General features: G+C 42.5%; 2 protein-coding genes across 12 annotated transcripts; one reads left to right on the forward strand and one right to left on the reverse strand.

The window, feature by feature from the left end:
- The first annotated feature begins 394 nt into the window (after positions 1-394).
- On the forward strand, positions 395-23,843 carry ERAP1 (endoplasmic reticulum aminopeptidase 1). Of its 2 annotated transcripts, none has more exons than XM_028747931.2 (20): positions 395-734; positions 2,123-2,686; positions 3,387-3,525; positions 3,966-4,100; positions 5,506-5,626; positions 5,787-5,941; positions 6,074-6,187; positions 8,539-8,670; positions 9,069-9,200; positions 9,349-9,426; positions 10,880-11,037; positions 11,688-11,767; positions 12,075-12,258; positions 14,164-14,320; positions 15,041-15,225; positions 16,325-16,486; positions 17,812-17,952; positions 18,045-18,126; positions 18,766-18,951; positions 23,695-23,843. In XM_028747931.2, exons 2-19 carry the CDS (start codon positions 2,202-2,204, stop codon positions 18,919-18,921), a joined length of 2,796 nt encoding a protein of 931 aa, XP_028603764.2. In that variant the 5' UTR covers positions 395-734; positions 2,123-2,201; the 3' UTR covers positions 18,922-18,951; positions 23,695-23,843. The 2 variants fall into 2 exon arrangements, with proteins under 2 accessions (XP_028603764.2, XP_028603766.2); XM_028747933.2 differs by having other exon boundaries at positions 395-692.
- Positions 19,964-81,975, reverse strand: CAST (calpastatin). Of its 10 annotated transcripts, none has more exons than XM_028747936.2 (33): positions 81,715-81,975; positions 67,874-67,933; positions 63,256-63,327; positions 53,488-53,547; positions 48,501-48,566; positions 47,384-47,434; positions 46,172-46,228; positions 45,969-46,082; positions 45,332-45,433; positions 45,192-45,254; positions 44,768-44,866; positions 42,908-42,988; positions 42,767-42,820; positions 41,604-41,702; positions 41,407-41,502; positions 39,257-39,358; positions 38,068-38,151; positions 36,560-36,607; positions 35,208-35,312; positions 34,676-34,774; positions 33,528-33,629; positions 32,331-32,432; positions 31,809-31,892; positions 31,148-31,195; positions 30,828-30,923; positions 30,096-30,206; positions 29,190-29,291; positions 28,255-28,347; positions 27,453-27,497; positions 26,682-26,771; positions 24,976-25,047; positions 23,662-23,722; positions 19,964-21,253 (listed from the first exon to the last, which is right to left on the reverse strand). In XM_028747936.2, exons 1-32 carry the CDS (start codon positions 81,763-81,765, stop codon positions 23,672-23,674), a joined length of 2,559 nt encoding a protein of 852 aa, XP_028603769.2. In that variant the 5' UTR covers positions 81,766-81,975; the 3' UTR covers positions 19,964-21,253; positions 23,662-23,671. The 10 variants fall into 10 exon arrangements, with proteins under 10 accessions (XP_028603769.2, XP_028603773.2, XP_028603768.2 ...); XM_028747940.2 differs by having other exon boundaries at positions 34,676-34,777; positions 63,261-63,327; positions 81,715-81,970; XM_028747935.2 differs by having other exon boundaries at positions 34,676-34,777; positions 81,715-81,968.
- Positions 81,976-137,206: the final 55,231 nt, after the last annotated feature.

A 137,206-nucleotide genomic window follows, 5' to 3' on the forward strand; every position in this document is an offset into this window, starting at 1 on the left:
GTGGTTGTTATATTATGTAACAACTTCATGTTACATAACCTTTCCCCTTTTTCCATAAAAACACTGCTTACAGCTTAATTTTCTCCCAAATGTATCCAGGGCAAACAGCCTGATCATAAAACCATGCAATACAATTGAACCATTTCAAACTGCTCAAGGAACTGCTTACTGCTTAAGGAACATACTGTACGTCCAACACTGGACCACGACAAAACTAATCATAGGCTCTCTACAAATAAGGGACTATCTTAAGGCTGCAGCTGTGAACGCAAAAAAAAAGGGAGAGAAAGAAGCAGCAACAAGCGCTTTGCTTGGGTACATTTCCCTTTTTTTTTTTTGAAACTCAAAACCTGCTCGAGCAGGAAGCTGATCTTCCGCCAGCCAAGGTTGTAACGCAGGTGCACCGGCGCGGATAAAATAAGATTTGCTTCCTCGACGTCGTAGTTAGTAATCTATATAAATTAACGGTATACAGCGGGGCTTGCAAACGCCGCTTCCTCGCCCTGGTGCAAAGGCTCCTGCCGCTGGGCAAAAGGGCGCAAAAGGCGGGGATCCACTAAAGTCCCCACGACACCGAGACGCGTAGCGAGGGGAGAAATTCGCTTTCGCTTTCGCTCCCCTGGCTCTGAGGGAGAAGAAGAGGCAGGGGCTGCGGCGGCAGAGGCCTCCTCACGCTCCCTTCCTCCGAATAGGTACGGGGGGCCGTGCCAGCGCTGCGGGAGCCGGCAGAGCAGGTACCGCTCGCGGGGTAAGGGAAGGGAGCGCAGGGGAGGCGGAGGCCTCTCCGCCGAAGGGGCCTAGCTTTGGCGCGCACCTCTTTTCGCAGTAGGAGCAAGAACGCTCCACTGCGCATGCTCACCCTCAGCAGGCCGCCGCCTCGCCCCCTTTTTTGAGGCGCAGCGCAGGAGGCCCAGGCCGGGTTTGGGGGCAAGGTGTCGGAGGGGCCTGGCCGCGTGCGTCGCCCCTACCCCACCCCTGTACCTTTCACCGTCATAGTCAGTCCAGGGATTCGCCCGCAGCCCGCAACACATGTTTTCTCCCCCCACGGAATCATGGGAATTGTAGTTTACCCCTTCACAGGGAGCCATGTTTTCCCAGCACCTTGAAACTACAGTTCCCAGGAATCTTGAGGGGGTGGTCCGGGGGAAAGCTCAGGTGCTTGAGCTGTGGAATAAGTAGGCAGCCGCAACGACAAAAATGGCCGAAAATTAAAACTCTACCTGGAGTTTAGGAAAAGTTGCTTCTCCTCCACCCCATCGTGCTAAAAGTCCAGCTCGCTTTGGTGGAATTAGTTGGCAGTACAATGAGGACAGACCAAGAACTACTGGCTTCTAGCCTGCCCCAAGGGGTTCCATGTGTATCCCTGGGACTGAGTGCTTGGCATATGGGGCTGCAGAAACAAGCCTTAGACTTGTGCACCTACCTGCTGTGCATATTTTATTTATTTTGAAAGTTTTACAGATTATCACAACGCTCAGTGTGGTCTATGTGAAAATCTGTAAAATCTTTTTTTAACAAACGTAAGATGACTTAGGCTGTGCACACACCAAACTTTGAAAGCAAATTCATAGCCCATGTCTTCCCCCAAAGAATCTTGGGAATTGTTGTTTACCCCTCAAAGCTGCAATTCCCAGCAGCTTAGCAAACTACAGTTCTTAGAATTTGGGGTGCAGTGGTGCTTTCCATTATTGTTTCTTAAATGTACAGTATGGGGTATACACAGTGCTAGTTACATATCTGGGTAGGCTTGCTAAAATGAAAAGTTTTCTGTAGACATCTGAAACAATGTAGCAAAGGCACCTGCCTCTACTATCAATAGGCAGGGAGTATCAAAGTATAGGTGCCACCACACTAGAAGTTCAGTTCCTTGCAAATGCAGAACAGACATCATCATGGCATTTGTAGAAGGGCAAGTTCTGCAGATCAGAGCAGTTGAATAAGACATGTATGATGCAATGGAAGTGCTCCTTCAGTCTCCACTTTATAAATCCAAAGTGCATGGAATTCTGCACTGTTGATGTTTTTCTGACACAAAAGATTGCATTGATAGGGAAAGCCATAGGTGGTAGTCAAAGAGGTTTTAAAAGGTTTTTCTATTAATTTAATAATGTTTCTTTATTAGATTTGTCACTGGATACAATAACAACCTGACACTGAGATTGCTGCTTCCAGAGTATACAGTCGCCTTGAAGAAGCTGAAAATGTTTCTATTGCTAGTCATTTTAAGTCTTGTTCCGTTTTTGAGCTGTAATCTCAATTGTCAAACAACAGATTTATGCACTGGAGGTGGAAGTAATCAATTTCCTTGGAATAAAAGTAGGCTTCCCAAGCATGTCGTCCCAGTTCATTATGATCTTCTTATTCATCCAAATCTCACCACTTTAACTTTTACTGGATTGGCCAAAATAGAGATTATGGTAATTGAACAAACTAGCTCAGTCATCCTGCACAGCAAATATCTCCAGATCACCAAAGCTACCATCCAAGGAGCAACAGGATCCCCTGATGCGGATAAAGAAGTGACTGTTTTAGAATACCCGCCATATGAACAGATTGCACTCGTTGCTACTGAACCACTGCAAATTGAGCACAAGTACATTATTAGCATTGAGTATTCTGCTAATCTCTCAGACAGTTTTCATGGATTCTATAAAAGCTCATATAGAACTCCAGAAGGAGAAGTAAGGTAAGTCTATTTTCATTTAGATTTGTATGTATCTTTTTGACCTTCCTGTTTCCTATGATTCATTGCTTCTGTGTTTATAAAGTTCGTGTCATATAGAATTGCAAAACACACGCAAAAAACTTGCATATGTGAGGAGCTCCAATCCCACATTAAATACCTGTCTGGAAGCACCTTTAGGTTGCAGTCATATGCATATTTATATCAAAGTAAATTTCATTAGCATAATGGAATCTGCTTCTTAATACACTGTTAAAAGTTTTTTAAATATCTCTTTGAATATTTTTACTGTACTACTATGTACTGTGAGGGACGCGGGTGGCGCTGTGGGTGCCGATCGAAAGGTCAGCGGTTCGAATCCCCGCGGCGGGGTGCGCTCCCGTTGCTCGGTCCCAGCGCCTGCCAACCTAGCAGTTCGAAAGCACCCCCGGGTGCAAGTAGATAAATAGGGACCGCTTACTGGCGGGAAGGTAAACAGCGTTTCCGTGTGCGGCTCTGGCTCGCCAGAGCAGCGATGTCACGCTGGCCACGTGACCCGGAAGTGTCTCCGGACAGCGCTGGCCCCCGGCCTCTAGAGTGAGATGGGCGCACAACCCTAGAGTCTGTCAAGACTGGCCCGTACGGGCAGGGGTACCTTTACCTTTACTATGTACTGTACTACTAACAAAGCATATATGTCATGTATTCTTTTTCTTAATTCCAGGGTGCTTGCAGCAACACAGTTTGAACCAACAGCTGCACGTATGGCTTTCCCTTCCTTTGATGAGCCTGCATTCAAAGCTAAATTTTCTATTAAGATCATAAGAGAACCGAAACATCTGGCACTATCCAATATGCCCATTGTAGGTGTATACTTTGTATTCTTTGATCTGCCTAGTTGAGCAAGATAAAGCAAAGTAGCGTAGAAAACATTACCGTTGTACACTATAAACCACATCTCATAGGAGTTTGTGCTCATGTTGTGTTCACTTTTGGTGCTCACATAAGAAAGCATAGCAGAATTTAAAGATGAATATATTCATGTGCTGGAAAAGTGTAAATCTGTTGAGTAGGGCTAGAAATAGGGGGCAATTCCCTCCTGCTAGGTTGCCCTTCTTAACTGATCTGTTTCTAGCTTCTTAGATGTAGGTTTGCAACTGTGAAATGGAGATCATAGCATTTAAGCCTTAAAAGAGCTATGAGGGAGATAATATATAGTGTATGTGTGTGCGCGCGCAAGACCAGAAGTACTGAATGTACTTCAGAGCTAGAGCTGAAATGTAATGGTTTTTACATTTTTTAGGTGGAATCCGTAAACATCGGAGGGCAGCTCATTGAAGACCGTTTTGATGTCAGTGTAAAGATGAGCACTTACCTAGTGGCCTTCATTGTTTCAGATTTCAAATCCGTTTCCAAGATGACTTCCCGTGGAATTAAGGTAAACTTTTCATATCAACTGAAGTGTTGCATATTGATATTTTAAAATTGTAGCAGTTTCAATTTTTAAAGTAATTAGAGCCTAGAAAGGTTTTAAAGAAATTATTATGGGTTAGAGCTAGACTTAGTCATACTTAGAGCAGATCCATTGAAATCAATGGTGCTTAAATTAGTTGTGATTAACTCTGGATCCAACCCTATAGAATTTGAAATATTTTTTCAGTAGTTCTCAAAACTTCTATTACAATGCTATAAGAAGCAAAAGTTTAGACTTGCAGTGGCCGTGCTCCATTTGTTAAGCATCAGTTATATGGATAGCAGCCATTGCACAGCTGTTTACATTTGTTGGTAGAAATGTGTACCAGTAATGCTTAATTTTCTAAACTGCTGGGATAAAAATTAAAAAGCTTGAGTACATGCAGTTGCAAAAAATACTGAGCATCTGGATAATGAGATAATGTCCCTTTAAATTAAAAAATAATAATAAAGGCAGTCACAGGGCACTTCATCTTTCCTAGTTAGACTTTCAGTTTATCTGCGCTAAAACACCATGAGGTAGCTTAGTATGAGATACATACAGCCACTGCCCCAGGGTAATCCTGTGTACTTCATTTCTAAGCAAACATTTGAACTTGGTCCCTGTCCAAATTCAACTCTCTACCCACCACAGAGGCTCTTCCCTATAGAATCATGGAATTGTTGATTTGGAAAGTACCCTGAGAGCATGGGCATAGACAAGAATTTTGTTAGGGAGTGGCACGACTTTGTTAGGGGGGCAGGACTTGGGGGGCAGGTTAGAACCAATATGATTGGTCAGTATTTCTATTGTTTTACTTGATCTAGGGGAGCCAGCTGCTCCCCTGCCCCCACTTGGCCACGGCCATGGCTGAGGGTCACTTAGCTCAACTTTCTGCAGTTGATAGCCACCCAACCTATGCTTAAAAACCTCTAAGGAAGGAGAGAGCATCACCTCCCAAGGGAGACCATTCCACTGCGAACAGCTCTTACCGTCAGAAAGTTCTGCCTGATCCTTAGTCAGAATCTCCACAAGCAACCTCCACAAAATAAAATTTTCTTGATTCCAGGGTTTGACAAGGTTAAAATTATATAAATATAAGATATAGATACTTTCACTGCCATTGTTAGTGTATTTTTTGCTAAATTAAGATCCACCTTTAATTTGAATGGATCAGGACTATATCTTCCTAAGAAACATATCCTCTGCCATTGGTTTTTACAGGAGTTTACCTATGCACAGAAGGTAGAAAAAGCTAAATCAAATGTTGGATACCTTTCAACTTTACTCTCATTTTAAGGTGTTAACAAATTAATTATCTTTTATATTTTCTTAAGTTGGAGTTCAGAATTCATCAATGTTTGTGTTTTGTTGTTGGTAATGATTTTAGGTTTCAGTATATGCTGTACCACATGTGATCAACCAACTGGATTATGCCTTGGATGCAGCAGTAAAACTGTTAGACTTCTATGAGGGATATTTTAGCATTCCATATCCTCTGCCTAAGCAAGGTAAACTCGCTACTTTACTTTTGATAGAAATGTTGGTCTAAGTTACACATACATGCAAACGAAACATACCTATGTATATGTTTACTTTCAAAGTTGACTTGTGAATTTATAAATGGAGTGAGCAAGTATGAGGGACAACTTTTTCAAAATGTATTTGCAGACCTTGCAGCTATTCCCGATTTTCAGTCTGGTGCAATGGAAAATTGGGGATTGATTACATACAGGGAATCTGCTTTGTTATACGATCCTGAAAAATCCTCAGCGTCAAGTAGACTTGGAATTACCTTGGTTATAGCCCATGAACTTGCTCACCAGGTAAGTTATCACTAATTTTATACATGAACTTGATAGCTGCGCTTGTCAGTGGATTCTTCAGTGTAATGAAGGCACCAGAGGATTAATTTAAAACAGTTGAAAATCTCTGCTATCAGATGTTTTCTCTTGCAGTGGTTTGGAAATCTAGTCACCATGGAATGGTGGAATGATCTCTGGCTCAATGAAGGATTTGCAAATTTTATGGAATTTGTGTCTGTAAATGTTACCCACCCAGAACTGAAAGTTGTGAGTATTAACATTCCAGTTTTTATACTACTAAAATGTTTCTTAAAATCAATGTTGATTGCTCGCTGAAGATTATAGAATTATTATTATTATTGGAAATAAGTCAAACCAGCAACAATCACCTGAAAAGATTATTGTCCATAACTCCAGACACCCTGGACCACAAGTCGTATACTGCTATTCATGTATATGGGGTGGGGCATGGGGGCAGCATGAGTTTCAGGGCTGGGAGACTGATAAAGGACATGTCCCTCTTGGGCAAATAAGCATCCTGGCATTGGCAAGCTAATTTGAGATAAAAGCTGCTACCTTGTTTCAGGTGACAGGTGAAATAACATTCTTAATAGGGTAGCACTTCAGTCACCAGAATTGAGATAACATGTAATTATCCCACTACAAGTGACAATTAGCTTGCCAATGTCAGGATGTGTGTGCTGTCATCAACGCTGATGTGTGAAAGGCCTATAATTGTTTAACAAAAATACATCACTGTAATGGTTTTACATCCACTTTAACATAATTGTCACTGTGAATATTTTCCACATTTCATTTTCCCCTGATTTCACTGCTTACATTTTTCCTCTCTCAATATATATATTACACGTGTATGTGTATATTCCTGCCAATTTAGGATAACACTTCATGCACTTATAAAGCAGGGGTCCTCAAACTATGGTTCGCGGGCCAGATCCAGCTGCCAGGGTCCTGAACCCGGCCCAACCCGGCAGTTGCAGAATCCACCGCTGTCTTAACGGGTCTATGGCCTCGGAGGGCGGCAGCACCACCACCACCCCTAGCACAGAGGAGGCGGGGGAAAGGGTGTGAGGGTCTCCTCGGCCCTCCTCCCTGTTCAGCGCTCCCTTACTCGCTCTAGGCCAGGAGCTGGCAAGGCTTACCTTGCCTGGGCTGGTTCACTGCCTCAGAGCCCCCTCCATGGGTTGGATCATTTTCTGCGTCTGAGCAGACTCAATTTTCTGCATCTGTGTCGATGCGATATCCGGCGCTGCGCATTCCCTTATTTAGATATCCATCTAACGACCATCTCATTAGCCAAAAGCAGGCCCATACTTCCCATTGAAATACTTATAAGTTTATGTTGATTAAAATCATTCTTCATTTTAAATATTGTATTGTTTTTCCTGTTTTTTGTGCACCACAAATAAAATATGTGCAGTGTGCATAGGAATTCATTCATATTTTTTTCAAACTATAGCCTTCCCCCCAACAGTGTCTGAGGGACCGTGAACTGGCCCCCTGTTTAAAAAGTTTGAGGACCCCGTTATAAAGGGAACTCTAGCACAAAAAAGCCTATGGTATAATAAGTATTAATCTTTAAGGTGCCACAAAACTCCTTCTTTTTTGTGAAACAGACTAACAAGCTTACCCACTCTGAAAATCAGTCAGGTAATTTGGGGGGGTTTCAAAATTTATTTTTCTTTTAATTCACAAACTTGCATGCTTAGGTAAAGGTAAAGGTACCCCTGCCCGTACGGGCCAGTCGTGTCCGACTCTAGGGTTGTGCGCCCATCTCACTTAAGAGGCCGGGAGCCAGCGCGGTCCGGAGACACTTCCGGGTCACGTGGCCAGCGTGACAAAGCTGCACTGGTGAGCCAGCACCAGCGCAGCACACGGAAACGCCGTTTACCTTCCCAGTATAAAGCGGTCCCTATTTATCTACTTGCACTTAAGAGTGCTTTCAAACTGCTAGGTGGGCAGGAGCTGGGACCGAACGACGGGAGCTCACCCCGCCGCGGGGATTCGAACCGCCGACCATGCGATCGGCAAGCCCTAGGCGCTGAGGTTTTACCCACAGCGCCACCCGCGTCCCTTCTTGCATGCTTAGGTACATGCTATGTTTCAAAATCAAAAAGCAGTCGCCAAATGATGGAGAGGCAGGATATCAATCTGCTAATTAATTAATAAAGAGTACAAATATTTTTGTCATAGAAATTAAGTAAAAACACTGATAGCTTTTCAGCTATACTTTTAAATGACACACTAAAACAGCTAACACACTAGTTAAGACTTGCAAGAACAGTAAAACACAAGGACACTTGCTAGAGAGTGGTGGAACTTAATTGCCTTTACAAATTCACCAGAAAACAGAAGACCAGTTCCTAAGTCTTTCATGATACCCATTCTCCCTCTACCCCAAATTTATACAAATGACTACCATTATAATGTGTGAATTGTTATTATTACAAAGGTGATGGTATCTCCTGAGTTGATAATTGTAGTTCTTTGGGTTTGTTAACTTTATGTAAAACCTCTGAAAAATGACAATAAGTAATTTTTAAAAGTGACCTTCAAACCCTATTAAACAAGTACTTTCTTTGTTTTTCTTTTATTAGGAAGATCATTTTTTAAACAATTATTTCTCTGCTATGGACGTAGATGCCTTAAATTCTTCACATCCTATATCGACCCCTGTTGAAGATCCATCTCAGATTCTAGAAATGTTTGATAGTGTTTCCTATGAGAAGGTAAAATTTTAAAATTTTTCTTATTTATGTATTCTTTCCTTAGTTCTGATGAGATTCTTATAAGCTCTCAGGGGCTCCATGTGTCCTAATATTTTGAGGATATCGACCCACCTTTTTGCCCTTATGCACAGTTCATTACACTATTTATTTTATTCTGTGTAAATGCACTCCTTCCCTCAACAATCAAACACATAATAAATATGTTCTGTAGCATTTGTTTTAATTTATATGGACAAAAATCTAATGTAAAAGCCAGAACCCAGATGAGAACTTTATGAAAGATTAGGGCTTAGGAGTGTCCTAATCAGAGCACCTGAACATCTTTTTGCTCTAGATGTAGATAAGCAGACATTGAAAAAGCAAGTGTAGAATTTATCGTTTCACTCCCCTCTTTTCAGGGTGCTTGTCTTCTAAATATGCTACTGCATTATATCAGCCCAGAAGTGTTTAGAGCTGGAATTATAAAATATCTGTCACAATTCAGCTATCAGAACACAGAAAACAAAGATTTGTGGAACAGCTTGTCAGGTGTAAGTATTTCTTGCACGTTTTCTACCAGCATACCTAGTGAGCAATGTCATAATTATCAAAGCATTGCTAGCCAGAATTGCTCTTTGAGCGGTATTGTTGCACGTGTTTTGAAGCCTTAGGTACCTAATTTCTGAGTTTTGTTGCTAGGTTTGCCCTGCAAAAGAAGCAGGTCGAGGACAAAATGATGGGGTTTGTAGCAGAAGCCAGGAGACAGTCTCAACTTCCGTGAGTTTGTGTTTTATTGCGTACTGTATTTCTGTTTAGAAATTTATAAATTTCTTACTAAAGAGGGAGTAGCCACCCTTTCCACAAGTGAGGGTGCATAACACTTAACTGATATTCAGAGACCAAGGAATCTGTTACATAGGGGAAAGCATCAGCACCTCATGCTCTACATTAATGGTTTCCTTCTACATGAACAAGTTATGATGAGCCTCTGGCTCCCTTTCATGCCTGTGAGGAAGAGATTGGAATCTCTTTCTGCTGATTTTAAGCAATCTGCAATTCTCAGTTAAATCCAGAGACAGTGAGCTGTAGTTTATTTACCGTATTTTTTGTCCCATAGGACGCACCTAGTTTTTTTTTGGGGGGGGGGGGAATAAGGGAGAAAAATTATTTTTCCCCCAGGCACGGGGCTGGGGCGGGGGAAGCCCAAGCTTCCCCAGCCCCCAGACTTTGCGCAGCTCTCCCACTGCTTGCGCAGAGCTGCGCAAAGCCCAAAGCCTGGAGGGCGCTGAGCTCAGCGCCCCCCAGGCTTCTGGGTCCAGGCAGCTCTCCGCAAAGTGGTGAGAGAGCTGCGACTTCGCGCAGCTCTCCCACGGCTTGCGGATAGCTTTCCCACGGCTTGCGGATAGCTTTCTGAAGCCCGACCCCTCTCGCTCTCCAGGCTTCAGCGGAAGCCTGCATTCGCCCCATAGGACGCACACACATTTCCCCTTCATTTTTGGAGGGGGAAAAGTGCGTCCTATAGGGCGAAAAATACGGTAAACTGTGGTTAGGAAGAAGGCATGATTGAACACTGGTTTGAGATAGGTTGTTCTAAAACCATACTTTAAACAAGTGGTGGCCAAACTTGGCTCTCCAGCTATTTTGGGACTACAGTTCCCATCATCCCTGACCACTGTTCCTGATAGCTAGGGATGATGGGATTTGTAGTCCAAAAACAGCTGGAGGGCCAAGTTTGGCCACTACTGCTTTAAACAAACCACAGTTCATCAGCTTCAGACGTCATGCAGAACTGCTTAGTTTAAAACCGGAAGTGAGAGTTCTCCATGATCCTGCACATGTGAAAGAGGGGAAAGGATCTCTGCAACTCATAGATGTAGCCAGAAACTATGGTTTCTTATCATAGCTGAACCTTGCAATCTTTCTGAATTGTTAGAAACCTGTACTTCAGTGGAAATCAGATCCCACCTCCAACCAGATTTATTCTTTGTGTGGTTAGCATTGATGCAAAAATGGAACTGGTTTTTGTCACCATTTTAATGTTACAGGAAACCATATACTTTCATTCTTAAATGTTTCTCTGCCATACGTCAAAAATGTCACCCCACACTATTGTTAACTATGGAAAGTCATACAGATAAGACAGATTTGTAATTTTTATCTCTTTGCTGCTACTGCCCATTGAGCAGCATCTCCTAGCATCTCAGTTCATATTTTTGTCCCTGATTTATAGCACTGGACCCAAAATGGGCTTCATGATGTGAAGACCATGATGGACACTTGGACACTGCAGAAAGGATTCCCAGTGGTAACTGTGACATTAGAAGGGAAGAAAGTCCATCTACACCAAGAGCACTATGTGAAGGCTTCTAGTTCTTCTGCACCAACCGGGTAATGGCAAAGGAGCAAGTGAAGCTCCACCACTGGCTAACATTTAATTATAAAAATAAATAAATAATGCAGATTGCACTGTGATTTCTTAACTAGTTAGTATTTAGGGAAGTTTTTAATGTCTGACATTTTAATGTATTTTTAAATCTTTTGTTGGAAACCGCCCTGAGTGGCTGGGGAAACCCAGCCAGATGGGCAGGGTATAAATTATTATTATTATTATTTGAAAAATCATATTGAATATTCTTTTACATCATACAAATAAATCAGCTGAGGGCATGCTAGACTTTCTAAATGAGAAAAAGTTACAATCTCTAAACTGGAGACTGGTTGAATTCTGTCCTGTAGGGAATTTCACTTGTTATGTTTCTTTGAGAGCACATGTGACTGATGGCAAAGCCTTAAGGAAACAAAAGCATTTTCTTAAAGATAGGTACTCATAGTAGAGAGTTAATATGGCAGGAATCATTAACCATCTCTGGAAATGCAGGTTTGCTTTTAAGTGTGTGAAAACAGACCTTGCAGCCGTAGAACTCTCAACAAGAACCCCTCTTTACATCCTCCCAGTCATGCAGCTCTGTGGTCAGCTTAGATATGTGTTCATACAGGCTGTTGAAACAATCAGCTAATCATCATCGATTTTACTGTAGGAATCTGTGGCATGTTCCATTAACGTACATTACCAATAAATGTGCTGAAGTTCAGAAGTTTTTGCTGACAGCTAAAACAGGTATGTTTGACTGAATTCAAATGGGTAAGAAGCACAATTATGTTTTCAAGCTTAAATAATTTTATTATGGAAGATTATAAGAATTAAGAAGATACAGGTGTTCCAAGCTATCCATTTCTTTAGTCCCTGTAAGATACACAGAAGTTTTTATCCACAAAGCAGCTGTGTAGTAGACATTAAGGCTAGGTTTTAAAGCAATTTTAACTATTACTAATCTGTTATTTATCTGTGGCTGATAACTGTAAATGAAATGAGTCAAGTACTGCTGGGCAGAAAAATACAAGGTTGTGATATATTTTGTCTGTAGATGACATCATTCTCCCAGAAGAAGCGGAGTGGATAAAATTTAATGTTGGAATGAATGGCTATTATATTGTGCACTATGGAGATGATGGATGGGATGCCCTGATTCGTCTTTTGAAAGAAAACCATCAAGCAATTAGCAGCAATGATAGAGCAAGTCTCATCAATAGTGTGTTCCAGATGGTGAGGTAAAGTATGATAGTACACACTAAATATCTCTTTGGTAAGCAACGTGCCATTTTTGTTCTATACAACAGATAACACTACTTCATCACATAATAAAATGAGAGAGACACTCCTGTATCATTTGCAAAATTAGAAATCCAGAACTTCCCCAGTGACGTTGCTTAGGCCATTCCTGCGTGAATAATGGGAGAGCTATTAAGACAGTGAGAGTTAGAAAAGATAAGAGCTTGAGGTCTCCCACCAGATGTCAAAGAGAACAACAACTACCAGACTTTTAGAAGACATCTGAAGGCAGCCCTGTTTAGGGAAGCTTTTAATGTTTGATGTATTACAGTATTTTAATATTTTTTTGGAAGCTGCCCAGAGTGGCTGGGGAAGCCCAGCCAGATGGGCGGGGTATAAATTATTATTATTATTATTATTATTATTATTATTATTATTATTATTATTATCATTATTTATTATGTTATCATCATCATCATCATCATCTCAGAATTAAATACTGCTTCCTGTTCCAATAAAATATAATAGCTCTCCTAGTTCTTGCCCATTGACACAATGTCGTCTTGAACCAATCTTTTACAGACGTCACTACACTTTTTGCTAGCATAAGGAATGGGCACATATGTGTTCTTAGACACAGGCCTTTTCCCTAGAAATTGGCCTCATGATATTTGGCACAGCCATTACAAGAGATTTATAGGATGCTCCCATCCTACTTTATAACGAAAAGATTTCTTCGGAGTAGAAACAATACCTGCAACAAAGTATCTGTTTATACTTTCCCTTGATCCACATTGGGGTGGGGTGGGGAGTATATTGCAGAAATACAGCAAGCCCACAACTTTTGTGGTGGTTACATTCCTAAAGCCCAAATTGTGTCTAGTCAAAATGCATTGGGTTCAATGGCAGATGGCATTTCCAAAGTCATTTTCCCTGGAGCGCCAAACCTCTTCTGCCCCCTTTCTATTTCTTTGCCTTGTGTGTAAAGCTCGAATGCACACAAGTTCAATGTGCACAAGTTGTGTATACATTTTGTAATGAATATGTTGTGTCAGCTAATGTACACAGCTGATGTACATCTCTGAGACAGCACATGATAATGAACGGCAGCAGGGAAGGTGCCAAAGTAATTTGGTCCCTATTCCGGCAGCAGCCCTTGGTTGAGGTCCCAGAGCTGAGGATATCTGATACAGCCAACTTGCTTTGCTAAGCAGGGCTGGGTCTAGTCAGTGTCTGGATGGGAGACTTGAGAGCTCCATGTATACCAACTTCAGTTCCATGTTGGAAGAATAGTGGGGTATAAATGTACTAAAAAAATACATAGCCAGAGACAGGAACTATTGTTGGTTAAGAAGGGGGCTGGCCTTCATGAGAGAAAGAGAGAGCGCATGCATGCAGATCAGTACTGTTCTGATGACCTGTGGGCAAGATTGCAAAGCTGGGTTAATTCAGGAAGACCACAAAACCTGGTGGTAAGCACGAATAAATCTAGGACGTATAGGATAGAGTAGGAAGTATGCAAGACAGAGAAGCCTGGCAAGACAGATAATAAGCAACGTTGCTGCTGAAATATCTTCATGATACATTCAACAGCGGATCAGCTGCTGGCAGTTTTAATGTATTATCATATTGCTACACTTTCCTGAACTCAGTGTATATAACACAACATGCGGACAGCTGCAGAAGTTCAACACTCCAAACCATGTTTTGTTTTTGCACAATTTGCCATTGCGGGGTGCAAAAATTCAGGAAGGTTTCATTCATAACATTAGCTGTTAAAAAGGAAAACACTAAGATTAGTGTTGCTAATATGTATTAAAAATGAAAAAACTCTATACACTGAATGGTTCAGCCCCTTTAACAAATATTTTAATGTGTTATTACTGACACTTTGTTTCCCACAGTGCCGAAAAGCTGTCGATTACTAAAGCTCTTGATTTAACAATATACCTACAACGTGAAACTGAAATTACTCCCGTGCTTGAAGGATTGGATGAGCTGATACCTTTGTACAAACTTACGGAGAAGAGGGACATGAAAGACATAGATAATCAATTAAAGGTAAGAAGGGGGAGACTGAAAAATAGCCGTCAATACTTGCAGGCTGTCAGCTCACATACTGAGGTTATTGGCAATAATTTTATGAATGTATATGTGTTGTACTGTAGAATGAAAGCAAGCTGCTTTATTATTTTGATTCTCACGGGATGCGAGAGTCAGTAGGGGCAGCATCCATCACAATATAGAGTGTACGATCAGCATGTCATTAATGGAAAGAAGCCAAACAATAACTGTTAGTATTTAAAGAAACAGCAAACACTACCTGTCTAAAGCAATTGGAAATTAGATAAGGTTAATATGTTCTGATTTTATTTTAATATGATGCATGCTTCTTTTTTTAAAGAAAAAGTTCATCATGATGCAAGGGAGCAGGGTTCCCATTTATGTAGGTTGTTGTTTTTCTAGAACATAGATATGAAGCTGCCTTGAAACCATTAGCTCCTGTGTGCATGTGTTTTATAATCAGAATTTCAGGTGGTTAATTATGATACCTACTTAAATTTATTGTTCCATTGTGTTTCAGTTTGGTTATTAAACAACTGCTTCCTTCAGCCATGGAAGTACATGTTGTGTGTGTGTGTGTGTGTGTGTGTGTGTGTGTGTGTGTGTATGTATGTAATTGCCTTTCCCATTCTGCTTATATATACACTTTTTAACAGATTTGGTTAAAAAATTGATTTCACGTGTATATTTTTTTGTATGTTTGTGAAATCACTCTAGGGATACATAATCAATCTAATGAAAAACATGATTGACAAACAGTCTTGGGACGATGCTGGGACAGTGTCTGAGCGACTACTTCGGAGCAGTCTTCTGGTGTTTGCTTGCGTACGAAAGTACCAACCGTGTGTGGACAAAGCAAAAGAGTTCTATATAAAGTGGAAGGACTCCGATGGAAATTTCCAGTACGTGTTTCTCTTTTGTAAGCAGCATAGCATCTTCAGGCTTCACAGGGCAAAAACATGCATCGTGGCAACTTAAATGCTGTAACGCCACCCCAATTTAGCATACAAAACCAGGGAAATAAAAAAAAATCCTTCCAGTAATTTTTTAAATTTTATTTTGACCATGGCAGACCAACACAGCTACCTACCTGTAACTAAAACCAGGGAAGTCGCTGTGTTGTGGCTGCTCAGTCCAGCTGGGTGGGAGAGCATGAAATCACTAGATAGAGGAAATTTGCTATTACCTGTGAATTTGCCTTTTCAATGATTCTTGAGATGAGGCAGTCCGACTTGAGTAGTAATTTGCAATTGAATCCAGACATGGAATAATAGAATCGCAGAGTTGGAAGGGATTGCAAGGGTCTGTGGCAATCCCACAGGGTTCCCGGACGTTTCACCTTCTATTGATCCCTGTGCCATCACTTTATTTCTTGCTGCCACCACCCAGGCCCTACCTGGTAAAATACTGAGTCCAGTCAGGGTTAAATTGGAACATAAACTTCTGTTTATTTATTGCAGTTTAACAAGCATGTGGTTTCATCACAGTCAATTACAATCATGGGGTGCCTAGCCAGACCTATATCTTCTGCTACTTGCTCTCACTCACTAAACCACCTCTCAGATATTTACTTGTCTTCCTAGTCCCTAACTGTTGCTGACTCAGCTTATTTCGCTGCACTAACTCAACCTACCCACAGACTCTATCCCAATTCACTCCCACTCCAACCAACCACCCAACTCCCAACGAACTCCCCCTTTGCCCCTCCCAGAGCTGGTTTTATAGTCCCTCTGACTCCACCCCCTGGGTTCTGATTGGTTAACCTGTTTAACTATTTCACCTCCAGCACTCTCATATGTTAACGTCACAGGGGCATCTAATTCAACCCCCTGCAATGCAGGAATCTCAGCTAAAGCACCCAAAAGAGATGGTCCTCCAAGCTCTGCTTATAAGCCTCCATTGAAGGAGAGTCCACAACCTCCTGAGAGAGTCCATTCCACATAAGAAACCAACACCAAGAGATGCATGTCAGAACTAACCTGAAGCCTCCATTTGTTGCAGTTTGCCCAATGACATCAAGTTTGCAGTATATGCTGTTGGAGCACAGACGGACGAAGGCTGGGACTTCCTTTTCAGCAAACACAAGCTGCCCAAATTTAATACTGAGAAAAGGATAATTGAATCTGTTCTTAGCCTAAGCCCAAATAAGGAGAAGCTTGAATGGTGAGTACAGTGGAACCTCGAGTTGCGGACAAAATCTGTCCCGGAGGCACATCAAAGTGTTCACATCCAGAAGTGCCTCGTCTGCGCGCAGCACAATTTAGCGCTCCTGTGCCTGTGCGAGTGGCGAAACCCGGAAGTAACCATTCTGGTACTTCCGGGTTGCTGCGGAACGCAACTTGAAAAGACGTAACCTGAAGCAGACGCAACATGAAGTATGACTGTATTCTCTGGAAACATGAACGGCTTTAAATTTAAAGAGAGATGTTGTAAATGCAAGGCCACAGCCACCCATATTTTCATCATCTCTTAAACATTGCAATGCAACAAAAAACAACAACATTGTAACATTGGATTGGAACAAAGTGTCTCACAGTTAAAAGGTCAGTGCACACACCAATTGCACATTTTGTCCATGTGCACTGGCTTGAAGCATATAAATGCTGTTTCACATTGTGGCTGTTCCTATGGAATTAGAAGCTGGAACAGGGTAAGGCAGGGCAGATCAGATTTTAGGTGAGGTGCAGGAGACAAAGGTGAACAAGTGTCTGATCTTCAGCTGCAGGCCTGCTTTTTCATTCTTTTAGGTCTGGGTGCGTTCTGAGTGTTCTGAGTCCCACTGCTCATCTTTGCCAAAGATTTCAAAGAGAAAGAACCCTTCCCCACAGCACAGAAGAGATTAATCTGAATAGTTAATTTCCCCCTTTGATACAGATTTTCCTCATTTCAGCTTTTCAATCAAACTGCTCTATGGCCCATAGGCTCTTCCACATTTTGTAACTAGGGAAGAAACAGCCTCAGCCCAGTATACCCCCATCTTTCAGCCCGAAATCTAGCTTCGAAGGCCTTCTGGTGGTTCCCTCATTGCAAGAAGTGAGGTTACAGGGAACCAGGCAGAGAGCCTTCTCAGTAATCGTGCCTGCCTTGTCAGATGTCAAGGAAATAAACATCTGAAGGCAGCCCTGTATCTGGAGGTTTTTTATGTTTGATGTTTTATTGTGGTTTTGTAATTTGTTGGAAGCCACTCAGAGTGGCCAAGGCAACCCAGTCAGATGAGCGACATATAGAAATTATTATTATTATCATTATTATTCCTGCGTGTGGCACAGTACCCCCTTTCAGCACCTTTTCTTCTTTCCATGCTGACTATATGAGAGGATGCTTGGGGGAAATGAAGAATAATCTCTCTGCAGCGAAAGCTAAGGGTATGAAATCAAATAGCCATTACACTGTGTACCATTTATTCATACTCGAGTTTTCCTGTTCCTATTAAGGTGGTAATATTATTTCCTTGTTTCCTCACACTGAGGTTTCTTTTCTTTGTTTAGGTTAATGGAGCAAGGTTTACAGGATGACGTAATAAAAATGCAGGATCTTCCGTATATTGTTCTCTCTGTTGGAAGGAACCCGGAGGGTTATCAGTTAGCCTGGAAGTTTCTAAAGCAGAATTGGCAGACATTTGTAAAAAAGTAAGTTTTAAATATTATCGCTCCTTGTACTCCTGTTTATTTTCTTTCTAATATAAAAATATTTACTTCATGCACTTCTTCTGTTTGCATAGGTTTGAACTTGGTTCGAATACCATTTCACACCTGGTTACTGGATTGACAAATAAATATTCCACAAAGGAACAACTTGAAGAAGTAAGCATATCTCGCAGCCTGCATTAATTAATTATAATTAATTGCTTTTCACACATGCATCTCAAGGCAAAGTGCAGCAGCAGCAGTTGTTGTTTAAAGCAAAATGGACATCCATGGCAAAACTGACAAGCACCGCGCCGCTCCCCGTCCCCCGTTCCGTAGCCTTTAAAAAGGCTCCTTCGCGGGTCGGGGGGCGCAAATGGTGCCCACCGAGTCACCACGTCCACAGGCTTCCACGCCCGTGGTTTTTAAGGGTCCCCGCGTCGCCGGCGCGGCAGGACCCGACCCCTGCTGAGCTGATTCCCTCCGGAGCTCGGAGGGAATCTACCATTAGGCGATGGCGCTAACCCGGAAGTGTTCTGCTTGCATTTATATTATCTCTTTGTAAATCTGAAGCAAAAGGCCTTTGAAAACACTTGTAATTCATGTACAATTTGAATGACAGGCACGTTTCTTTTCTTTATGCCTCCATGACTGAGAATCTTTTATGACTAAATCCAGGCTGTACAGTTAGTGGCATTGGTACAGGCAGATTAGGATGCAGTCTCCTACAACGTTTTTTCTTTTTTCAAATCCCATTGAAGATAATGGGAATAGTACAAAAAATTATTGTGGAATTTATTTATTTTTACTCAACAGGTAAAAAGTTTCTTCAACTCCCAAGGCAAAAAAGTTTCAGAGCTCCGTGCTGTCTACCAAGCAATAGAAACTATTGAAGAAAATATTCAGTGGATGGATAAGAACCTTGAAAAAATCAAGGAATGGTTACACACCAATAGCAGAACAAGCATCTAAGCATGAAGCACGATTTCAGAATGAAGAATGGTAAGTTTTTGAAAAGATATGAAAAATGCAACTTTCGTAAATGTAAGTTTTTATAAAATTCTAAAAACTGGAACGCTGATTAGTACATATATTTGAGCTTATTCTAATGACAGAGGTTGGAAAATATGAAATATACTTCCAAAGTGGAGGAAATAGCATTAAGGCCTTGCATGCATGTCAAGTTATGCATTTACAACAGGAGTGGTGAAAATTGGACCTCTCTTAGACCAGGTCTTTATGCCTCTCTAACTAGAGTCTGGGACTCCTCCTAGGCCATTCCCTTCTCAAATGCTTGTGTGTGACTGAAACATGTCCTAGAACTGATTATGCCTCTTGCTTGTGTGGATGGAGGAAGGAGAGATATCTGTGTGTTGGGATGTAGAAAATCTGACTTTTCCATAGCTGGAATGTTGCCAACTATACTGTAGCAAGTAACATCCATTACTTCACCTGCAGAGGATCAGGACCTTTTGATTCCATAGGTCCACTTTTGCATTATTTCTGAACTCAGATAAGGTATGGTTAACTCTTAACTGCAGTTTATGCAGCTGTCCGTTTCAGACCACAGTCTCAGATAATACTGGACAGTATTTAACTGAAACAAGTACTTCTGATCTGATGACTGCCCCCAGAGGAGACAGTGGGAGCATGCAAGCCTAAGGCTTGCCCCCTTAATGAGAAGCCATTCTTCCAGACGCAGCCGTAAACTACAAGATCCAGTAAAATAAGTTGCACTATGTTCGAGAGCCATTCCTGAACATACGTGAAATTTTAAAGCACCCAATAGTTCAGCGATCGAGAAAAGAGCATAAGACTCTTAATTCCAGTGTTTGTGGGTTTGAGCCCCCTGTTGGGTGAAAGATCCCTGCATTGCAGGAGGTTGAACCAGTTTCGGTTTGGTGGAAACCTGTAAAAGGTACCTTCTTCTAGACACAGCCCGTGTTCTTGTCTAACAATGGCAATAATAACCATGTATTAAGGACACAGTTCACAAACACAATTTACAAGGTAATACATTCTAAAACTTTATTAGTGTGACAGGCAATCTTAATACAGACTTTCAAAAACAGTCCGGTATTAACATTAGATTGTCAAGGACAGTCAAAATTCTGATGTCCCCAGAGGAACATCTCCTGCGCTTGCTCCTTTTGAAGTAAGTAAGAGCGATGGCAGAAAGTGGCCACGCTCCTGTGTAACTCCCATGCAGTTCAAAGGGGCTTGCACAGTTGATATTCCTCGCAGGCTGCGGCTTATATATTTGACCCGTGGTAGTCTAGAGAACTAGCTACCTGGAAGCAGACTTGACCAAACCAGGAGTAGCACCTTACTCCAAAAGTCAATAAAAAAATTGCTACTCATAATGCAAAGCATATCAGAACCTGCTGTTGGAGCCATAGCTTTTCTCACTGCAAGGAATACCAAAAAGGGGGGTGGGGGTGGGGAATAAAACATGGAAGTTGAGCAAGCGTTGCATCCAAATTAGTTCACAAAGCACCTCTGTATTCAGCTGTGATGTGAATTTATACATCAGAAACAAGCTGTGTAATCTGGATTCTGGGGGTGGGGTGGGGGGAGCTATACCAGTGCAACTTATAGGAACATATTGGAGTCCCATGTGCATCCTTTCTGGAGTACCCCTATGCAATAGCAATTCAGATGCACTATTACGCCCTTTCTGCAAGCCACTGACAGGCGGTCACAATCAGAACTCAAGGTTTCAAATGAAAATACTAGCGGCACTGTTCATATTGAATACTATGTTATTAGAAGCCAAGGACTGAGAAACAATTGCCACGTTTAAATCTTAGCAACTGATTACTCACTTCTCACTAACTATTCTTCAAAAGGAATACCCGCAGGCAGATGATAGCCAATACACATTATATTCCAGAATATTTAGAGCATTCATTATACTAAAAAACCAAAAACCAAACCACAGCTTTTCTGAACTCTGCTGAGATTTGCAGGCACTATGTGTAGATTATGTGCAAAATTTGCAGACTTTTTTTTCTTTTTGCATTGCTGTTAAATCCGTAGAAATACTTTTCTTACAAATATAAAGCGTCCGTTCCCTCTCATAACTGAAGAAAATTACAAAATAAGAGACAGTAAAATAAATGGAAAAAGGTCATCCTTGAAAATAGTAAGATTCATGCCTCCCATGCCAATTATATCCAAATACCATGATACAAAAACCACCCAGGAGACTATCTTGCTTCTGCAAAATAGCTTCTCTTTTTTTTGTTCAAGTGCAGCTATCCACCAGCAAAACGAAGACTTTTTTTCATTAGCGATGAAAAGCCTAGACAGAGAGGAAAAGAAAGCACATTATTTAGCCAGTAAGGGGAGGAAACGTTATCTCATAAAACAGAATTCAGCAGGTTCCCAACAAAAAATAAATAAGCAAGTTGAAACCACCAGCATGGTTTATCTGTGGGCTCATGCAAACTTCCTTGCAATTTGTTCTGATTCCTTGCAATTTGTTCTGATTCAGTGGTAATCGGCAGATTTTCCTGGGAAAGCAGTAGGACAAAAAAAACCCGCTCAGGCGCAGACTTAGAAAGTGCAGACTCATGCCTGGAAAGCACATTGCAAAAGGAAGTTTGGATGAGCCCTGTGTGATGGTGTTTGTGAGGCTGTACAAGTATCAGATCCCCTTGCCTGCCCTATTCAATGTACCGTATTTTTCGCTCTATAACATGCACCTGACCATAACACGCACATCGTTTTTAGAGGAGGAAAACAAGGGGGGGGGGGAATTCTGAATGAAACAGTGGGTGTATCATTTTTGTGCCTCATGCTGTGGCCACAGACATGTGATCTGATGGTGAGTTTGGGGTAGCCCAATGCAAAAATCCTGAGAATCCCTGTGGATCTGTGCTTTGTAACCACGTTTTTGCACCATTGTGGCCCCAGGCAACAGTGGGTGCGTGATTTTTTTTGTGCAGGCTGTAGCCATGGACATGCTATGTGATCTGATGGTGAATTTGGGGTGACCCAATGCAAAGATCCTGGGGATCCATGTGGATCTGTGCTTTGTAACCACGTTTTAAGTGGGGAGGGAAGGAAAAACACAGAAGGGACAAGGAGCACGAGAGGGGTGTGCAGAGAAGCAGCTGGCTAAGAATGCAGGAGAGGGGTTTAACGGGAGGGAGGAAAGGAAGGCAAAAGTTTTTTCCCACACACACACCCAAGCCAACCCCCCCCCTCTCTCTCCCACCTGCATGTTTTCTGACTGCCTGTGAGTCCCTAAAACACAGCAGCACCTGAGCACGGAGAGGAATTAGAAGGAAGGACGTGATCGTTTCCTTTCCCCTCTGCTTGCCTGGAGGGGAGGGGATTTGCCTGTTCTTTGTTCCGTTTGAGCAAATACCAACCAAAACAGAAGAAGTTGGGCAGTAAGACCCTGAGGCAGAATGCAGGAAAGCAAAAGCTTCCTCTAAGGAGCTCCCTTCTCCCTGACCTGCACGATTGGATTTTTGCCTCTGCGCTCGGGAGGGTCGGCTCCAGGGACCACACATTCGCTCAATAACACACACAGACATTTCCCCTTACTTTTTAGGAGAAAAAACTGTGTGTTATAGAGAGAAAAGTATGGTAATTTGCTCACTCTGATGGTGGTTGCTTGCCTCAAGCGGAAAACAGGTGCTGCCAAAGCAAGAAACTTCTCTCTCTCTCTCAAAAAAGGAGAGGCACTAGAGGCTGCAACTGAGGCATACAGCAGCAATTCTGTATACAAGCATGAAATAGGTGAAGGATCTTCCAAGGACCCATAGGATGTTCTCTGAGAGAGGTCTCAAAGCCCCTCAGAGCTGCCATGAAAGCCTCTGCAGCAGTAAGAGGAAAAGAGAGGGATGTGCAGGATCCCAAGCCAACTTTGATCCAGATTCAACTCTCTTGACATGACCGTTAAATGCAAGAAAACTTACATTTTTAGACCTTTGTTTTTTAGAGCAGGTATTTTAATTTTCAGAGCTCTTGGGAAAATTAATACCAATTGATAGAATTCCTGCTACTTAACAGTATGTGAAATCTCATGCATTTATTTTTCAAAAAGTATTTCAATAATAAATGCTGGTGTCCTTTTTCTGGAGCCATTCCAGCATTTTAAAGGTACTTTACAAAGATGCTTTACCCATATATAATGCATATTTCACATTAAAGATGCATGTTTCTCACGTTTTGCTATTTGCTAAATGCAAAAGTATTTTGAATATACTGTTTGAAGGACAATTTAGCATGCCAGGTGCAGTGTGAAACACAAGCATACTCAGAGCTTTTACTAATCTAAAGTGCAACCAACCAATAGTCGGTTTCTTGGTTGAACTGCACTTAGAATATTCTATGTAGAAAACAGCTCTGCACATGCAGTATATAAATATTGTGGGTCAGTCCACACATTAGGAGTTTGGTAGATGTGAAGCCTCACAAACAAGCTATCTCGGCCTATACTGACTTCAGGAATAAGGGATGGGGTAGGCTTAGAGCTAAACAGGCAACTGTAACCTGAAACAGCTTCTAACCCTCTTACAGGGCAGTGTTGCCAGTGGGTCTGGGGGAGAACCCAAAGGTGGAGGAACCAAAATGCACAAATCTCTGCTGGGTGCACAATGGAAGGGAGTGGAAACAAGTATTTTCAGAAAAATCAATTCATTCTTCATGCATAAAGGATGCACACAAATTTGCATGATTAAGTCTAACAGTTCTTACCTGGTAACATTTAACTCTTTTTCTGTTTCTCAGATTTTGCGCTGGAAGACTGCTCCTTTGCCTTAATGGGAAAAAGCAACAACCATGTTATTGGCTGGAATGCTGAGGTCACGTAACAAACACCGTGAATAAATATTTGAAATAAAACACAGCCATTTAAGTAAAACAAAGCTTGAAATCAATGTGTTTATCATGAATAAGGAAGTGGAGAGACACACATTTGAGAGGGCTAAAAACTACACAGGAGACACATGAATGGTTTTTCTGAAGTTTTGTTTTTATTTTCATGCATCCCTGGAGAGAGCCAGCATTTGGTCATAACAGTGGCACAGGGGAGCTGAACGCTCCCTTCCTTCAATTGTTTCTGATTAAAGCACTGCCTCTCTGTGAAAGATGCTGTCAGTTTGAGAGAGAGGGGGGAATACAGGTATTCGTTTTCTACACACAAATGCACGCCAACCACCACCAGGAGGCCCACAATTCTAGATTGGGATGCTCAGCTCTTTCTCCCTCCCTGCATTTTCCCCAATCTTCCTCTGTGCCACAAATGTTGGACATCCTATGTAACGCATAGTTTGGCACTTAAAATGAATATTCATGATCATTGTACAGTGATTATAGTCATAAGATGACTTACATGATCTGTGATGGCTATTTGTGGCATACATCGTTCAATGTAGCCTCGAGTACAACTGCATGTGTAACTGGCCTTCAAACTGGGTGTTTATTTTAACCATTCAATCACAATTTTTTACACTTGAACACAGCTCTAATCAGTTAGGATTTAACAATTAAAGGTGAAACAGGGTGCATAATCATGTACACCACTGTACAAGAGCCTAACACAGGACAGTGGGCAGTTTACATTTACAGTGGGTCTAAGGTCCTACAAAACAGGTGCTTTGTGGCTAAAATGCCACAGATTGGAGGGAAGTCATAGAAATCTTGGTCCTCATTTTGGCACTCACATAACATACTATGAGAGGGTTGGAATATACCATGAGGGTATGTGCTCTATACCTCTTAGGACAGAACATGCCTACCCAGAATTCTCCTACCGATGTTCCCACCTCTCTTCATTCCCTCCCCTATTCTCAAATCCTTCCAAGAGTGCACAACAACAGCTTTATGAAGGTTTCTATTCCAGCGATGGTGGAAAAGGAGGGCAAGCCTCCTGTTCTGCAGTAGATGCGGAAGACAAGTGTTGAGGAATTATGCAGAGTGTCTCAGAAATGCCTGAAGTTTATAAAATGGGCCGTGGCTGGTCTAACTACACTCTGCAAAATTTCATCTTTCTAATCAACAATTTCTTACCTTTCTGGATTTGGATTTCTTTTCATCTTTTCTAGCTGGTTTTGATGTGGCAGCATCTTTTGTTTTTTCATCCTATACCAGAGAGAAAAACCTCAGTTCATGAATATTTGGATTAAAACACACCTGAGTCTGAAAGAGTTTGGTAAAAGATTTTTTGAGGAAAGTGTTACTTCTGTGAGAGCCGCACAAAGTGGATCAGTTGGGAGTCTGGAATGCTAACATGAATAATCTGGAAAAGCTTAACACCCAGGCAGCAGTAAGCAAGGCTAGCCACTCTCTAAGGGCAAAACTATGTGTTCCATATAGTTCCATGATTCTTTTAAGGAGACGCCATCTTTCTTTTATACAACTACTGAGGCTGTAATCAGAAGGGGGAAACAGTCTGAGGAGAAAGCAACTTCTCCCCCCCCCCTTGTACCTTACATACTGTTTCCCAATTAAAATTGCCCATCACACCAAAGCTGGTTTTATTCCTGCCGAGAAAGACAATGAGACTTTTTGCCAGTTCAACATATAGAGGAGGTAGATGATACCATTTCATATATACTGTTCATGGGATAAACTCATCTGACACTCTGGAATAAGCTCCAGTCGTTTCAATGGATGGGCACAGAAAAAGACACCTCGAGGAATTGTGCATATTCACCATTGTGTTGGAGACAAACAGGCTGCCTTCTACAAAAAAACAACAACTGGCGCTTTGAGTGGTAAGAGAGGCAGCTCCATAAATATGCCCATGCTTGAGACAGCTTTATTGTGAGAAAAGGTATTTAAATGTCACAAGAGTTTACAGTTTTAGCAAGCATAAGATATGTGCCAAAAAGGGTAAAGGGAAATGTGAAATGGAGCCAACCATTATTTTTCTGGGTCCGTCCAATGGAGAGATGGAAACTTCAAAAGGAGGAGTTCTAGGATTCACATTCAAGTGGTTGATGAGTGCCAATAAAACTCAGGTTTAAACCCAAGACATAAAAAAATTATCTGCATGGATGTAATTAAGGGGCATTTAATACTTTAATTATATTGGCCTTTAAGAAACTCTGGCTAATGTTCCAAAGAGGGTAAACTGATTATTTCTGAAATCTTTGGATAAAAGCAGCATAAAGTCTCCCTTTTCTAGAGAAACTCTTTACATTACATTCAAAGCCTTATAAACCCAAGTGGAATCAACCTCAGAACAACCTCTTTGTGGCAGTCCTGTTAAGAGCAAGGACAAGGCTGCCAACAAAAGCAGCAATGCTGAATGAGTCAAAAGAGTTTTTGCCTGTAGAAACACAGACCAGTTTTAAGATGTAATAAAGTCTTCCTCCAAAGCCCAAACTCCTGAAACAACAAAGCAGTGGGAAAGTAAAATTCTGCAAGACAGAAAAGAAAATGCAAGAGCATCTACAGGTAGATGTCACTCTTGAGCAAAGTCATATGCAGAAAGTGGAAATGAGGAGGGGTGACTACTATATATTTTTAAAAACAATGTATTAACCAGGCTAATCAATACTGTGCATCTTCAGAGCAGCACCAGGACTATTTGGCTCAGAGCAATTGAACTGCAAATAAAAAAGCAGGAATCTCATTTGTCAGTTGCCTATTCACAACCAGTTGGGGTTTTAGTAGCATGTATAAAAGCCTGTTGATTGTTGTTGCAATCTTTGCCTTCCCTTATGCTTACTTGGTGATTTAAGGAGCATCTTAAAAATGGGCTTCCTCACCTTTGTTGAAGGCTGAGAAACAGGAGGTTTCCCACAATGATCAAAGTCCCCTGAAAGGGCATCAATAGCTGCCGAGTCATCAGCTGGCTTCTGCAATAAAAAATAATAGTTTAAAAATGTGAGTATTAAGTGATATGGAAAATAAACGCCCAAAAAAGAATTTTAAGCTTCTACTATGTTGTTGTTGTTGTTTAGTCATTTAGTCATGTCCGACTCTTCGTGACCCCGTGGACCAGAGCACGCCAGGCACCTCTGTCCTCCACTACCTCCCGCAGTTTGGTCAAACTCATGCTGGTAACCTCGAAAACACTATGTGCCACCAAATCAACAGGTGCCATTGAAATAAGGAACCTTTTCTGAATTATCATTGTACAGCTCTCTTTTTTTGAGGTCTGTATTAGTCCCTCATTGGCCACAAGTAGAATGAATTGAGTTAGAACAGCAGTGTGGAGCAGAGGGAGAGGCATAAAGGTGGGCTACTTCATCTGCTTTTCGGAAAAACCGTTTCATTTGGTTTTCATTCAAGTTGCCATTATAATAAATTTGTAACGTTAAAAACTGGTACTCAAGTTTTCTTTCCTCTCCTCTCCCATTCTTCTTTCCTTTTGTGTTGTGCCTTTTAGTTGGTAATCCTGCTCGTGGGGATTATCTTGTTTGATACTCATTTTATGTAAGCCACTCTGGGAGCCTTTATAGCAGAACAGCCCTCTTCCAAATAAATGCAACCCACAGCCAAGTAATAGCATTTAGCTAAGAGCAGTGCCTTCTTACCTTTTGTTCTTTGGGTTTCTCAGCATCCTTGCCTGTTGGCTTCCCCTTCAACAACAAAAAGCAGCATTTATTTATTTATTTATTGCAGGATTTGCATCCTACAAAATTTAAAATTACCTATAAAATAAGATAAACATCTTACATTAAACCAGTTAGCCTAAACCTTTTCAAAATAAAGCCAGTTTTTAAAATGTGCATTATAAAATGTATCATTGTTTATTTTACTGACTTTATTTTATAAGGTGCATTATAAAATATCATTTTAAAACAACATGGGGACTTGACTACCTAAGATCCACTGGTTGCTCACTTCTGTTATGGTAAAATGTGGCCCTCAACATATATTTTATATTGTAAACCAACCTGGGTTCTTTGGATGAAGAGCAGTGTGGAAATAGGATAGGATAGGATAGGATATACTATAAACATATATGTGCAAAATCTATCAATATAGATTAGGGGTGGTGAACCGTTGGTTCTCCAGATGTTGCTGGACTCCATCTCCCATCACCCCGAACAAGAATGGCCAATGGCCAGGGCTGGTGGGAGTTAAGGCTCAATATTGTCAGGAGGACCACAGGTCCCCCACCCTGGTATAGATGAATTTGGATTCAGAAAGGATCAGCTTACCTTCTCTCTTTTTTCTTTTCTTTTTTTAATAACATTTTATTGATTTTCCACAAATATCAAAAAAACATCAACAACGACAATGCAAAAACAAAACAAAACAGATTGACTTCCCTCTAATCCCTTCCTTGGTTCTATTATTTGTCAAGAAGCTGCATGTTCATTGTCAGTTTACCTTCTCATCCGAGTCAAGAAGATGCCTATAATCAGGAGGGATTGTTTCATCTTTCTCTCCAAGTTTGTCTCTATGCTCAGATTTAGCCTTTTCCTGTAAAAGCAACAACAGGAGGTCATGTTCTTAATTTTTCTGGAAAGCTCAATCCAAAGAACACAGTATCTAAACTTGCCCTCAAACCAAAAGTTGCCATAAATTTTGAAAAACAACAACCATGAAACAAAACCCCAAATGAACACAATTAACACACCAAATATTGTAAAAAAGTAACATAGTCCATTAGAGCTTTCCTGTGACAACTAAACACAAAGTAGCAATTTGTGTAGTAACAACCTATTTTTAACATTTTATCATTGCAATATTTGCTGCCATGGGCTACCTCAGAAGGAAGGGCCGATACAAATTGAATACATAATAATGATTCCCCCTGTTTATTTGTGAACAGGCTGCACTTTACGAAAAACAATCCAAAGACAGAAAGAACACTGCAAAAATAGAGGTTTATTATATTTACACACGTCCTTTGGAAACTAAAAAAATACTTGTTACAATAACAGAAAGCAAATTCAGTTCAACTGAAGCAATGAAACACTTTCCATGAAAGTGGACCTCTTGAAATGCAAAAAATGCCCTGCATAGACCCCTGCTTTCGTAGCTAAATATATCTTGTACAATCTGAAGACCCTCACTCTACCCTCAAGTGTTGCAAAAGACAAGGGAGGTAGTATGGTGGGCTAGCAATGGTGAGGGGGTGACATTGAAAGCCATAGACTGAACCCCTAGCCCCCAAAGCAAACAAACCCAAACCACCACCACCACCAGCCGGCTCAGTTCTTTCAGCTTCCTATGCAGATTTGGGAGATGAATATGGTACCCACAACCATGTCAAGGCAGCTGTGCTGCGGGGGGGGGGGGAGAACAATCATTTTTCTCACCTTTATTTTATCAACAAGTGGTTTGTTTTCATCCGGGTCAGGTTCTCTTTGCCCCAATGAATCTGCAAGAAGATCTGCAGCATCATCGAGTTCTTTCCTACCCTAGGAGATTTGAGAAGAGCAAAAACAAAATATGTCACACGCAATCTCAGAAATAAAAAACGTCGAAGGTATCAGAGTTGCTTTAGTCAGCATGATAGAAAGGTAACTTCAGAGCGCTCAAAAAACTTCAGAAAGTTACAAAATATGCATAGCCAGGCAAAAAACCCAAACCATTCAACTGCAAGCAAGCAACTTTGGCTTCCAGTGTACCTCAACCCATAACTGTTTTATAACTCTCTGTAAAACAAATTTGATTAGCCTCAAACTATTATTCAACATTACTAAAAGCAGTTAAGAGGCTAGTCACTCTAGCTTAAAATGGAAAAATAGCATCCCATATAAAAATGACAATTTTTGTTCCAAAGATGGTTATATGCACAGACATTTTGAACTCCAAAATACAATTGAGGGACATGGCTGCATCTTTACATGCACAAGGTCTCAGATTCAATCCTTGACATCTCCAGGTAGGGCTAGGAAAGACTGTCTGAATCCCTGGAGAGTGGCTGTCTGTCACTGGAGACTAGTCTCCATCAACCTGGTGCTTTCCAGCGATTTTGGACCACAACTCCCATGACTGTAGTCCAAAACATCTTAAAGGCACCAAGTTAGCTAAGGCTGCTGTAGACCACACTGAACTTGCTGGACCAATGGTCTGACTTGGAGTAAGGCAACTCCTATGTTCCTATAATCAACACGCCTTTAAACGATAAGGAGGCTAATCGTTTTTAAAGGGAAAATAAACTGCAATCAAAGGCTTTGGTCACAGAAATTAATGTGGGTAGGAAATATTATTCGGCTTACTGGGGTAGCTGCTGGTGGCGGAGGAGCTGATGAATGGACTGCAGAAGCAGAAGCAGAAGAGATCACTTCTTCAGTAGGTGCAACAGCAGGTTTGCCAGCACCTGTAGGTTTCTACAATAAAAACAATGGGTTCATAAACAAGTACCAGAAGACAGTGAAGGATAATCAGGTGGCAGGAACCAGGTATCTGTTTCACACTGTGTCCACATCAGTTTGGGCTACAGTTAGCTCACTGCCATGTGCCCTGCATCCCATACAGTTTGTTCAGAGAGGTATTCTGAAACCACTCTGCACTGTGTCTACAGCACACCTTCATAGAAGCCAACCTCCTAAGTATTGGGTGCGAAGAGAAGAGCCCTTCCAGGACAGTCAAAGCCATTTTGTGAGAATATCTACCACTGGTGGTTTTGACAAGTGTAATTAAATAACAGCAAATCAAGAATGAGTGTACATTGCTCACACAGAGTATTAGCAGGAACTTTCTGACAGTAAGACCTGTTTGGAAGGGTCTCAGAAAATGGTGGACTCTCCTTCCTTGGAGGTTTTTAAACAGAGAGTGGATGGCCATCTGTCATGGATGCTTTAGTTCAGATTCCTGCATTGCAGGGGGTTGGACTAGATGACCCTTGAGGTCCCTTACAATTCTGCAGTTCTATTATTCTTTGTATGTAACTGTCTCTCACTAGGTCTAAAAGTTAAATAAAGTATTTTTTACGCACACACACGACTTACTTGAGGTGCAGCTGTTGGGGCAGCTTTTGATGTTGGTGCTGAAGAACTAGAAAACCCTTCTGACAGAGCATCAATAAGTTCGCTTTCACTCAAGGGCTAGAAATAAATACATATATATTAGAACACAACAAATGTTTCATTTTATTCTTGAAAACTAACTGGAAACCAAACACTTTATTACTTTTTCTCAGTTTTGTGTTGGAAACGCAGAAGGAATATGCCAACCATTTGTCCAGTCTCTGGTTATAATAAATTTTGTGCTTCGTAAACTTTATTTTAAAAAATGTAAAATAGCCTGTTAGAAGCATTTTTTCACCAACCTGAGGTTTTTCTTGAGGTTTTGGTAAAAGTGGCTTCCCATCTTTATCCTGCAGAGAAAATATGACACTGGTTAACTGCTACAAATGAGCTATGACAGGTGACCGAATTTGCCGCAGTATCATTATGTATAAAATGCAACGCCTGAAAGTGTTTTTGGACTCTATGTTTTTTGATAAGCATGTTCCTGCACTTTTAATCAACTGCCTGTCCTAGATAGGACCCACTCATCATGAATAGAGGGGTTCTTGCTACACTGCTCCATTCTTTTGTAACCTCCAAGTGGGACTCATATGGTGTGTGATTTACGCAGTGCTGCCTCTGAAGTTGGCGGCGGAGTTTCAGTTACAGTAAAATGCAGCTGTCTGCCTACTTATGAGTATTAGAATGGATCAACTGGCCTAGGGCTGTATATTTAATTCCTGATTCATCCAAGCAAGACAATCTCTATTGCTAAGAGAATAGACTAGAGTAGGGCTGGGACTTTGCTGATTATTCTATGAACAATTTCCTGAAAAACTGAACACCACACTCCCCCCCACTCTCTCTTACTCATTGACACAAAATGTTTTGTATCTTGTACCTAAGGTGTACAATTACATGCAATTATTAGGGATGCTACTCATCCAATTAATTTGATGCAACATGTGAAAAATCAATCACCTTTGCTTCAGTTAATCTATAATCAGGAGGAATGGTTTCTTCATCTTCTCCAAGTTTCTCACGTTCCTCTTGTTTTGCTTTCTCCTGGATGAGCAGGGGGAAATGAAAGCTCTCAACATGTATAAAGAGAGACTGTCCCCAGTCATTTGGTTTCATAATAGTACATGTAGCATAGAAGCATATGAAAGTGTATACACCAATTTATTATTTATTTATTTATTTATTTATTTATTTATTTATTAATAATTAAAGTTGCAATCAACTAAAACACAGCTTATTGGAACTGCCCACTTACTCTACTTACTGGTATCCCCAAAAATTAGTTGTAAGTCCAGTTTGCATTCTGTGGACTTCCTGTTTCCTGCCGTGAGAAACGGCTGCCTCCTATGAGATCGGACCCCCAGGAGTGCCAGAAATTCAGGGTTCTTTAACAATTTGGTACCCTCCCCCAAGAGAGAGTAAGAGAGACCCAATAGTTACACACAGATAGATGTTTGATACGCCCCCTGGACTTTTGTATACCTTCACTTTATCGACAGCGGGCTTCGTTTCTTCTGGGTGAGGCTCCACTTTCCCTAGACTTCCAGATAAGGCTTCCAGGGCTTCATCAGGTACCTGTGAAGTCTAGAAATAATATTATTTTTAATCAGCTTCGTGCTTTGGAAAACAATGTTTGAAGCAATATTCTTAAGAGTGCAAACGATGGAGCGGCTGACAAATACATTTATTAAAACTTAACTACCCAAGTATTAGTTTAATGGGTGGTGATTCACTTATTTATTTATTTATTTATTATTTTGTATACCATCCTATGCCCATAGATCTCAGGGCAGTTCACATCATAAAAATACAATATAAAAACCACAAAGTACATAATACAAACAAGAACAAACCAATAATCCCTCCCTTCCACAACACATCTTAAAGGGCATTGGATGTCAATCAGCCAAAGGTCTGGTTAAAGAGGAATGTCTTCACCTGGCACCCAAAGGTGTATATATTGAAGGCACCAGCTGAACTTCCCTGGGGACAACATTCTACAAAGCAGTATTAATATTATTAACTGACTGCAGGAGTGGCCCATGTGGTTGGGTGGAGCCCCAGAACCACCTTCTTGATACCAGCTTACATGGACAGGACTGGGTTGGGACTGCACAAGCACACCAGTGGAGCCAGACCAGTTTTCCCTCTCCATTGGACTGTCATCATATTTTCCCTGTCCCAGCACCATCCAAGGAAGCTGCAGTCACCCTGATGTCAACAGGGTGGCTTTGCCTGACAGCACAGACTGCTATTGAGTAATTGTCTGCTTAGGATAGCCTGAGTATCTTAGTGCAGAACTTTTTCATAATTATAAATTAGTTTTCTGTTATGTGCACTGGCAAAATCCACATGGAATCTTTGCTAGCTTGGCCCACTTAAAATGAAGATCTACTTTCACACAAGGTTCTCTTAAGTTCAATGGGACTTTAAGAGTTCCCATTAGCGGGCTGCACTCATAATAGTTAAACACACCCAACAGTTAATGAGCAAAGGCAGAAAAATCTACAATCTAAATATCCCAAGAAAAGTAAGTAATGGCAAACAATTTTGTACCAACAGTTTTAAGCAATGTGCAGTGCATATGTATTAAGAAATCCCTGCAAAATCAGCCATTCTAATTTTTCTATAAGTGGCACTTGAACCTTTACTTGTTGACCTTCACAACTGGTTACTCACTGGAGAAGTTACTGAGGGAGCTGAAGATGCCACAGAAGGAGCAGCAGCAGCGGACACCACTTCTTCTGTAGATATCTTTTTGGATTCAGCTGCTGAGGGCTTCTGAAATGAGATAGCAGTAACAAGATGAGTCTAAAAAGCCCAGGACACATATTTGCACAGCCCTCTAGTGGCTATGGTAGCTCATTTACCAGAAGTGATGTATTTAGCGTTAACCAAACTAAGCCTCCTAAAGCAAAATATACATCAGAATCAAGTATATACTGGTCATATTGGTCAGAATCAAGTATATACTGCCAGAGTTAATGCTAAATACGTTACTTCTGGTACATGAGCCACCATAGCTGCTAGAGGGCTGCACAAATTTGATAAACATCCCCTCAGTTCCTTCATCCAAGTTGTTTATAAAGATGTTGAACAACAACAGGCCCAGGACAGAACCCTGTGCCATCCCACTAGTCACGTTTTTCCAGGATGATGAGGAACCACATTAATGAGTACTCTATGGGTTCAGTCAGTCAACCAGCTACAAATCCACCTAACAGTTACTTCGTTCAACCCACATTTTACCAGCTTCCTCGCTAAGTATCCCTAGATCAGGGTTTTCCAAACTTGGGTCACTAGCTGGTTTTGGACTACAGTTCCCATCATCCCTGACTATTGGTTCCTGCTAGCTAGGGATGAGGGGAGTTGTAGTCCAAAAGCAGCTAGTGACCCAAGTTTAGGAAACCCTGCCCTAGACCTTCAAAAGGAGTGTGACTTCAGAACAGGCAAGTGGTCAGTTTCCTGGACCTGAAAGCCACCCATCCACAGGGCACCTGTCTTCATAGGATTCAATTCCAGTTTAGTGGCCCCCGGCTAGCCCAAAACTGCATCCAAATGATAGCTCAGGACTTGCACATCCAGGCCTGTTACATGGAAATCATGCCAAGCGTCATCAATATACCGTAGATATCATGTTTCAAATATCCCAACAGGTTCGTTTAGCTGTTAAAAAGCATTGGACCAAACAGTGCCTTGTAGCACCTCAAAACGTAAGTTCCACGAGGCAGACACAGAGTCATTCAGTGCTACAGAGTGAAATATGCAGGTACGGCTGGTGCCCCCAAAATATGGGCTTGGCTTTGGATCCATAAGAAGCTACTCACTGTAGAAACTCCTGATGGAGCTGAAGGTTGCACTGAAGGAACTGCAGGGGATGTGGCCACATTTTCTTTGGGTGTTTTGGGGGGCTCAGCAGCTTCTGGCTTCTGAAAGAAAACAGCAACTAATTGATTTTGAAAACTGGTATCTATTATTAGCTTGACAACAGCTGAAATTGTAGCACCTAAACCTCTGTTCCCAATGAGTAGGTGGGCTTCACAGGAGCCCACAGCATGGATGGCCCACCCACCTGCCATCTGTGTGTGCACACCCCATGGCCTTATATTAAGCAGCTGATATAACTCTCAACCCTTGTGTGGCTTTGCACACCACCAGCTCTGGCTCCTGGTATGTTCCCAACCCACATTTTCACCTTGCCCTCATGCTAAGTACACAAGGGGTGAGGAATATGAGGGAGGAAAGGAGGAACGGAAATGCTATACCTGAATTAAGCTTATTTCACCTTTAATTCTCTGCATCCAATGCAACGAAAGATTCTGAATTTTAAGGCAGGTTTCCTAGGCAAAGTAAACTCACCTTAGGCACATCAGCAGGTGTAGATGGTTTGGGTATTTCTGCGGGAGGAGTGGGACAGGCAAAATCTTTTGAAAATTCATCAGCTAGGTCAGAATCGCTAAGAGGCTGTAAAAACAAAAACAAAAAATGAGAGGAAGACCGGAACTGTGTTGCTGATAAAATAAAGAACAGACATAAGAAGTGGCATTTATCAATTATTAGAGGGCCTTCTCGGTAGTGGCACCCGCTCTGTGGAATGCCCTCCCATCAGATGTCAAGGAAATAAACAACTACCTGACTTTTAGAAGACATCTGGAGACAGCCCTGTTTAGGGAATTTTTTTAATGTTTGATGTTTTATTGTGTTTTTACTATTCTGTTGGGAGCCACCCAGAGTGGCTTGGGAAACCCAACCAGATGGACGGGACATAAATAATAAATTATTTGTTGTTGTTGTTGTTAGAATACAATAGAGGAAACGTGAAATGAAGAAAATGGTGGTTGAGCAGCTGGAACTCAGCTTACAGGGCCTCCATGGCATGCTTGCACTTCTTTTACAATGGATTGGAATCTGCATACCCAGCAGAAATAGCAGGAGGTCAGTGTGATACTGACCACCTGTAATTGTAGGGAGAAAGAGGGAATCTTGGCTCTCCTCTCTCTGGGGATTCAGTCCACCCCCTAAACAGGTTAGCTGACACTGCACAAGCTGGCAGAAAAGATCACCTGTGATAAAGTTAGGAGCATAAAGGCTGCTGCAGCATGTGTGCATGTATATAATGTTTTCAGAAAAAAACACCCAACCTTTGATTTGACTCAGCTGTATTAGAACTATTTTATATCTATGAAACACAAAACAGGAGTATGCCTGCATAATTATACCGCAAAACAGGAGTCACCAATGTGGCACCCTTCAGATGTTGTTGGGACTCAAATTCTGATCAGCTGCAGCCAACATAGCCAATGGCAAAGGATGGTGGGAGCTGTAGTCTAACAACATCTTAAGGACACTCCATTGGATACTCCCACCATAAAGCAAAGTAAGTGTTTAAACACTGAGACAAAGATAATTGGCTGAATTGTCTTCAGTAATTGAGCAACAGGCATTTGTGCCACAATGCTAAAATAGCAAAAGAGGAATCAATTTAAAACAACACAATATGTGCCTCTGAATTCAAATATTCATTTTGCACTGATCCCAAATATTAAGTAAACCATCTGTGTTAAAAAACTGCCTTTTGAATTTACTATGCTTACTTCTAAAACATCTCAGGCATTACGAAATCACAGAAAAATAATATGTAAAAATTCAGCTTCATCATTTATTTACAATACAGGTGAAGGAAAGTAAAACTAATAGAAACACTTAAGAACCTTTGGTTTTTCTTCAGGCTTTGGCAACAAGGGCTTCCCATCTTTATCCTAAAAATAAACAGGCAGAATTATTGTTAACTTTGCCATTTACACTGCACCAACTTTAAGATACTCTACATAGTTGTTGTTGTTTTATTTAAATGCTCAATATATAGATTTACTCCAGAGGGATCCAAATAGTCCCTGCAATGGGGGAAAAATATCCCCAGACTTTCTCCACTGAACATATTCCATTTTGCAATTCAACTTATAAGACTAGCTAAGAATGCTGAGCCAAAAGAATAATTCAGGCTGAAGGGAGAGAAGAAACTACATACAATGTAGTGATTATTTCTGGTTTCACATTTCCTTGGCTACCTTTTGAAAATAACTGTAAGGAGTAGCTAAGAAATCATCACTCTTCTGATGCTTCTATCCTCACCTCCCCCAGACACACACAATTGCAGGGCCCAGGTAGGTTCATATGGGGGAAAGCACTAAGGCAGTGGTTTTCAACCAGTATGCCGTGGCACCCTGGGATGCCTTGAATGATGGCCATGGGGGCCCACAGGCAACTGTGGCCTCTGTCCTTCTTTCCTTCCCTCCCTCCTCTGATGTCCTCTCGCATCTCTGCCTCCCAAAGGCTTGCACAACTGTTTGTTGCAGCAGCCCTAGCTACAAGATCCACAGGCGAATGGTGCCTCTGGGGCTGGCAGGGGGTGCAGGTTGCCAGGAGCTGAGGCAACCTCGGAGTGAACAAGCAAGCGGGTAAGGGAGCACTGTCCACCGGTCCGCCAGCCCTTGCTGTTGGAAATAGACAGGTAAGTCCCAGGCCCTTGTGGGGCAGTGTGAGGAGGCACATCTCTTTGGGGCAGAGGGGAAGCTCAGAGACCAGGGGTAGCAGCAACGGCTGCCCGGAGGACTCCCAAGGAGAGGGGAGAGGAGGAGGTGGCTGAGGGAACACTCCACAAGGGAGGGTGTTCGAAAAAGGGTGGGAGGCTGCCAGCTCTGCAGGCAAGGGGTGATGTATCTGGGCTCCTGAGCCCCACAAGGGTGCTGCAGAAAGAATATAGTTTGTCAAGGGAGCTGTGGACTTTAAAAGGTTGAAAATCTCTGCTCTAAGGTATATGGGTCCTAAGCTGTAGAAGGCTATAGAAATCAGCACTGTGAATTGATGGCAGAAGCTAACTGACAGATGAATTAGCTGGGATAGAATCAGTTTTATGCATTCAGACTATCTGGTCCCAGTCAACCATCTGCACATGGGATTCTGCATTAGTTGCAGTTTCTAAACTGTCTTCAAAAGCATTTGCTTGCAATACTCTGATCTGCAGGTGGACAACAGAAGATACATTTAAATAATTGGAGGAGGGGGCTTTCTAGCTCTAGCTTGCTGCTGCTGGATCATAGCCAGCAGGGAGTACAGAGTGCTGAAAGAGCTGTTGTTTTTCGATTTTTCTTAACATGAGCTCAGTATGGTAAAATCTAGGATTTTATATGAAAATGAAAAGGAGAGATGAGAACTTTACCAATTCTGGTTTTAATCTGTACTCAGGAGGGATTGTGTCGTCGCGTTCACCAGGTTTCTTCTCCTTCCTTTCTTTGGCCTTTGGCTGAATAGAAAGAATCACAACGTGTCAACACTTGAATTGCATTGCTGGATCTTTTGCAAGCAAGCTGGAAGTCAGGGTGATTGTGCCATAGAAATGTGTTAAATTTTAAACGTATTTCTATGCATACACACCCACCCCCCTCATATTTGGCATTATTTCTGCTTCCTCCAACCCCTATTTCTCCTGCAGGCAACTCATAATTTTTGAATCTATATTTTTCCTTTTTCCTAAACTAAATAAAATAGCATGCATACATATTACAGATGCCAAAGGACTGTTATAGGTACTGTATCTGCAACATTTATTCGGGGTCAGAGGTGGAGGATCCTGAAAATACTAATAAAAAACACATTTTATCTGAAGTGGCCCAATACATTTCTAGCCTTGTCAGCTCTGTTTCTCAAGATTAACTAAGAAAGAACTCTTATTTCTTTTATAGGAACTATAAAAGCTTGAAGAAATAACTAGGCAAAACTTAAAATGCATCGGGCAATTTCTGTGAATTAAAGTATTCCTTTATAGCATTTGCATATTTCCTGTTGCTTTTGCTACACATCTGAAGAGAGCAATCCAGCCAAAATTAAGCATTTTTCAGCTGAATTACTATCACAAGCAACATTTTCATCATGCATTTAACACACTGAAGTCAATGGGGCGCAGAATCCTAGAATTGTAGCGTTGGAAGGGACCCCAAGGGTCATCCACAATTTATGCATGTCTACATAGTTTCAAGACTTTAAGTGGCATCAATCATGTACTAATTATTTATAAAGCAATTGATTCACTTGCAACCCAATCCTATTATATTTACTCAGGAGCAAGTCTTGCCTTGCCCAATTAGATGTGCGCAAGATTGCAGCCTTGGGTGTGTTTTATTTTTTAAAAAAGGTCATACAGTACTGCAAAACTGCTTGTTAACAGAAGTCTTCCCAGTCATTCTCTCACATTCCCACACTGATGAAGCTACATTGTAGTTCAGCAGAGAAGCAGGCCACTAGCTACTACTACCATAGAATTCAAAACGCTTTCGAAGGTTTCTGCTAGCAGCAGACAAAGCAGTATTTTTTCTGGCATGTTTTGCAAAATTTCGCAGTGTAAATAATACCTCTTCCACTTCCACAATGGAGCTAAGATCTACTTCCGGTTCCGGTTCTGGCATGCCAAGTGTATCCACAAGAGCATCCAAGGCGCTGTCACTAAGGGCTGCCTGCATTGCAAAGTGATAAAAATGACCATGGGCTATAAAAACAGCATATGTCTCACAATAGATGCAATATATACTGAGATTATTAGGACTCCAGTTACGGTGGTACACTGATGAATCTGGCATCCTTAAGCAGCAGGATACTGTAATCTAGACACTCTGTCTAAAACATTGCAGTGTAGGAGGGTAAGCTGTGTATTCTTCAGCTATTGGGCAACATGTCAAGCCACTTCAAGCACCATATCTGTAGGAATCTAGCTTTTCTGTAGCAGAAGCTAAATTGTAAGTGAACCAGAATGGCTGAGGCTTGTGCATTTTGCCACTACTAAATCCATCTCTGGGTCTTGAAACTTGATCCAAGTATTTTATTTGTGGTCCAAGAACGGTGAACTCAGACAAAGAAAATGACACTATATGGAGAAAGCCCACTGATATAAATTCCTATTTACCTAAATTTCCTATAGGTTGTTGGACTGCTGTCTAACTTCAGGTAAATAAAATGACTGGGTGTTATTTCCAGCCACTTAATGCTTATTATTCTCCAATATCTGGAGGCAGCGGGTGAATGTGGCTTTTTTTAAATGCATATATGAGAAATAAAATGTATTTTGTTTGTTTGGCTTCTGCAAACCACCTCAAGGAAGTTTTAACCTTTGAAGGCAGGATAACAGTATTTCAAAACAAATAATATAGTGTTAAGTTCATCCAATATCCTTAATATTAGTAGGCAATGGAAAGGCTATACACAGTGATACCTTACTCAAGCGGAAAGGAAAAACAGAAGCCAGGCCAGCACCCAGATGCACCCAGATAAAGCAAGGGAGCATTCATTTGTCAGAAAGGAAAAACCACCTCTTAGAGCAGGCACCCCCAACCTGCAGCCCTGTTTTGGCCTACAACTCCCATGATCCCTAGCTAACAGGACCAGTGGTCAGGGATTATGGGAATTGTAGTCCAAAACATCTGGAGGGCCAAAGGTTGGGGGTGCCTGTCTTAGAGCAACAAAGGAAGTTAAATCACATCCTGACTCAAACAACCAATACAGTATAGGTAACATTTTGAATCCCTAACCGTCACATCCATTTAAAAGGCTACTTATGGCCAAAATGAGGGTTATATTTCGTTTTTGCAGTATATTTTAGTTTGGAACCTTTTTACTACAGATTCAGGCTGCGTATCCAAAGGTTCAAAAGTTTCTAACCTGCACTGTTTCAAGTGATTTCACAATAGCAGCCAAACAGAAGTTATTTCAGAATGAGTAATTGATTCGTAAAAAGGTGAAACTTTTAAATCCACAACTGTTTCCAATCCACAAGTGTGTGCACACCTGGAATCTTATGCACAAATGCACCATCACCATCCCCCAGATTTTAAAGGCAAAGGGGGATGCTGAAGTAAAGAAGGGGGATGCAAGAAGGCAGGTGGTTTCTTAATATAAATGTACCTTCCTCCAATAGGTTGCAGCCCAGTCTTCAAAAGCTTAAATACCTTTTGACTAAACAAGATTTAGCACTGACTCTTATATTACAGTTTGAGCATATATAATTTATGTGGAGGGACGCAGGTGGCGCTGTGGGTAAAAGCCTCAGCGCCTAGAGCTTGCCGATCGAAAGGTCAGCGGTTCGAATCCCCGCGGCGGGGTGTGCTCCTGCTGCTCGGTCCCAGCGCCTGCCAACCTAGCAGTTCGAAAGCACCTTCGGGTACAAGTAGATAAATAGGGACCGCTTTCTAGCGGGAAGGTAAACAGCGTTTCCGTGTGCGGCTCTGGCTCGCCAGAACAGCGATGTCACGCTGGCCACGTGACCCGGAAGTGTCTGTGGACAGCGCTGGCCCCCGGCCTCTTGAGTGAGATGGGCGCACAACCCCAGAGTCTGTCAAGACTGGCCCATACGGGCAGGGGTACCTTTACCTTTACCTTAATTTATGTGGAGCCCAGGGAGTCTTTGCATGCTCACCCTTTCTCTCTCTATAACTTTGTAATACTATTTTAGGATAGCAGGTTCTGCGTGGTTATTTCAGTGGGGTAGGGGATCAGAGTACTTAATTTATACCTCTTCCATTCTGGCTTTCTTTTCTTTTGGAGGAGCTGAACTGCTGATCAAACTTGCAGACTGTGCTTGTAGGTGTTCACCTTCTTCTGCAGGCTTCTTTTAAAACATGAAACAATTTAAACGTGTTGAGTTTTTCACAGGATTCAGATTTTAAGTCTAATAAAGACGCCCTTTCAAAAAGATAGCAAAACCAGTACCTCTTTTGGCAAGTCTTTCTTCTCTCCAGCAGATGTTACAGCACTGCAAGTAAAATCAGATGACAGAGCATCTGCAAGGTCATCATCTGTCATTGTTGGCTAAATGAAAACACAAACTGGGTTACGCTTTTCACCAGTTGCCCAACAGCAGCTTGCAGTTTGAGGACATTTGCACATTTATGGATGCAGAGCTGTGCTGTAGGGTTGTCAAATCCTGAACTAAATCTCTTACTCTAGCAACTCTGTGGAAGTTACAGTGGCTTATTTTCCCAGTCCTGAAGTAGCAGCAGAAAGGGAAATGGGGCAGAAGAAAAGACACTGGAGTGAGAATCACTCTCCCCACATAAATATACTTATGCCCTGGAGTTTTTAGAAAAACAGGTTGCCATCTCGGGTCAAGAGCTGACAATCTACCTCTTGATGGGGAGACTGCTTATAAAAACAGGAGGATTTTGCAGATGATTTGTGTCTGCAACCCACAATCTGCTAAGGGAACTGCAGAATTACAAACTATTCTGAATTACTCCTTCAGTCGTTTGCAATTCTGCCCTGTGGCAGTCTGCATCAGCAATGGACAAATAGCAGATTATGATCTGGATCCAAATATTGATCCCTTGATTCAGGGACCACTACATGTTGTGGTGAATCAACTAGCATAAATATCTCTTGCATGCAACATCTATCAATTTCTAGAGTCTAGCTACTGACTTCCAACATAAATTGAATGAAGAGATTTTAGCATTGGCTATACATGAACCACAGCTGTATACTAGAAGCCAATTAAGCCAGCACAGTCGTAGTTAAACCATTTAAGCCTTTATATATCAACAATACCAAGACTACTCAAGTGCAACAGCACAGCACACAATGTGCTGGAGGTATCCAGTCTCATTGTCACGTGTAGGTCATAACTACCGTAACTGATTTCAATGGGACTAAAGCATAAGTAATTTAGGGTGATATTCAGCTAGGTTTTTCTCAGAATTGACCCAATGAAATTAATTAACATGGCTAAGTTTAGTCTGTTAACAGGTCTACTCTGAGTAAAACCACCATCCATCCCATTGATTACAATGCAAAGTTTATAAAGCACTAGGCGTATCTTCAAAAACCAGTAATAAATTTTCCATTTTCACACTTTGTGACAAATAAATAAAGCATACCTGAGATTCTCCTACCGCCACTGGCGGGGGAACTGCTTTGCCATCTCCTTTACCCTGAAAAGCAAAGTTTTGTGAATGAGTACTGCAACTAATGTGCAGTAGAGAAAGCATCCAAGGCACAGTTTTGGTTTTACTACTTACCTCTAGGAGTTTTCTGTACTCTGGAGGAATTGTGCTCTCCCGTTTACCCAGCTCTTCTATATATAAGGAAGACATTGGGTCCTGCATCATGTAAAAAATATTGTTGACTCATTAAATCAATGACTAATGTATAAATATACAGTGGTACCTCGGGTTAAGTACTTAATTCGTTCCGGAGGTCTGTTCTTAACCTGAAACTGTTCTTAAGCTGAAGCACCACTTTAGCTAATGGGGCCTCCTGCTGCTGCCGCGCCGCCAGAGCACAATTTCTGTTCTCATCTTGAAGCAAAGTTCTTAACCTGAAGGAGCATTTCTGGGTTAGCGGGGTGTGTAACCTGAAGCGTATGTAACCTGAGGTACCACTGTATACAATGCATTCATATAAGATTATGATTTACTACAAAAAACAGAGCAATAACATTCAAATATTTGTTAACACCTAAACTTACTAGTTGCTGCAAAAAACAACAATAATTCATTCAAAAACATGGTTAAAAATATAAATCATACAGGTTCACAAGCAGTGAACCATAGTTTAGATCAGCTTTCCCCAAGCTGTTGCCCTCTAGAAGTTTTGGATTACAACTCCCAGTCATGTCTGACCACTGGCCATGCTGGTTGAGGATGATGGGAATTATAATCCAAAACATCTGGAAAGCACAAGGATGGGGATGTCTGGTTTAGATTACCATGAACAAGATTGCAGGAGTCTCAAGCTCACACATTCCCTCTTCCATGGGAATAAAGAGTTACACTTCCACTCTATACCCAGTCGGGAAAATTATCAGGTCCCAAGCCATCTATTGCTAGATGTATTTAAAAAAACAAAAAACAACAAGTGCATGTTAAATCCAAATACGTATTTTCAAGTTTGGCCCTAACTGGGTTCCCTCGATTCAGATGCTTTTTTAAACATTGCTGAAAGGACTTCTACAAAGTCTTGCTGTTTTTGCAAACAGATTATGTATTTTTCTAAATTTAGAAGTTGGAAAATGGAGAGATCCAATGACAATCTAGGCTTCGAGCCCAGTTTATGGTGAGGATGAAGATAACCTAATTCTCAACAACAGGAAAAGAAAGGGAGAGGTCCAGTCCAGGCAACCATCCATCCATTCTAAACTGTGTTTTAGATGTTTTCGAGTAAGACGGCATGAGCCTCAGGCTTGTATGCGCCTCCTTCACCACTTTTCCATGTGTGAGAGAAGGAGAGGAAGAGAGCTTCTGTTTTCACTTTAGAACAAACTGCAGTTCCCTGCTACGGATAAGTTCAGAGCTGTTGTTCATTCATAGGCATCTCCTGCCGTCCAACAGTGGAGGTTGAACATAAGACATAATGGCTGGCAGCAGGGCTTTTTTTCCAGCCAGAGCTCACTGGAGCTCAGTTCTGGCACCTCTCAGGTGGGTGCCATTACCATTCTAAGAGAACAAGGGAGAAGTTCATGGTGAGCTCCAGCACTTCTTTTTCTACAAAAATAGCAGTGGCTAATAGCCACTCGTAGCCTTGTCCTCCATGAATCTGTCTAATCCTATAATGTACTATTCAGATCAAGTTACAGATAGGTAGCCGTGTTGGTCTGCCATAGTCAAAACAAAAAAAATTCCTTCCAGTAGCACCTTAAAGACCAACTAAGTTAGTTCTTGGTATGAGCTTTCGTGTGCATGCACACGAAAGCTCATACCAAGAACTAACTTAGTTGGTCTTTAAGGTGCTACTGGAAGGAATTTTTTTTATTCAGATCAAGTTCACTAATGATTTGAAGTACAAATTCATATACAAAAAAGGCTACTGCTACCAAAACAAATAAGCTCACAAACACAGGCCTAATAAATAAGGCTCTTTAAATACAGGAGATCTCATACCGAAACTGTTGGTCCAGTATATTCAGGAGTAGGTGGCTCGTTTTCTTCAGGACCTCCAAGGGTATCAATTAAATCATCTAAGGCAGCATCTATGTCAGACTAGAAAAAAAGATTTTTATGAAGTACATGGCACTTCAGATAACTTATAGATTTCCCTCCCAAATTCAGCAAAAAATATTCCTGCATTGCAAGGGGTTGGGCTAGATGACACTCGTAGTCCCTCCCAACTCTATGATTCTGTGGAATGATCTAACTCAGTGATGGCCAAACCTGGCCCTCCAGCTGTTTTGGGACTACAACTCCCATCATCCCTAGCTAGCAGGACCAGTGGTCAGGGATGATGGGAGTTGTAGTCCCAAAACAGCTGGAGGGCCAAGTTTGGCCATCACTGATCTCACTAGACAGCAAATGAACTGTTGCTTACCTTTTCAGCTGGTTTACTTTCTGCAGCAGCTGGGGCTGGGGCTGGCAATTTGCCTTCTTTAGTCTGCAAATAAGAATGCATTTCTGAGAACTAAGCATAGGATTACATTTGCATCTGATTAATGCTAACACTAAACTCACCTCTGCAGCTGCAACAGTCAAGCCTGCAGCTGCTGCTGCTCCAGCTGTGCCAGCAGCTGCAACAGCTGCCTTGGTGGGCAATGACTTGTCATCAGGTTTCGCCTTAAGTGGAGAAAAGTTAGAGAGGTCCAGGTGAAACTTTGCCATTAATATTTTAAGGCAGCCCAACTACAACCTACACAAAACTAGGTTGCAGCATGGACATAATGTTTTCCCTTCCTGGAGTTTTAATTGCATGACAGCTGGGAAGCTGAACATGGGAAAGCACACATATAGCCAGACATTACAAAGTCAGCCTTGCAGAAAAAAATGATCTGTAAGAAATCACGTTTTATTCACACACTTACAGGGAGCAATATTAATGTTCTGTAATTATTTTACTGCAAAGAAAAATAAAAACATCCAAGTGTATTTATGTATTACAGTATATTAATTTATAACTAGAAAAAAGCAGGAAAAATGCAAATCATTTATTCAACTTATTTATGTTGATAAAATGGTATTAATCCTTGCATTGGTCCAGTTAAAGCTGGGTTTTATTCAATTTTGTCCCATCCTTTGGGGCAAATACTTTAGATACCTAACCTTGGGAGTGCCACTCAAAAGCTTTCGGAAGGTTTTTCTGCTTCTATTTTACCTTTGGTTCTTCTTTGGATGTCGGCTGCGTTGTTGTCTTGTCAATCTGACCAGAGGGCACTTTTCCAGTACTTGGTTGCTTAGGTTCCACTACAGGTTTGCTTTGGCTTTTTGCCTACATGCACACACATAAAAAGATTAATGCTCTTACATAAATTTGCATTGTAAAGAATTATATCTCCTAGTAAGTAAAATAAAAATTACCCCTCCAGGTTCTTTTTGCTTCTCTTCTGATGAGCGTTTAGACTGAGAATCATCTGGCTGTGTGAAAAAGAGATAGCAATATAATTGATCAAATTTAAATGTAAACAAACAGTTACAGATAAAATGTAAACAAACTAGTCTGCACAATGAAGAAAGTAATAGTCAAAAGTATTTTCTCTGTGATGGAACAATACAAGCCTGAACATTGTCCAAAAATCCAAAAGTTGTATTTGTATCACATGTCTATGAGCACAACTGCATTAAAATTAGGGGTGCTTGGTGAAGTAAACACCCCCTCTGAATGTCAAAATCTGAATGAATCTGGGATGAGCACAGCCCCTGCAAGCAAGCCTTCGACTGAATCTGCACTGACTTACAGCCCACCTCTCCATCTGACAAGTCTTCCTGAAGGATTGAAATACACTCACGGGAATCATAGGATGGGCTGCCTCTGTCTCATTATTTCTAGGCAGAAGTGATATGTGCAGGTTTTGCCATGGTTTTAAGTGACCCTGTGCAACTCATTTTGTGCCCAGTAACTATGGGACTTGTATTCTAAGTCTTCATTCCCCGAGTGCGAGGAGGGTCTTTGCATCATTTGCTCTCCTGGTGCTGCTGTCTTCCCCCCTTATTGACATCTTTGTGGACATGCATTTGCACAGGCAATGTTCCTAAAAACTAACAGCCACTGTGCTAATGCAAGCCCGTTTACTGATACATAGTTTACAAACCATATTTGTTTATGCCAGATTAAGTGCATAATGGAAGCCATTTATTCCTCTTGTTTTGTATCCTGCTTTTCCCTAAGAGCTCATTTGCTCTTATTAAAATGCATCTAGGAACTAAGTGTTATCTCCACTGATTTCAGTGCAACTTAATTCCAGGCTGCTTTCCTTTGACACTGTGCGGAAATGGGAAATGGGCAGGGATAGTCAACTGGGCAAGCTGCTACTGTCAGAAAGCCACTATTTTCTTTTTCAGAGTTATTGTAAGCTGCAGAATAGGCATTACAACATCCCATTGAAAGCAACCTAATAGACTGATAACACATTCAGAAGGCCCTGAATTAAACCTAATAGGTTATGAAACCCAGAATTTTTGTTTAAAACAAATAATGATTAGTCAAACAAGTGAGCTTCATCACATATTTAAATGATTATGAGATATTAGTTCAGGCACAGCAATTCAAAACATAAATGTATGTTACCTTACCTTAGCTAACTGTGCAGCTTTTTCAGCTTCTGCTTTGGCTTTTTGGGCTGCCTACAATATGAACAATGTCAAACGAAAAAGCCAATTATTATATTAAAAAAATAAATTGATATTCCTTAGAATGCAACAATATTTACAAGCAGAAACAGCATGAACAAAGTCGGGAACATTCATTGGCTACAGCAGAACAAACCTCTGAGAGCTGTTACTGATAGGGATTGCAATATTTTGAACCGATAGCTAAGGAGTAAAAAAAATAAAACTATGACTCCCATGAGGCTTTTTTGAAAGCCGTATTTTAATTGACCAATGAATTCTTAACTCTTGTGTGGCACAAGATTGCTTATTAACCGTGAAGCTAGCAGAATGAAATGAAGCAGAGCATAAACACAGGCAGACAGTTAAGGAATTATAAAATCCAAGTGTTGAGGAATTATGTGGGAAGAGCAATTTAAATGGTGGATTGGAATGGAAAGAGAGGGGAGAGAATTCCCAGTCAGGAGAGAGAATTTATAGCAAGTGAGACCTCGGGAGCAGCTTTACTATCATTGAACCAACAAGCGCTTTTTAAAGCTCTCAAAGAACACAAGCAACACAGCTATAAATTGCTCACTTCAACTCAAGTGTTACATGTTTTATTCTGGATTAGCCATCATTCTAAAATTTGACCTGAAGCACTCTCTAGTGCCTATATATATACACACACACAAGCCACACAGGCACACATTTTATAAGTACGCAAGACCTCCATTATAAACACAAAGGAAGAGCAGGAAATCCTAGGTGTTCTGTTTGTCTTGTAGCCCAAACAAGTCTGCTATAGCTGTATCCATATAGTTCTCCAATAGTGAAGTTCAACCACTACATGGATATTAGCCACCACGCATCTCTAGCTAGTACTGTCACGCCACAAGAACAAGGACACAGATGAAATTACGTTTGGTGGTTTATTTCCATGGCGGACTGTATGCTTTGGAAAAGATTGCAGCGTGACTATATGCAACTAAAGACAGACATAAAATGAAGTTTATTAGTTCAAGACTGATGAATGTGCACATGCTGCTGGTGTAGCTGGTGTTATTTTCAAACGCACACACACAAACCAATCTCTTTTCACCTGCTTCTTGTTTCGTTTCCTTTTGTGGGATTCCACTCCACTGGCCTTTTGCTGGCTTGAAGAAGCCTAATATTGAGAGCACAAACTCAGGGTGCTTACAGAAATTGTGTAAGGCATGCCAAGGAAATGTCTTTCAAAAACAGGGGAGGCTGTTTTAGAACATAAAGCACTGAAAAGGAAATTGCCTTTCCTTTTTAAAGGCTTTCTGAGGAAGTGTTTTATTTTATGAAAGGTTGAATTTTTAAACACGACATTTTCAGTAATAAGAGCTTCCGTGCCAACATGTGTTCCACCCTCGTTTCCAGCACAGGTGCACGTTACAGGAATTAGCAGGTGCATGTCTGAACACCATATGTACCCATGTATTCCTTGTAATGGTGAAAACTTTCCCCTTTGGTGAAAGGCTTATTGGTAGGACACAGCCTTGCCATACAAAAATTCCCAGATTCAGTTACTGGCATCTGCAGAGAGGGTTGGAAGAGACTCCTGCCTAAAATCCTGGAAAGCTACTGCCGATCTGTGTTGACAATACTGAGCTAGATGGACTAATTGTCTGAGTCAGCTTCCTACGCAGCTTTAGCCATATTCTTTAAAAGTCACACTGACCTGGAGAGACTTGTCTTGGAAAGGTATGGAAACACATGGCAGGGCTATGCCTCTGTTCACCTCTCCCCAACTCTCTTTCCCCCAGAACATACAAGTAACAGGCATCCAAAAAATTAACAACTGCCAACAGTTGTGAAGATCAAGTAAGTGTTGCGCTTGCGTTAAAAGTAACACTGAATTTAGGTACCAATTAGAACAATGTCTTTTCCAGCTTCCTATTCTGCACAGAAGGTTTACAGCCATAAAACACATCAAAGCAAGAGAAGAAAACAATGGAACTGAATTGAGCATAGCCTTTCCTGCAGTGTTTATGCTGCATCACTGGCTTGAGTTATTAGGTTGCAATGCTCTGCACACTTACTAGAAAGAGACTATGTTTCAGGAAACTAAACAGGACTTCTGGGTAAACAGGATAATACTGTTAGAGAACAGGGCATATACTGACTGATTGTTTTATGTAATATTATGCATTGCAAGAGCTGAGCTGTGAAAATATATTCAATAGATGATCCTTCAGCTGCATTTGCAGCTTCTTCTTGTTGATTCCCATCCTCATTCTCTTTTCCATTAAGTTGCCTCTTTCTGAACTCAGTTGCACTGATGGCCTTCACTTCTTAGCCAACCAGCACAAATCCCACCTTAAAGCTACAGGAGCAGAGGGGGTGGGGTGGAGTTGGGGTACCCTTTCTTCACCGCCGGAGGCCATGTGGGCATTGCTGCAAAGGGTAGCACCCATTTGAAGAGGATGGGAGAGATCCCCTTGCTTTATCCAAAGTAGCTGTCCTGGAAACCGAGTCTATTCTTTTTCCAGCCCTTGTGTTGTGTAAGTAATGCTAAGAGATTGTCAATATAATTGTGGATGGAAGTCAAGTTTAAAATTCAGAAAGAATCTAGCTCATGGACAAAAGAAATGGGTTGCATGGGAAAGACAGAAGAAGAATAGGACTGGGAATAGGCCAGTGGTACTTGCAGTCTGGTTGGGGTGCGGGTGGTGCTGTGGGTAAAAGCCTCAGCACCTAGGGCTTGCCGATAGAAAGGTCGGCGGTTCGAATCCCCGCGGCGGAGTGCGCTCCCGTTGCTCGGGCCCAGCGCCTGCCAACCTAGCAGTTCGAAAGCACCCCCGGGTGCAAGTAGATAAATAGGGACCGCTTACCAGCGGGAAGGTAAACGGTGTTTCCGTGTGTGGCTCTGGCTCGCCAGAGCAGCGATGTCACGCTGGCCACGTGACCCGGAAGTGTCTCCGGACAGCGCTGGCCCCCAGGCTCTTGAGTGAGATGGGCGCACAACCCTAGAGTCTGTCAAGACTGGCCCGTACGGGCAGGGGTACCTTTACCTTTACCTTTTACTTGCAGTCTGAGGACAGAAAGGGTCCCATTTTAACACAAAATCTGCTCACAATTTTATGTGCTTCTGTACCTGAGCCATGAGGATAAAAATGGAAAATATACCTGAAAATTATATATATATAGTGGCTCAGATTAAGAGATCTCTTTTAAGTACACCCAAGGGGCTAGAAGATTTCCGGTGGGATCAATGACTTTTTTTTCCTTTTGAAAAGGAGACCACTATTGCCATATCAATAAGTTTCCCTTCAGTTTTCAAAGTGGTTTTATGGCATGGGAAGCTGCTGTTTGATAATAGCAAATGGCAGCTTCCTATACATTTTCTTCATGCCATTTATGTACCACTTCACTGTAAGAGAGACCCACTTCTGGGTTAGGCAGAAAAGCAATTACTGAAACATATAGGGAAGCAAAAGGATTAATGCTCTCTCTTCCTGCAATCAAGGAAGCTAGAGCAGTTAAGAATGATTTTCAACCACTTCTTCTCCAACAAGCATTGATAACCTCCTAATCTAAAGTCCTGCTCTTTAGTAAGGCAACTCCCCATCAGGTAGATCAAGGCAAAAGGAATATGAGGAAAAGGCACACCCCTTTTTTTGTTTCAACAAGTTTCGGAGGTATGAAAGACAGAGATCTAAGAAGTAAGCAGATATCCCTCATTCCAAATTGCAACACTACCCTAAGCAGAATGCACAGAACTTTAGTTTACCATGTAATTTCAAAGGTGACTGGGTGATTTAAATTTTGCAGAAAAGATTATTAATAGGCGCTTTGAAGGCCTGACTCAGCCACCTCAGTATTCCTCTGTGACTTCTCTTCTTGCTACATTAAGCAACTTCTACAAAGCAAAGGTATCACACAGGTACAATTCACACATAGGAAAGAGGAAGATTGATCCTTTATTTTGTTCACAAGAGAAGAGCAGAACATTTCTAGTCTGATCTAAATTGTGTGCAAAAACAGGCTCTGCATTTCTAGAGCTGGGTTTTTGGTGCCCTCTCTAACAAGGTAAGGAACGTGCCAAGTGCTTCTAGTAGTCATTTGAATCTATAAATAGGATGCCCACTTTGCCTGTTTATATGAGCACTTGAGTGCCAGTCCCATGAAGGTGAACACCAGCGCGCAAGAACAGCTCTCTCAGAGTTTGGCTTACATTGACAAGTCGTGACAAACCTGCCTTAACAGAAACGTGATTTACAACTGCCAAGTAAGCAAGTTAATAGAAGCTAAATACTCTAGACCAGGAGTAGGGGATCTTTTTCAGCTGGAGGGCTGCATCCCCTTGTACAGAAGCTTTTAGGAGCTGCATGCTGGTGGAGGATGCAACCAAAGGCAAAACCAGATAGATCAAGTAATGTGATTCTTACCTTGGTGCAGTAAACTACTGTATTTGTCGCTCCATAAGACACACTTTTTTCCTCCTAAAAAGTAAGGGGAAATGTGTGTGCGTCTTATGGCGCAAATGCAGGCTGCGCAGCTATCGCTGAAGCCAGCACAGCACGAGGGAGAGCTGTGCAGTGCCTCTTGGTCTGCTGGCTTCCCAGCGAAGCAGGATGAGGGACGGAAGGGGCTCCCTATGGCTCCCTTCCATCCCTCATCCTGCTTCATTGGGAAGGCAGCACAACAAGAGGCGTTGCGCAGTTCTCCCTCTTGCTATGCAGGCTTCAGAGATAGCTGTGCAGCTTGGTCTGGCTTTTCAGGGAGGTGGGAGAAGGGACGGAGGGCAGCCAGTCAGTCCCTTCTCCCACCTCCCAGAAAAGCCAACAAGAGCCGCTCTACCTTTTAAGAGCCACGCCGAGCGAGCATGTCTGTGGCTCTTGCTGGCTTTTCTTGTTTTCCTCCTCTAAAAACTAGGTGCGTCTTATAGTCAGGTGTGTCTTATAGAGCGAAAAATACGGTATATTCCTACCACACACAAGTTTTCTACATACATCTCTCCCATCCAGGCAAGCAAAGGGTGCTATCACAGCTCAGGACATATTCCAGTCAGGCAAAAGCTCCCATGGCAGGTGTAGCCTGGAGAAAGTCTTAAGCTCCAGACAGAGAGAGCTGGAGGCCCTGGGTCTCAGGTTCCCCAGCCCAGTCCACACTATGTATCAGTTGATGTCTCTCAGTTATGTGGAGTTCATTACTTTAAAAATTGATTGAAGCAATTGGATATTTAAAAAACCTTTATAATATAGTTTTTATTTTATTGTGAATTGTTCTGCGTGCTGGTAGAGACAGTATTTGAGCCTGGTTGAATTCTGCAACAGTGGGACTGATTACATAACAGGCAGAATGAGATAGACTTGTTTTTATGTGGTTAGCCTGCTGAAGGATTTGATGAAGTCAGAAAATGAGAAATTTAGGAATCAAGGTTATGGGGATGAGGAGGTAAAATAGAACATGCAATTTTACATGGTCAATTACTGACCCACCTGGGAAAGTTTCCCTCCCCTTAAGCAATGACAATTTCAACTCACTACTATCCTCTCTCGAAAGAAGGAATGTTGTCTAGGGAGTTGCATATATGACTAAACACTATTAGTTGCAAAGGAATAAAGATTGCCTATCAGTTATGCACATATGAGCAAATTGAGACATATAATTTCACCTGACACATAAAACAAAGATTAGCATCACCTATATGCTGTTGTTGTTTTAGAGAAACTGATTGTGGACATTCCATTCAAATCTAAGCGCTGAAACCATATCAGTAGGAATTGGTTGAATAAGTGGTGCAATTTCCATACAGCCAATGATATGTGATCACAACAGAATTGCTCTCCACAACAGTTCTTAAGCACTGTTAACATTTATTACTAGCTCATATAAAGCATTTTGATGGGAGTTAACACTGATAGTACACCAGTAGTGTTAAACTCTTGTGTTAAACCCTACTTCTTGGGTCAGTCAGCAACTTGCACTCACTTATAAGTGCTCGGAGATGGAAAAAGATCACATAGCAATTTCTTATAATAACAGCTGCTGTAAAAGTAGCACAGAATCAGACTGGTATAAATGGACACTTGCTTATCCTTTTTCAGAAGACATACCTTTGTTTCAGAAGGCTTCATAGTGGGTGCCTTTGAGGAAACCGTGGAAGAAGACTGAGCCTACAATGTGCAAAAAAAAAGGATGTGAATTAATTGCCCACCAATGGGAGTTAAGTATTTTTATATATTTTAGAATTCCATCCCAATACAGCAAGTTGCAAATCTGTATCCCAAAGCTCTCATTGATCTTGGATGTTCATTGATAGATGTGAACACTGATCCTTTCCCCCACAAATTGCACAGAGCATATAATGAATGGGGAGTTGTGTTTAAATACACAAATAACCAAAATTCCATAGGCTCATTACAAGATTAAACAAGATGTAACATACGCATTCATTAGTGGTAGGACTGAACTAAAGTGCAAAGGGGTTTTTTTCAGGGGGGGGGGAGAATGTGCTATAAACAAGTAGAAGCTTGAATAGTCAGAATAACCTGAAGTGCTTATATCAGACACAGATGTTTTTTATTAGCCATGTTTGGTTTCCTTCTGGAATGAAAAGTGGGTTACAGATAACCAATAGAATGAAATGAAATTGATAATACTAAGCAAGTTGTTCAAGGGTGGATTATGTTTTGATAATCTCTTAATAGGGGCAAACCAACATTGCTAGACTTAAGAAAAATGCAAGGACACAGGAGAAATGAAAGGGCACAGAACAGCAATTATTACAGGCTGCTTACAAAACCAATTAATGTTAAGATATTAACCTTTCCTCCCACCTTTCTTCAATATGAAGGTTAATGATGTACTGAAACCAAAGATGTATTTGTGCTTATAATTATCTCTTTAAGAGTCATTATACTGCCAAAATTATTTATTGAAAACAACCAGGCTAACAATCCCATCTTAATCCAAGCTTTCCAGAGCTGGCCTGAAGAAAACATTAAAACTCAGAATTACAGAACTGTAGAGTTGGAAGGAACCACGAACATCATCTAGTCCAAACCCCGGCAGTGCCAGAATCTTTTACCTAACATGGGGCTCATGCTCTACCAACTGAGCTATCATTTGAAATAAGTGGTTGTAGGCTCTGGCAAGTCCAAACTAAGAGTTTTACATTTACATAGGAGCCACATGGAACAGGTCCCTTATTTAAATTTTCTGTTTTACCAAATTCGAAAAACCATTTTCTTTTGCACCCTCGTTGCATAAAATGTGGCAAGCAGATATTCTATTGTTAAGTACATGTCTTCAGTGACAGACTCAACTTCAATAGTTTCTGAATGGCATGCCAAAAGGCTTTCACTATGTAATTTGACTATATTATCCACCTATATTTTTCCAACAAGTAAATGCTAGGCAATGAAGTCATACTTTCATTCTACAGTAAGCCACCTTCATGTAATCAAGTTACTTGTTCAGAGTCTTCCTCCTCCTGGATACAGGACAAGTATCTGTTCCAAGCCTCTCTAAAATGAGTCACATTCATTATTGTCATGGAGTAAACATGCATCTGGAAGAGGCTGCCACCACCCTTGCCATATAAGCAAGTCCCATACCTACCCTACTTAAACTGCCAGATTTGAGGCAATTGGATTCCAGGACTTGGGGAAGCAAATTGTCAGTCCCCAAGTGGGTGAGAAACAGCCCTGTGGTTCCAGAGCAGCAAATAAACATCAGAGGGACCATAGGCAAGTGTGAAGTAAAAAGTAAAAAAAAGAGCCAGTGAGGAGTTGAGATCAAAGCAGTAATCATGGAAAGAGAACAGCAGCTCATGGCAAACTCTTTAGACTGGAGATGAGATACTCAGGGAGAACAATATAATAAGCCAAGGTTTCTTAGGCCTGGAGGAGGACAATTTTAACCCAGTCATGACTGGGGGAGAAAGGATAAACCTTCCCCTCTATGTGTGTGGCGGTCTACATAACAATCTCTCTTATGCTTGCACACACCTGTAAAGACTCACAGGAGGATGGTTTGATGGGATCAGCAGCTATATTGATTATGTATCAGTTCTTCAACTGGACTATAAACAGAGCAGGTTTGAAACTGAACATGAAACTAGAGGGAGCTTTTTATTTAAAATGAGAACGATCACAATTTAGATTTTCAGCACCACATGTAATAAAACCCTTAGAAAGAAATGGCAAGAGTGTGGGCCAAGGGAAATTTAATCTGTCACAAAGACTGCAAGGAGACAATAATAACATTTACATTGTACACATCCAATGCTGCAGTGATGTCTTTCTTCATCGCAACTCTACAGAATGTTATTTGTTTCCTCTGCTGTTTTCCTTTCAAATATTTATCAAGCAGCCATTAAAAAATAAAAAGCTTTTTACCACTGAGTTCATAAACAAGCAAAGTTTTGCCACTGATGAACCATGTGAATATATATGTTGGGCTTGGAAACAAATATGAAAAGAGTTGCCTGGTAACCAGTAATAACTGTATGATTCATAGCTAAACAGAACTTGGGAGAGATTGTAGCGTGTTTGACCAGAGGCACACCCAGTTTATAATACAAGAATTGTGAACTGCCTGGTGCACTGAATAAATCTGGCTCTACTGAAAAAGGAAGAGAGAGAAATTTCAGATTTCAAAAACACAGCAGGAACAAAACCACAGTGTGGATATTTTCATGATAAAATCAGAGCACCGCTATAGAATATTAAAATAGCTGTAGTAAAGAATAAAAAATGCTTCACAGTGAATCTTCAAAATATAGGTAGGGCAGGCATAAGTCAGACCTGAATCTAGACCTGGAGGGTTTCTCTCTACCTTAGCTTCCTAGAGACAGTATTATATACTTAGATATATAAGCTAGGCGCCAAATGGTTCCTTACACCAAGGTTGAAGGCGCCAAAATGGAATGTCTAGTTGCATTTTGGGGCAAGATGGCTCTAAAGTCTTATTTTTCAAATGGGGGACTGACCGTGATTGATTCTCAGTTAAACATCTGGTGAGTTCAGATGGCAACCTTGAGCTAGCTTAAGAGCTTTGAGAAGTTAAAGAAGAAAAGTCACTTGATCCAGGGACAGTCCACATATACAATGGCCTATTCTGACCTCTTTTTCTTAATGGCGACTGCTCCTGCTCAGGCTGCACAGAAAAACCATTTTGGTTCCAGAAATTCTTTCTCATTGTGCAGATAAAATATAACTTATAGAATTCTACAGGATGGGGTACTGGTGTGTGAAAACAGTCCAGATCCAATGATCCCCAGATGGTGAAGATGTTAGGTGCCACCCTGGCACCCAGGCATCTTCACTTGGTTAGAAGCAGTTGAAAAGCAGGTTCAAAATGTGCCTGGCACCTGGCTAATTTTGAACATTGCCTAGAGATCAGAGTCTTGAGCTGGAAGTAGGAGCCTAAAGAGTAGCAAGCAAAAGGTATTACTGTGTTGATCAAGAGGCAGGAGAAGATCAGGCTCCTACTATTTAAACCAAACCTGACCAATTCAGAGGATTACTGCCTGTCAGTCTTTGGGGCAATGCCCCAGATTAAATATGTCTACTATGTCTGAAGAGGGGCCCAAGAGTGTGGTACACAGACCATGGACTATGGCCCAGCATAAAAGTAGTGTGGTTCCCAGTTCAGGCCATCAACTCCCTAACAAATCCTATTTGCTAAACACCCAAAGTGCATAATCAACATGCACTCAAAGATTCAGGCAAATGACAGCTACCATGTGGTGTCATCACCACAAAGATAACTGGAGGAAATAGCCAAATTGTCACTGAAGAACTTTGGGTTTGCCCTCTACCCATGCTCTGGAGCTAGTTATCCAAAAAGCAAATATCCAAAACCTCCAAGTTTCATGAAGCTAATTGGCCCACAGGAAAATGGGCATTTCCCATAACTTGGTGTAGGAAGATGAGGGGGAAACTAAAACAAGTCATTTTTGAAGGAGGGCAGGGGAGTAACATTTATAAGAGAGATATGATAGCCATATTCAAATATCCAAAGGGCTGTCACATGGAAGATGGAGCAAGCTTGTTTTCTCCTGCTCCAGAAGGTAAGACCTGAACCGATGGATTCAAGTTACAAGAAGTGAGATTCTGACTAAACATCAGGAAGTACTTTCTGACAGTGGGAGGTGTTCAACAGTAGAACGGACTCCCTCAGGAGGTTGTGGGCTTTCCTTCATGGGAGGTTTTTAAACAGAAGTTGGGTGGTCATCGGTCATGGATTTAGTTCAGACTCCTGCATCATCATCATCATCAACAACAAAGTAATAATAATAATTTATTACTTATACCCACCCATCTGGCTGGGCCTTCCCAGCCAATCTGGGCGGCTCCCAACAGAACATTAAAAACACGATATAGCATCAAACATTTACAACTTCCCTAAACAGGGCTGCCTTCAGATGTCTTTTAAAAGTCAGATAGTTGTTTATTTCCTTGGTATCTGATGGGAGGCCACTACCGAGAAGGCCCTCTGCCTGGTTCCTTGTAACCTCGCAGTGAGGAAATCCTCAGAAGCTGGACCTCAGCATCTGGGCTGAACATGGGGGGGGGGAGAGATTCCTTCTGGTATACTGCATTACAGAAGGCTGGACTAGACGACACTTGGGATCTCTTCCCTCTCTACAGTTCTATGATTATAAGAGATGGCAGCAGTGTGTTTTCTTCCCTGCTGCCTTTCCTTAAACAAGAGAGCTTTTCCACTGCTAAAGATGGTGGTGAAACTGTGAAGAGACCACAGAAAATGATGCCATTTCAATGGATGCCTTGCCATCCTTGTTGCCACACACATTGCCAGGTGTGATTTGAGTGAAAGAGCAGTGGTAGTAATGATTAGTAGAGTACATGATAAGCTAGATCCCAGCTTGGACAGGGTTGGTTCATTATTTTTTTAAAAGATATTTATTAAAGTTTTCAAAGTATTACAGAATGAAAAAAGAAAAATACAAAATAAAAATAGTTAAAAACAATTCCATCTTTCCATTACTTATCTTTCATTTGCTTGTTTCCCGGACCTCCTCACACCTCCCTTTTTTGTATTCCAGTTCAATTTGTTAGTTCAGCAAATCCTTTCCCACTTTGTTTATCCTAATCTTTAATCTTAAAATATTATAACATTAAATGTTTACCTGTTAATAATCCATTTTTTTCATATTCCTTATAACATTATAGCTAAAAACCACTTAACTTCTTATCCAACATCATTCTAACATTCATTAATTTTACAGTATTTCTGTAAGTAGACTTTAAACTTTTTTTCCAATCTTCTTCCACCGACTCTTCTCCCTGGTCTCGGATTCTGCCGGTCATTTCCGCCAGTTCCATATAGTCCATCACCTTCATCTGCCATTCTTCCAGGGTGGGTAGATCTTGTGTCTTCCAATACTTTGCGATAAGTATTCTTGCTGCTGTTGTGGCATACATAAAGAAAGTTCTATCCTTCTTTGGCACCAATTGGCCGACCATGCCCAGGAGAAAGGCCTCTGGTTTCTTCGGGAAGGTATATTTAAATACCTTTTTCATTTCATTATATATCATCTCCCAGAAAGCCTTAATCCTTGGGCACGTCCACCAAAGGTGAAGGGGTTGGTTCATAATACATAAATGGGCATACTCAAGCCTGCCATTACAAGCCTCCCAATTTCAACCTTCAGCATCATGGAAGAAATCACTTCCTGGAGCAGAGACATCATATAGAAAGTTTCAGCTTCAACATTCTACTGAGTTGAGCGGGACATACTCCCAGGTAAGAATGCTTAGGATTGAAGTTTAACTCAGCCAATTAACTCCAAACCCCAAAACTGAAAATAATTGTTTTCTAAAACATTAAGGGGGGGAAATTGTTTATAATTTTGGGGGTTGGGCGGAAACATATTCCTACTATTGTTAGCTTAGCAACAGCTTTAGTCATTCAGCTTCATTGTTATGGAATAATATACATATAATATTAAGTAAACACCACCTTTGGGCTGGTAGAGACAATAGTTACCTGGACAAGCCTGAACAGAGAGAGAGATATCCTGTAGAGATCACCACACCCTGAATTACACAGGTTCCAAATATACACTGAATAGACAGTCAGCAATGACACACCAAATTTGTAAGACACCATTGTGAGCTTATGACAGTCGATTCAGGTTTTTTTTTAATAATAAAAAAAAGATTATGAATCATTAGATCTATAGCCATGAAGATCTTACTCTCGAGATTTTGCTAAGATCTTACAAGTCACTGCTTTCACAACAACCTTTCTGATAAAAACACGCCAGATAGTCAGCAGCCCCTTGCAGAAAAGCCTATTCTTCTCAGGGCTAGAAAGCAAGAGTAAGAGCTGTAAAACTCTGCAACTCCAGAAATAAAATGCTCCAGCCCACTTACTAAGCACAACACTAACTAATTCAGCAGTTCATGTTCTGCAGTAAAGAGCACTGCAGGGTTGGAGAAGCAAAAGAAAGCAGGAAGTACGTAACGCAGTTAGACCGCAGTACTGACAGTAGCAATAAAACATCCCGGAAAAACAGTACTCACTCCAGGCAGCTGGTATGTTCCTTCCCAAGCTGTAAGTAAACAGACTGCACCGGATCCTTATCGCAATCTTGCTTTCATTTCAGTTTGTATCAGTTCTAGCCATGGTTTCAGTTTTAACGCAGCCCCTGGAACAAACCCATGCCAGTGAAGATAGCACGACCAATCCGAACAGCACAAGCAGACACACTCAGTCTGCAGGCTCAGTTGCTCCACCTTCTATGAATATTCAAATAAACTTGAGAGATCCTCACAAGGAAGGTGGGGACAGGCAGCAGCTAGGCTTTGCCAAAATGGAACAGGAATTGCTGCCAAAGTCAAACGCGGGTGTTTTACTTATGTGGCTTGTAGTTAAGAGAAGACAGTAGACAAAACTGAATTACTGTACCAAGTTTTATTGAGGCGTCTGAATTTTCTGATTTACCAAAGGCACAAGGAAGCTTGAAGTGGGAGTACTAATAACCTACTGGCAGGGGATTTTGTTTAACCAAATTTGGAAAGGCATATAGCAGGCACCCCCCAAACTCAGCCCTCTAGATATCTGGGACTACAACTCCCATTATCCCTGATCACTGGTCCTGTTAGCTAGGGATGATGGGAGTTGTAGTGTCAAAACATCTGGAGGGCTGAGTTTGGGGATATATAGCCTGAAGACCGCTCTATAACGTATAAATGCATTACAAAAACCAGTTAAGGCAGCCCTTTCACTGCTCTTGTTTATTCACCAGGAAGAATCTGTGGGCACAAAAATATTTGAAACTCTTCATAATATGACTCTAGCTTGATTTCTAAATAAATATTCAGCATGTTAACACTGTTATATGAAAACATCGACAACAATGTACCACATATCTTTTGAAACTATTCTGAATATTTTAAAAAAACAAATTATTTGCATATTGAAATTTGTTTGGCAACTTCTCTTAATCCAGAATACAGAGAGGAAGAGAACTATATTTTCAAAATGTTGCTTTTGAATTCTATATAGCAATAAAGCCATTTTAGTGTGCACTGTATAGAACATGTAACATTCTCTTTATCAGACAATATTTTACTGCTGCACATAAAACTGTTAGAGCCAGGGAACAAATTAAAAAGAACATCAGCTTATAGGAGCTGTAGTGCTTCAGGTTTTCCTTACTATATGCATAATATATAGATGGGGACAAACCATAGCACACTTGCAGAGTGCATACGTCATGTGCAGAAGCTTCCGTGGTCCACCCCAGACATTCCACTTAAAATAATCCTAGCTAGAAGAGCAGGCAAAAAAACGCAATCTGGAGAGCTGCTAGCAGTCAGGGTGGAAAATAACAGAAAAAGTAGATCCAAAATGATAGTTTCCTACAGATATTTCGCCACCACTCTAAAAATAAATATTTCCTCTTATAACACTATATATGTGAAATAGATAAACACTGAACAAGCTGCATTAATGGCTCAGCTAAACTTCTGGAAATCTCATCCATTAGGAAAGTGCCAACTGGTGTTGACACCAATTTGTCCACATAACCCCAGACCTGCCACCACTGTGCCCCGACACCATCCAGGTAAATGGCAGTGATGCCATTGTGGCAGCTCTGCATTACCAGTCTGCTTCACCAACCCCTCCCAACCAAGTCAACTCACAATAATTAAAATCAGAGGAGCACAACTCAGAGATAATAAAAACTCAAAACAGAACACAGCCTTCAGTAAAAATCACTTCATTCTGGCAAATTAAAAAAGTCTTCATAAATTACAAGAAAACACTCAGAAGGAGGCCATTTGAACCTCATTGGGCAAACCATTCTACAATGCTGGTGCAGTCACTGAGAAAGCCACCTTCCTTGGCCCACCCAACAGTGCTTCCACTATGACCTTCCTCCTTGAGTTTAGTGAACAGGTAAGCAGACATGGGAGGAGGCTTACTACCAAGGCTTTGAACTGTGCCTGGAAACCAGTTGGTAAAACATAGCTTCACATGCATGCATGATCTCAATGCAGGACATTTTCAAGGGATTAACATGATGCTAGCTTCCTCACAGTGCTGTGAAATACCCAGAACCCATCGTAGCACCTCAAAATTTAACACTAAAGTCTGCAGTTTTCATTCAGATATTTTATACATGTACGCAATATTGGTGTATGTCAACCACATGATTTCATTTGGACCCTGATTTGGAGCTTTCGTCAAAGCACTTTCTAGGTGCCCGATTCATCTCAGGGTCTGTCCAAGTCCACGCTGTCTCCCAACCTGCTGGCCACTTTGCTATTGGGAAATTCAGCAATGGTTATAACCATTTTTTTCTTCTGACATGCATGCATTAAATCTGCAGGCATATTTCCCCCTCCAGAGTCAATAAAGCCTACCAAGTTACAGACAGATAGATCAAGGCACTTTTGTGCTAGATACCTTTGATTTATTTTATTTTTTAAGGAAATGTCTAAAACCCTTTTTATTTTGGGGTGAATTTTGATGAAATTTGCAGGTAAGGTCACACCTTCCAGAGGCATAAATCCTCACGGCAGACATCATTCTGTAATTTGTCATTTTCCCACAGGGACAGCCGTTACAGTTTTGGAAGGGGTAAAAAAGAAAAAGAAAAAAAGACTTGCTTAATCTTCTCTAGTGTTTCATGGGCAATTTGACAGAAAATCTCCACTCTGGTGTTTGCTCGCCCTTCTCCCATTGCTTCACCATCATTATGGCAAATTTAAGAGACATTACTTTTGGTTTCAGCAGAAGCCTGTCTGCAGCCTTTTGTGGGGAGTGGGGGAGGGGTGACACCTGTATTGTCAAGGCATCACAACTCACTTCAGGGGCCACTGTTTTAGCTTCTGTGCTCCCTTCCAGAGATTCTGCTTTGCCTCTGATATGCCAAATATCCACAAGGCCCTCCTACTCATTCTGTTGAACAGGGCACTGATTTTAGTAACTTGACTACAGCATTTTTAAATCATCGTTGGATTGACTTGTACAGATCCTGATTCACCTCAGGGAGGCAGACGATCCCTCTGAGGCATTTCATTACACTTCAGGATTCATATGAATCCAATGCACATAGCCTTAAAACGCACTTAAAGTGGCTGAATCACTGACAACATTGAAGTTTCAGTTGACTGATATACCACTCATCTATATTATTAATTTAAAATATGAATGAGCCACATTTTAGGTTCAAACCCTCCAAAGGCAGCTTCCAACAATCTGTCAACAATATAAGAACCCACAGTCAATTTAAAGACAGATGACACCAGCATAAACATTCAAGATTAGATAATTAGTAAAGCATTTGCCGGTCATGCTTCCAGGAATATGACGAACAGTTCTATAACCACTCAAGTTACCTTACTGATGGAAGATGTCCCACTTGTTTGTGTTTTAGGAGATTCGGCAAGGCTAGCACTTTCAGGTTTCTTCTACAAGACCAAAAAAAAAATTGAAATATTAATTTAAAAGTAAAACACTAATGCTGTAGGGAAAATCTTCAATAAAGATAGATGTTGCATCCTGTTTTCAGAGCTTTTTTTCTTGCCATGTTGATGATGTACTGATTTGCAGTCAGCATTTTACTAAAGCGCAATTACTTTAATTCACTCACTAGCAATCATTGGGTATCATGTGAAAGTATGAATATAAATAGGAACATAGAAAACTGCCTTAAACTGAATCAGACCATTGGTCCTTCTAGTTAAGTATCACTACACCAACTGGCAGTGACTCTCCAGGCAGGGCACATTCCCAGTCCTACCAGGAGATACTAGGGATTGAACATTGGACCTTCTGCATGCAAAGCAGACACTCTACCACTGAGCTATGTCCCTTCCTGAATAACAACTCTGCTGTTATCCTGGATAAAGACTTTCCCTGGGAAGGGATGCAAAAATCTGTGCTCTGCTCACCATATAGTCAGCTTAGAGTCTGGTGCACAGACTCAATTCAAGACTGTGAACGAGCTATGTCTTCCCCTTTCAATTTCCTTCTCAGTATTAATCAAGAGTTTGTCATAATTGGAAAAAATCAGCAAACCATGGCAGGGACTTCTGGTGATGGATTGAAAACCATGGTTGGAAGCAGGTTTCCAATTTACAACTAAAGGGGAAATGATTGCATCAGCAAATGATGCCTGCCATCATGGCAAATAATAGTTGATACCAGAGGCAGTTTTAGGGTGACGTAGAATGGAGCACAAGTGGTGGGGGGGCACAGAAAACCGAAAGTGCACCACTGTTAATACTACACGTGAAATGTTCTCAAATGGGCCAGCTCTATAAATAAGTAGGTCTCTATAAACAGGACATTGCCTTGACAATCAAGTACAAGGAGCTTCTCCTGGCTTTTAGCCTTTTATTATAAATACATATTTTCTCCTATATTAATAACACAGGATGGATTGAAAGATGAAAACTAAGAATGGTGCAAAAAATCAATGCAAACATAATTAATTAATTGCCCTTCTCTGTCAAAGTTCCAGCATCTTAATATGAAAACAGGCAGGCAGATCTGCAGACACACATGTAGGCAATTTATCCTCTGGTCACAATATTTTTTAAACCCTTCTCTCCCACTCTCATCCAACCTGCATGAAAACCTTGGAGTCACTTAATTACTATCTCATTCAAGAACTCAAACATGTCAATGAGACCAGGCTGAGCTGGTGGTTTTTCACACTGGGTGTCAAGTTAACACACAGTGTCTCCCTTCTCCAAACATTTCCATGATATTCACACTGTTGCCTAGCTCATGAAGAGTCTCCTTAAGATGCATATTTTTAAGACACACCCTATTTTTGTGGTTGTAAGTTGCTTTAAATTGTTTTTAATGTTCTATTTCAAACTGCTGTGACCCATCCTGGGACCTTAGGGTGAATAAATCAAATTAATAACAAGGCAAACCTGTATCAGGAAGTTTTTAATGCTTGATGTTTTATGTTTTTAGATATGCTGTAAGCCTCCCAGAATGGCCCAGGAAACCCAGCCAGATGGGTGGGGTATTAATAATAATAATACCTCCCAAACAATTTCCATCCAAACCTAGTGTGAAACAGCCTTAAGAAATCTACTTAACCCAGCAATGCTTGGAGCTTTTCCCAATAATAGTAAATAATATACTAACACTGTAACAACATCAAACATCCCAGATGATGTTTTAGAGTGTAACAAAAACAGCTGACACATGTCCGTGACTTGTGCTTCCAATCAGAATTGGAGATTTTCCAAGCTGCTCTGGTCAAATGAGACTGTAGACAGCACATCACCCATGGCCTCCTTCAGTAAAGATAGCACCACTCCCTCAAAGAGGCATTAATGATCTCTTTAACCAGTGCAGGTAGTCATTCCCAGCTTACAAGTGTTTAGCATTGGCTGGACCATATACTATGCATTACATAAATTATTTAGATATATAAAAATTCATTGCTGCACTGACTTCCCTGTAAGATTGCATATATCAGAAAAAAACATCTAACACACTACAAACAGCGTCACAGAAACGATGTAGCACCCATTCTCCTAGCATCTTACAGTTAATGATCAATTTGAGGACTGTGTCTATTAATGATGTGATGGATGGTGCCACAACAATATGAAGCTCGCTGGGTAACCTTGGGCCAGTCAAGGTCTCAACCTAACCTACCACACAGGGCGGTTGGAATTAAATGAGGAGATAGATCCATGTAGGCAACCTTGAGTTCCTTGGATGAAAAGCTGGGATATAAACAAAATAAACTAACTGTCTGATAACCAACAGATGCTAACTCCAAAAAGACATCTCTTATGCAAGCCACTCTGTGCATTTCTACTGAAAGGTGGTATATTAACTGCTATAATACTGTTATGATTTGGGGGGGGCAGACTCCCCATAATCCTAAATTTAGTAATGGGGTAGAATTTAGCCAATTTTGGGAGTATGAGGGGAAGATGCCAGGCCAGTGAAACATACAGGCTGAACCAGTTGCCCTGTTCAGGAGACTGCTGAGAGTGATGCCATGGATACATAACCCTGCAAACATAGGTGCCAGCTCCCTGGGGACCTGGGTGCCCGAACACCCACAAAATTCCCCATGAAGAGGCTGGGCACCCAGAAATTTCAGTGCCAGGGCCATGCACACTGCATGGCACCCACGGCCCCGGGCACGCACAGTCTCAGAGCCAAGCTGGCACTCCTGCCTGTAAATGTTAGCTTGGGATGCTAGTCATTCATTCAAAGTTTGACATTTTAAGGGAATAGCAAATTGCATAGAAATAATATTATGATTGCACACCTTCCTAGAAGAATTGGGCTCAAACTTCTTTTGAAATAGGAGCACTCATGCTGGCCTTTCAGCAAGGGCCCTGGAATAGAAATGTTCCAACCAGAATTGTTTTGCCCTTTTACTCCCACCACCATTACCACAAATTGTGCAGTTTCCAAATCAAGGAGTAAAAATTGGCATGAAGCAGGGAAGATTGGTTCAGGAGGCAAAAACATAGCACTGCCAATGTTATTCAGACAAGTAGATAGTGCCCAACTCCTCCTTGAAAGTAAGCAACGTACAAGGCAAAGCATTCCAAACTTGACTCAGAAAAGGAAGTATCTACAGTGCATGTATATTAATGCTACTCTGTGCACATACCACCTACCAGTGGATTATCCACTGCAGAATGAGGAGATAGAAAAGGTAGACAGAAATGGCTAAGTTAGAAAGATGCTGAATGTGCCCATTCCTTAACCGAGAACACTAATCTCAACTTAGAGCAGGGAGTGGAAGGTCTCCAGTGGCTGTGTAGCCTCTTACTGTTGTCTCTCCTCCCTGGACTGGGGCCAGTAATGATTCCTAGTAATGTTTGATAACTTTCTTATACTTATGTATGTTCAATACAATGGAAATGCAAGTGTGTCAAGTTGTTTTCATAATTAAGCTCTCAGGATTTTCTTCTTTGAAAGTACAATACAATGGCTGATCCATGATATGCCAACATAATAGTCATATCCACCTAAGTCGTACACTGGGTAGAACCATTGAAATTAGTGGGCTTGCAGGTCTACTGTGAGCATGACTTAGCTGGAAACATAGAACCTATTTACGCCGGACTCAGCTAATGAGTACTGCCAACAAAAGTCCACACAAGGACTTCCAATCGTGCAATGGGATTTCTGCTCGGCAAGCTAAAATGCTTACACTGATGGAAATGTTGCCATAGCCCTACATTCAATTCCACCCACTGTCTATAAACAGTTATTCATGCATTTCCAGTTTCTGTGTCTTCAGGAACTCAGAATTCAACACAGCACAACACCCTGCTTTATGCAGGTAAGCTGGAAAAAAAAACTTAGACAATGAAAGGATTGAGTTGACAAAGTCAGAGGAGATGCATTACAGCAGCCCTTGTTCTTCAGGCAATACAATATCTACTCATCTATCTAATGAAAGGCAGAAGAGATCACGTTACAAGCAAATTGCCATTTAGTCAGGAAGTCTCAGAGATTTAGGTGACATGATGGCTGGTGTGGCTGAAATGTCAGATTGCTGCTCTTCTGAACTGAGAGAATCCTGTTACAGTGCTCTAGGTAGGAATCATTAAACAAAGCAGTTTGCTCTGTTGTACCTCTCAGCTTCCTCGCTTTCCCCCACACTATGTTTCCTTCCCACACTATTGAAATTACAACTGGGTTCAGTTACAGATATTGGGCTGCAAATATTTATGTAGCACTTCATCACTCTTTTGATCTTCTAAATTATGGCAAACAAAGCAATATTACTTGTTGATATTTTCAAAGCATGAAATCTAAGCAAACAGTACGTTGTGAGAGCCTTCACCAGTAAACATTTTATAAAATAGCAATTAGAAGTCATTGCACACAGGAAAATAGGAATTATTTATGCATTTTGAGTTTGTTAGCTGCCTTGACTAGCACAATGATTTTGGTCAAAATTCATTACTGTAACATAATCCTAGTAATAAAAACATAATGCTTTATAGTTACCTCCACTGCTTCTGCTCCTTTTTTATCTCCCGATGATCCACTTGCATTTTTAGGCCCACGCTGTAGGAAACATAAAGACAAACGGTAAATTAAAGCAAACAAATGATACAGCCAAGATATTGGCCGTGACCCATGAAGTACAAACCTATTTCTCTCCACACCCACTAAAACTTTGGACTTCTATTTCTTGCAGAGAAATATCCCTTTCTATACCATGTGAATCCAAAGCCTATGATCAGTATGTTTTGAACAAGTCAGGATCTGAAAATACAGTTTTTAATTTGTTTAAGATCCAAATTCACTAAAAATCCTGGTACTCCTAGTCTCCTAGGTGGGAAATAACAGGAAACTGTAGTTAGTTTTAAATTATTCAATCATGGTGTGCCAAAAAGGAAGGAGTGCAGGGATGGTGTGAAGGCACTGAACAAACCACTGGTCTTGACCCCTAGAGGCTTACATCAGTGATGATGGGGAATTGTAGTTCTGCATGGCCAGAGGTCAGGAATGATGACAGTTGTATGTCTCCAAAAATTGTTGAGCCACAACTCCCCATCGTCCCTGATCACTGTCCATGCAGGTTGAGGCTGATGCAAGTTGAAGGCCCAACAACTTCTGGAGAACCTCAGGCTCCCCATTCATGACTTATATGGCATGGGACCAGGATACTTGAAAGGTCCTCTTAACCTGTATGAGGCAGCTCACACACTAAGATAATCATCAGGCCCATAGCTTGACAAGAAATGTACATCCTAACTCAGCAGGCACATCCACTGTGTGACCCAGAGGTGATGCACAGGGGAGGCACCGTGTGGCACTGCTGCTTCCTCACCTGGAGAGGGATGGGACAGGTGCAGTGGCAGCAAGATTAAAGAAGAGTTAAGTTGGTAGCAGCCCGGTGGTGTGTGCACACCAGCACAGCCTCTGCTGCCAACCTTGGATCTCCCCCACCCCCAATTTTACCTCTTCTTCATCTCATCCCTACTGAACGAAAGGTGCTGGTGCTCTACCCCATTGCACATCCTTGGTGATGTAGCTTCATGTGAATAAGGAGGCTACCTGACAGCAAAAACAATCATAATAATCTACCATAATAAATCTACTATATCAGTCCAACAAACTGCAGTTCTACAAAAAAATTGTACTGTACACTTTACACATGTACCATTTGCAATCTTGCAAATAAATTGCACTGTATTTGCCTGTAACTGTTCTGGTGCTGAGAATGATATAGGATACAGTGTATAAGATGCAGCATTTCTATAATACAAAACGTATAACCACAGAGGGCTTTATATTGTGTCACTTCAACAGTCCTGTGCATATAATGGAGACTTCAACCCACGGGAGATAGTATCTCCCCTTGCATGAATGCTTTTCCTGTGAAGCACACATTTCAGGAATTATGTGCTGAACTCTCTAATCAGCTAAACCAGCACCTAATGCTCTAATTAAAAGGAGGAAATAGCTTGCAGCATGTGTACGCCTCTATAACACACACTATTTTAGGTATTAATATTTCACAAGGTGTTTGCATTTGCTTTTGAACTAGCACTTTTAAAACTTTGTGAAATCATGCCATAAACATACTTGATCTTCTGCACGCACACAAACCCATCCAACCAAGAATTCCAGTTGGTATATCCAAGACCTATGCCATCCATTGATGCTGCATCTATATACCCCTACATCTTGTTTTATTGCATATATACCCAACAAGCACAATACGGTGTATATGATTCCCTACTGCTTTATCCTCACTACATCAGTGGAATATATTGCCTGACTTTGGGCAAGCTTGTCTAGTAAGCATCATGGTTGATCCAGAATTTGAACCTTGGTCTTCCTTGTACTAGTCTTACAGTATAATCACAATGCTACATTGGCTCTTACGTGAAACATATTCACTTCCTCTTCCAGTGCACCATGCTTCCCTAGAGAGCTTTTCATTTAAGGAACTATTTTGTGAGGCTTGTTCACATATACACCACTTGATATGTTATCATTTGATGCCTCTAAATGAGACAACTGAACTATCTCCATTGGACAGTAATAAACTTAGAGTGAACCTTAGGTGATGGGTCTATTATTGGTGATGAGTCTGTGGTGGCTCATTCATAAATCCAAGTCATTGCATGACGCTACAGTCAATAAGTGCTGGAGATACATGTGTGAACTAGCCCTAAGTCAGTCATTCTACATCACTATGATCCAGCTATAAAAATTCTAAAGAGTCATAAATTGTCACAGATGTAACACAGCTTTCCCACCAATGTAAGATTTCTATCTAAAGAGCAGCATAAAGCTATAGGAATGTGCTGCATTCAGTCACAGAATTTTGAAACTTGAACCTGTATTTTCTTTGGGTGGAGAATCAATGCAAAGGCGGCGGCACAAATCCAAAGTCCAACATTTATCTGGCTATTGATGTTATTACTGTACCAAAAGTAGTACCTGATGTTTAACTAGAACCACACTTTCTTAACATACCCAAATAAATGGAGAGCTATTAACAACAGTCTAAGGAGTACAAGTAATTTCTTAGCTTGTAAAACCACAGCAAATCAAAAGAAAACTTCGAGAGGCTAAAGTTGGATAGCTTTTGAACACGACATTCCAGTAAACAGCGTTTTCAATTTTCTTCACAAGCATGAACAATAGCGTTCAATGAAGCAGACTGAAATGCCATAAAAGCATGTTCTTTCATGGCCACACCTGTCAGCTCTGACTCCTTGATCAGTCAAGGTAAGCCTCATAAACTGGGAGGCACAGACCTCCGTAAAGACAGAAGCTAAAATGTATTTGGAACATGTTCAAGATTTCTCTCATTGACTTCTATTATCTTTGGAGCAGACACATGAAGACTTCCCTGGTGATGGGATGTTAACAACAACAACAACAACAACAGATTTATAAATCACTTCCTATGAGGCATCTTGGGGGGGGGGGGAGATTACACATAAAACTTTGACAGTATAAAGCAACAAAAACTATAACTGCATATATAAAATAACTTTCCAATCCAATACAGATGCCAAATGGGAAAACAAACTCAACTTTGAAGGTGTGTTGAAAGAGAAGTGTCCCACAGCAAGAGATGAAGGAAAGTTCAAATGTCAATGGACACTGTACATAAAGTATTACCTCACCCACATAGCTGGACATCTTTATCAGAACTCGGGTCCATGGACAGCCTTCTCATTCCACAAAATCTGATTTGCTTCTGATGACAGGAGCATCCCAAGTAGAGTTTCCACTTACACGATGTTCCTGCTAATGGAAGCAGGGGGGGCTTCCTTCAGGCACTTGTACCCCCTAAAAATCTGCTCCAAAGAGTTGGGGGGCCCTCTGGAGCAGAACAAGCAGTGCTACTGGAGGAAATCAATGTCTCTCCCATACACTCCTATAGATGAATTTGTTTCCTGTTCACAGAAGCCTAATTACAGAATATTGGCCTGGATCCTAACAAAATATTTTATTTTCTGTATTTCCAGCCCCAGTAAATAAAAATAAAAAAATAAAAAATTGTGGTTAGATTGGAAAATTTGGAGGGAGGAATCAAAAAGGAACTATAAAATATATTAATAAATAAAGGCAGTATTGTTAAATATGCAGTTGTTACAAAGTTGCTTGCAAACTAACAGAAGGCACAAAAATGCAATTTTGTAGCATTTAGTGGACCAGAAAGAAACATTGCTATTAGTATGGTGCTTCCACAACTGTTCATGCCAGTCCTTCACTTTTTTCATGACTGAGTTCATCCTTTGTTGACTTGTATGTAGCAATAATTTTCAGATACTGAGGCATTTGATACAGCACACATTTGCCATTATGTAGCCTCCAATGTTTCTATTTGGCCAGGATATAACACACAGCAATTTATAAATACAAGATACTGTAATGTGTTCTTAGCTCACAAGATACATACATACAATTGTAACTTGCACTTTGCACAAGAGGATGCCGGAAATGTTGCAACCACAAGAGAAAATCCCATCAGGTCACTCAAGGCACCTAGGCAGCCTTCCCTCTTCAAAACATGCAGGAAGACAACACCTGCTATTTCAATGAGATTTGCATCCAGTTTCTGGAAGCAAATAAAAAATTGTTATGCTGTGCTTCATCCGCTGTGAATGAGCACATATGTGCAGTATCACATACTCCAGATTCTGAAAATTATCGCTGTGTATTAGTCCACAAATGGTATCAGTTTGAAGCTCTGCTGATAAAAGCACACAACTGGTTGGCTATCTGACTGCCCTGTTTATAAGAGAGATGAAGAATCTGTGGCCTTTCCAATATTGCTGACTTCCAGTTCCCATCATCCCCTAGCACTGGCTGTGCTGGCTGTGACTGATGAGAGCTGAAGCCCAACAACTTCTGGAGAACCACAGATTCTTATATATGCAACATGAGAGTTTGGGTGCTTCTGCCCTGGAAAAAAAGGGTATCTTATCTTGTTCATTTTAACCCTTTTGCATTTAATAAGTCACTTAAAACCAATCAAAATGGCCCAGGTGTATATCTGTCCCAACCCTTTTGGTATGTGTGGTTGTTTAACACACAAACCATATGAGCAGCAGGGCCATCCCAAGACTATGATGCTGCCCAATGAAAACAACATTGGTGTGTCTTCATTCAGTATAGAGGTGCCAACTGCACTTGAATGTGATTGGCAATGGGATAGCATACTCCACCATGCTAGAGGGCAACAGGTTGGTTGGGGAAAGGTGCAGGGCAGCCATGTGAGACATACAAACACAGCATCAGCCACATGAGAGAGCCACTCTACCCTACCTACCAGCAGGAATGGCCCTGTATTGGCCTACATTTAGTCCCTGCAATTAACATTATGCTGCTGAAGTAGATTTAGGCACAAGATCTTAATAGAATCTTGAGCGCCCGTGATTACCTGACTTTGATGGCTTTGCCAGACACTTTAGTGTTGATTTACCTGTGGATTGCTGGCACAATGTTTGGTTTTCAGTGGTATCACTGGTAGCCAGTTAGGACTCAAGAGACCTTTGTTTTACATACAGTACCAGGATGCTAAACTTGCAAGTTATGTCATTTCTCATAACTGAGGCAGAAGTGAGATAAAGAGGTTGACTGGAAGTCTATGGAACAGTAGCAGGCCAGCCACATTTTGCCAAGCCTTGGAGATTTGTCTGTACACAAATGCATAATGTGTGGTTTTGAAAAGGACTGTGTATTCTTACTGTTTCATTTAAAGACATATTGATTGCAAAACTAGAAGCCCAAAGTTTATACCGCGTTCCTGGAAAAAATAATACTCCAGAACATGCAAGAAAAATGATTGTTTACTTCAGTTGTCTGCCTGGAGAATTTAGAGCTAACAAGAGGCGTTGGGTTCAACTCTTTTTATGCACAAAGACTCCCTGGGTGGTTCTTACCATCAACATGCCCATAAGCACAATCTGTATATGTCAATCCACAGCTGCTTCATTATGCTTCTACTTGAATTCCCAAGTCTAATTAAGAATACCAACTACCTTTCATCTACACCTGCTAATAGCAGCTAATTGATTCAGATGTTAAGATAAAACAGGAACTGAGAAAGAAAATTAATATTAATTGAATTAAAAGTATGCATATCCTAATCAATTCCCTCTAGCAATGGGGGATCCTTTTTTCCTATCCTCTTAGTACATTCCGAACTGAATGTGTGGGTCAGTCCTGCTATAAGCCATCGGTATAGCCAAGGAGGGGGGCAGGGGCAGTTGCCCCCCACTAAATAAAAATCAATAAAAATACTTAACTGAGGTTTTCCTCCCCCTAACAAAAGCCTGCCATCCCCAACAAAAATCCTGGCTACGCCCATGCTATAAGCCAGAGGTTTCTTTCAAAGCTCGCTTCAGGTGGGAGGCTGTCCAATGCTGAGTTGCCGCCTGGTGTACCGTATTTTTTGTTCTATAAGACACACCAGACCACAAGACGCACCTAGTTTTTGGAGGAGGAAAACGAGAAAAAAAATATTCTGAATCTCAGAAGCCAGAACAGCAAGAGGGATCGCTGAGCAGTGAAAGCAGCAATCCCTCTTGTTGTTCTGGCTTCTGGGATAGCTGCGCAGCCTGCATTCGCTCCATAAGACGCACACACATTTCCCCTTACTTTTTAGGAGGGAAAAAGTGAGTCTTATAGAGCAAAAAATACGGTATGTTTCAAAGCATCAACTGGGCCAGATGTTGGCCAATCTGGTCTCTGCTTTCAAATGCATCCTTTCTCAGGAGGGAGGCTGGCCAACCTACCACCTGAGGAGAGATTTGAAAGTACAAACTGGGCTAGCAGATAGCTGGCCAATTCTGCATTTCCAAAGATGGAAACCGAAGTCCAGATAAAATTAAGCAATGGGCCAGATATAGCTTGTGGGTCATGGGAACCCTCCCAAAAACACCCTGTGGAAATCAGTATTTGAATATTTTGCATGAATCTGATAAAGTTACTAAATCTGCAGCCCTATCCCAAATTATCTGAATCAGTAGGACTTGTAATCAAATCCTAAACATGTCCACTCACAAGTAAGTCCTACTGGATTCATTGGGGCTTGCTCCCAGGTTAAGGAGGTTAGGGCTGCAGTCTTGATCCAGAAATGGGATTAAGTCCCAACTGAATTGAACAGGTCTTACTTCTGAGGAAGAACTGTGCTACAAATGCATCTGTGTTGAGTAATGCAGTCCATCGCTTTTATTTCTCAATTATGGCTCCAATGCTGGGCACATATTTTGTTCTCCAACCTAAGCAACCCCCACTATAGCCTCTTACATATGGCCGCAACTCACCTGCAGCTGCGCACAACCAGTTACATGCAATACCTATTTGTTTAGAATATTTATACCAACACATTTCCTTATATTGAGTCTAGTGGCCCTACTGCATTTCTATCAAGACATTGACAGACTGTCAGTCAACTGGGATCCAGATAACTATCACTGTATGAATGTAGCTACCTGCTTCTGCCCACAGATCTCCCAGGGTGTATTATTCCACCACCACCCCTTTTCTGCAATTTTATAACTATCCACTACAATTTTCAAGGTCAGCAAATTGAAGGGATGGCTGTTTTGGTTTCTTTCCTTTTTTAGTAATTGCAGGTTTACTTGAGATGATCTTGTGTGATGGGAACTGTCAAACTTCAAACAGTTGTGATTTATTTTAGGAGGTGCCCTCAAGCCAGAAATACCATTAAAAAGTAAAGCTCTTAAAGCCAGGAACTTTTTTTTTTTTTTTAGTGAAATGCTAAACTCTTTTCCAATAATGCAGTAAAGCCTACTACTGTCATTTTAGCATCAAAAAAATGTACCTTTCCCAATTAAATTCCTTTTCCAATTAGAAACATTACTAACTGAGGGTGGGAGAAGAAAACTGATTTTTTAAACGATCTATAAAACTTTGCAATAATACAGCCCAAAAGGTCCACTACAATCCTAACCATGTCTACTCAGGACATCATCCAACTGAATTCAAGGGCATTTACGCTCAGGTAAGTGGGCTTAGGATAGCATGCTTAAAAGACCTGTCATTAATTCTAATTAGCTGTGGCTTGTATGTCTAGTCTCCATAATAAGGAATATTAAAGCCTGACTTGTCACAATATTAAAGGTAAAAGGTAAAGGTACCCCTGCCCATATGGGCCAGTCTTGACAGACTCTAGGGTTGTGCGCCCATCTCACTCTAGAGCAGTGTTTCCCAACCTTTTTTGGGCAAAGGCACACTTGTTTCATGAAAAAAATCTCGAGGCACACCACCATTACAGCCCCGTGACGTCAGCGCGCAGCGTCACGCCGGGAGGGACATGAATTGCTAGCAAATTACATAATCACCTCCTTGAGGGCTGGCTCATCTTCTCCGAAGGCAGAACCCCATTAATTAACAGCACAGACTCACACCATAGCCAAGACGAGGGGGGAAAACCTCAGTCATGCACAGTCATGCACATGTGGGGGCTAAATGAGGACAAAGACCGGGCAGAGAGCAGGGTTCAAATCACCCCACCTGGCCAGGACAATCCCTGGGTGCTCCCTTGGGCCACTCGCCTGACCCACCTCGCAGGGCTGTTGTTGCGAGGATAACACGGGGAGAACCACGCGCGCCCCCGGGAGCTCCTTGGAGGAGAAAGCGGGCGATGAATGCAATGCACGAAATATATGAGAGGCGACCAGGTTTTGCAGGTGAGGGGCCCCCGCCAGCCTCCGCTTCCAACACCCGGCGCAACGACGCCGAAGTTTCCCCCCGGGCTCGGCTCGGGGAGCAGCGCTGCTCCCCCCCCGGCTCCCCTTCGCCCTCCCGGCTCTCTCTGCCGCCCACTGGGGACCCCCCTCACCTGCCAAGTCCGGAGCGCCGGTGGAAGTTGCATGCATGCATGCAGGGCGCCGCGTTGCCATTGCATTGCACTGCACTCCATGCAACGCCTGCACGCATGCATTGCCTTGCACGCCCGCCAAGGGGTCTCCCCGCGGTCCGATGCGTCCCCTCCGGCGCGGATGCAGCATTGCAAAAATAAAAAAACCCCGACGCAGCCCTACCTGGGGGGCAGCCTCCGCCTCTGCCGCTCTGCCTCCGCGGGGATCCCCGGGCTCCATCCTGCCGCCCGATCTCCGGGGGGCGCAGGCAGGCTGCGTGGGGTCTGCGCGGAAGAGCCCCTGCCCGCCCGGCCGCCGCCGCTGCACTCATTCCATGGCCGGGAGAAGAGCGCTTCAAACAAAACGCCCGGCCCGCCAGGCCACGCTGGGAAACGTAGTTCGCGCACCCCGCGCGGGCGCGGAGCCCAAGGGCGAGGGGACTACGGATCCCGGCAGCCCCCGCGCCGGGGACGGAGGGGGAGAGGCCGGGTGCAGGGATGGAGGGACGGGTGGGCGAGCGAGTGAGTGAGTGGCAGCCGCCAAGCCTTGGCCGAGAGCCAGGAAGGGCCTCCCCGGAGGAGGAGGAGGAGGGAGGCACAGAGCGGGAGGGAGGGAGGGAACCCCAGGGGTCATCTAGTGATGGCGCCCCAATCGAAAATTTGACTTAAAAAAAAAATCTTTCAATTTTTTAATTTTTCCCGCGGCACACCAGGCAACATCTCGCGGCACACTAGTGTGCCGCGGAACAGTGGTTGGGAAACACTGCTCTAGAGGCCGGGGGCCAGCGCTGTCCAGAGACACTTCCGGGTCACATGGCCAGTGTGACAAGCTGCATCTGGCGAGCCAGAGCCGCACACGGAAATGCCGTTTACCTTCCCGCCAGTAAGCGGTCCCTATTTATCTACTTGCACCCGGGGGTGCTTTCGAACTGCTAGGTTGGCAGGCGCTGGGACCGAGCAACGGGAGCGCACCCCGCCACGGGGATTCGAACCGCCGACCTTACGATCAGCAAGTCCTAGGCACTGAGGCTTTAACCCACAGCGCCACCCGCGTCCCTTGTCACAATATTAGCACACATTAAAACCCCCAAATCTACCAATAATTTCCTAAAAGATTCATATGCCATTCTCTCAAACCATCCAATGTCATGAGTGCCAACAGATCATTCTTGACAAGCATGAGGAAGTATTGTACTACAAACAAATTGTCCATGGTCTACTTTATTACATTCCAGGCAAAACAACAACAACCATGCACAAAAGATTTATTCCACAGGTCTTCCGAACCACTTCCACTTTCCCTCTGTTGTGAGGCCCCAAAAGCTCCCCACGTTTTAAAGTGAAAAATGCTGCAATGGAATCCTGCGAGCTACTCTCCTCCGCATACCATAAGTGGGCGAAGTTTCCTGTTCTGTGGGAAAACGCATACCTGGCGTAACCTGCGCATAGGTGTGCACTTAAGCTCTCCAGCTGAGCTTTCCCCTCCATTCACCCTTTATCTACACAATTGCCCGTGATGACTGACACTCCCTGACAAGATCTATACACAGGCAGCAGCGTGAAGACCAAAAAGAAACAGCACAAAACCCACAGCAAACAATCACAGGACATCCCTCTTATTTACCGTCGCATACCACCAGCTTGCAAAAGCCATCCTGGGTTCCTGCTTCCTCCTCTCCGATCGATCCCTCCAAACTTCAGCTTCAGTAGCACCAACTGCGCGCTCACAAACTCAGCTACGAGTGGCTGGATTGCATTGCTTCCTCTACTAGGGCGGGGCAGGTTGGCGGAGGGGGGAAAGGGGGCGTGGCCTGGCCCTTGTTGCCATCGGCCCCGCCCCTCCACAGGCGGTGAAGCCAGAAAGGGCGAGGCGGGGGTGGGGTGGGGGTGCTTGCGCCTGTTGCGGCTGCTCCTTTGGGTTTGGCGGCAGTGGCACAAAGTTAACCCACAGCGGGCTTGGAGCGCATAAGTTCCGGGGGGAGAGGGAAGATCTGCGCTCGTGACGAGCAAGGGCGAGCTCTTTTTGCCTTCAGGGTACAGAACCTGTAGTGGGACCTCCCTGGTGCTGCCCTGAGCCCTGGGCTAAGTACAAACCATACATCCCTTCCCCCTCCCCGCAATAATAGATATTTATTCACATTTAAACACGAGAAAATGTAGCAACAGATGCCAAATAAAACGAAGCAGAAGTACTGTACAGAGAGCCAAACAGACCAAATCACACCATACATTTGAAGCACCCATCCCCAAATCACAGGAACTGTAGTTTGTAGTTGTAAGCTACAGATCCCGAAATTTTGGGAGTGGGCACTTTCAATGCATGGTGTGAACTGTAAATGTTGAGTGTGGCTTGAGGTAGGATTTCATGCCCCCCCCCGGCCTAATTCATAGTGGGCAGGCAGGTCCCAAAGTTTTCTGTTCCCCAAACCGATTTCTTTCAGGAGGAAGGCAATGGCTCTGTCCTTTTCTCCTACAACTACCAGGGAGAGCTTCCCCTATTCTGTTTCCCAGTTGGATGGGATGATGTTGGCAGCCCACAACTAAGGAAAGGCACTCTGCACATGGCCAGACGCATGAGTGTAGCCAGGGGAGTGGGGGGGCATCTGCCCTCCCCCAAATCAATAATCAAATAAAAAATCAATAATAAAAATACTTAAAGAAAGATCGGTTCTGTCCCCTCTAACATAAATCCTGCCCCCCCCCCCAATAAATCCTGGCTAAGTCCATGGTCAGAGGTAAATGAAATGCTTTTTGTGTGTGGAGGGAGAGTTTTTATATCATTCAGTTCCTCTTTGAGGGGGAAGGGGCAGGTCACTTACTCTAGAGTAGGTTGGGTTTAACCTCACTGCAACATTGTCCCCAAGTGCTTTATTCCACCCACCAACCCACGGGGTAAGGGAGGAATTGCAACTAATAATATGGACAAAATGAAGGAGGGGGCATTATGAGAAAGAGAAGGGTTGTTCACACCAGCTGGCAACTGCAGAACTCGGTAGCTGACTTGGTCACCGGGGAAAGTTGGCAGAGACAGGGAATGCTGAGGATTGGCTTTATTGCAGACAGGGAAGGGCTGGGACTGAGCTGTGGCTTTAGACACTGGTCTCAAATTAAACACTGAACTGAGCTACCCCAGGCTGCCATCTGCTGTTCTACAGAAACACAAGCAGCTGCCTTGCTTATTTTTCTAAAAAAAAAGTTATTTAACAGAATTTATGTGCGACTTGATTGCAATAAAGCCACTAGGTGGTTTACAAGAAATAATACAATTATAAATAAACACAGTTAAAGACCATTAGAAGAGTTTTAAAATAATTAAAAATAAGGTTAAAAAAAAGATTGAAGAACATCAGCTTGTCTGAATAGGCTTGCCTTAACAATAATGTTCTAAGCAGGCTCTGACTCAGACCATTGGTCCATGCAGCTCAGCACTGTTGGCAGAACCTCTTCAGGGTCTTAACCAATGCTACCTAGGGATTGAACCTGGAACCTTCTACATCAGGCATAGGCCAACTCGGCCCTCCAGATGTTTGGGGACTACAATTCCCATCATCCCTGACCACTGGTCCTGTTAGCTAGGGATCATGGGAGTTGTAGTCCCAAAACATCTGGAGGGTCGAGTTGGCCTATGCCTGTTCTACATGCAAAGCCAAATGTTCTACCCCTGAGCTACAGCCCTTCTTTGGTTATAGGAGGAGCAGCTCTAAACTTTGTCTCCCTGGTTGTTTTGAAAGTGAAGAGTTATTGCCCAAGAGATATCATTTCCCCTTATTTCTTGGAGAAAATGCCCTGGACAATCTCTTGCCCCAACTCCTTAGGTCTCAATTGGATTGCTGTATCTCCCACTCTAGGGACTCCTCCAGATCACTTATTTATTGAACGTTCTCCCTGATCTGCTTTCACAAAACTTTTGTGGCACTTGGACTATACCAGGTTTTTTTATTGAGCATTCATTCTGATTTGTTTGTGCAGAGGTTTCAGAGTAATGAACATCCATCCTGATTTGCTTGTGGAGGATTTCTTCCTGTTAATAATTCGACACATTTCCTTTCAGTTCAGTTCAATGTAGTACCTTATCAGTTTCCTAACCTCAGAAACTTCTTTTTTAATAGTACTTTTGTTGCACTAAGACAATGGGGACATTCAATCTACTTTAATTGCCACAACTTAAATTTCACATTATGATGTCTGAATCTCTTGAATGTGCTTGAATGCAAAATACATACGGTCTGGAGGGATCCTAGAAAGCTGCTTACATCACCCATCATAGATTTGTAGAGTTGGGACCACAAGGATCATCTAACTCCCTGCAATACAGGACTCTTTCACCCAACGTGGGATTCGAACCCACAACCCGGAGGTTAAGAGTCTTACGCTCTACCAACTGAGCTTGCTTACAGCCAGCAACACATTTTCAGGGCCCATGTTTGGTCCTGGAACACATGATTATGCTGACGACAAATGCCTCTGAGCACATACAGAGTGCCTCCCAATAGAGCAGCCAGAGGCAACCCACTTGCTCCTGGGATTAGTAGGCAAGACTTCCAAATCAGAAAGCAGGGCCTGGGGGCAAGTCTGACCCCTTCAGTTTACCAACTGCAGAGAAGAACCAGCACATCTTGTGCCATTTTTAAGACTAACATTTTGGTGTGGCATAAACTTTCAGGGACTGGAACCGAATTGTTCCTTTTTTATTTTATATATTTAAAAAATGGCACAATACAGCCATTGTCACCGCCTCAACAGACAAACAAGGGCTACCCCCTCTGGAATTTGTCCAGAAATGGTTAGTCACCGAGCGAGCCTCACACACCCAGAGCCTAAGGGAGGCGCCCTGAGCTTTAATCTCCACCCGCCATGATACGACGGGGAGGAAGACCGCTCGCTCGCTCGCTCCGCCAGTCTCCCTCCCCACAATCCCTCGCGGGGGACAACTCTGCCGAGCTCTGCCCGGACCTCTAGTCCCGAGCCGAGACGCGCAGATAAGACACGCGTTGCGTCTCTTCCCGGGGCTGGAGCGAGAAAGTTAGCCGTCTGTCGGTGGGCGGCCCTCTCCGAAATACGCCCCACAAGGAAGGAGGGGAACTGTCACCTTCTCTCAGGACTGCCATGTTCCTGGGGGCGAGTGTGGGGCAGACTCCCTGCCTACCCTCTCCCTCAGGGGCTGCGTCTGAAGGGGCAACGGGCCGGTTGCGCCAACCTTGCGCGCGCGTACAAAGCTCCCTCACTTGCGCCGCTGCCCTCGCCCCACCCAGCCCCACCCACTGTTCTCGCTTGTCTCCTCTCCTTCTGCCTCAGCCCCACAGGGCGCCGGGGGGCACATTCCTCAGGCCCCCCCAGCCCGCTTCTCTCCCTCAGCCTCTTGCCCCGCGGCAAAAAAACCCACACCAATAAAAACAACCACTGGGAACTTCGTCTGACAGACTCGCTCCCAGGCCGTCCGCTCGCTCGCTCGCTCGCCTTCCTCTCCGCCCGCGCCGCTACTTACGGATCTGCCTTCTTTGGCGGGAGTTTTCTTGCCTTTCTGCGGCTGGGACATGTTGACAGGCCGGGTCAGGAGTTTCCCCCCCTCACGTCCTCTGTGGCGCGAGGACGAGGCAATAACAACTCCCGCCAGAGGGAAGGCGAGCGAAGCGGGCAGGGTCCGGGCGGCTATGAAGCAGCTTTTCCGACGGCCACCCCCCCCCCCGGTGGTGCCAAAAGCCAGGCACCGCTAGGTCCCTCCTCTTCCTGCAGCCGCCGCTTTAGCAACAAGCAGCCGAAAAAGAGCTCTCGGCTTCGGTTGTTTGTGGAGAAGGGAGGGGAGCGAGGCTCGACAAAAGAGACTCGGTGGCGAGTTTGTTTTGTTTCGTTCGCTGGCTAAGACGTTCAGCTGAGACTCCTGACCCGGCTGGGCGAGGCTACATTTTTATCTTGTTTGAACTGAGCGCAGTTCTCTCAGGCAGACGGGGCGCTGAGCGAGGAAGAAGACGACCCCACTTTCTTGCTACTTTGGAGAGGCTTTGTTTCTGGCAGGCAAAGACGAAGCCTCAGCCTCAAAACCGGAAAGGTCGAAGGCTGTCGAGGGCCTAGTTGCTGCTGATTTTACTACTGGATTGTTTAAGAGGGCATGTAAATGGTGGTGTATTAGCCAGAGCATTTGGGTGCTCCCTAGTTTGTTCATTCTCCCCCCTTTTCTACCTAACCGAACACTGTATGTAACGCTAATGTCTCGCAGCAAACGAAACTAATCTGTAGAAAACGCAAGTTGAAAAAAGAGACAAGGCACTTATTTTTGTAAACTAAGAAATCTTTAATAAAAACATTTTTTTTGTAAGAAAAGAAAAAAGAACAGGAATGTTCCCCGGCCACTTCTTGAAAGGGGCAATGGTAACAAACTGCAAAGCAACTTTCAAGGAGCCCAGAAGATGGAAATCATAGGCCAAAACATCTGGGGGTTGAACTTCTAGCCCAGCCAGTCTCCTCCTCCTCCTACATGATAAGACTTGGCTCAGTTCAAGCAAGATAAAAATGTGCCTCGCCCACCAGAAGCTTAATATTTTTCAGCAGAATAAAACCTACCAGATATGTTTGCACAAATATAGGAAACCACTGCTTCCTGAAGGCACACAAGTCTGGACCAGATCGGTGCCTCGATAGGGGAGTGCATACCCTCCAACATTTCTCTGATAAAAATAGGGGTGTCCTATTTCATCATCATCATAATTTTATTATTTATACCCCACCAATCTGACTGGGATAATTAATAATAATACCCCACCCATCTGGCTGGGTTTCCCCAGCCACTCTGGACAGCTTCCAACCGAATATTAAAACACAATACAGCATCAAACATTAAAAACTTCCCTAAACAGGGCCGCCTTCAGATGTCTTTTAAAAGTAAGTTAGTTGCTTATTGCCTCGACATCTGCTGGGAAGGCAGTCCACAGGGTAGGTGCCACTACCAAGAAGGCCTGGTTCCCTGTAACCTCACTTCTTGCAATGAGGGAACCGCCAGAAGGTCCTTGGCTCTGGATCTCAGTGTCTGGGCTGAATGATGGAGGTGGAGATGCTCCTTCAGGTATACAGGACCCAGACCCTTTAGGGCTTTAAAGGTCAGCACCAACACTTTGAATTGTGCTCAGAAACGTACTGGGAGCCAATGCAGATATGGTCTCGGTGGCCACTCCCAGTCACCAGTCTAGCTGCCGCACTCTGGATTAATTGCAGTTTCCGGGTCACCTTCAAAGGTAGCCCCACGCAGAGTGCATTGCAGTAGTCCAAGAGGGAGATACGGTAACTAGAGCATGCACCACTCAGGCAAAACAGTCTGCAGGCAGGTAGGGTCTCAGCCTGCATACCAGATGGAGCATAAATTAAACATTTATAAAACTTCCCTATGCAGGGCTGCACCTTCTGAAGGTTGTATAGTTAGTTTTCTCCTTGGCTCGGGGGTTCACATAACTCCATACCCTCCAACATTTCTCTGATGCAAATAGGGGCGCCCTAAGGAAAAGCGGGATATTCTGGGGTCAAATCAGAAACCGGGATGGCTTCTGTAAATCTGGGGCTATCTCTGGAAAATAGGGGCACTTGGAGGGTCTGGGAGTGAAGTCCTGTGTATGCCACCACAGTGAAGGAAGAATATAAGAAGAAAGGGCCGAAATCTTAGTGTACACACCTGGGAATAAGCCCTGTTGAACCTAGTGGGACTTGCTCCTGAGTAGACATGCGTAGGATTGTGCTTTAAGTGCAATTTCAATTTCAACCCAAATGTATGCTTGTTTAGAAAATTTCAGTACTGTTGCCAAAATAGTTTGAACTTGGGCGTAAATAAATAAATAAGCTAATAAGCTGCTAGTAAAAGAAAGTGAAATGTACAAATCTGTCCAGATATAAACCTAATAAACCATGGAAATGTGAGCCTACAGCATTAAATCATCTGTGAGATTAAAATATCGTACTCGCTAATGGATCCACCTATGAAACTGGTGGTAGGATTCTGATCTTTTTACTTCCTCACAACATGGTGTGGCATTAAAATGTTAGCTGACGAGAGCCGGAATTGCTTGATTACACATTTATTTGCTTTTGAGTGTTTAAATTGCCCTTGTGCCTTGACTATGCCATCTGTGCCTTAACTAAGTACTTAGCCCAGAATTTCACCACTAATATGGAAAGTGAGCCCAAGCAATTCCCACTTTAGGCATGGTTAAACACAAGGTCCCTCCAGATATCCTTTTTATTGTGCCATTTTCATTTCTTTTTGCACCTGCAAATGTTTTGCGGCAGACCTGCAGCTTCATTTCATGTACCTTCTTTTAAAAAAAAAAACCACAGGTGTTTTGGTTTATTTATTTTATTGCCTTGGTTGTGTTATAGTGCAAGAGTGGCAATAATGCGGTAGCACCAAAGAGGCCTTGCAGAACAACTAATAAAGCATAATGATGTATGAATGGTCCCATATAAATCCACACTAATGCACTATTATTGTTCCAATGACATGCTGAAGAATACATTTGGGAGGGGGGGGGTGTCAGTCTGGAGGGGCTCACAATAATGATGATGATTACACCAAATATGACATACACTAATATGGTTCCAGTGCTGACACAAATCCCACTTGGCCACTGCAGAATTCAGAGAGAAGGCGCCTGGAAAAAGGATGAAGAGCACTGAACATAATGCCTGCATAGCAACAGTCATGCTATCACAAATCACAAGATAGCTGGTTTAGATGCCAGGGCTGTAGCTGCCCTTTGCACACATTGTTCAATTGCAAGAGCCAGAGAGTTTTGTCTAGCATGAAACAGGATGGTGACCGGCTTGTGCAGCCCCTGCACTGACGAGAAAGTCCACACATATGAATCCAAAACTGTGAAGTGCAGCAAGCTATCCTTTTCCCGCTAACTTCCATAAAGAGGCTTTCTATATTGTATATTGCCTTTATTTTATTTTTACAAACCCATCTCCACCGAATGTGTCCCAATGTGTCTCTCGAGTGCAGAGGGTGCCTGTACCATTTGTAGCAGCTTCCAATGTGTGTCACATAATAATAATAATAATTTATTATTTATACCCCGCCCATCTGGCTGGGTTCCCCCAGCCACTCTGGGCGGCTTCCAACTGAATATTAAAAACAGTACAGCATCAAACATTAAAAACTTCCCTAAAGAGGGCTGCTTTCAGTTGTCTTTTAAAAGTAAAATAGTTGTTTATTGCTTTGACATCTGCTGGGAGGGCGTTCCACAGGGCAGGCACCACTACCGAGAAGGCCCTCTGCCTGGTTCCCTGTAACCTTACTTCTCACAATGAGGGAACCGCCAGAAGGCCCTTGGTGCTGGATCTCAGTGTCCGGGCTGAATGATGGGGGTGGAGACGCTCCTTCAGGTATACAGGACCGAGGCCGTTTAAGGCTTTAAAGGTCAGCACCAACACTTTGAATTGTGTTCGGAAACATACTGGGAGCCAATGCAGACCTCTCAGAACCGGTGTTATGTGGTCCCGGCGGCCACTCCCAGTCACCAGTCTAGCTGCCGCATTCTGGATTAATTGCAGTTTCTGGGTCACCTTCAAAGGTAGCCCCACGTAGAGGGGCTTGCAGTAGAGGGGCTTGCAGTAGTCCAAGCGGGAGATAACTAGAGCATGCACCACTCTGGCAAGACAGTATCATATCCACCTTGTAAGGCAAACCATTATTATTATTATACCCAGATTACACCCATTATTATACCTAAATTGCACCCTTTTCAGTGGTGAAGCCCTGATGTTGAAATGCTCTCCCTGGAGAAGTTTGACATATTTTGGTGTCAAGTGATAGCCTTCATATTTCCCCAAGTCTTTTAGATTTGATTTAAAAACAAAAACAAAAACCCTCTGGTTGCTTCCAGATGTATTTGTTTATTGAGCATTCAACCTGGTTTTTATTTTTATTTTTTTGCTGGACAGTTAGGCAACATTTCTTATTTACTGAGTGGTTTGCAGGAAGGTTACATAGCATTGTATCAAGCATTTGATACAATCAAGCATTGTATCAAAAAGTTCCTGTCTTTTTTCTTATTGCAAAAGATCAGTTTTAGAGGAAAGTGGGTTTGTTGCGCAAGAGCACTAAATCATCTTTAAGTCTGCAACCTGAATTTACCAGTATGTGATTAAAAAGCTGTTTAATTCATGGGTTTTAATTGTTGTAAGCCTCTCTGAAAATCCTCTGGATTGAAAAGCAGAGCAGAAAATGAAAGAAAGAAAGAAAGAAAGAAAGAAAGAAAGAAAGAAAGAAAGAAAGAAAGAAAGAAAGAAAGAAAGAGAAAAAGGTAGAACCTGCTACTCTGAGTTTGTGGTTCTGATCTGAAGTGGGGACTTTCAGCTCATAGCTCATGCACTTAACATGTGTTCAGAAAGTAAGTAAAGAGAATGCAACAAAAGAAAGGGTGTGTCTTATTCGAAACATAAATGATCTTTATGTAATTCTCCGAATAGGTATGCCTTTTAATTGTAAGCAACAGCTGAGCATCAGCAGCCAACAGGTCTAACAGACTGCGCTGCATTCCTGAGAGTTCAACATGCAGGATCCTACTCCCTGTTGTAAATGCTGCAAAAGAATCAAGCATTCTTTTCATTGCACTTTTCTGGAAGAACCAAGGAATTAAACACACAGACACTTAATAACAGATCTCAGACAAAGGATCTCAAATTCTTCATTTTAGGTCATTTTAGTTGAACACTGCATTTTTCTAATCACAGTTCACTGAAACAAATTTAAACATTTTCCAGAATGGTAGACATCCCCTCCAAAACAGGGATGACCCGTTCCCTAATGATAATTTTACTATTTATACTCCACGCATCTTACTAGGTTGCCCCAGCCACTCTGGGCAGATTCCAACATATATAAAAACATATGTAAAACATTAAAAAAATTTTTTTAAAAAACCTTTCCTATACAGGATTGCCTTTAGACTGCTCGAGGGTCAGATAACTCCATACCCTTCAACATTTCTCCAATGAAAATAGGGACATCCTAAGGAAAAGTGGGACATTCTAGGATCAATCCTGCACCCACTTACCTTGGAATAAACCCCTCTAAAATTAATGGCTTCTGAGTAGATATAGATGGGATTGTACTGTTATAATGGTATAAGGTTTTTGCACCAAATTCCGCCCAATCTCACATAGCCAACTAGCAAGGAAAAGCAAAATATATTTAAATTTATAAGCATGTGAGCAGGACCAAAACTGGGGTGGGGGAGGGGGGTGCAATGCAGGGAGACTTTGCTCTGGGTGCCAAAATCATGATTAACATTATGCATATTTTTTACAAAAAAAATAAAATAATTTTAATCATGTGGAAACTGGTTAGAAAGAATTAAGTCTACAGTGTAAAAGGAAGTTAAATATGACAGGCTGGGTGTTGCCCGTTTGAATTCCAGGCATTACAACCTGGAGGGAGTGCCTGGCCACTTTGCAAGGGCTCCCCAGCCACTTCCATATCAAACTAATTGCTTTGAGATAAGTTAATGAGGCTGAAGGAAGCAACCTCCGTGATCCACCACCTTAAAATAGACTATGGACTGAAGCATAATCACTGATAAATACCAGGTGTCCACTGCGAATGTGAAAAATAGAAAGAAGAAACAAATGGAATGTGCAACAAAACTGCTGCCTTTACAGACCCCTATTTTCCAGGGACAGTCCCAGATTTACAGAAGCCATCCCGGTGCAATGTCCCACTTTTCTTTAGATCGTCCCTATTTTCATCGGAGAAATTTTGGAGGGTATGGAGCTATGTGACTCCTGAGCCAAGGAAATAATTAACTATACAATCTTTAGAAGACATCTGAAGGCAGCCCTGTATACAGTCTTTTTAAAAATGTTTAATCTTTTCTAATGTTTTTATATTTGTTGGAAGCTGCCCAGAGTGGCTGGGGAAACCCAGTCAGATGGGTGGGGTATAAATATAATAATAATAATAATAATAATAATAATAATAATAATAATAATAATAATTTTGTTGTTGTTTAGTCGTGTCCGACTCTTCGTGACCCCATGGACCACAGCACGCCAGGCACTTCTGTATTCCACTGCCTCCCGCAGTTTGGGCAAACTCATGCTGGTAGCTTTGAGAACACTATCCAACCATCTCGTCCTCTGTCGTCCCCTTCACCTTGTGCCCTCCATCTTTCCCAACATCAGGGTCTTTTCCAGGGAGTCTTCTCTTCTCATGAGGTGGCCAAAGTATTGGAGTCTCAGCTTCACGATCTGTCCTTCCAGTGAGCACTCAGGGCTGATTTCCTTCAGAATGGATAGGTTTGATCTTCTTCTCCCCCCCCCCCCCATAGATATTTATTAAGATTTTCAGAATATTACATATAGGTTTGATCTTCTTGCTGTCCATGGGACTCTCAAGACCAGTTAAATGTTGGAGGGTATACCTTTACATTACAGAACAATTGCCTTTTCATAAACAGCATTCGGTTCCTGCAAAAGATGAATCAGCAAGCATGTGGCAAATTGACAATGTTTGTGACATCCCAGCCCCCTCTGAAGAATTAGTAGAAGAAAGGTTTGCTGCCTCTTCTTCTTTCTTTTAACCTTCAAGTAACTGAGCCTCAAATCTAGCTTCTGTAGTATTCTTCAACGGTATTCTTCTACTCCTCCCTTTTTCCAGGCCTTTAATCTCATAGAGTGAATTGGCTGTTTTGTTTTGTTTTCTAAAATATGGAAAATCATCCGGTGGCAGAGATTCCAGTTGCGAGTATCCTGACTTAGCTCACTTACTTTATTCAATTCAACGCTTGGTTTTCCCGTCAGCAAAAGCAGGAACTGTTGCTTCTCCATGGGGTGATTTTAAAAGCCAGTTGCTCCCCCTCCCTTAGGCTGTGATTTCAGAAGCGATGAGTCATGCCATAGCTCTCCTCTGAATCATCAACAGTCTGGTGAAATATGCTTGGCTTGCCTCTCAAAAAGCCAGAGGCTGATTAAAAAGGGGATTTATTTATTTTTTAAAAAATGAAATATCAGAAAATGATAATGCTTTTATAAGACATCTAGTAGGCTTTAGCACCCCCTTGTGAAAAAAGGTCATAAAAGCAGACTTTAGAAAACATACAGTGGTACCTCGGGTTACATATGCTTCAGGTTACATACACTTCAGGTTACACACCCAGAAATGGTGCTTCAGGTTAAGAACTTTGCTTCAGGATAAGAACAGAAATCGGGCTCCGGCGGCACGGCGGCAGTAGAAGGTCCCATTAGCTAAAGTGGTGCTTCAGGTTAAGAACAGTTTCAGGTTAAGAACGGACCTCCGGAACGAATTAAATACTTAACCTGAGGTACCACTGTATTCCCATTTAAAACTGCAATTCAATTTTCAATTTTTGCCTGATTGTGGTTTTCTTTCATGACACTGACTTGCTCTGTCCTCAAGAATCAAAATATGGAAGCTTTTCATCAAACTGACAGTGTTGGGTTATTGTAACCAAATAATTACTTTATTTCTTCCAACTTTCTCTTTGTAAACCATGCCTTGTTTTCTCTATGCAGTTGCATTTGCCAGGAATTCTTAAAAATAGTTTAAAAAAGTTACAGTACTGTCTATCAAGGAACAGTTGCCAGGAGTGCCTTTTATCAGCTGGTTTGCTTATCAGCATTCATGTCAACAGAAAATAGACCTTGCAGCAGTCACTCAAGCCCTGGCTACATCCAGACGAGACTCCTTGTACCACACTCTGTGTGGGACTGCCCTTCAAGACTGCCTGAAAGCTTCAGCTGGTGTAGCAAACGGCTCCTTGGTTGCTTGCGAACATACAGCACCAATTCTGGTGCATTTCAGGTACCAATTTAAAATGCAGCTAATTACATGTAAGGCCCTAAATGGCACCTGTATGAATCTGCCTGGGGCCTATGATAGAGACCAGGGCTTTTTTTTCCAGCTAGAAAAATAGCTCTGATGGAGACATTTTTCAAGGACCTGTAGGTAAGGTTCATCAGACTGGTGGGCACAAGGGCCTTTTCAGTGATGCTCATTCTTATGGACTTTTCTTTTAAGGCTTTAAATGCTTGGATGCTTCAGTCCATTCTTAACTGAGTAATGATGCTGATCTAGAAGACATAATTTTAACAGGTGTAGATTTTGGGGGGGTACTTCTGGTCTATGATCGTAATAAACTGATTGGTTGACTGATATTTTTGGTTTATATTTGAAATTGAATGTTGATGCTGCTCCTCCTGTTATTTTATTATTATTTATTTGTACATTGCCTTGAAAGTGTGTGTGCGTGTGTGTATTTTATTCTCTCTGGTTTTCTGCTGTTATGTATCTTGTTTCAGTTGCCAAGGCAGGAAGAACCGGGAAGGACGGTTTGCTTCCTTCTAGTATTTCAAGCGCTGCTACATTTCATCTACTTGGCACAGGTGGGTGACAGATGGAACACACATAGGAATTCTCTGGCAGTGGGAAGTCCGTCGGTTTGAGAAAGTAGCTGCAACCCTGCAATGTAGCACACTGGTAAATATCGCAAAGGAGAGGAAGGACTCGTGAGACGAATGCTTTTTGTTGGAAGCCTTTTCCACATGCTGCAGACCCAATTCTGTGGCCCTCTCCCAATCCACAGCAAGTATTTAAAGGGTGGTGATATGGCATGTTAGTTGCTTATGTGCACTTTTTATATATAAAAACTTTTTTATTTGATTTTACAAATATAAATTTAAAAACATACCAAATGCGCATTCATATAAAGAGATTACTCTGAACCTTGAGACTTCCCCTCATCCCCTCCATGGATCCAATTGTCAACATTTTCAATTGCATATTATTTCATAAACTATATTTTATATCTATCCATATTGTCCATAGTGTTTGTTACCTTGCAAGTGAGGTTAAAATCCTGCTAATGTTTTCACCTGCTTACAGTCGTCTCCTAGATAAATTATAAACTTTTCCCATTCTTTCTTGAATTTCTTGTCTTCTTGGTCCCTGAGCTTTCCAGTTGGTAGTTGCTTATGTGCAATTAATGCTGTATCTTGGTTTGTTTATTTATTTAGCACATTTATATACCATTTTCCCCTCCAAGCAGCTCTGGGTGGTGTATGTGGCTCTCTCCTCCCCATTTTATCTTCAAAACAGCCCTGTGAGGTAGGTCAGGCTGGGGGACTATGACTGGTCCAAGGTCACCCAGTGAGATTTGTGGCTGAGTGGGGATTCGAATCCTAGTCTCCCAACTGTTTACACTGTGCCACACTTGCTCTTTTTAGAGGACAAATCAAAGTGCCCCATCTTCATTGGTTCATGAATTGCAGCGGGGGCTTTGACTGCGTATCTTCCAGACTCATCCATTCATATCAGATGTATGATTAACAGCACAATCCTACTCATGTCTAAACAGAAGGAAGTCCTATCCAGTTCATAAGCTTTACTCTCAGTCTCTCTGCATATAAGACTGCAGCCTAAGAACTTACTGAGGGAAGAACCCAAAAGGATTGGATTGGGTTTAAAAAGAAAGATGTCACATGAACTGTATTCCTTTTGGCTTAATCCTGTCAAGTCTCATGTTTCACCAGTTTCCAGCGTGCAGAAAGGGAAGGGCAATTATTTGCTATTTTGGGCCTGGCAAACTTCCCAACATGGTATGTGCAAGTTCACTTAACAAGGGCCTGATGGTGATGTCTTTTGGCTGATATATGTTCCTGTTTTATTCACTGCCATTCTCCATATAATTGTATTCCAAGGCTATGGTTTCTCTTGACAGATGAATTGCTTTCATGCTCATCAGTAAGGCATTTTCCTGCAAACTGAGATGGACAGGTAATATTGCGACTTATGGATGCTGCCTATAACATGTCAATTGCTTTGTTGGGTAGTTTAATTGTCCCTTCTCAGAGACATCCAGTATACAATAATATTAATAAGACCAGACTTACCTGTTGAGAAGGATTTCCCCCACCTTCATACAACCTTTCCGTTTAAATTACACTTTTAAGTAGTTTGATATGGAAGATCCTTAAGAAGAAGAAGAAGAAGAAGAAGAAGAAGAAGAAGAAGAAGAAGAAGAAGAAGAAGAAGAAGTGGCCTGTTGGACTAGACCAGTAGTTTTGAGTTTCTTTGGGCAGAGAAGGCTTTCCAAAATAATGTCTCTACTGAGGAACACCTGAGCATCTGTAGTGGAACCAAGGGAATCAGCTTTCTGATTCTGGAGTGTTTTGAGCTTTAAGGAACTGGGAACTAGAAGTCAGCTTCAGCATAGTCCCCAGTCACTTCTAGGATAAAGAAGCAATCAAACAGTGGCGGATCCTCAACATGTTATACCAGCAAAAAAGGTATTTCAGAATAGTATGTGCTGATCACTATACAACTGTCCTGTATCTGTGCATTACAGGACAGCATTAGAGGCAGCTGTGCTGAAATGTGATTCCCTTTGTCCCCTGAATCCGTGAGTCATTTATTTACCCTCAGCCCTGCCGCTAGCCATTTCTTTCAGTTTTCTTCTGTGTACTACTAGGAAATATTACCTACCATAAAGGCAGCCTCTTTTTGTTAGTGACCCTGACTATTGGGTTCTCCAGCCAATTCAGAAGCTGGAATAGTACTAAGGGCTGTGCCGTTAGAAATCAGCCTCCTACTCAACGGTAGTAGGATGGACATGGATGCATAAATTCACGGGACATTAAAGATTATGCTAATAGTGTGGCACCACTGTTAATTAGAAGCGCCAAAAGGGAAGTGAAATAAAAATAACCTTCAGTAACGAACACAAATCTTCCCCGCCAGACAAAACTGGGAAGTTGCTTATTAAAGCGAAATAATGGATTCTGGTGCCATCTGCTGGCTGTTTGCATGCTGCTTAGAGAAGTTCCAAAACAAAATTTCCTTTATTTTGTACACTCTAACACTATTTGTTAAATATGCTTCCCTGTCAAAAGATACCACAGAACCAACAAAACAGCCTTTAGAATATCAGCAATATGTAATATGGTTATTATTTTCACTCTACTATTCTTCTGTTCATTGTTATGTTACCCCTTTTTTATTTGCTGTGTTTGATGAATGTTGTTTTATTATGCTGTAATCCACCTTGCCATTTTTTTATGGGAAAGGTAGTACACAAATATTTTTTAATAAATTAATGAATAAAATCCTCCAGTTCCGGGTAGGAGATTCACCCAGACATTTTAAACCACGGTCTCCAAACTTTAGAATTCAGCTGCAGTCGCACAGCACCACTTATCTTGTCACTTAGGATTCAAACTGTTTACTTCCACTTTTTATTTACTTTTTTATTTTAAAAGCCCAATTAATTCATGCAAGATGGTTTCATTCCAGCTTGACCTGATATACTGTTATATTTCTTTCTTATAATTCTTTCAGCGAAAAGCAAGTGCCTTGCTGCCCCCTGTTGTCACTTAATATATGGTTAAGGCCTCTGATCATTTTGGATCAGGAGTCAGCAACCTTTTTCAGCCATGGGCCGGTCTACCATCCCTCAGACCATGTGGTGGGCCAGAATATAATTTGGGGAAAAAATTGAATGAATTCCTATGCCCCACAAATAACCCAGAGATGCATTTTAAATAAAAGCACACATTCTACTCATGTAAAAACTCGTTGATTCCCAGACTGTCCGTGGGCCGGATTTAGAAGGCGATTGGGCCGCGTCCAGCCCCCGGGCCTTAGGTTGCCTACTCCTGTTTTGGATGGACATATTTTAAAAGTATTTTCTACCTAAATCCAGAGTACAGCCCCAATTTCTCTTGTGAAACAGAGAAACTGTTCAGTTACCAGGGTGAAAGGCAAAGCCAGCAGGTTGCATTAGCTTGATATGTTCTACAGAGAAAGTAGCAATACAGTGGTACCTCGGGTTACATACGCTTCAGGTTACATACGCTTCAGGTTACAGACTCCGTTAACCCAGAAATACTAACTTGGGTTAAGAACTTTGCTTCAGGATGAGAACAGAAATCGTGCTCCGGCGGCGTGGCAGCAGCAGGAGGCCCCATTAGCTAATGTGGTATCTCAGGTTAAGAACAGTTTCAGGTTAAGAACGGACCTCCGGAACCAATTAAGTACTTAACCAGAGGTATCACTGGAATTTCCAGGAATCCTATTGTATCAATCAGGGTGCTGTAATATTCCGCAGAAGATGGTACAATTCACGATAGCATTCTTATCCTTCTCCATCTTGAAATATTTTAACCCTGAATGGAAACTGACAAATATGAATATGAATCCTGTTCACCATTCACTAGGTTACTGTCAGAAAGTGTTTCCTGATATTTAGTTGGAATTTGCCTTTCTTGGCTTCAAGTTACAAGAGATTCTGACTAAACATCAGAAAAAACTTTCTGACAGTAAGACCTGTTGAATAGTGGAATGGTCTCCTCTAGGAGGTTGTGGGCTCTCCTTGCTTGGAGGTTTGTAAGCAGAAGCTAGATGGCCATCTATTATTCTATTGTCAACAAGAGAAGATTCATCTAGGACACAGGCAGCTGATATTGGTGTTGGACTCCAACAACCTTCCATCACAGCCAACATGGCTGAGGTTCCAGGCTAGTAGGATCTGGAGTCCACAATGCCACAATGGCTACCCCTGGTCTAGGGAGTTTCATCTGGGTCCAATGTTGTAGAATAAAACGGGTGTTGAAGGAAAAGGTTTCAAGTAAATTGAAGTTTTTTAGCCAGGAATGAGGCTGACCAACAGCAGAGAATGATTGGATGCTGAACTCGAGCGACCTTGATCCAAAATATCTGCTGGAATTTGCATGCTTCGTGACCCAAGTTTGCTTGTGGTTTCTACACTGAAGTCAGACAAGTTGCACAAATTCAGATGTTTAGTAAGACAGGAAAATGTTATTCCTCCTTTAGGAGGAAGCAACTATTCTGTTAAAGATGCAATGTGGCTTGCAAAACAATGAATCATTCATTCGGAGAGAGGTCACCAAAGCACCTCATGCCTATGCAAAGCGTAGTACAGAATGCAACAGTTCCACAAGTTCTCAAACTGTGTCACGTTCAGTTTATGGCAGAAAAGGTTATGACTTGTTAGAGCAGCCATCTTTGACCTTGAGTCCTCAGTTGTTGGCCTCATCAACCCCAGCCAGCTTAGGCAAGGCATGGAGCTGTAGTTCAACAGTATATGGAGCCCAAAGACTAAAAAAAGTATATGGAGCCCCAAAAAAGGCTGAGTTAGTGGAACTTGACTGAATATCACATGCTGGCAATTTTCTGCATCAAGGAATCCTTTTTATGTGAGAATTTTCAGAGGGGCAGCCATGTTAGTCTATTTCACAGAAAACCAACAAAGGCTACATACCGGAGGCGCCACATTCGGAAGAACATTGATGGGCCCCAACACAATGTCCTGGTGTTGTACGATGTCCTGACATCGCTCTACACCCAGCTCTGCGTCCAGCCGGAACAATGTGGGGGGGGACCCCAACCGCCTCAAAAAAAGTTTGAGGGGCCCCAAAGAGCCTTGGCCCCTTGAAGCCAGTGCCTATGCTACATACGCAACATATATTTAAGGCAAATGGCTCCCCTCCCCAAGAATCCTGGGAACTGTACTTTATCCCTCAGAGCCACGATTCCCAGAGCCATTAACAAACTAAAGTTCCCATGATTCTTTGAGAGTAATGATGTGCTTTAAACATATGGTGTGTATGCAGCTGCTGAAACTTGTGTCAACTTAAAGCATAACTAATATATTATGGCATAAACTTTCATGGACTGGAGAGTCTACTTCATCTCAGATGTCAAATGTGGCATCCTGAGTTACAGTAATATATATACATGATTTGGCTGGGGGCTGTAAACAGTGACAGGAGGGTCTTCATGTGGGGCAACATGCAGTTGTGTGAGAGCCCACCTGCAGCCTGAAGTGACACTGCCCAGGCAAATATTTCCTGCCTCAGTGAGAACTAGGCCACAGCTAACATGGTGATGCTACGAGTGAGAAGTTGCCATAGCTACCAGCTGAGTCATTTATGAAAAATGAAACGCTGATCTATGGCTAGGCTGACATTCTCTGACATTCTCTTATTTTAGTTTAATTCATAACCGTATCTTTTGTGGATCTGATTGAAAAGGAAGCTATGATCCATTTGTTAAAATATGCAGCCTATTTGACAGTTTCCAACTCAACACTTATCAAATTTGAATTATTACATGAAAGTTATTAGGCTTTGGGGGGAATAGCTATCAGTTTCGCAATTTATATTATTTTAAAATAAGCCACTGTTGTCATGTTCTGTAGCTTACATTCTTTGGGATGAACAAGAAAAGTGATCTATTTCACTGCAGCCATGTTTTTCGGGTAAGAGTTTGCAAGCTTTCAAGTCTGCAGCCTACGGCAAAATCTACTTTGATTTTTTTCTTCAAGCACATTACTTAGCCTGCTTTATGGTAAACGTAGTTTCATCTTACATGGTTACTGCTGAAAACTTCAATGCTGACAGCAGTATATAAGATTATCCCCCCCCCCATATACTTAAAAAAAAATTCTGCTTAAGGAGCATCAGGGCACTTGGCGTGTGCAAGTGATGTGAGCACGCCACGTGAAATGCTTGCATCATGCACATACATCACAGCTGAATATTGAGGTGGCCCTCCTTGAAAAAATTGGGGTGCCCTTGACCCCTCAGCCCCACCACCAAGATGGTTCCCCTGACTGAGACTGAATTGAGAAGGGAATTTGCTTGACATGAGAAGAGCTATTAAGCAGCAAGTGTCTGATCTGCTATGCCTTCCAGACAAAAGATAAGCCATTTTGTGTTATCTGAGAGTAAGAAAGCCTCAGCTTCTGTAGCAGAAGAATGATATAGTCAGGCACATTGCCCCAAAGACCATTGCATTGATCTAAGTTGCAGCACCAGAATTCCAAAGCATTTTATCACTTACAGCAGTTACAGCTTTCTTTTTGCCAATCACCCATGAACTGATGTTTGCCACTGCAAACATCCCCCAATCTTGTGTCCTCCAGGTGTTTTGTATACTGCTAAATTGTAAACAAAACCTCTAAGCAATTTATAAAGAATATAAAACATACATTGAAATTGTCAATGAAGGTTTTTAAAAATCAGAATGGAGATAAAATGACCCAATATCCCTGAAGGAGCGTGTCCACCCCCATCGTTCAGCCTGGACACTGAGGTCCAGCTCTGAGGGCCTTCTGGTGGTTCCCTCACTGCGAGAAGTGAGGTTACAGGGAACCAGGCAGAAGGCCTTCTTGGTAGTGCCACCCGCCCTGTGGAAATCCCTCCCATCGGATGTCAAGGAAATTAACAACTATTTGACTTTTAGAAGACATCTGAAGGCAGCCCTGATTAGGGAAGTTTTCAATGTTTGGTGTTTTTAATATTCTGTTGGGAGCTGGCCAGAGTGTCTGGGGGAAAACCCAACCAGATGGGCAGGGTATAAATTTATTATTATTATTATTATTATTATTATTATTATTATTATTATAAAAATCAATTGTTAATAGCAATTAAATCAGTTATAATTGCAGATTATAATATATGTCAGCTTTATGGGAGTTCCAAAGTGCAGGAGCTGCCGCAGGAAAAGGTCCATTTCTTACAAATGTGGAATGAACATTATGTTGCACTTGTTAAAATGCCCATTCTATAGATTGAAGAGTGGAGGCCACTAATGATATGGAAATTAAGTGCATTTACTTAAGCATGATTTATTTTAACAATGTAATTTGTCTAATTGTAGAAGCTGAGAGACCTACGTATGTGGAACCAGACAGCCCTAACCTCACCATTGCCCCACTCCATACTCTTATTGGTAAGCAGCAGAGACACTGGTGTCAGGGGGGAGGGGCAGTTCCATGGCTCTGTCCCACCACACACACACATGACTGGGGAAGAGTTACCTCATGATGCCTTTAACTGAAGTATGGGCACCCAGGGAGCCTGCAGGGTAGAGACTGCAGATGAGATTATTTGTACAATGCAAAAAAGGACACTTGCAAACACCCCTCCATCACCTCAAAAGGAAGGTAAATATGACAAAATTCCTGTGCCCCACATCTATTTAACAGTTTTTGAATGCAAATACTTTTCTCATCTACAGAGAATGATGGAGGTTGTTTTGTTTTTTTTTAAATCCCCTCACTTTTACGACTTCTGTAAAACAGAGATGTAGCTACCAATATTGTTATCCCTTGGATTTTGAAATGCACTGTGGTGCTTCACAATTTCCAAGGCCTTAGACTATTGATCCTATCCATTTCTGAGGTAGGTCTTCTGAAGAAGCCACAAACTGGGTACCTCACTGTGGAGAATTTGCAGGGATGCTAATTGCGTTACCCAATCTGACCTGAAGGTGATGTGATTAGCTCCAAAAGTGTATGTAAATCACAGAAGCCAATTATTTCAGAATTAATGCACCACCCTTGAATTTGAGTCTGATGATGAGCAAATTGCTTGTTTGTTGGAAAAGAGGCAGCTGTGTTTGTCTCTCTCTCATTATGTGCCTAACCAACTGTCTGTAAATAAATCAGACAGACCCAGAGGACTTTACAGACCAGCAGTTGCAATGAACAGTATTACTACATCCACAATTTTACTGTGCTCATCAAGGCCAAATGTAAGCAGGCAATACGCCACGCAACTGCAGCTTCAGTTGCATAAATACAAATCATGGGGACGTGAGTTCACATGGAGTTTTCCCTATATGGGTGCAACACAGATACAGTGCAGAAAAGTGTATTTCACTAGATCCTATGGCCTGCTGTGTTCACAAGCCTGTGCCATTAGCCACCCCACTGTCCAAATGAATGCCATTCTTTCCAATGTTTGCTGTTCTTACTCTTATTTCCCCAGGTGCCTGGAGTTTTTGAACCAGGCAGCTTCCCAGAGTCCACGCAGGGGTAGCCAACATGAAGCACCCAATATGGTACCCACGAGAGTTGTTGAACTCCAGCTCGCATCAGCCCCATAGCCAATGGTCAGGAATGACGGGCGCTGTAGTCCAAAATAGCTGTAAAAGATAAAGGTACCCCTGCCCGTACGGGCCAATCTTGACAGACTCTAGGGTTGTGCGCCCATCTCACTCAAGAGGCCGGGGGCCAGCGCTGTCCAGAGACACTTCCGGGTCACGTGGCTTTTACCCACAGCGCCACCCACGTCCCCAAAATAGCTGTAGTGATGTGTAAATATTGCTATACTTGAATTTTAGTTTACTGAGATGACCTTCTGTCCTATGCACTTATGTGTAATTTCTCTGATGACATTTATGGTTCTTTCTGCTGATGCCAAATGATTTCCTTCCCTTTCCGAAGCTTTTCAGTTTACATACACAATGAATCTCCCATTATCCCCCTTATTCCATTTTCCTTAAGCGATGCTGTGCTCTTTCTCTCTCCGAGCTGCAGGGACCTAATGTACTTTCAGACGTTGTTTCCCCCCACTGCCAGAGTGGACTCAACCACCTGCCCACACCTGATTGTGCAGCTGCTTCCTGTTGATGATGGGGCAACTGTTGACACAGACGTCATGAAGTGATTCAGAGCACCCTTACGCTGGGCTGCAGATGGGTACTATTCCAGCATGCCCATAAGTACTTCTAATAATAAAGAAGGCTTACATAAATCTAGATAGGAAATGGAAAAATATCAGAGCACCAATGGCAGGCAGCTTGGTTCTATGAAGGAATAGTATTCTTTAGCATTAAAGAAGGAATCAGGATTATCTCAAAAATGCGAACTGGGGGAAAATATGTTCCAGCGAACATTTAATTGAAAAAGGAAGCGCAGTTTATTGCATCAGTGATTTCTGTGGAACTTAGGTCCAGGTAACAGCACTTGGATTGTGGTTGTAAGAGGATAAGCTACAAACGACTTTGTCCACAGGATCAACTGATGAATGGCATCTCAGTGAATCACAATGAGTCTATGGCCACAAGCAGAGGTATACCTAGGGTCCTTTGCATCCTTGGCAAGGAGCTGTGTGGCACCACCCCTGAAAAAATCACTTTACCAAAAGAGCCGCATTAGAAATTACTACATTTTGCACGACCCAAGTACTCGGAAGTGTCTGGAGAGAGGGCGAGATGAGGAGGAAGGATGAAAAAATCGCAAGTCTTTGTGCTGAAGTGTGAGAAGGCCAGAAAGCTTCTCCCACATTTGACCTTGCCACAACAGCGGCCGCGTGTCACCACACACATATACACCATAGTCTGATAGGTGATATTTACCCAGGGTTCTGTTTCCTTGGAATGAGGCACAGCAGAGACGGCGGTGTCTTTAGGGTATGTGGTTTATTGACACACATATGTAATCTGAGTCTACGATGAAGGGGTTCGCAGCATTAACACCCCAGAAGGTCTTGATCAGGCATAGGCAAACTCAGCCCTCCAGATGTTTTGGGACTACAACTCCCATCATCCCTGACCACTGCTTGCTCCTGTTAGCTAGGGATGATGGGAATTGTAGTCTGAAAACAACTGGAGGGCCGAGTTTGCCTATGCCTGATCTTGATGCTCCCACAATCACAGCCTCAGCTTCAGGCAGAAATCAAGCATCTCTCTCTCTCTTTCACTTTTGCCTGCAGCCTGCTTCTAGCCCAACTCTCTCATACAGGCTCTTGTCCTTCTCACTAGCAGCCAGGTGAGGAAGGGGACCCACCCATTTGGCCTCTGGAACAGAGCAGCTTCTTCATATATTAATCACCCATACTTTAGGGCCATTACCAAGAAGCTGACCTAGCTATTTCAACCATGGAATCCCCCAAACTCACAACAATACATTAAGAATAATATTGGAAGGGGGAGGGAGGACGAGAGCGAGAGTGCATTAATTCTAGGATTTTTCATGGCCATCAGGTGGTGCAGTGAGCTACCATAAGACTTGTTAGAAATGCACAGCAATTCTAATCTATGGGTTTAGGTGTATTTGTCTCAATCTGAGTGTCCCCATCCCTGGCGCATCACTCTGAGCACTGGGAGGGATGAACTGAAGGAGGCTTCCAAGTGTTTCCAGTGTTTCAATGTCTCCAAACACCTGGGAACTGACAGCACAGGGTTCACCTGAATGCAATAGAAGCTGCCTCAGACCTCCATGCTCAGCACACAAAGGTCTCCTGTGATGATAAGGTCATTGGAAGGAGAGCCTGTGTGCATTACCCGGCTAAAGCTCTTTATGCATTCAATTTGAACACCTGAGAAGAGCTTTGCTGCAATGCATATGTCAAATGCAACAAGTTGCTTCCCTTAAGCATCCAGGAGTTCTTTCACTGTCAGTTCACGAGACAATAAAAAAAACAACAACCATTCTCAAGTCTAAATGTCAGTGGTGGCAATGATCATCCCTATCTTACATTATCACACCAAGTGGAAAAAATAAACTCGTTACTGAAAAGCATTCAAAACCGTCAAGCCAAAGAGCCTGCAATAGCAAAAAGAGTCCTGATCCTCTCTTCTAAAGCTCTCAGAATAGAAGTTGCCATGATTTCACATTTGCGATTACTATAAAACTCTTGTGGAAAGGGAGAGATCATCAGTTGCTCTGACTCATTGTTCATTAGCAGCATATTGAGACACAACTTGGGTTTTCCAGAAGGCAAATTTACGTCAGCAAGTGAGAAGATAATCACGGCTATAAATCTTAGATCACGTCCTCGACTGCTGGTTTGTTTTATGAAAAAAGCAAAAAAAGCAAATCTGTTAAGGCAATATTTCATAGCTTAACCAAATGCAGAAACAAGATGTCACAGGGTGCAAGTGATGACTTAGTTCCAGTGTCATAGATCTTTACAGGCAGTCCATCAAGAAGCCAGGTCATCACACTGCTACCACCTCAAGACTTGACCGTTATGTTCTGAGAAACTGGAATGCACACAATAGTTTACTAATTTCTTCCAAAAATGCCCCCTTCCTTTCAGAGATCCATTCCATGAACATCAGAAATACTGTGGCAGATCACTTAACAGTTCTATTGAAAAATCTCAGATGCTGTAAACCCCACAGAGCTGTGTGCTGAAAAAAGGCTGCATCTTACACAGCAGCCCTTTTGCATGTCTCCTCAGAAGCAAGCACCACAGAGCTCAGCAAGACTTGGTCCAGTTAAGTGTGTGCAGAATTGCATCCAAAAAAGTAATTTTTTTTTTTTTTTACACAGAGCAGGTGGCCAGAACCACAGCAGAACAAAGTACTATACAGTTGAACCTAGGATTGTCTAAACCTGGCAAGTCTCTAAATGAACCAAGGAATTCAGGGTACAATGCGATTACATGGATCTTTCATTTCCTGCTTTCAGGCAGGAGGTGAAGATAATTTTACTTCAGTGGGCTTTCTTCAGGCTTTCTTCAGGATTCTGATCTTCTGTTTGCTGCTATATATACATTCACCCTTTCTTAGAACTGATGATATCTTCTCAAACAGTGACTCACAATTGAATTGGGAGAATTGTGCCCTTTGAAAAATACTGTTCTTGGCATGACATGAGGTAACTTAAAAACTCCATTTGGTGATATTTGATATGTGGCAGCTGTTAGACCCATGTAGGTAACATCACAGTCCTATGTATGTGTTTGTGTGAATGTCTGCGGGCTTAAAGTGCGAATCGTGTTGAGAGTGAAGGTATGCAGGGATGATCTAACTGTGTTCAGAGCTAAATGCTTCCACCAATGGAAACTCTATGCTTTCAGGATTTTCGACGCATGAATTCATATTAATGCACTTAGAATCCTTCTTCAGATTTTTGCACCAGAGCTTGACCAGAGCTTTCTGAGATACTGGACACAGAGCTTTTGCATGTACCTCCACCCTCTCCCCACTGTAAGCCCACCTGGGTTCACCCTGAATGAATGAATGAATGAATGAATGAATGAATGAATGAATGAATCAATGAATAGGACTGTTGCAATCTGCAAGTTATAAACATGCACAGGCGAATTCACCCTTAGTTGTCCATCGCTGGATTGCAACACACCAGCTCAATGGACTTTCTGAAACCTGTAATACTACATGAGAGCGATAGCACTATTGTAAGCATCTTAACTTTGAAATAAAAGCCACAGGGGTCAGTGGTAGTTTCTTCCTTTCTGGTACATGGAGTCATAGAATTATGGAGCTGGAAGGGACACTAGGGGTCATCTAGTCCAACCTCTTGCAGTGCAGGAATCTCAGCTAAAGTATCCAAGACAGATGGCTGTCCAACCTCTGCTTATAAACCTCCAAGGAAGGAGAGTCCACAACCTCCAGAGGGACACTGAGAACAGCTCTTACTGTCATAAAGTATTTCCGCATGTTTAGTCAGAATCTCCTTTCTTGTAACTTGATTCCATTGGTTTGGGTCCTACCCTCTGGAGCAGGAGAAACAATCTTCCTCCATCTCCAATGTGACAGCTATTTAGATATTTGAGCCTAGGACTTGCCGATCAGAAGGTCAGCGGTTCGAATCCCCGCGAACGGGGTGAGCTCCCGTTGCTCGGTCCCAGCTCCTGCCCACCTAGCAGTTTGAAAGCACCTCAAAGTGCAAGTAGATAAATAGGTACCGCTCCGGCGGGAAGGTAAACGGCCATAGACTTAAATGATAAGAGTCACAGAGTTTGCTCTTCTGGTTCCTTTGCATCACTTTATTCTTTTTCCTCAAGGTAGAAGAAAGAGCTGGTTTCCCTCTCTCCCCTTTCATACTTAGTGTGGGACCACAGCTTGCAGGGATGGGAGGTTTATCCTTCCCTCCTCATCTGTGATCCCAATGAAAATCCCCTTCCCCATTATAGCAATCTGCATTAGAAACCAAGCTCCCTTTGGTGCCCCTCATGTTGAAGCAATTTTTCATTGATATTTTTGCCAGAAATTGGTTAAAATTTCCCAAGGAAAATCACCAACCACATCTGATAATACCCAAGACATGGCTGCTATCTAGGCAAGAACTTCTAGTTAGATCCCTAGTAAAGAATTTGGAGATGGAGATCTTCGGCTCCCTCCCCTTTCTACATGTACTTGCTGCAATCATTGCATGTGATGTGTTAAACTTTTAATAAAATATCTATTTTTGCAATCGTAACTGTTTGCTAACGACTGAGACTTCCCTTAACTAGACCCTATCACTTTCCTTTGAGTCACGTCTTACAACACATCAGTAGAAAAGCAATGATTTCTGTGTCATTTATTGGGTATGATCCATGAGGCAAATTGCCTCATTAAATTTACAGTGGGTGGCTTGCTTATTATTTTATGCCCAACCTCATAAAGGAACAGGTCAGGCAACTTCCATTCACTCGTTCGCACCATGGTGCATTCAGATTACATGCTGAAATGGACGGGAAGGGAAAATGGAAGAAGCCCAAGAGATTATGCATGCTGTTCTGTATATTACTTTTAGTATTTCTCTTGATCGAGCTACAACCTTTTGCAAATGTCAGGCCTGGTTGTCCCAAACTTCACACATTCAGCCTGCCCAACCAGACTTTTGGTAAATGCACCTTAAAATGGCTTGCAAAAAAGCTTTAGTAATTACATATTTAGGAGGTCCAAAAGGAAAATAGAATACAATTAAGAAAACCAGCACTAAAATACATAATTTCAAGCCAATCAATTTATATTTATTGTCATGGGGTTTGGGGTAAGTCTGAATGATGCCTGTGGATCGCTTCCAGGGCTGTGATTCTGTATCCAGTGAGGTTTAGAATGCAGTAGAAAAGGCTACTGAACCAGTCAGACAATTTTCTTTGTTAAGGTAATGGCTTTTGGCCAGTTAAGTGCTCTCATCAGAATCTCAAAAAGAGAGCTATGTAGCTATAATAACAACTAAGTGATGGCACTTTCCAAGAAGGGAGCCAGCATTTTCTCCAATCACAACCCCCCACCTGGCTGGATGCCACATCACCCTAAATAGGGAACAATAGGCATAGCTGTCAACTTACAGATTTGAAAATAAGGGACCAGCAGCCTCAAAAATAAGGGATCAGCAGCCAAAATAAGGGCACAGGTATGTTCAACTTCTGAGTCCCTCCGAGCCAAAGGCAGAAAGCCCAGCCAGCAGCCAAACGAAGCTTCAAGCGGTGGTTCCCACAAAGAGGATGCAGCAAGGAAAACCACCTCCACCTCTCCGCTGGGAAGCGCTGAGCAAAGGCAAGTTCCCAGGCAACGTGGCCGATTTGATCGGCACAAGGCATGCAAGCTCCACCCCCCAGTCGTTCTTAGACTCCTTATTGGGTGAGCAACGCAGCCAAGCAACACAGTTGGAGCCTCCCTCCTCCCTGGCCGGCAGGAAGGGAGGGAGAGGAGCTGCTTCCTTTGAAACCCAGGAAATTTAAGGGACATCATCAATAAGGGACAGCAGCGGGACACGGCGCTGGGATAAGGGAGTTTCCCGCCAAATAAGGGACGGTTGACAGCTATGAATAGGTCAAGGAGAGAGAGAGAGAGAGAGAGAGAGAGAGAGAGAGAGAGAGAGAGAGAGGAAAGCAGAAGCTGGAGAAACAGAGGCATGTCTCCTCTGTGATGGACCCAAGGGTATGAAGTGGGGCTTCCTTGGAAACACTAATGGATGGGCAAGATCTTTTGTGGTGGTAATGCTATGAGCCCCTCCCACCACCCCTCAAATCCTATGCTCAAGTGGTATATATGTGTAAATAAAACCACATATCCTAAAGACACCAGAGTTTCCATTGACCTTCATTCCAAGGAAACCAAACCCAGGGTATGCACAGGCTTCTCATTGCTTGGAGACTGGGGGTGTGCAATGCCTTGTCTGCTGTTTGGTAACCCTGTAGCTCAGCAGAAACTTCATAGCTTAGTGATAAGAGCATTTGCACTGCTGAAAGAGACCTCTGCCTGAAACCTTGGAGAGCCGCTGCCAGTTGGCACAAGACAATACTGAGCTAGAGGCAGAAATGGCATGACAGGGTGGAATGGACTTCCTATGTTAGGCAAGAGCTGTAGCTGAGCGGTAGCACGTCTACTTTGCATGCAGGCTCATTATTTTTTTGCTATGTATTAAACCTCTTGCTGGCACCTTGTACATGCTCGCATCATGTCTGCATATTTTATCTTACAAGCTCCTCGGTTCAAGAAGCCAGCTTCACATCTTTTATGCCAAATGAATGCACCCGTCACAAAAGACAGGTAACACCCTGACATAAGTGGAATAGCTCCATGTGTCAATCTCTGTGCACAACATAATGAAATCACAGTGTATTTTGCCACTGCCAAAGCCCTTAGCTCGTAATTTGCATCTATGTGTCACTAATAATAACAGTAACAGACTTAAAAAAACCCACATCTGGGTCACTCTGTTCCAGCAATATCGGGCCTACAAAGACTCCATGAGTGGAAAATCCACAGAGCTATGATTTGGTTCATGTCAAACCTAATGGAACAATTCCCCATAATATTCAGTGCCAAATATAGTGCATTCATCGGAAGAGTTCAGAACACATTAATTACATTAAAAACGGTAACGGACCACTGACAGTTAAGTCCAATTGCATTACTGTACATTATTTGTTACCCTACAACAGAATGTTGTGGTGTAGAGTGCTCCTGTTCAGGATTCTAGCTATTCCATTCAATTCTCCCACTCCGGTTTTCTATTCCTACTCCCACAACAGGTCCGTGATCATTCACCTTTAGTTCAACCGGCGATTATAGGAACTACTTTCATGTGTAGTTCGGAGATTTTTGAACTAGTTTGGTCAACTATGTTCAACTGAACTAGTTCGTTCCAAGCACAGGGGAGCAATCCAAGGCTCACTGAAGCTGACACATGCAACATTGAAACACACTGGCCTTCTTCATAGAATCATCCCTTTTCCTGCACTCTCTATATATTTTTTAAAAAAACACCAAGTTTTTATTGGTTTTTAAACAAACAAATACAATAACCAATAACCAACAACCAATTATCCAGCAGTACATCTAGCGGTGTTTGTTTTATCCATTGTCTCTAGACATATACTTACACATTCAACACTGAAACATATTACTATATATAACCTCTCCACTGAAAATATTGAATGGTTGGTTTAAGAAGGTCTTGACTATAAAATATCTGTGAGTTGCACTCAGAACAATGTTATGAGACAGCTTAATATAGGTATAGTAACAACAATAATGGGACGCGGGTGGCGCTGTGGGTAAAACCTCAGTGCCTAGGGCTTGCCGGTCACATGGTCGGCAGTTCGAATCCCCGTGGCGGGGTGAGCTCCCATCGTTCAGTCCCAGCTCCTGCCCACCTAGCAGTTCGAAAGCACTCTTAAGTGCAAGTAGATAAATAGGTACCGCTCTATAGCGGGAAGGTAAACGGCGTTTCCGTGTGCTGCTCTGGTGCTGATTCGCTAGAGCAGCTTCGTCACGCTGGCCACGTGACCCAGAAGTGTCTGCGGACAGCGCTGGCTCCCGGCCTCTAGAGTGAGATGAGCGCACAACCCTAGAGTCTGTCAAGACTGGCCCGTACGGGCAGGGGTACCTTTACCTTTACCTGATTTTGGTTATATTGTGGTTAGGTGATGCCCTGCTTGACAACCCCTTCCCTTTCCCCATCTATTTCTTTCTTAGAAGAGCACGTTAATAAAGATGCTTTAATTGATGTTTTCCCTAGGTGATACCTGTGTGCTTGCAAGGCTTAGCAATCTTTTTTTGTACCCTAGTGTACGCACTAGACACAGGAAGGCTAGTGTGAGTTTACTTTCATTCAAATGGTCCAATAACTTACTATATATGAAATAAATAAATAAATAAAAACAAAAAAAAGTCCAGTAGCACCTTAGAGACCAGCTAAATTTGTTCTAGGTATAAGCTTTCTTCTGCATGTACACAAAAGCTTACTGTATAGCCAGAACAAACTTAGTTGGTCTCTAAGGTGCTACTGGACTATTTATTTATTTATTTCGACTGCATCAGACCAACATGGCTACCTACCTGTTTCTATATATGGGATTTGAAATCATTCTTACACTTTAACAACAACAACAAACCATAAAATACTAGAACAATTTTTTCAAATTGCAGCATTTATGTTAAAAAAGAAAAGGCAACATTTCCCACTGTTGACATTTACAAACATTATGTTTAAAAAGACAGGCAAAACTGTATCCTGGTTGGGTGCATATATTATTTTTTATCACTGGAATGAGGCAATTGCTGAAACTGGCATACTTTCTCTCTGTCTGCAGAGCATCAGAGGAGCTGAAATTAAATCAGTATGAAACCCACACACTGGTATCTGATGAAAACAGGAAATACGATCTGAGCAACGGCCAGAATTCCTAGACCTCTCTTTGTTTAGCAACACGAAGCTCATCTCCCAGGGACCATAGTTAGTTTTTTTAAAAAAATATCTATGTGCTTCCTACAAGCCATGATCAAAGTCTCTAAAAAAGTTGTCATCCATCCATATAGGTGCCAGTACTCACCATGAAGTTGTTATAGTAAGGGCCACATTTTTAACATTTGGGGGGAATGGTGCCGGTGCGGTGTACACTTGAGTACCCTTGGGGGGGGGACTGGTCCTTTGAGTTAGTAGAGTATAAGACTCTTAAAGCTTAGGGTTGTGGGTTTGAGTCCCACCTTGGACTAAAGATTCCTGCATTGCAGGGCATTGGGCTAGATGACACTTTTGGTCCCTTCCAACTCTACAGTTCTGTGACTCTATGAATCCCACAGAGCGTGTTCTCCCTCATGGAGAGCGCATGTTGCAGTGGGGTCCGCCAGGCCACCCCTCTGTTGCCAGGCAGGATTACTAAGGAAGCCAGTGGCAACGATTAGATGGCTGGGTTGCTGGGGTAAATTCTATGTTGCAATTTGGTGGGAGGGATCCGTGGTTTTAAATCCTGTGCACGCTGCTGGTGCTTTCTCTTTTGCTGCGTGCAACGGATCACCCGACCTAATTTTATGGGTTTTGCATTGACCTTGCTATGCCTGTCATGGGGTTGTCTGCTCTTGGGGCAGGGGCCTGGTAGGAATTTTGTCCATCTGGCCGATTGGCTGGGCCATTTGGTTTTTGCCTACTGCGTAGCAAATCGTCACAACTTGTAAGGTTGTGGTTAGGCATTGGTTATCAATTGATTGGAGGAGGGGTTAGGATTGGCTGGGCCTGCCCCTCCAAGGTTGCTGCGGAAAGGGAATTCTGTTAAAGGAATCCAGGGGCTTGCCAATTTTTTGTCCGAATCCCTGGAATGGGGCTAGGGCTGGCAAGCCCTGGGGACCATGCGGGGAGAGGTGAGGGCCTGTGGCTCAGCTCCATTTCTCCCCAATATTATTTTCCCTTACTGACTTTTGTTGGAAGTCAGTTCTGTCCCCAGGTTGGGGGGGCAGGCAGATAGTCTTAACCTAAGCAACCACTCATATTTATGTATTTCAATAAAGTTGTGGCCAAAATTATGCCAAAAACCTTAAACAAAAATAAGTGTGTGTTGTGAGTTATTTGAGGGGTGGCTTGGGGACCTCGACATGCAACGACCATTAACAACAATCCTTATGAAAGAATCAGTGACCTTGAATAATGGCAGACATTGAGATTCCACAACATGACCCGTGCGAGAAAGACTCGCAATACAGTACAATACAATCTCATACCATTATCTTAATAGACCGTGCGTGTTTCAACCACAGGCAAGTGAATCAGGAAGCATAACATTACAACAGTGGGCAAAACCTCTATGGCACAACATACTTGCTGTTAGCAAAATATTGAGGAAAGGCAATGCACATTTGAGAAGCAGCAGGTTGCTTTATGGTACTTGATCTCCAAGGACATGAAGACACAGTTTGGCCAGAGGCTGCAAAGGAGGACCTCAGGGAGTTTAGCTGTGTCCCTTTGTTTTGGACAGATGGGGAAGTTCACAGTTCAGGGGCAGGGCATATTTCCATATTGCCAGGGAGTGAGTTAGAAACATCTGCTCTGCCACTCACTGTGGCCCCAAACCCTGTTCTGCATGTCTGCTTGTTCCCTGAACACCTCTTGCTCCTGAGAAATAGAGAAAGAGAGAGATATTGGCTAAGATGAGATTGCAGCAGAGAGAGTTGCTAGGGGTTCAGTTGAGCATCTCAAATGCAGCCCCTCCAGTGAAACAGGTATGTGTCCTGCCAAATCCTGGCCCTCCCAGCATGCTCCTTTTCTGACTGGAGGAGAATGAGGCACCTAAATTCTTCTCCAGGGTCTGCTCTTCTACCTAGAAGCAGCCAGTTGTTGGCTACTATGGGAAGAATGCTGGACTCAATGTATACCCTCCAACATCTTCTCACCCAAATCCAGGACACACCCACCCCGTGCACCATGCCACCCCTTCCCCTGACTGCCACTGCTGCCCCCTGCTGCCACACCCCCCACCTGCCACTGCCTTACCTTTGCCATGTCTCTCTCCTCCTTCTCCACTGCCGCTCCCTTGGCCTCCTTGCGGCCTCCTCGATCTTGCTGCGGCCGCCGGAAGTGGTGTGTCCGCTTCCGGAAGTGTGCTTCCAGATGTGCTCTGCCCACTTCCTTCCAGGAGTATGGCAGGGCTGGCAAAGGCCATGTGGTGGAGGCCATGGTGGAGGAGGCTTCCAAGGAGGAGGGAGAGGAGGAGGAACCGGGACATCTGGAATTTCAAACAGAAGCCGGGGGGCATCTGTAATTGCAGGATGTCCCGCTCGAGACTGAGTGACATTGCCAGACAAGAGGACATAGCCCAGGTAAAACCAGGGATGTTCCTAGGGGACCAGATTTATCGGACCATACCAGCCCCCTACCTTGCAGAAATCCACTATGTGGAATACCGCAGACTTCTTACAGCGGCTAGATTAAATGTCCTTGACTCTGCGATATTGTGGGGAAGGTACAGGGGAGTACCATACGCCCAGAGAACCTGTCATTGTACCATGGATGTGGTTGAGTCCACCGAACACATTCTCTTGACTTGCCCTTCTTATGCAGAGCTTAGACAAAATTTTATAGACCCACTCCTATGTCAATTTAGCTTCCTACCCGGAGAAAACCAGGTTTTACACTTGCTGAATAATGTCACTAGAGCTATACCTTCCTTGGTGGCCAAATTTCTTTTTTTAGCTTTTAAGCGTCGCAAGACTATAATTGACTGTATTGATATGGGGCTATCTGTTTAGCCCATTTTAGTGTTGGCTAAGTTCTAAAATCTTCCTGGATGTTTTAACTGTGTATTGACAAATGTACTTTTTTCTGACTGACGGTTGAATAAAAGGTTGATGATGATGATGATGGTGTCCCGCTCAAAGTGGGACAGTTGGGTGGTATGTCAGTGGCCTGATCTGGTAGGTCTTTTCTCATGTCCCTTTGGATGATGATGATGATTGAAATATACTCGGAGTTGAGAGTGGATTTCATGTTCTTTATTCAGCTCATAGTGGTGATGAAGAATGGAAGCTCCCCCAGAATGTCTGTTTAAATACATTATTTACACAATGGGCCCCATGTGATTGGCTAATTCTGGGTTTCACCTGTAGGCCAATCAGGTTGTGGATTCACTTCCACCTGCAGCTGGATTGGGTGGCTCCTGTGGACCAAACAGACTGCTGCATTCTGAATCCTATTGTTCTAGGACCAATCAGACTGCTGCCTTTTGGATCCTATTCAACTCAGTACATAACAATGATGATGACGATCCCACCTTCCCTCCAAGGAACTCAAGATGCTGTACCTATTTCTCCCTCTCTCTTCCTTTTATCCTCCCAACAACCCTGTGAAGTATGTTAGTCTAGACCAGTGATCGCCAAACTTGGCCCTCCAGCTCTTTTGGGACTACAATTCCCATCATCCCTAGCTAACAGGACCAGTGGTCAGGGATGATTGGAACTGTAGTCCCAAAACAGCTGGAGGGCCAAGACTGGTCTAGACAGTGACTGGTGCCAAGTCTTCCAGTGAGATTTGTGGCTGAGTAGGGATTTGAACTCTGGTCTCCCAGTTCTGAGTTCCAACACTCTAACCACTACACCATCCTGGTTATATTCCCCCTACTCCATAATGCACTGGTGCGTTGAGCATCTCTTTCCTTTTGTAACTGAGTGCCTGAAGATAGGCTGACAATACAGAGCAGCGTGTTTTGCCATGTGTTTACAGTTCCTTGGCAAGTTGGAGGCAAGTCTCCTTTTTTCATCCTGGATCTGTTTCATCAGCTGATATAAAAATATTATACAGAGGGTAAGTACAGAGGATGGTGCCTCTCAGTACAAAGGCAACAAAAGTAAACACACAAACGGATATACTACATTAACTTAATTGAGTCTAAAGGAGCAACAGCTATTATTTGTCACCACTGGCCTAGCTCCAGCTGTTGGCACAGCTCCAGAGAGCAACTATTATGCAAGTATATATTGTTTGTGATATAAGGTGCCATGTTCAGGGAATTTAATATATATTAAAAATCCACTTACCCTTGCAATGATTACAAACTGAGCAAGTTGAGATGAAAATATCAAAAAATATTGCAGCCATTAAACAACCATGCATCCCACAGCTGTGAGCATAGACCACCTCTATAAAAGCACTTTGCCTTTTAGCTGATGCTGTCAAACTTATTTGAGACAGGGCAGGTGGCATTTCACCTGAGACCCTCATATCATCTGCCTCTTTCCGAGACATGTAATTTCCTTTTATTTACAAATACTGCTTTGAGCAGTTGTTCTTTCTAACTGAAAAGATGAAGGCAAATTTTCATAATCCCATTTGGCCAGGATGATCAATGTCGGTTACACTTTGAGCCACAGTGACATTTCGCAATGCCAACCTTTTAAAGAACTCTGTATGTACCATTTCCCTTTGCATACAAGGGAGGAGACTTCAAACTGAAGTGCCAGACTGTCATTGAAAGAAGATTGCAGAGGCTGCTTTTGCTTAGTGTGGGAGACTGGAGGTCAAGCAGGGCTGTGGTTGTTGTTTTTAACAAACCTCCTAACTTTGGGCCTCCACATATTTTGCCAAAGAAAGGTTATCTGTGCCAAAAAACCCAAATGCACTAATAACCATTAATGCTCAATAATTAATATGTTCAGAGTTAGTAAAGGTAAAGGTACCCCTGCCCGTACGGGCCAGTCATGTCCGACTCTAGGGTTGTGCGCCCATCTCACTTAAGAGGCCGGGGGCCAGCGCTGTCCGGAGACACTTCCAGGTCACGTGGCCAGCGTGACGAAGCTGCTCTGGCGAGCCAGCACCAGCGCAGCACACGGAAACGCCGTTTACCTTCCCCGCTAGAAAGCGGTACCTATTTATCTACTTGCACTTTTAGGGGTGCTTTCGAACTGCTAGGTGGGCAGGAGCTGGGACCGCAGACGGGAGCTCACCCAGCCGCGGGGATTCGAACCGCCGACCATGCGATCGGCAAGCCCTAGGCGCTGAGGATTTACCCACAGCGCCACCCGCGCTGTTCAGAGTTAGGCCCCACCTAAATTTAAAGCAGAATCATGCCACTCTGAATAGTCTTGGCTTCTCCAGCAAAATTCTAGGAACTATAGTTTGTTAAGGGTGCTGAGAGTCATTAGGAGACCCCTATTTCTCCCTGAGAACTACATTTCCCAGAAATCATTGGGAAGATGGATGGATTGTTAAACCACTGTAGTGCTCTGTGTAGAATAGGGGTTGTCTAACAACTCTCAGCACCGTTAACAGATGTCAGATTGTGACCTAGTACTGGGTTCCAATGCATGTGCTGAAGACCAATGGTTTAACACTCTGCCCCCTCTGCAAAACAGTAGAGAGCAGTGTCCCCCCCCCCAAAAGAATATCATCTACTTCCTGCACATATTTGGCTGGTGCCACTATCCTTAGACAGTTGTTGGCAAAGCACATCATGCACTCTTGCCATCTCATCCCCTTCAATTTAACCTTCCCAGTTCCAGGTAATTTATGTTTTCAACAATGCCTCAGAAGTTGGGCTGACCTCTGGAATACTATGTGGGAGCAGGAATCTAACATGCTTCAAAGGCATAGTGTGTTTGGGGAAATGACCACTACTACTACAAAAAAACAACCCCCAGCAACCATGGTGCATTGCCCCACTAACCTCATCCTACCCTCAGCCAGTCCCCACCTGTCTGCCTTCTTCATTACAACCAGCCCATGGTCGTCAACTTCCTTCTTCTCAGTCAGAATTCAGCAGAGGGGAGATTGGAGACAAAATAAGGAGGAGCTGGCTTGGCCTGCCATTAATTTTGCCTCCATCGATTGTTTGGGTCCCTTTCCTTCCACCCTACCAGCCTCAATGGGTACTAAACACCACTAGGTGGCTGCCATGTTTTTCCTTTTCCCATACAATGCCCCAGAGGTTGACTCAAAATCTTGGGCAGAGTGGAGGGAAAGCATGGTCTCTTGGGGTTCTGCCATCTGAGGTGACGGCTCACCTCATGGATAGGCCAGCCCTGCTTCAATGTAAGATGTGAAGCTTGCCAAATGCTGGTTGAACCCTGCCCTGGTTGGCTGTCACATAAAGCTGATGAACTGCATTTTGATGCAAACCATCTGGAGATAAAATAGATAAAAGGCCTTAAAGGCCAAGGATATGAGACAGAAATGATGTGAGTAACAGATAAATAAATACTTGGCTCCCACACCTCACTCCGATGATTATATGAAGGCTGGCTCTCTTCTCCCTCCTCCAATTGGGCTGCAGCAATAACTATTTGCCCATCGATCTTCCCTTTCCTCCTGAGCGTCAGTTTGCTGTTTTCTGTCATGCTTAAAAGTGCTGTAGGCACCCAAGATCACAATGATATTTTTAGCAAAATGGAAAATAAGATCTCGAGAAAGGTCACTCCTTTCGCAGTGCTAATTATATTGCTCTAGAAGGAGATTACAGCACATTGGTGACCAGGAATAATAGCTGGAATAGCTTATAAATCTTCAGCAGGTAGTTCTCATTAAAGCAGACCTTTTTTTCTGCCACTGAGTCACTCAACAGCCAAGGTTTATTTTCTTTTATCTTCATGCCTCAGTGGAGCACCAAAACTCTTTTGAAAATAACTAATTTCTATGCATTTCTGTTTTCTTAAGAAATAAACTCGACGTTGAATACTGAATTCTTTAGAAATAAAATTCAGACTCGAAAGAGGATTGTGTTAAATGGGTCATTTAATAATGGTCACTATTGTGGCTTTCCATATTTCATCATAAAAAGGAGCCTTCACAGTGGTTTTCATCTAGCTGTTTACGGTTCCCTCACACCAGTTTTCTCCACCTCCTTCATACGTGTCCCTTTGGTTCTGCACAGGGTCCACAAAACTCTTACCTATCTAGTCAAAGTTTGCCTGAGCTACTTTGTTTTGGCTATAGCATATGCTACTTGTAGTGGGAGATTAGCAGCCAAATCTAACTGCATATTCTTGCTAGCTAGCATGACAAATACTCATGGTACTATAGAGTGGTAGAGTGGTAGAGTAGGCTCTGTGCAATGTCATTTCCCCTCTTCTCCTGAAGAGGAAGGAGCATAGAGTATTTAATGTTCCTCTTTTCCTTTGACAAGCGAAGGAAGGAGAAATGTCTCCACTTGCACCAGCTCAGGCAGATGCCTGAGGCTTGTAAATATAAGTATTTTGCCTGAATAGTTTTTACCGCTACTGTTGCTGTGAGACAATGAATGATTATAAAGCAGGTAAATATTATTTTTAAAGTTACTTTACAAATTGTTTCCCGATTCTTTGTTAAGCGGGGTAAGAATGGGGGGGGCAGCTTATTTCATTATAAAACAAGCTTTCATAGCCTAATTCCTATGCTTTTAATTTTGCTGCCATGGGCGGGATTTTGAAACTGTTCACCTCACAAATGTGGGTGCCTGGAGGAATAAATTGCAATTAATATATCATCTCATACCCATTAAAACCCACCCCACAGCTGTCACCAAAATAATATGGGAAGATTCCCCAAATTGGCTCACCTTTTGATTGGTACTGGAGTTGTCTTCCTCCTTTCTTGTTGCCTGTGAGTGTTCTGGCTTGTGAACATTTTTTTGGAAGCCAAATGTCCAAAGCAGCTTCTGCGGCTTTCGATTGAGTGCAGGAAGCTCCTGCAGCCAATCGGAAGCAGTGCCTTGGTTTTCAAATGCTTTCGGAAGTCAAATGGACTACCGGAATGGATTCCATTTGAGAACCAAGGTACAACTGTATTTATATATACTGCATTTAAAAAATAAATAAAGCTCCTGATCAATTAATCTGGAACATCTTTTTAAGTGAATTCAAAATTTTTAATTTATTCATCTAACTTATTCATCAGCTAAACATTTCAGTCCTGCATGTAATCGCTTAAAAATGGGCGTCTAAAAGAATGCAACCATCAACCATAAATTCCCTCCTGAATTTAATTCTTGTTGTTAAAAAAAACATAATTCTTGACAGGGATTACTCATTCGTATTCCAGAAGTATTCTAAAGACGTCTTTCCACACTGGTTTATGCGAACAACTCCAAGTCAGACAACAGGAGATACAAAGAAGTTGATGTATTCAGACAACACGTTCTGAATACTAAGTTCAGTGAAAATGACAATTCCTTTTCAATTCTTTTTGCTTGGCAATTAGAGCTATATGTAAATTGGCTGCTTCTATGTACATTTCATGCAAATTGTTCTGTCTTTAGAGATTTCATCAGATTATGTAATGAGACAGCTGGCCTGGCCTTGGTACTGCAGAGTAAATAAAATATTGCTGTGGAGATCATGGCTATTAAATATTGCTGTGATGAGTATTGAGTCTCATTTATAAAAGGACGGAGGTGGCGGTAGCTGGATCAAGTCCACCTAATAAGAAGCATAGAGTGGATGAAATGACACTATGAACCAAGCCCTGCAAAATGGCTTCATAGAAGCAAGCTTTCTGATGCCATTCCTCAGCAGCATAGCAACCCCCAGTGGGAGAACCGAAGTTGTTGAGCCCAACAACCGCCGTAACACCACCATGATACCCTACAGACCCCACTGCCGCCCTACACCCTGCTGCCGCTACCCCTGCCTAGCTATGCTACTGCCATTGAATCAACCCTCCATCCCCTAAAAAACACCAATTGGAATTGCATATCCCTGTGAATGTGGGAATAATAGGGGTCACTACGCAAAGAAAGAAGGGGGCATATTCTGAGTTCAGTATTTCTACTCCTCCAGATGTTTGCTCAGTATTCATCCTGATTTTCATGCACAAATCTTAGGGAGTAGTTAGATTATATCTGGTCTTTATTGAACATTCATTCTGATTTGTTTATGCAACAATGAGCATTCATCCTGATTTGCTCTTGGGAAACTGACAGTCTTGCCAACAGTCCATAGGTGGAAAACCTATGTCCCTGTGGTCCAATTTGGGCTCACCAGGGGGTCCAAGTTGGTCCACAGGGCAATGTCCCCAAACCACACCCACCGGTCCATCACCTGACATCAGTGAACGGTATCAGCTGATGATGGGCTTGGTGGCAGGGTTCAATCCTGTTTCACTGGCATGTTCCTGTATAGGGAACATACCAGCGAAGCAGACCACTGCAGCCAGCATGATTGCATTTTGCACTCATCAGCTGATGAGCAGAAGGTTCAATCCTGCTGGGTTCTGCTCCATCAGTGTGTTCCCTGTGAGTAACATGCCGGAGAAGCAGATCCCTCTCCCCACCCCACAGATCAACTTTGGACAGGTGTGCCCAACTAACAGTCATCTGACACCACCATGACATCAGATCATGATGTCAAAGCTGCTAGTAGTGGGAAGATACCTTCCCAGGTGGGTGAGCCCCATTTGCCCCTCGCTTCCCTTTACATCATGTGCATAAGCTACCTTCTTGACCCACTATTGGTGTTATCCACTCAATCTGCCTGAGCCTGTCTTCACTGAGCGTTGGAGTCCCATTGACTATCCTCACCTAGCTTATCCTACACTTTTCAGTGCGTTTCCCGTCATTTTTCAAACTGCAAAAAATAAATAAAAATCTGGGTTTCTAAAAAGTGGAATTGTTGCATACTGGTGATACTGGATTAAAGTGTTCTGTCGCCATAGTACAACGAATCCACTAGTGCAAGCATAAAGTTCCAAAATACTGATAGCTTGGAGGCGCTCATAAATTCTAAGGTTTATGGATAAGCCTGGAAATTCCCCTGCTTTAGTGGGCAGGTGGCCTCCCCACCCCCGCCAGTCCAAACAAGTCTCCTCTGTTTGACATCCCCTGTTTTTCACTGAGTGCCAAGTTCAGAAAGCAAAAGGTCAAGGGCATTCAAGGTGAAATCTTAAATATGAGATGAAGAATGGACAGTTCTTTTTAAGTTAGAAAAGCAGAATGAAAACTGTCACATGCATCTTGTGCCTTGTTTTCGAAAGGATGCTAGGAAGTTCAGAAGGGAGTCTTCACTCGAAATGTCAAAAAGAGCTCTGAGCTCTGAAGGTTGTTTGGTAGGGCAACAACTTGAAAAGGACAAGGAGCTACCTGGTAAGGTCACAGAATGAAGAACGTACACTGTGTTTTTAAGGCTGTCATCTTGCTACCCTAAAAAGAAAATACTTCTAAATAAATTGGAGTCACTCCAATTTATTTAACTTGCAAGTTGTGCCTTCTGTTCCATAATAGTAAGTATACTCCTATTTGAACCCTGCCCTTCTCACAAAGAGATCATCCCTCTCATTTCACAACAAACCATGGAAGAATGCAGGGGCACCAATGCCTGGGGGCCCAAGCCTCTCCCCCCAATATTTTGAGGAGCAGGCCCCCAATGCTCAAAAAAGTCAGGGGCAAGCATGGAGCCAAGCATGGTGTGACTTCAGTGGCCGGCTCCTTCTTCTCCTCCTGCCATGGAGGGGAAGGAGGGGGGAAGCAGCCACTGGCCACTGAAACTGCACTGCCACCATATTTGGCTCTGCCCGGTAGCTTCTCTGAGGTCCTGACAGAACACCAGCACTTCACACACACAATGTTGGTGCCCCCAATTTCCCTCACAAGTTGGTGCCTCTGGAGGAATGTTCGAATGGACAGAAAGTACAAGGCTTGGGACTCAGATATCTGGAAAGCCACTTCTTGCATATACACCTGCCCAGATTTTGAGGTCATTGGGTGATTCCCCTCTTACAGTGTCAAAGCTCTCTGACACATAGCATGTGGTGATTTGTGAGAGGGCATTCTCAATAGTAGCATCCTAGCTCTGAAATGTTCTCCCCTCTCAGGTGCAACCAGCACCCACACTAATGACGTTTTGATGCCTGCTGAAAATGTGGCTATTCAGCCCAAGCTTTGATTAAGGTATACTCACTTGACTGATGTAGTTATGTTGATTGTATATTGTTTGATTTTTATATGAAGCTGCATTTAAGTAAGATGTCGCTCCATTGCATAATGACGTTCTTCATTTTGGAATTGTGTGAACAGCGATGAGTGGGTTATAGATAATCTGAAGAAATAAATAGCCAAGGTTCATACAACAAATTTTGTACCTGGGTCTGAACCCATGCAATGCCACTACACAGGGCAGCATATTACCAATGTCCATCCCTGAGTGAAGAAATACCCCATTAGCTTCAGATGTGTTATTTTCCCCAGGATCACTGCTAGAAAAGTCCCCTATCAAGCTTTCCCATGATAACTACAACTTCCTTGAACATGACACTTTGCCTCTTTACTTGTGATTCAATAGGTGCCAAGCACATTCTCTGATAGGGCAAGCATTTGTTCCCATGGGGGTGATTGTAGTCATTGCAATCTGCTTTGTGCGGGTGAGTGCAAATAGGAATTTGCAGCCATTGAATGCTCTGCCTGCTTCTAAAATAACTTTCATCCATAAGGCTTTATGAATTAATCATCGGCTTAATCCATAGAAAAGCCGTACTTTGATATCTTTGCTCCATCACCTGCTACTACTCTTGGGAGATTAAGGTTTCTATTGAGGAAATGAGGATATTATTTCCATATAGGTGGGGGGTTTGGGGGGGAGCATTGCAGAATAAGAAGTATGCCGTAGTAAATTTGGAAGCGAGAAGTGTTTGTTAAGGATCATCCACCTTAGCTAGTTGTGTGAGAAACACACACACACACACACACACGGTTCCTATCTATGCATAGACACTAGTTTCATACATATATACTAAAGTACAGGTAGCCCTTTTATCCCATAAGGGGGGGGGGGAACCAAAGCGTTTACTAGGCTATCCAAAGCATCACAAAATAGTGTGCAGACTTCTGAGTTTCCCAGACCTCTTCATCAGGCTACACAGTAAACTGAATGCAGGTTCCATGACTTCATCATCAACCACCTTTTCCCTCTCCCCCCAATCCTTCCTTGCTCTCTCTATTGGGCAAAGACTGTAGCTTAATGGTAGAGCATCTCCTTGGCATAGAGAAAAGGTAGTACCTCTGGTGGTGGACATGGTGCACTCCTTCTGGGGTAGTTGGTCCACCTTTGATCTCCACCCAGCACTCAGTTCTCACCTGTGGCTCATAGAAGCTGTCAGCATGCAGCAGCAGTCATAACCCGGAAACGGCCTTGACTGGCTGGCTAAACCAGGTGAGGGTAGCCGAAGGACCACAAACCCACAGTGAGTTAGGGACTTCTACATGCGAAGATGAGTGGGTGAAACCAATAGTGGGTCCAACGGTCAAGAAGGTGGTTTCTGCGTGTTCTGTAGAGGGAAGTGAGGGCCAGATGGGGCTCACCAACCTGGGAAGGTAGTCCATCTAGGAGAATGAAAACTCTGATCCAAACCTGCTCTGCCTTGTGGGATATCTCTGGGAGAAGAAAAGGCTAAGGAGTAAGCCCTACACAAATATGGAGTGGAGTCCCTAAGACAGTTGGATGGCACCTTGTCCTTGTAGCCTCCTTTTGGCAGCTCCTGCAGCCAAGCTGGTTCCAAATGTATTGCTCTGCCTTCCTTTGGACCACATCAGCAAGGCTGAGAAGGAGGTCCTGTTGTCTGAGAGGGAGGTCTTGCTGTTGTTGACCTCCATACAAACTGCCCAGGCTTGCACCCTGCTAACTCAACAGTTTGACTTCACTCCCAGAGATGCATGCCATTGCCACTCAAGACAGATGGGTGCCAGCAACGACAATATATAGAGATTCATTGACTAGAAGTGGTTTACAAAAATCTGATCTAAACCATTAAAATTATTGATTAAAAGAAAAGGTTTTCTAAAATATACAAAGGATGATCAAAATGAACAGTAGCTAAAAATAGATAAAACAGATGTGACATCTACATATCGGGATTTTCATATATATGGGATTAAATGAGAAACGAAATAGGATTTATGAATGCACACATGCAAAACTGACACAGGCATTAAATTGATTGATCTATGCAGCCCTCCATGTGGAATAATCTTTTGAGGTCTGCCCTATTAGAAAATGCACATAGAAAATGGCACGTGTCAATATTTTCCATATCAAAAGCCAATCTCTCAGAGAAAAGGGCAGACAGGATGCACTCACCTTGCCACACACACTTTCCCTGTTCAGGGAGTTGTATTGTCTGACGGCATTTAAATACGTGATGGACTAGCTACCTGCTGAAGTGATACAGTACCATGAAGACTGCTTTTTCTGAATAGCTGAATAGGTTCTCAGTGGATGTGGATTATGTAAATGCTTTTATTAACTTATTATTACAGGACACACACACAACACTTAGAAAACAAACTACAAAAGAAAACACAAAATAAATGATAAACGTATATCCATACATCCGCAAGTATCTGCACACGCACTTATGTTATCCAATCTTTTGTCTTTTTCTATTCTATTAGACTTCATCCTCAACGTGGGTCTGATTTTAAACTTGATAAACTGTGTCTTTCTCATTTCGTCTTTTCTACCCTTCTCCATGTGTTGTATTTGTAAACCGTGTTTTGTTTTGCAAAAATAATTTGAAGCAAGTCCAGCTTTAATTTGAGGGCACTGTGTGTTTTTTTTAATAATAAACTCTGTACTTTCCCCACTCTTTTTGAAATTCTTGTTTAGACTGTCCCCTAATTGCATCCGTCATTTTTGCCAACTCAAGGTAATCAAATAATCTCTCTTGCCACTCTTTTTTTTTGTTGGTAGTGTTTCACTTTTCCAGGTTTTTTTTTGCAATTAGTATTCTTGCTGTGGGTGTTGCATAAAAGAATATTCTCTTATTTTCATTTGCGATGTCTGAATCTATTATGCCCAAGAGAAATGCTTCTGGTTTTTTTTTTTTTACAAAAGTTTGTTTAAATAATTTTTTCAACTCCTCATATACCATGTCCCAGAAGCTCTTAATTTTGTTACAGACCCACCACATATGAAGTAGTGTCCCCTCTGAATTATGAGGATTATGATATTTTTTGATATCTTACATTAACCATGTTATGAACATAGAGACCACCTAATTTTTTGGAGTTCACTTTGTAAAAAAGAAAAGAGCACTTTCACAAAGACAGAATCTGGAAAGCAAGAGAAAATGTATCCACTGAAACTCAAGATGCCCTTTCTTTATTATTTCTTTTTCCAATAAAAAGATAATTTACAACTTAAAATGACAAAAAGCATCAGAAGCCAACTGGACTTTTCTTGGTCAAAAAGCAAATAACCCGAGCTATCCATAAAGCATGATGAATTTTGTCATTCAATTCATCTTGAAGATGCATCTTAGACTATTTGAACAGTAAACATTGAAACAGGATTCTTCCCAGAAGCCTGAATCAGGGCTCATCCTTTTAATTGAAGGGAACAGATCAGTTAATGGAGTTCTGTTCAAACATGGCACAGACAGCAAACAAAAGACAAAAGAATTAGCATGTGGAAAAGAGCCTAGAAAAACACACTGAACATAATAGCTCTTTTCAAAGATGAGAGAGGCAATTAACTAGCTCATAGGTATTTCCACGCTAAAGAGGATTATTCATTTGTATGATTTTAGGCACTGGTCTGGAATTGAATTTCCAATAGTAAACAGCTTCTGCATTTTTGTTTTATTTTATATAGGTTGATGGTTAATATGGATGGGGGGGGTTCCTAAACAATTATTTGATTTTTAAAAATACATGTTCTGTGCATTTTCAACCCCCTTTTCAGTTAAATATTCAAATGTTCTCTAACAGTTGTAAACATAAAGGTAAAGGTACCCCTGCCCGTACGGGCCAGTCTTGACAGACTCTGGGGTTGTGTGCCCATCTCACTCAAGAGGCCAGGAGCCAGCGCTGTCCGCAGACACTTCCAGGTCACGTGGCCAGCGTGACAAAGCTGCACTGGTGAGCCAGCACCAGTGCCGCACACGGAAACGCCGTTTACCTTCCCGCTGGTAAGCGGTCCCTATTTATCTACTTGCACCCGGGGGTGCTTTCGAACTGCTAGGTTGGCAGGCACTGGGACCGAGCAGCGGGAGCGCACCCCGCCGTGGGGATTCGAACCGCCGACCTTTCGATCGGCAAGCCCTAGGTGCTGAGGCTTTTACCCACAGCGCCACCTGCGTCCCTTCTAGTTGTAAACATACCATAAGATAAAACCTATTTCTCTGGAAGGTAGCAAATTGCTGCACATTCCTATGCATGTCTGCTGTGAAGTAGGGATGGGGCTCACTGCTTGTCTCTGCTCAGGTAGTGTTTGTGGTTCTCATCACATCACCTTGGTCCATGCTCATACTTTGTCTCCTTTAGCAGTGTAAGCTTGGCATATTGATCATGAACTTGGCTCTGCTGCCGTGCTTCAAGCTGGTGAGCTGAAAATGTTGAGCTCTAGCTCAAAAGTGTTTGTGACTCTCTAATGCGATTCATCTGCTTGCTGGGCATAGACATCTAAAACAGACAACGTTGGTTGTTCTACTACATAGTTTTTCTTCTTTGGTGAGATTACCTGATAGGACTATCTAAAGCAGTGCTCCCCAACCTTGGGCCTCCAGCTGTTTTTGGACTACAACTCCCATCATCCCTCGCTAGCAAGACCAGTGGTCAAGGATGATGGGAATTGTAGTCCAAAAACAGCTGGAGGCCCAAGGTTGGGGAACACTGATCTAAAGTACCTACCCCACCCACCCTGCTCAGAGATGGACACATTATTTTAACTTTCGTTTTATTTGCCTAATGACAATAGAGTCCCTTTGTATTTATTCATTATTTCTGGCATTCACTTAACAACTAATGAAAACTGAACTTTCAAATCAGTTTTTCATTTGTTACAAAATGAACACATACATACCCCTAACTGAACTGACTTCCACTGAAACTTAGAAATCCCAGAAAGAACCAGATTCACTTTGGGGTAGATTTGATCGCTAAAATGACCAGCTTACCCTGCCTTGAGGCCTCCGGTCATTTGTGACATTGCCACAACACTCAAGAAGTGTGAGAAGTCTTGTCCTCACAACTGCAACACAATCCTATACTTGTACTCAGAGGTTATGTTAACTGAGTCTTACTGCCTAAAAAAAGTGTATTTAGTTGTTGCTGTTTAGTCGTTCAGTCGTGTCTGACTCTTTGTGACCCCATGGGCCAGAGCATGCCAGGCACTCCTGTCTTCCGCTGCCTCCCGCAGTTTGGTCAAACTCATGCTGGTAGCTTCGAGAACACTGTCCAACCATCTTGTCCTCTGTCATCCCCTTCTCCTTGTGGCCTCAATCTTTCCCAGCATCAGGGTCTTTTCCAGGGAGTCTTCTCTTCTCATGAGGTGGCCAAAGTATTGGAGCCTCAGCTTCACGATCTGTCCTTCCAGTGAGCACTCAGGGCTGATTTCCTTAAGAATGGATACGTTTGATCTTTTTGCAGTCCAGGGGACTCTCAAGAGTCTCCTCCAGAACCATAATTCAAAAGCATCAATTCTTCGGTGATCAGCCTTTTTTATGGTCCAGCTCTCACTTCCATACATCACTACTGGGAAAACCATAGCTTTAACACACACACACACACACACACACACGGAAGAGACAATATCAGGTTTATTGTCTTCCGGAACTGCTGGCTGCTAACTGCTATGAGTGTCCCCAAGCCACTCCACTGTGATGCATGAATCAGCTCCAGGTTAAGTAAATGCTCATGAGGTTTTGTCCATTATAAACAGCTGTCATTAGCATGGCTGTAAAGTAGATTGAACTGTATTTAAAGGGAGGGGGAGAGCAAGGAAAACATTGTGCAGAACAGCTGCCTTTCAGTTTGCTGTTCTTTACCATAAAGATGTGTGTGTGTGTGTGTGTGTGTGTGTGTGTGTGTTTCATGTAGTCCTGCCTGCACACTATCCCTGCCTTTTGGTTGAATTAACCTGAGAGTTTCGGTAAACAGCTGCAGACAGGTTGTGAAGAACGGAAAAATGAGGGTCGCTCACCAACTGTTTCCTGCCAACTCACGGTGGACAGAGGAGGTAATATATGCTGTCATTATACTTCCATTCATTTGCATGGCTGGCTTGGAGGACATGTTTGTGTTTCATTTATTCACATACTCTTAGCCATGTTTGCTGTTTGCCTGCAGTAAAACTGAAAGCGTGTCATGCGCTATTACACAAGCTAATGTAACGTCTCCAAATAAACGCTCACTATTAGTCCTGCAGACAGTCATTGGAAGTAAAAACAGGTGTTTCCTATATTCTTTGTGATTGCCTACACATACAAACTCTCTTTTATTAGCTTTCAATTACTTGGGAATGTGAGTGCTAGAAGGGGAGAAAAAGGAAAAGTGCTCAGGTTTTTAAAGAGTTCTTCAGCGTGCAGACGAATTAAATTTAGCCTGAATAGCCCTTTTAGGTATTTCAATAGTTATAGTAAATGAGCAACTGCTGAAAACTGTTCAGTCACCAATTAGGTTTTTCATCTACTGTACTTCTTCGTTGGATTTAGTAAATTAAAGTCAAATGCTGCATCATAGGTTGTTTTTTTTAAAAAAATTAAAATGAAATGAAACAGCCACATTAGTAAGTGGTGTTCAGCATAGAAAACACACTATATAATTCTGACACCACTCTAATATATTAGGGCTTTTCTAGATAGAGCTAGGTAGGGTGGGATACGTGTATGATTAAGACGGGGAGTTGGTCAAAGAAGACTGCCTTGAGGACAGCATAGATGACTTGGAGAAGCTGAAAGAAGCAGAGAGGTCTATGGATGAGGACATGACAGAGATGTCCCATTCCCAAGGTGTCACCTTCAGTACTTGCATGAAGCAGAAGTGCATCACTCCAAGAAATGCCCATTTTCGAGGGGGATGAATGCAAGGAATATGCCAGTGAGGAGCAGAGGGGCTCCTGGTAGTGGATGATTCAATAATTAGAAATAGATACAGCCACCCACATCACCCAGCCTAAAACAAAACCAAGCTTACTGGGGAAACACCCAGAGCTCGAGGGGATGGATGGATAAAGGGGGGGGGGGGCTTTCATTTTGATGGACAGGTCAAACTTTAAAGGTGTTCTGTATGAAACCCTCTGGATATACCCACCAACAATTTAGCAACCTTAAGTCACCCTGGAAGGGCCCCTGTGTCTGTAAATTTCATCCACTTTGGGGATGAATAGGGGGGAAACCTATATAATGAGGTGAAATACCTAGATACCTTGAATTCAGTAGTGGATAGAGTGATGAAGCACTTGCAGGTGAGTTTCTGCTGCTTGCTGTAAGGAGGTGAGGCAAAACAGTGGGGATGTTGGCGTGGTGCATTTGCAGTGGCAGAAACACAGAATTTGCTCTGCTGGTGCATTTGCACCTTGCTGACTTCACGGCTGCCTTGCCCCTCCCAGAAAGCAGCAGTAGCAGCTCACCTATTGGGAGGTCAGGTGAGCGCCTCTGCCTTGCCAAGCCATCTGCACCTGCCCAAATTTCTGCGCCCTAGAACAAGTTGTTGGTGGAATCAAGTTTGTGATGGAAAGTCAAGAGAGTCAAATCTCTCCAAAATATGTGAAGGTTTTTTCAACTAACAAAAGTCTAGCTAGACTGTACACTGCGGACTGGATGCATATTGCAGGATCGGCCAAAATATTGGGAGACATTAGAAAAAGATGGAGACACATGGAGATTGCAGAGTTTTGAGAAACTAAAAGATAAAGTGCGAGATTGGTTACATTACTGTCAAATCAGAGAGGTTTTTAATATGGATAAGAAAACAGGTTTCCAGGTGGAAAAATCGAAATTAGAAACAGAATTGTTAGAACCCAAAACTAAGGTACTTTCAAGAATGTCTAACTTGCTGTTAAAATGGAATACTCAGGATGAAACGGTCAAATCAGCTATGATAAAATGGGCGCAGGACATTGGCTATAATATCATGTTTGCTGACTGGGAACGGTTATGGACCACTGGTGTGAAATTTACGGCATGCAATGCCTTAAAAGAAAATATTATGAAAATGATATACAGGTGGTACATGACCCCAGTCAAGCTTGCAAAGATATATCATTCGCCAGATAACAAGTGTTGGAAATGTAAAGAGACTGAGGGAACATTCTTTCACCTTTGGTGGACGTGCCCAAGGGTTAAGGCTTTCTGGGAAATGATCTATAATGAACTGAAAAAGGTATTTAAATATACCTTCCCTAAGAAACCAGAGGCCTTCCTTCTGGGCATTGTTGGCCAAATGGTGCCAAAGAAGGACAGAACCTTGTTTATGTACGTGACAACAGCAGCAAGAATACTCATCGCAAAGCACTGGAAGACACAAGATTTGCCCACTTTGGAAGAATGGCAGATGCAAGTGATAGACTACATGGAACTGGCAGAAATGACCAGCAGAATCCGAGACCTGGGAGAAGAGACAGTGGAAGAGGACTGGAAGAAATTTAAAGACTATTTACAAAGATATTGCAAAATGATTGAATGTTAAAATGATGCAGGAGATAAGGACAATATGGCATTAGTGATAAAGCTGAAAGGAATATGTAAAAGTACTGTATAAGAAATAAGGGTGAAAAAAGTTAGAATAATATTATGTCAGAACTAAACGAAATGATACAAAGGGAAAAACTGGTGACATAATAGTTGAAATGTATAATAATAATAAGATTCAAAAGAGGGTAAGATATTGCTGAATATGATTTTCTAAAAGAGAACACAGAAAAGGGAGATGTGAGGAAGTCAGGAAAGAGGGTTATGAAGGTAACAAGCTAGAAACAGGATTTTTATGTTTTTCTTTTCTTATGTATTTCTATGTATTTTCTGTTGTATTTTCTAAGTATGTGAAATCTGTTTAATTGTTCAAAAATTTTAATAAATATCTTAAAAAAAAAAACATATTGCAGGATCAACTCCCTAGAGAAAATATGTTTGATTCACAGTTCTTAGTTCAGGGAACTATAGTCCTGTTTCTTCCATTTTAACCTCACAAACATCTCTTTTGTGAATCTAATTTTACTCTACTATTGAACTGGGATTCTAATCACGTTAGGCTGCGGTCCTATATCTACTTACCTGGAATATGCTCAAACTGAACTAAGTGTGACTTGAGTCTGACTATATATAGGATTGCACTGTGATGATTCCTTCCCCTCCCACCCACAACATCAGTTACTCTACAGTAGAATATGCTTAGTGACAATACCACTGGGTATTCCACAGCGTAAACAAACCTATTGCTCAGAACAGTGCAGCAACATTTATGGAACAGGAATGCATCTCTTGATGCTGCTATGTGGGTTATGTTTATACATTCAGTCATAAAGAAGGCAGCAGGAAAGGAGTCTGGGGACATTACCGTATTTATGAACCAAAAAAAATCAAATGCTAGCTTAGGTGGTTTGTACTAGTACACGAAGGGATGCAGGTGGTGCTGTGGTCTAAACCACAGAGCCTAGGGTTTGCCGATCAGAAGGTTGGCGGTTCGAATCCCCGCAACAGGGTGAGCTCCCATTGCTCGGTCCCTGCTCCTGCCAACCTAGCAGTTCAAAAGCACGTCAAAGTGCAAGTAGATAAATAGGAACTGCTCCAGCAGGAAGGTAAATGGTGTTTCCGTGCACTGCTCTGGTTTCACCAGAAGTGGCTTAGTCATGCTGGCCACCTGACCCGGAAGCTGTCTGCAGACAAACGCCGGCTCCCTCAGCCAGTAAAGCAAGATGAGCTCCACAATCCCAGAGTGGTCCGTGACTGGACTTAACAGTCAGGGATCCCTTTACCTTTACTAGTACACGATGCATAAGGACTTCTTTCCATGTTTGTGGTAGGGAAATTCAATTTGGTTTAAATTTAAAGGCAAGCCTACCAAAATTGTATTTTTAGACTATGTGAAACCAAACACAGACATCCTTTGAGATTCACACTTCTCCAAATTTTGCAATGTAGTAATGCATACAAAAATGCATATACTAGGGTAATTGTGTGCACACAAATGCATATATTGGTAAAAACAACATACAAAAATGCATTATATTAGGGGAAATTGCTTTGCAAAAAATGTGTATATTAGGCAAGATTGCCTACGAAGTATATATAATATGGGCAATTCACACTAAGATGCTGATAAATTTCCGTAAGGCCTCTTTTTCATTAAAAAGAAAAAAGAAAAATGATGTGAACTGAAGATTAGAAAAAAGAGAAACCAAAATGGACTTCTGAACAAAACCATAGCTCAATGAGCCAAGTCAATATCAGAGATCAAAAAGCCCATGTTTTGGGAGGGGGCACCAAACCAGGTGCCAGTGGCCACACCAAAATCCTCACTGTGTGGATGGCCCTGCTGCCTCCCACCATGTGGCAAGCCTCCCCACCTCCTCCCATCCTAGAGGAAGGCAAGGAGGGAGACAATGGGAGCAGAGGTTTTTGGTAGCACTAAATATGCAGCAAAGCAGGGAAGAATATAGCAAAGCAGGGAAGAATATCCCAACTCCCCCCCCCTTTTTTTGTTTTGGCCATCTCTAAAATCCTGATGCCCCTACCCTGTGACATATAATTTCAAAAAGTAAACTTCTATTCATGTGGAGGAAGCCTAAAAGGTCTTTAACTGTTAATAACTCATTCGCGAATTGCTCCCCCTTAAAAATTGAATTGTCCCCCTGTTGGGAACCACAGATGTAGGGGAAGGGGAAGAGGCCCCCACCACTAAAGCGATGACCCTCCCACAGCAAAAAGGAAAGTCGGTAAGGAAGAGGAGATCTTGCTGCCACCATTGCCCTCAAGAGGAGGGGGGGCAGAGACCAGTGCGGATTTAGGGCAGAGCAACCGGTTCTGCTGCAATGGGTGCCGATTCTCGGGGGTGCTGCAGGGTGCCACAATTATGAGATAGTAAATTGAGCAGAACAGAAGCCAAGAGGCAGGGAGTGCCAAATTTTGGGCTCGCGCAGAGCACCACTGAAATTTGAAAGACCAAAACCCACCCATGCAGAGATAAGGGGGAGGCGAAAGCAATGAAGGATCACACAGTGTGATTTGTCCCAGGCACTGTACCTGCTTAGGCATGGACCTGCCAGCAGAGGTTTAAAAATAATGCTACTTGGAGCAAAGCCTAAGCACAGCAGGAGGCTCACATATTAACAGGTGGAGATAACTTGGATTCAAGTCTTTTACAACTTTAAAGGTCAAAAACGTTGGGAGCTAATAGCCAATGTTGCTATTCATCACATTTATGATGTACTTTCTTTGGCCAGCTCCCACCGACATACATCCGATTATATACATAATCCTGTGATCTGGGCATTGAATTGGATCCAGGCTTCTGCGACTGAAGCCCCGTTCTCTCAGGCCTTGGCTCTCCCGTCTTCTCCCTGCAACCTTCTTCTTCTTGCCTCCTTGCTCAGGAGAACCCTCTGAGAATGTGTGGAAGGTAATGTGAGAGGCTGCAGGGGAAAGTTGGAATGAGGGGTTTCCTTCCTCCTCTCCATTCCTAGAACTCTTCACCCGAACCAAGCTCCTCCCTTCCATGTGTGACATGGCAACTTTGAAGCTAATCTACTACAGTGTTAAAGGTAAAGGGACCCCTGACAGTTAAGTCCAATTGCAGACGACTCTGGGGTTGCGGCACTCATCTTGCTTTATTGGCCAAGGGAGCCGGCGTACAGCTTCCGGGTCATGTGGCCAGCATGACTAAGCCGCTTGTGGCAAACTAGAGCAGCACACAGAAATGCCATTTACCTTCCCGCCGGAGCAGTACCTATTTATCTACTTGCACTTTGACGTGTTTTCGAACTGCTAGGTTGGCAGGAGCAGGGACCGAGCAACGGGAGCTCACCCCAGCGCGGGGATTCGAACCACCAACCTTCCGATCGGCAATCCCTAGGCTCAGTGGTTTAGACCACAGCACCACCCGCATCCCTACAGTGTCAACTACACTGCGACAACTACAGTGTTAGTTGAAGTGAATAATGTTTCTGTCCCTTTACAGAATGTGCACAGTGTGCACATTTAACTATCTGCAGCAAAACTGAGTAGATTTTCTCATCACAGAATGTTGCATGTCCAAAAGGGTGGGTGCTGTTACTGGATAAACATTTGAAAAACTTCTCTTTGATTTGGTTATCCATGGCTTTTCCTCCCTGCGCAGCTGATTGAAGAAGTTTTTCAGAACTGTGATTTTGGTATACACCCAACTACAATGTCATTAAATAGGTATGGATATATATACCTGTTACTGCTCCCATACTTTTTCAATGGGACACACTAGGAAATAATGCAAGATGAATCTGCATTGTGCTTTTCATATTTTGAATGGAACTTAGTTTATGAAAAAGGACTTTTCAAGGACATAAGATATGTAATACAGTAGGCTCAGGGACTAAGTAGAAAGAAAAAACTATAGTTCAGAGTGCATTGAATGCAGAATGTCATGTGTAAGCAGTCTAAGAGTCCTCCAATTCTCTGCAGCCTCTTCCTACATTAACTTAAGGCATGTCTCATGCTGCAACGTTCTGTTTGTATTCAGAAAACAAACGTTTCCATATTTTTTTTAGCATGGAGCTGAGGTGCATCTGTGTCTTTTTTAAAAAACAGAAGTGTAAGTTCCTCTAGAGGAGGTGACACAAGGAATCCACCAGCACATCTCAATTTAGCTGTGTGTGAGAGAGTGGGGAGAGAAGTGATAGCTGTATCTATCTGTGGGCATAAATAAAACAAATCACTGTCAGCGTAGCCAAAAATATATAATCCAATAAGGGTGCCGCTCACAGAGACACAGAAAATCTGTGATCAGGAATTCCATAGGTGTTTGGGGGGTTTTAAGGTTAATAGCAGAGGGGATTGTATTGTGGCCAGTGTGCTTGAGGAAGGAGAATTAACTAACTAGTTGCCAGTTCATTATTGTGTCTAGTTTAAGATGCTCACACTAGTGGTTAAATTCCTAAATGACTAAGGCCCCAAATATCTGAGAAACTGCCTCTTTCCCTTTCTTGGATGTTACTATCAGCAGAGGGGGCTCTCTTGGTATTTCCTCTACCCTCAGAAGTTGAGGGGGTAGACTAGGACAGGACATTCTTTGTGGTAGCCCCAAGCTGTAAAAGGTTCTCTCCACAGAGCAGCGTCTGATACCATTTTGATGACTCACATATTCTGAAGACTCACTTTTTTACCATGGCCTTTAACATCTGGGAGATACATTTTCAAGACCCACGCTTTCTTGTGACTGTAACTGGTTTTACACTGTTTTTAATATTGCTTTTTTAAAAATTACAGTAACCTGCCCTGGATGAATGGCAGATAAGAAATTGAAACAACAAGAGGGTGTGGTCCCTTTTCCTTGTGCTGTTTTCCCCAATTAAAATCACTACCAACACATGCCCAAAGTTGCTATTTGCCCCTTGGGAGAGAACAAAAGATATCACCTCTGCTCAAAATTGCTGCTTGCTATCCATCGTTGTAATACTGAAACAAGTACTAGAGGCTCTCATTGGCTTTTAAGAAAAGCAGCAGGAGCAGGGAATGTTCAGTTTCTGGCCACAGATTAAACTTCCATTGCATATAAAAGGATGCCACATAGAGGAGGGAGAAAGGTTGTTTTCTGCTGCTCCAGAGAAGCGGACACGGAGCAATGGATCCAAACTACAAGAAAGAAGATTCCACCTAAACATTAGGAAGAACTTCCTGACAGTAAGAGCTGTTTGACAGTGGAATTTGCTGCCAAGGAGTGTGGTAGAGTCTCCTTTGGAGGTCTTTAAGCAGAGGCTTGACAACCATATGTCAGGAGTGCTCTGATGGTGTTTCCTGCTTGGCAGGGGGTTGGACTCGATGGCCCTTGTGGTCTATTCCAACTCTATGATTCTATGATTCTATGATTCTATAAGACCAAGAACATTGCCAGTGTGTTGGCTAGACACTCACTGGAAGCAAATACTGTATTTTTTACTCTATAAGACTCACTTTTTCCCTCCTAAAAGTAAGGGGAAATGTGTGTGCGTCTTATGGAGCGAATGCAGAGGCTGCGCAGCTATCCCAGAAGCCAGAACAGCAACAGGGATTGCTGCTTTCAGTGTGCAGCAATCCCTCTTGCTGTTCTGGCTTCTGAGATTCAGAATATTTTTTTCTTGTTTTCCTTCTCCAAAAACTAGGTGTGTCTTATGGTCTGGTGCGTCTTATAGAGCGAAAAATACGGTAATCTGCCCTCCCAGGAAACTGAGCATTGCCTTTCTAGCATGAGTGAGAGACAAGGAGTTGGAATCAATAATGCTGGAAAGGGAACTTTGACAAAGAACCTTTGATGGATTTGCTACCCATCAGAGAATACAGCTGCTGAGCAGAGAGCATTTACCAGCCGTTGAGGGAAACTGATTCCAAAGTGGACATGATTACCTTAATTACTTGACATGTGTTAACCCTGGTATGTTGAATATTTGTTTTCCTTTGCTTCATTCAAACACCAAGGTCCTAGACTATGGACCTACGTTGTATGTTTAAGATAATATTTTGTACTCTGGCTAATGATGCTGTTTTAAATGTGTTTTCTATATTTGACCTCCTTTTGTAATGTTTTATTTGAAATCTTTCAGGTAATTTAAGTTTCCTGGTATTTATATATTTATATATGATTATATTTCATTTTTTGTAAGGTTTTATTCTGGAATCTTTTATTTGCTCTTTTAAAGTAGGTTACAAACCACTTGGATATCTTTTTCTTAAAAACAGAAAGCAGTATAGAAATGAAACGAATAGTACTAACAGTAACAATAGTAGTACTCTGGACCACTGATGTCCAAGAATTGAAATCTTCCATGGAAGTTTTGCATGATTAAGGCAATCTTCTTTCCTCTATAGTGTGCCAAAATAAAAAGACCCTTAAATCCCTTGTATGCTGCATGGAATATTCCATGCTAATGAAAAAGGCCATCATTACATATTTCTTAATTTTTCAGGTTTAAAATTATTATAATGGATTTGTGCAGTGACTAACGCTGTAATCTTATTTATGCTTCCCCATGAAATATACTGGAGACTTACTTCTAAGTAAGCATGCATAGGATTGTGTTGTAAATGAAGAAAAATAATACTCAGTGCCCCTAACTTCATCTGCAAATATATATTCCCTATTACTAGCTGATTTTTTGATATGCCCAGAAACTAGTGCCTGTCTTGTCCATGCTTGAGCTTCTCTCTCTCTCTCTCTCTCTCTCTCTCTCTCTCTCTCTCTCTCTCTCTCTAACAAGACTAACAGAATAACCACTACCCTGACTAACAATCCTAAATGGTGGTTTGAATCCCTTTAACACACACACACACACACACACACACACACCACATTTTAATCATTTAACCACCACAACTGCAAATACTAAATGGTACAAAACTATGTTACCAAATAAGCTTTTCTGACAAATCCAATGGCTGAGTATCCACAGGCCCAGAACTCCATCCCAAGTCTGAACTATTTTCACTACCATCGGGGGAACCATCAGAAAAGTTTAGTGGGTGCTGCAATCTTCTTCTAACCTTGCCCCCTCCCATCAGAGTCAATGGGTGGGAAATTACTTTCTCCAGGTCCTGTCCTGGCATGATTTCTGTTGTGTTCACAGGCAAGTTCATGGGATGAAGAGACTAGGATCTGGTGTAGTTGGGTTCCTCCATTCATGCTGCCCACTTTCAGCCTAGGATTCAGGGAAATAATTTTCCCAATGGAGAGGCTCTGTGGACTTTTTGTACAGCATACAGGGGCATTTCTGCAGGCTTTCAACAGGAAATTGACAGCCTCCATTTCATTTCAACTCCCCTTGACCCATGAACCAGTGAGTATAGGATTGCACCCTTTAGGATGAACTAATTTGCATTAAGTGGTGCCATGTGTCATCCTACTCCTAGGCCAAAAGGGTGACAGTTCATCACCACCACCACAGCTAAACCTAAAATTAAAGTTTAGGTTTATTTGTTTTATTGATCTTCAGAATCATGGAGGACAACTGAAAGACCCATCTAGAAATCTGTGCAGGCCAATGTAAAACAACAGCACAGCACAACAAAGAAAAGAATTCTCAATTGTCCCACTACTTAAGGCAAACCTCGAGTCATCTTGATAAGCAAACACCCAAAGCGGGTGATGAGGATGGAACAAACTCTGATTTGGATATAGAAGTTGGAGGTAAACTGGGGCTGTGATAACTGAAACAAACAAGATAAAAAAATTCCTTCCAGTAGCACCTTAGAGACCAACTAAGTTTGTTGTTGGTATGAACTTTCATGTGCATGCACACTTCTTAAGGTACACTTGCATGCACACGAAAGCTCATACCAACAACAAACTTAGTTGGTCTCTAAGGTGCTACTGGAAGGAATTATTTATTTTCTTTCCACTACAGCAGACCAACACGGCTACCTACCTGTAACTGAAACAAACAAGGTCAAGGAAAGAAGCAATTTTCACAAGATAGATAAAGGAAAGTGATTGCAAGAGAAGAGGGGGTTCAGAGGGGGGATAAAGACAGTCAACTAACCAGTGCTTATGAAAAGTGAAGTCGGTGTTTGAGAAAGAATCAGGAAGGAAGGTCATTGGGGACTTATGAGAAAGAGCGACAGTGCAAAGGAACATGATAATGGTAACTGTGAGAGCCACGGAGAAGATAGCAGAAATGGTGAAACAAAAGGGACTGCACAATAAATTTTGCGCATTAAACAAAATGCAGACTGCAGTCCTATACACCAGGGATGGGGAACTGTGGTCTACCTAGGGTTGTTGGACAGAAACTTCCATCATCCTTTACCATTGGCCATGGTGGCTGGGACTGGTGGGAGCTTGAGTACAACAACATTTGGAAGGTCAAAAGTGACTGATTCCTACTAGACACAGTTATAAGTAAGTGTGAGTAAGCTCCATTGAGTAGGACTTTAAAAGGTTTTTTAAAAAAGGTAAAGGACCCCTGGACGGTTAAGTCCAGTCAAAGGCGACTATGGGGTTATGGCGCTCATCTTGTGTCAGGATGAGGAAGCCGGTGTTTGTCCACAGACAGCTTTCCAGGTCATGTGGCCAGCATGACTAAACCGCTTCTGGTGCAATGAGACACCGTGATGGAAGCCAGAGAGCACGGAAACGCCGTTTACCTTCCTGTTGCAGTGGTACCTATTTAGCTACTTGCACTGGCATGCTTTCAAACTGGTAGGTTGGCAAGAGCTGGGGGCAACGGGAGCGCTCTATGTTGCGGGGATTTGAACCGCCGACCTTCTGATTGGCAAGCTGAAGAGACTCAGTGGTTTAGACCACATCGCCACTCGCTCCTCCTGAATAGGACTTACCTTGGAGCAGACATGCAGAGGATTGCACTGACAGTGCGTTTGCAGGAGCTGCTGCTGCCCACTTCCTCTCTCCAATGACTTGTAGCCTCTTTGTAGATGTTGATGACTTATAGACATCTTTGCACCCACCACCATCTCACACAATTGGCCAGCATCAGGGCTCCCATGGAACCATTGTTGGAGGCCGCATGTCTCTAAATGCCAATGGCTAGGAATCACAAGCTGGAAGACTGCTGCTGCACTCTGATCCTGTTTGTGGGCTTCCCACAGACATCTGGTTGGCCATTCTAGGATCAGGATGCTAGACTAGATGGGCAAGTGGGCTTGATCCAGCAAGACTCTTCTTATATTCTTAAAGGGATTATAAGGTCCATATGACACATAGGAAAGGCATATGCTATGGGGAATTGGAAACATTAAAATCATCATCCTGACTTGCAAGCTCTAAGCTCTTAAGAGGCATATGTTGGCATTGACTCATGCTAGAGTTTGGTTGGAGAAACAGGTAGGGAACATGGGAGGGGTCGCTAGAAATGGCTTGATAAT

Source organism: Podarcis muralis, chromosome 11, assembly GCF_964188315.1.
Source record: "Podarcis muralis chromosome 11, rPodMur119.hap1.1, whole genome shotgun sequence".
Classification (NCBI taxonomy): domain Eukaryota; kingdom Metazoa; phylum Chordata; class Lepidosauria; order Squamata; family Lacertidae; genus Podarcis; species Podarcis muralis.

Coding starts and splice junctions, on each gene's coding strand:
- ERAP1 (XM_028747931.2), top strand. CDS start 2,202: ATGTTTCTATTGCTAGTCATTTTAAGTCTTGTTCCGTTTTTGAGCTGT. Junction 11,038..11,687: donor AGTTCTTCTGCACCAACCGG/GTAATGGCAAAG, acceptor ATTTTACTGTAG/GAATCTGTGGCATGTTCCAT. Junction 15,226..16,324: donor GACTCCGATGGAAATTTCCA/GTACGTGTTTCT, acceptor CATTTGTTGCAG/TTTGCCCAATGACATCAAGT.
- CAST (XM_028747935.2), bottom strand. CDS start 81,765: ATGTCCCAGCCGCAGAAAGGCAAGAAAACTCCCGCCAAAGAAGGCAGA. Junction 36,608..38,067: donor ACAGATTAAAACCAGAATTG/GTAAAGTTCTCA, acceptor GTTTATTTTTAG/GATAAAGATGGGAAGCCCTT. Junction 23,723..24,975: donor AGAAATCCAAATCCAGAAAG/GTAAGAAATTGT, acceptor TTTCCCATTAAG/GCAAAGGAGCAGTCTTCCAG.